The sequence below is a fragment of the Bos indicus x Bos taurus genome, chromosome 20 (genome assembly GCF_003369695.1).
Source record: "Bos indicus x Bos taurus breed Angus x Brahman F1 hybrid chromosome 20, Bos_hybrid_MaternalHap_v2.0, whole genome shotgun sequence".
Lineage (NCBI taxonomy): Eukaryota > Metazoa > Chordata > Mammalia > Artiodactyla > Bovidae > Bos > Bos indicus x Bos taurus.
In genome coordinates, this window is record NC_040095.1 from 33,092,912 (window position 1) to 33,231,891 (window position 138,980).

The 138,980-nt window shown below is 39.5% G+C and overlaps 1 protein-coding gene across 2 annotated transcripts; it reads left to right on the forward strand.

Annotated features, from left to right (window-relative positions):
* The first annotated feature begins 16,601 nt into the window (after window positions 1-16,601).
* Window positions 16,602-93,590, forward strand: C6 (complement C6). 2 transcript variants are annotated; one of them, XM_027520281.1, is made up of 18 exons: window positions 16,602-16,703; window positions 24,038-24,200; window positions 26,216-26,372; window positions 27,712-27,856; window positions 34,845-34,986; window positions 39,744-39,882; window positions 45,120-45,320; window positions 51,358-51,598; window positions 56,914-57,036; window positions 62,230-62,396; window positions 63,798-64,023; window positions 65,437-65,608; window positions 66,177-66,288; window positions 70,690-70,822; window positions 71,724-71,912; window positions 77,329-77,419; window positions 83,625-83,866; window positions 93,035-93,590. In XM_027520281.1, the coding sequence occupies exons 2-18, from the start codon at window positions 24,058-24,060 to the stop codon at window positions 93,208-93,210; spliced, it is 2,799 nt and encodes a 932-aa protein (XP_027376082.1). In that variant the 5' UTR covers window positions 16,602-16,703; window positions 24,038-24,057; the 3' UTR covers window positions 93,211-93,590. The 2 variants fall into 2 exon arrangements, with proteins under 2 accessions (XP_027376082.1, XP_027376084.1); XM_027520283.1 differs by lacking the exon at window positions 16,602-16,703 and adding an exon at window positions 17,075-17,161.
* Window positions 93,591-138,980: the final 45,390 nt, after the last annotated feature.

Here is a 138,980-nt window from a genome sequence, read left to right on the forward strand (position 1 = left end):
AGTAGAAACAGTTACACCTTCTTTAGAGATCTGAGGTGAGCATCTCTCAAATCAGATAGTCCAGTTACACTTTTTGTAGACCATATATCAAATAACAGTGGTAACAGCAGTTTGACATCATTGTTTACTTCATATCCAGTATCTTTTATGCCACCATCTCCTTACAGATCAGTGGTTTCATTTACTTTTGACAACTATCAGAAGGAGTAGTTAGAGCAATTATCATTTCCTTATTTAAGATGAGATAACTGAACCCTAAAAATGTTAATTTACATTCCCAGGTCAAAATTGGTGACTGAGCTAGCATTAGAAGAAAATTTTCATATAGATAAATGTTCATGATAGTGTCAAATGAATTTTAAAAATATAAAAATGCAGACAAAATGACATGCATGACAGAATATTAATTTAAAATATACACACACAAAGAAATAAGGCTGGTAGAAAAGCATATTTTATTTATATCAAATATCTGCTATCTTCTAGGCTATGATAGATACTATTTACAAAGAGGAGCAGAAATATGGTCCTTACCACACTGTCACTAATAATTGAATGCTAATAAAATAAATATAAAAATAAATCTATGATAACACATTGTGGAAAGTGTTAACTAAGTGCTATGAATAGTATCTAATTTAATATGAATAAGGGCTGATTAGACTCTGAAGGAGTTAATCGAGATTGCAAGCAGAAAGATGACTAGGAATTAACCAGGTGAAAATGCTGGATGATTTTTAAATTTTTCTCTTTACTTTTCTGACTTTCCAAATTTCTACAAAACATGAAGTTTACTTTACCAGTTAGGAAATAAACAGGTGTGACTTTTGATTTTTCTCTCTGGCAGAGTACTTCCCATCAGACCAAACTCTTTTAAAAAAATTCTAAAAGCTAAAATTAAAAAGAGAATAAGCAAGACAAGAAATACTTTAGCAATCAAGAAGACTGAGCAAAGGAAAATCCACTGTGGTAAAAGAAATTCTCGGTCACTTTTCCTTTTAAAGACTTGTCTGACATATGATATGGGCTAGAGTCTTAACAAAAAGTGGGAGGCTAGAGCTTTCTGGAGTCTCTTAGTCCTAGGGAGCCAAAAGCTAGTAGACTTCTAAGATAGCCAGAATTCAAGGGATAGGCAATAATATGGAAGATTTTAATCCACTGCTCAACAGTAACTTATAGGACAAGCAACCAAAATTCAGTAAAGATGCAAAAGATTTGAAGAATACTATTAATAAATTTGACTAAATTGGAATAGGTAAAAGATTACAAAATTTTTCATATACACTTTTCAAGTGTATGTGAAACATTTGTCATATGTTGGTAGATAAAAGCCTGGCGGCTAAAGTCCATGGGGTCGCAAAGTCACTCAGACAGCACTGAGTGACTGAGCAGGCACACACACACGCACAATCACTCATTGGATCAAATCACAAGCCTCAGAAATTCAAAGGGATGGAAATATATAAATATACTCTCAAATAACAGCGGTACTTATCTATGTATGTGTATTCTACAATGTTTGGAAATGAAGTGATACAGTTCTAAATTATCTATGGATGGAAGATATAATAAAAATGGAAAATTTAAAAAAATTTAACTTGAAAAGCAAATGCAACATATCAAATCTTGTAGAATAAAATGAAATCAATGTGTAAAGGTAAATTTAAAACCTTAAATGTATGTGTTTAGGATGAAAAAACTGAAAACAAAAAATACAAGTTTATTAAAACTTAAAAAAATTAAACCCAAACGAAATGAAAAGAAAATGATAAAGGGCAGAAGGTGATAAAACAGAAAACAAGAATGCTGAAGAGAAAATTAATAAGACCAAAAATTGGAGCTTTGAAAAGACTAATACAATTGAGAAAACTTAATACTGAGAGAAAATAATTATTAATAACAAAAATGCTAGCATTAGGAATAATAAAAGACATCATTAGAGAGCCTGCAGAATCTAAATTTACCATACAGGCATTTTTTGAACAACTTTATGCCAAAAAATAGAAACAAAAAGAGAAATGGACAAATTCTTGAAAAACAAAAATATCAAAACACAAGAAAAGAAATAGATAATTTGCATAGTCTATTTTGATTAAATAGATATTATGTTTTTATTAAATTCTTTACCTCTCCAAAACTTAGGTCCGTATTGGACTTACTTGCAAATAATTTTAAATAACATTAATCTTAAACTCTGTCACATTATTTACAAAAAAAGTTTGTTTAACATGGCCAATATAATCTTATTACTGACATTTGACCAATACATTAGAAGAAAGGAAAATTATAGGCCAGTCTTTCTCATGAACATAGAGACATAAATCTTAAATGTATATAAGCAAATTAAATTCAACTAATATCCTATTAATTATATTAATAACTTATTTAATAAATAAAATTTATTAATCTTAAATTAAAATTTAAGACATAAATCTTAAATATATATTAGCAAACTCAAACATTTCCAAATTGCACTTAGTCTCAAATGCAATGGTAGCTTGAGATTCAGAAATCATTTGATGCTATCTATCTTCAGGTGTGGTACTTTTAGACAAATCCAAAGTGAGAAATATTCTAAAATTAGCTGGTCTTTATTCCTCAAATTAATTAATGCCACAAATGACAATGAAAATTTAGGCATCTCTTGTTATATTAAAAGAGGCAATGAAACTAAAGGAAACAAGATTTGGGGCTGGATTCTACACTGGAGAGAAAAAAAGGCCATAAAGGATAGTATTGAAACAATTAACAGTATTGAAATGTGAAAAATGTAAACTGTTCATGTCATAAACAATATAACAAAATTAGATAGAAGTACTGTATTAGTTATTAGCTTTTCTAAATTTTATAAATGTACTTGGATCAGCAGTACACTGGATACAACTCCTAGACGCAGAGAGGAGAAGGGTGGTTGCCAGGGACTATGGGGAGTGGGTAATGGGAGCTCTTAGTCAAAGGGTGTAAACTTTCAGTTGTGCAAGATGAATAAATCCTAGAGATCTACTCTACACCATAGTGCTTGTCGTTAACAATACTGTATGCCTCTGCTGCTGCTAAGTCACTTCAGTTGTGTCCGACTCTGTGTAACCCCATAGATGGCAGCCCACTAGGCTCCCCCGTCCCTGGGATTCTCCAGGCAAGAAACTGGAGTGGGTTGTCATTTCCTTCTCCAATGCATGAAAGTGAAAAGTGAAAGTGAAGTCGCTCAGTTGTGTGTTCGACTCTTCACGACCCCATGGACTGCAGCCTACCAGGCTCCTTCGTCCATGGGATTTTCCAGGCAAGAGTACTGGAGTGGGGTGCCATTGCCTTCTCCAACAATACTGTATAGTATACTTAAAAATTTTTGTTAAGGGGGTAGATTTTATGTTAAGTATTCTTATAAAGAGGATGGAAAGAAACCTTTGGAAATGATGGATATGTTTATGGCATAGATTGTGGTAATAGTGTATATTTATCTCCAAACTCTTCAGGTCGTATACATCAAATACATACAACTTTTTGTATCAATCACACTTCAATAATTTTTTTTTTTAAAGTAAGTAGACTGGTTAAATAAACTGTGAAGTTCCTACAATGGAACTTATCTTTGTTGTCTTCTTTGTTGTCTTCTATGCATTGAAACCTAGGGGAACACTGTTTTCATTCAAATAGACTACTTCACTTTGGGCTTCCATAGTGGCTCAACGGATAAGAATCTGACTGCAATGCAGGAGACACGGGTTCAGTTCCTGAGTTGGGAAGATCCCCCAGAGGAGGACACGGCAACCCACTCCAGTATTCTTGCCTGGAAAACACCAGGGACAAGGATCCTGGCGGGGTACAGTCCATAGGGTTGCAAAGAGTTGGATATGACTGAGGCAGCTGAGCACTGCACTTCACTTTACCTGTTCGCAAAGCCTGAGTCAATGTAATCATGCAAAAGTTCAGTTAGGCATATTCCATGGTGCCAAGAAAACATATTTTGAGATCTCTTTTCCTGAAGGGTTTCATATTTTTATCATATCCTTGCATCTTGAAAGCTTCACTTGGTAACCTGGCACCTGGGATTGCTCATCCACCGAGCCTGTTGTATAGCTGTATTCCTCACGGATCCCCTTTAGTATCACTAGAGAGAAGAGCAGAAGAAGCATGTTTAATCAAGCACAGTTTCATTCAACCATCTAGTCACTCTAAAATAATAAAAGCATCACAGTTTTGTAACTAATTCTCTGCTACTGTCTTTGTTTTCCTGCCTCACCTAACATATATCTCCCCAGTACACAGTGGGGTAACAATAACTATTAATTCATAAATGTCAACTACAGATGAAACCATAAAACGCAATGCCTTTATTTATTACAATAGTACCTGAGGCAAGTTCAGCTTCAGGCTGAATGCAAATCTTTCCCTTTACATTCTCATAAATTGTATTCATTATATCTGTATTCAAAACATATTGAAAAGCTTAATTTGTGATAGAAATTCAAAAGGATTTACACATGTTAAAATTTCTTAGGATGAGGAGAAGAACAGGGAAATTATCTGGTTAAATGAATACGATTAAGAGATTAAATGTATTCTCACTTGAAAGGCTACGTGAAATTCTACTGAACTTCAATTGGCCATATGGACTTAAAACTTCATCAATTTTTCTCTATAATGGGAAAGAAGTAAAATGTTGCAAATTCAAAAGGATGGGGAGAATAGAGGAGAGCACATAAGACATAACATCTTAACATCTTTTAGAAAACAAAAAACAGATGGAAGGATAGTACCTGACTTAGAACAGAGGAAGCTATATGCTAAGAGTCACACAGAGAAGAATTCTGAAGAGAAGACAGTCCATTTTCCAGAGAACCCTGTGGAGGAAAAGGACTAGGAAGCACCAATTCACCTCACTCAAGATACCTAACTTTAGGTTTAGAAAAACAGATCTTAATACGTGAGATGGAGAACATTGGAGGTACACACAAATAGTGGTTTTTTCCCTCTTAATTTCTTTAAAATATATACATTAGCTTAAATCAGTTTTCCAACCTTTGTTTTCCTTATTGCGCCTTTGAAGTCTATTTAGACACTTTTTGCCTAGTCATTCCCTCAACTCCTGCAATAAAATTTTAATACTTGACATATATGGTACACCTGTTTATATGTTGTACATGTATCTGCTTTATGTACAAAAACAACAATCTAAAGTTTGTTATTTTCGTTTAGTATAGTGTTTAAAATGACTGAATTTTTAACTTAAAAGTTACGTTAAAAAATTTAAAAGCGACATCACGTAACCTAATTTTATAACTGCATAAACACATGCTTGCTAAGTCACTGCCCTCATGTCCAACTCTTTGCAACCATATGAACTGGAGCTCTGCAGGCTCCTCTGTCCATAGGATTCTCCAGGCAAGAATATTGGAGTGGGTTGCAATGCTCTCCTCCAGGGGATCTTCCCGACCCAGGGATTAATCCTGAGTCTCTCCAACTCGATGGACATGAGTTTGAGCAGGCTCTGGGAGTTGGTGATGGACGGGGAAGGCTGGCATGCTGCAGTCCATGGGGTCACAAAGAGTTGGACACGACTCAGTGACTGAACTGAATTGAACTTGCATCTCCTACATTGGCAGACAGGTTGTTTACACTAGCACCACCTGGGAAACCCATAACTGCATAATTACTGCTAAGTAAGTTTTAATGTCATTTATTTAGTTCTGAAAGTTGTAAAAAAAATATAACAGCAAATTAGCAAGGTACATAATACACAGTAATAAGACCTCTCAAAGCAATACATTTTTGAAAAAAGCAATATAACATTTGTGAACAAAGGTCCATTTAGTCAAGGCTATGGTTTTTCCAGTGGTCATGTATAGATGTGAGAGTTGGACTATAAAGAAAGCTGAGCACCAAAGAATGGATGCTTTTGAAGTGTGGTGTTGGAGAAGACTCTTGAGAGTCCCTTGGACTGCAAGGAGATCCAACCAGTCCATCCTAAAGGAGATCAGTCCTGGCTGTTCATTGGAAGGACTGACGATGAAGCTGAAACTCAAATACTTTGGCCATCTGATGTGAAGAGCTGACTCATTTGAAAAGACCCTGATGTTGGGAAAGATTGAGGGCAGGAGGAGAAGGGGATGACAGAGGATGAGATGGTTGGATGGTATCACCAAGTCAATGGACATGGGTTTGGGTTAACTCCGGGAGTTGGTGATGAACAGGGAGGCCAGGCGTGCTGCAGTTCATGGGGTTGCAAAGAGTTGGACACAACTAGCGACTGAACTGAACTGAACTTAAATATTAAAGTTCTTAAAAATTATTTTTAGTGAAATCAACTTTTAATTTTTACTTGACATGGGACAATAAAGAACCGTTATTTATTTGAATATTGTTGGTTTTTTTGTCTTTTTAGTTCTCAACATGTTAAATAACTTTTATTGAATTCAATAAAATAAACTGAAAATAATTTTTATTTAATTCTCAAGCCCAAGCCATACACAGAGACACTGAGGATCAATCAATGATCCAATGGCAGCCAAAAGACACGAAGACCACTTCTTGCAAATATGCCTTGAGATAAATCACATAATTGAAGAAAAGAAGCCATTTACTCACCACAATTTCTTAGCACTCATCTTATATTTTGTATATCTTCCTCGAATCCAAGGTCATTACCACTCATGTGCTACCCAAGAAACCCAGCAAGTGAAATTAAATCCTAAGGAATAAGGTTCTGTTGGGTGAATTTTTACAGACTATTGTAATAGCCAAGAATTTTTCATCATCTTCACCAACAGCCATTTTCATCCTCTTGAGAACAATGTCATCCCTATCATAAATGTATAATTTAAAGCAACAATTGTAACAGTGTGTTATGTAGGTTACATTAAGACTATAGTGTAAATGCCTGGGATTAGAATAAAGGCAGTTTTGTGGGTGCTGGTATTAAGAAATGCTTCCAGGATGGCTCAAGCGGTAAAGAATCCACCTTCAATGCAGGAGATATAGGTGAGGCAGGTTTGATCCCTGGGTCGTGAAGATCCCTTGGAGGAAGAAATGGCAACCCACTCCAGTGTTCTTGCCTGGAAAACCCCATGGACAGAGGAACCTGGCAGTTTACAGTCCACGGGGTTGCAAAAAGTTGAACACTACTGAAGGGACTTAGAACACACACACACGTTCATCTAACACAGCTTAGCTCAAATGTTCATCCTTCATCCTTTTCTGACCTCCAAATCCTTTATACTTTCTCCTAGCAACCTATTATTTTTATATCACTCTTCATATTTAAACAGTTTTAAAGTTATTATTTCAAAAGTTATACACTTTATGTGTGTGCTTATTTTTTAATATGTTTTGCCTAATATACTATAAGTAAGCTCATGAGAGCAATATCTGTTTTAGCCACAATTATATTCAGGGTTGAATTCATTCACTAATATATAGGTGGCACTCCAGGGGTATTTTCAAAATGAACTGAGAAACAGTTTTTTTAAAATATTTCCAAATTGAAGATAGGTTTGGAAGTAGTTTGAATTCATTATCAACACTCTTAAAATCAAATTTTAATAGATTGGTAAGAAACAGTGGCTTTTTATTGGGTCATAGAAAGAATAAACACAGTTAAGCAATCAGTCTCATTTTCATAAGTGTTTGAAAAAAAAAATCATGAAATCAAGAAACTTCTTTGTCTTTGCATCACATACTATACCATGTCAACAGAAGTTGAATATTTTGTCACTGTAAGACTGTCCTTTGTCATCATTTATTAAAAAATACAAATATACACCAGAGTTTAGTTATTTTTAAAAAGTGACTTCCCGTAGTGCAACCCTTGACAGTTACGGGGGAAGGAGGGTGTTCTTTTTCTTTTTTTTGTAATCCAGGTGCTTGACTTAAGCTTTGATTGCCAAGGCATTCACTGCAAACACAGCTATCTCGGATAAACACAATGCAGTCACATGACTAGATAAAGAGTCAGGCCACCTTCTCCACTGAGGCTCCTTTGTTTTGGGCCACTATTTTTCTCTTCTCAAGCTTTAAATTCCCGCTCTTAGGTTTTAAATTCACCAATAAAGAGTGAGCCTGGGGAACCTTAGACCTCCACCCTTGACCCCAATAAAAGAAGAACCCCTGGTGCTTGTTCACTCACTCTTGCACTCTCTCTCTACCCAAGACTTCACTGTGTGGTTCCAGGTATGCTGTAAAATTTCCAGTTTCTGTAAGTAATAAATTTGTATTTTTTCAAAGTTTACTGATGGTTATGGTTAAAGGGTATTTTGCAATCATAAGAACCACAAAGCTAGTCGCACCACAACACTGGTAATTGATGGACTCAGACAGCTACATAACACCTCTCTAAACACTTCAATTCGTCCCATTTCTTTCTTTTCCTTTCTACTTTTGCTGTGTTGCACTGCTCTGGTAAAGATGCTATATATATCCTGTTCATGCCCTGTTAGACTTCCAAATACTTAACTAAAATAATTCCTCCCTTAAAGATCTTGAAGAAAATGGGTATTTATTTGTGTGATGCAAATTGTGAAGAGAGGATGTGCTCTATTTCTCATTGACTTTTAGCCTGTTGTTAAAAACTGGAGATGTTAAAAAAAAAAAAAAAACTGGAGATGTTGATTTGCCCCAACAAAATCTGGCATATTGAGTATAGCACTTTCACAGCATCATCTTTTAGGATTTGAAATAGCTCAACTGGAATTCCATCACCTCCACTAGTTTTGTTCATAGTGATGCTTCCTAAGGCCCACTTGACTTCGAATTCTAGGATGTCTGGCTCTAGGTGAATGATCACACCATCGTGATTATTGGATCATGAAGCTAGGTTCCTTTCTTTGCCTTGAAGCCTCAAACCTAGCCAAGACCTCACTGATCTCTTACTTGGACTTATTCTTTGCTCCATGCTTCATCTATTGCCCTAAGCCTAGAGGATCACATCAGTGATCATTATTAACTTTTCAGTATTTTTCCACAGCCTCATTATCAAAATAAAAATGTTCCCTCAAAGCACATCATCAGAACTATCTCAAGGACCTCACATCTCTGTTGCTTTTATTGCTTCACTCATTAGCTACTCACAACCCTGAAGATAAGCAGTGTTCAATACAGCCCACTCACCTCTTTTAACAGTCACACTTGAACTTTGAATGGCCTTTTTTCTTAGCCTCTTTCCTTCTGTCTTACAGGTTAATCCTACATGGTGCTACCTGAAGAAAGCTATCCAATTTCTAGCTTTCTCTTTCCATACAACCCTAGGGGGAAAAGTAAGCCATTTTTAGCAAATATTTAGCTGATTTGTTAATTTCTACAAAGTTTAAGAAGGAAATAAATTTGGATTGGCCTCAGAAGAACAGATGCACAATACACTAATAATTCAGAATTTGGAATTGAGGGGTGAGAGTTCCAAGAAAGAAATACAATGGCAGGAGAAATTATATCTCATTTCAAGGAACAGCAAATTTTCCAATCTAGCTGGATGATGGTATATACAAATGGAAGAAGAGAAATGTGTCTAAAGAGCTAATGTAGGCTCAAATTGCTCTGGGCTTAAAACAATTAGGTGTTGGGACTCTATTCCTAATCCAACAGCCTTTTACAAAAGAGCAACACTGAGATTTTTGCATAGTTCGTGCCACTGGGAGGTGAGCTACAGAACTGAGCTGAGCTTCTGAACTACTCTAGCAAAGTAGTTCAAAAGGAATTGCAGGAAGAGTCCAAAGGCTAGAGACAAATTAAGCCACTGATAAGATCTTCAAGGTGTGAGTTCATCATGGCTGGAGGGGGAGCTGTAACTGTAGACTAGGTGAGGAGGTGGAAAAGATGCAAAGTGCATAGACAAGAGAGAGTTACAGGAGTTAGAACCTAGCTTCATGACCCAATAATCACGATGGTGTGATCATTCACCTAGAGCTAGACATCCTGGAATGCGAAGTCAAGTGGGCCTTAGGAAGCATCACTACAAACAAAGCTAGTGGAGGTGATGGAATTCCAGTTGAGCTATTTCAAACCCTAGAAGATGATGCTGTGAAAATTCTATACTCAATATTCCAGCAAATTTGGAAAACTCAGCAGTGGTCACAGGTCTGGAAAAGGTCAGTTTTCATTCCAATCCCAAAGAAAAGAAATGTCAAAGAATGCTCAAACTACTGTATGATTGCACTCATCTCACACGCTAGTAAAGTAATGCTCAAAATTCTCCAAGCCAGGCTTCAGCAATACGTGAACTGTGAACTTCCAGATGTTCAAGCTAGTTTTAGAAAAGGCAGAGGAACCAGAGATCAAATTGCCAACATCTGCTGGATCATCGAAAAAGCAACAGAGTTTCAGAAAAACATCTATTTCTGCTTTATTGACTATGCCAAAGCCTTTAACTGTGTGGATCACAATAAACTGTGAAAAATTCTGAAAGAGATGGGAATACCAGACCACCTGACCTGCCTCTTGAGAAACCTGTATGCAGGTCAGGAAGCAACAGTTCGAACTGGACATGAAACAACAGACTGGTTCCAAATAGGAAAAGGAGTACGTCAAGGCTGTATATTGTCCCTCTGCATATTTAACTTATATGCAGCGTACATCGTGAGAAATGCTGGGCTGGATGAAGCACAAGCTGGAATCAAGATTGCTGGGAGAAATATCTATAACCTCAGATATGCAAATGATACCACCCTTATGGCAGAAAGTGAAGAAGAACTAAAGAGCCTCTTGATGAAAGCAAAAGAGGAGAGTGAAAAGTTGGCTTAAAGCTCAACATTCAGAAAACGAAGATCATGGCATCCGGTCCCACCACTTCATGGGAAATAGATGGGGAAACAGTGGAAACAGTGTCAGACTTTATTTTTCTGGGCTCCAAAATCACTGCATATGGTGATTGCAGCCATGAAATTAAAAGATGCTTATCCTAGGAAGGAAAGTTATGACCAACCTAGATAGCATATTAAAACACAGAAACATTACTTTGCCAACAAAGGTCCATCTAGTCAAGGCTATGGTTTTTCCTGTGGTCATGTATGGATGTGAGAGTTGGACTGTGAAGAAGGCTGAGTGCCGAAGAACTGATGCTTTTGAACTGTGGTGTTGGAGAAGACCCTATAGGGTAACTTGGACTGCAAGGAGATCCAACCAGTCCATCCTAAAGGAGATCAGTCCTGGGTGTTCATCCGTTCATGACTACTGAAAAGACCATAGCTTTGACTTTTAATATGCTGTCTAGGTTTATCATAGCTTTCCTTCCAAGATGCAAGTGTCTTTTAATTTCATTGCTACAGTCACCATCCTTGGTGATTTTGGAGCCCAAGAAGAGAAAATCTGTCACTGCTTCCATTTTTTCCCCTTCTGTTTGCCATGAAGTGATGGGACCGGATGCCATGATCTTAGTTTTTTAAATGTTGAGTTTTAAGGCAGCTTTTCCACTCTCCTCCTTCACCCTCAGCAAGAGGCATTTTAGTTCCTCGTCACTTTCTGGCATTAGAGTAGTATCATCTATGTATCTGAGGCTGTTTTTAAAATACCTTACAAAAGAAAAGAGACTGAAGATAGAATACCAGATGGGGGTAGGAAGAGAATCATAAAAAGAGAAAAGGGGAATTTCCTGAGGAAAATATGTATTGTACCATGTGCAATAGGTACAATACATCTTGTACCTGGACATGGAATGAAATTGTTAAATGGCATCACCGACTTGATGGACATGAGTTTGAGAAAGCTCTGTGAGTTGGTGATGGACAGGGAGGCCTGGCATGCTGCAATCCATGGGACTGCAAGAGTTGGACATGACTAAGTGACTGAACTGACTGACCAGGTCCAGGAGCCAATAGAGAATTGAAAAGTGGTGATTCAGTTTGGCAATGAGGAAGTTACTGATAGTTATTGTTCTTGTAGGATGGTTGTATTTATGACAGTTTCAAACAGTGAAGTTGATAAGGAGTAGATGGTAAGAAATTAAATGTGGTGAATTTAGACTATTCTAATAATTTTAGTAGTAAAAGGAAAGAGAAAAAGATCATAGTAGCCTGAGGTCCAAAGCAAACTTATATTTTCTCCACTTGAGACTTTTTATCTATGATTCTCCATGTGAAATAATTTAATTTGCATTTCACTTTATCGACTCACACATTGACTGACAAAGTACACTCTAAAGGGCTTGTGAAATAGACAGGGTCATTAGTCTTGGTGCTAATGAGAAATTACAGTATTTTTGCTATAATGATAAGTTGGCATGTGAATATTTAACATATGAAAAAGCCTTCAGAGAGTCAGCTGCTCCCACTGTTCATTATCTTATGTGTGGGGTTATTTTCTCGGCAGAAAATACCATTTGGTTGTGAATCTATCATCATTAGGAGAGGAATAAAGATTTTTAACAATACACATTCTCCTTCTGGAAAAACGATAGTTGCTCCCTCTTAAGTTTCCATGTCCTGGCTCTAAGTTCCTCCCACACCCTTCTGTTTCTCTACAATTAAAGCCTTTTTTACTGGTCAGTCAAATTTAAGCTCACTAGCAAATTTCTACATTATGAAAATATGGAGCATTTTGTGCGAAAAGATATTTCTTGTCACTAGCCAACACTTTATAAAGTCTGCACTTGCTTAGAGAGCTCTGATGAACTTCATAGTATGCTTCGTTTTTCAGCAGCATGCATCCAAATATCATTTAGAGAGTACTCGTGTTCTCACCCAGAGGTAGACCTGAACATAACTGTACACAAGCATTCAGTTCCTAGCTCTGAAACAACACCCAATTATTGGACTGAAGTAACACTACTACTACTTCTCAAAGCCAACTGGACATAGTAGTTGTATTGATCAGACTAGAAATCTTTCCCTTTGGTGTTGTAGGATTCAGAAAACTTTTTCTGTAGAGGGCCAGATAATAAATATTTTTGGCTTTGCATGCTATATAGTCTCTGTTGGGACTTCTCAACCCTATTGTTGTAGTACAAAAGCAGCCACAGACAATGACTAATTGTGTGACTTTATTCCAATAAAACCTTATTTACAAAATAGGCATCAGGCTAGAATTGTCTCACTGGCTTTAGTTTTCCAATCCCTGCTCTAGAAAAGGACCCTGAGTGGGATATGCCATTTAACCATCTACGAGAACACAAGATGGAGAATCCAAATACATCATTGAAAAGATGCTAAATTCTCCTTTGATGCCAGGTCACTCTTGCATCTTAGACATTTGTACCTTCTCTCAAGAATTCCTCTATACATCCTTCAGTTCTTTCAACCTGTGTTTTTCCTGTACCATGACACACAATATTTTTACTTCTCTATCTTTCTTATAGCACACATTAATTAATAGCTCTATCTAGCCTGATTCTACTGAGTCTGGACTCTTATCTCTCCAGGGTCTGACTTTTAGCATTTTCCCTTAAGTCCAAACACAATACCTTAGGGAAAATGCATTCAATTTTAGGCCCTCAAAGAACCAACTAGAAAAAGAAGTACTCACACACAAAGGATATATTTTCTTACCCAGGCATAAAATATTTTCTCTCTTCTTTATTGTCTCACATCCTCATGGTTGAAATTGCTACACCAGCCCCAAGTGTCCTCAACACTGGCGTGCAGTACACCACTTTTCCTTTCTTCTTAGCTTAAATTTTCAGTCTTTAGAGTCTCAATACAATATAGGAGAAAGAAGACAGACTTGTATTCTGGGTCTGACCTGCTTCGGTCTTGGTTAGGTTACTAGATGCATGTTAAAGCATGGTATCTTGGAGTACTGGCTCTCTGCTGTGCTCCTACGAATCTTTATACTACTCAGGTAATCACTCCCACCACTTGGTGAAAATTTAATTTTTCTGAAGAATATTTGTTTTAGCTGCTTTCCATATTGAGGATATAATTAATATTTTAAAGACATTTTATACTGTTTTAAAAAAAATTTTTAGAGAAACATTTATTTTACAAATGAGGAAACAACTTCAATGAAGTAAAGTGATTTGTTAAAAATCACCTAGCTGGTGATTACCAGAATCGACAGTAAGGCAATTTCTATCTCCACATTTTTTCTCTCCCTTAGTTTTCTCTTTTCCTATTACACTATTTTGTTTCACTTCACCTTAGCAAATACTCATATTAGCAAATATCAAGCTATTAATATATTGTGAACCTTTCATAGAATCATAATTGTCATTAGATGTAAAGAACCCACTTGATCACTGTTATTTTAAATCTTTCCAGATTAAGTATTTTGCTTGGTTTTGCTTGGATATAGAAATACTTTTTTGATAATAAACTTGTATCCAGTAACCTTACTAAATTCATTTATTAATTCTAATTTATATCTGTAACTCCTTTTGGATTTTCTATGTACACTACCATTCTGTCTATAATTCAATTTACTTTACTTTCTTTTCAATGTGATACTTTTTTTTTCTTTCCTGATTGCACTTGATAAGATTTCTGGTGCAGTACAGAATAAAAATGGTGATAACAGGCATCTTGTCTCTTTTCTGGCCTTAGGAAGAAAAAGTTCAATATTTTTGCACTAGCTATGATATTAGCTACAAGGTTTTTTGTTTTTGTTTCATTTACTTTACTTTACCTTATACCATTTATAAAAACATAGTGTGACTGTAGAGAACTAAGGAGGATATCTAAAATATAAAACTATAGGATTCTGAAGAAAATTTAGGACTATGACTTCAGATTTCTTAAAATAATTTCTTAAACAAAAGAAAAACTATCCAAAGCAAAAATTATCAGAGGAAAATAGACAAATTAGATGACATTAAAATTAAAAGTCTCTCATCAATCAAAAATACCATAGATAAAACTAATAGATAAGTGACAGACTGAGAGATCTGTAAAATCCATATCGTACAAGATACTAATATCTAGAATGTATGGGACACATCTGTACAGATAGAAAGCCAGACTGTCAGGTGAGAATGAAATGCTGAAGTTCGCTGTTGATCACTGACATGCTACTTCAACAACACTTAACAAACAAAAAATGCTAGGAAGAAGTCTTCGTAGGCTGCTAGTAAGAGTTTAAACACGTATAGTTTTTCTGAAGAGCAACCTGGAAGTCTCTTGGAATTTTTCTCAAAGGTTCACAAGGAAAGAGTACATTGTGTTTATAATTGCAGGGAGATGAAGGCAACAAAAGTGCGAAGAGAGTGGGAAAATAAAAGGTAGTCCATACAGTGAATGTCTGTGTTCCAGTAGACATACACCGCATACGGCTCAGAAGCATAAAGTTGGATGAAGAAAGGAAGAAATCAAATAAAACTTTTAGCAAAATACCATTTGTGTAAATCACAAAAATACTCATAGAAAATGAGACATCGTGTTTTTAGGGTTTAAACACATATATCTAAACAACCATATGTAAGGGTAAACATGAAATATACTAATATATAACTAATCTTGGAAAAGAAATGAAACAAAATCATGGGGGAAGATAGTGCAATTAAATAAAAGATCTTGCACAGACCAATGATGATATGGTTCTGTAGATCATGGAATATGATAAATTCTGTGCCATTTAAATCTTTTTAAAAATGTATACTGTCACAAAATTATATATATATATGCTTTTTTTGCATACGTGTATGTGGAGAGACATATACATGTATCTGACTGAACATTATATGATTGAAGCACATTATATATGGGGTATGTACTCCAACTATGAATAATTTTATCTGTTTATGAAAAATGATTTTGCTTTTCCTCTTCATGCTTTTCACATTTTCTAAATCTTTCTCAATAAATATTACATAATCAGAAAAAATCTATATATTTTTTAATTAAATGGACACATTGCTAAAGGAGAAGGCAATTTTAAGCACTTTATTCTGACAGTTTTTTAAAATGGAGTCAGAGATTTCTTTTCTTTTCAGTAGCAGTACCCATTACAATAGTTCTTGAATGGGAAAATCATTGAAAAAGCAGGACCCTGTGTAATATCTCACTCTTAAGAGATACAGGGTTGTTGCAGAGTTGTTTCAGTGCTACTCTCCCAATTCATCCCACCCTGTCTTTCCCCCACTGTGTCCACAAGTTTGTTCTCCATGTCTGTCTCTCTATTCCTGCCCTGCAAATAGGTTCATCAGTACTATTTTTCTAGATTTCATATATATGTGTTAATATATGATATTTGTTTTTCTCTTTCTGACTTACTTCACTCTGTATAACAAGCTCTAGGTTAATCCACCTCTACAGAAGTAACTCAAATTCATTCCTTTTTTATGGCTGAGTGATATTCCACACATTACCATATGTAAAATAGATAGCTAGAGATAGTGGCAAATTGCTGTATAATACAGGGAGCTCAACCCAGTACTCTGTGACAACCTGGAAGGGTAGAATGAGTTAGAGGGTGAGAGGGAGGTTCAAGAGGGTGGGGACATATGTGTACTTACATAAGACAGAAGTCAACACTACATTGTAAAGCAATTTTCCTCCATATAAAAATAAATTTTAAAAAACGTAACAAGGAAAAAAAAAAGTTTCAGGATTACTGCTGATTGAAGTAATCATTTCCAAAGTCCAGATTTCCCATGGAATGTTTGTTCTGACAGCGCTCTAGGTGTTGTTAGATCTCTGGGACATGACCTTGTGTCAGCTAGCAAAGGGGAAAAAAGATTTGTTTGGATTATTCTATAAACCCTTTTCACTGTGAGTACCTATTGTTTCCTTAGCCATCTGCAGATTAGTTCTCTGGATACCACAAACTGGATACCACAATTTTTGTTTAAGGTAAGTGACATAATGATTTCATTTGTAATTTTAAGATTTCAAAATCATAGATCATGCTTCCAACAAACTTGCCCTTTCATGCATGAAAATACATAACAGATTACAGTCTTTTACCTTCCTTTTAAAGTAAGATGTAACTATTTTGCTTAAACCTCAAAAGAACCAAAAGGTTCATATTTCTTACAGAAGTGTCCTTCCAGAGAGCTGCCTTGGTGAATCAAGTTTTTCTATGAGATAAACTACATTTAAAAGTAAAGCAAACATACCTTTTAGCCAAAGACTAGTCATGTGCCTGGGCTCCCCAGATAGCACCAGCAGCAGTAAATACAACTTCTTGAGCTTCTAGGGCATGGGCAGAAGGAAAAAATAAAAAATAAGAGATTCAAGACATTTACAAGAAGATGGAAAGGAAGAACTTGAACTTAGGGTCAGACTAGAACATCTTCTGAACCTGTCAGGTAAGATGTGCTGAACTGCCTTAGGAACAAATCATTCATGTGAGTCAAGGACATGGTAAGGTGATGGATCAGAATAAAATGGATTTCACTCTATAATAGAATTCTCCACATGCTCACATAGCCATCTTCAATGGTTCAATGGAACCGCTCATTTTTAGAGTTCAAGAGGGTTGGCAGTGAGAAAACTTCCAGAACTGCTGCTCTTCTACCATGCTACTGCAGTGGAAAATTTTTCTTAACTATGTTTCTCTACTCACTGAAAATTTTTTTGTTCCATGTTTATATGAAAATTGTGTGGTAATGGGCATAATGCCTGCATGAAATTTTAGATATCTCCAAAATGTCTAAAGATGTTAAAAATCGATAAATAAGGAATGCTTTGATATTAGATGCTGGGCTATGATAATAAAAAAATAAAAGAAATAATTATCTTTATTTGAATGAGAATTATTTTAACATAAGTCAACTTTTCCTTATAACAATAAAATGTTATAAAAGCTACTGATTAGCTATTTTATTAGCATCTCCTCAAATAAGAATCTTTGGCGTTATCATCTTCATTTATAGCATTTTCCAAGTTGTCTCAGAATAGTATAGCCAAATATGAGATTAGAATATTTTATATGGATTCTGTTATTGCAGTTTTATGATAAGAGGAATAAAATCCACCTACACTTTTCAAGCTTTTGGAAGTTAAAACAGAGTGTCTGCTGAGAATTGAGAACTAGTAATCTTTTGTAATTCAATTTTGCCCAATCATTTACATGCTGATCCCACAAAATAAGAATTTATTTTCTTTACAACTGAATTATTCTGGAACATATCTATCTCTTCAAAATTTAATAAGAAAAAGATCAAATAAATAAACAACAGGAAAACCCCCTCTGTTTAGATCTCCTTCCTTGCTGAAACGGTTCCTGCTTGAGAAGGTCCCAGTTTGGGGGTGGGGGATGGGATGTGGTCTGTCTAGTGATTAATAAGAAAACTTCATATTGTTTAGAAGCCTCAGGGCCCTTGGCAGCTGGTAGAAAGCCAGTAGAAAATCATTCAATCTCAGCTTGGGTCTGATGTGTAGCATATAGAACTCATACTATGTATTTGGTTTGAACCCCGCCTAATTTCTGGACACTCTTATCCCAAAGTCTATGGTTCTGTATTGCTGAAGAAAACCAGAAAAGGTGAGTTAAATACCAGTGAACTAAAATTAGGCTACCCTAGTGGCTCAGATGGTAAAGAATCTGCCTGCAATGTGGGAGACCTAAATTCCATCCCTGGGTTGGGACGATCCCCTGGAGAAGGGCATGAAAAACCCACTCCAGTACTCTTGCCTGGAGAATCCCTGTGGACAAAACAGCCTGAAAGACTACAGTCCATGGGGTCGCAAAGAGTCAGACATGACTGAGAGAACTAAAATTGGCAGGCAAGTGCAGTGGTCTTTAAAGGAGTCTCTTGTTTTTATGATTGAAACAGCCTATGGGTGTAGCAACTTACATGTATCCTATGGCTGATTCATGTTGATGTATGGCAGAAACCAGGTCAATACTGTAAAGTAACTATCCTCCAATTAAAAATAATTTTTTTTAAAGTTTGGATAAAAATCATGAAAAGCATCTTCAGTTTCTGTCTACCTCCTCAGACAGTGATAATGAATTCTGTTTCTTTATAACTCATTCAATGAATACTCAAATAGGTGTCAATTCCATTTCAAATTAAAGGACATATTCAGCCACATGTCAGTGGATTTTGTTGCTTTTATTCTAGGATTTTTCTCTGAGCTTGTAGGACAATTTGAAAATGTTTACTGACTGACATACTAAATGATGTAAGTTAGAAAGACAAATGCCATATGATATGGGCAATATACAATATGATACAAGTGAACTTCGGAGAAGGCAACGGCACCCCACTCCAGTACTCTTGCCTGGAAAATCCCACGGACGGAGGAGCCTGGTGGGCTGCAGTCCATGGGGTCGCTAAGAGTCAGACACGACTGAGCGACTTCACTTTCACAAGTAAACTTATTTACAAGACAGACTCATAGAAAGCAAATTTATGGTTACCCAAAGGGGAAAAGGGTAGGAGAGGGATAAATTAGGAGTTTCGAGTTAGCAGATACAAACTACTATATACAAAGGAAATAAACAAGATCCTACTGCATAGCACAGGAAACCATACATCCAGTTTATTTATATATATATTTGGGCTACCCTCATAGCTAAGTCTATAACCCTTAGCTAATCTCTAACCCTTGCGGCTCAGATGGTAAAGCGTCTGTCTACAATGCGGGAGACCCGGGTTCAATCCTTGGGTCGGGAAGATTCCCTGGAGGAGGAAATGGCAACCCATTCCAGTACTCTTGCCTAGAAAATCCCATGGACGGAGGAGCCTGGTGCAAGCCACTGTCCATGGGGTCGCAAAGAGTTGGACATGACTGAGCAACTTCACTATCTTTCTTTCTTTCATAGCTAAGTCAGTTAAGAATCTGCTTGCGATGCAGGAGACCCAGGTTCTAGTCCTGGGTTGGAAAGATCCCCTGGAGTAGGAAATGGCATCCCACTCCAGTATTCTTGCCTGGAGAATCCCAAGAACAGAGGAGCCTGGCAGGCTATAGTACATGGGGTTTTAAGAGTCAGACACAACTTAGTGTCTAAACCAGCATCAGCATATATATATATATATATATATATACATGCATATATATATATATATATACACACACATATACACACATATATATACACATATACATATATAAATATATATAACTAAATCACTTTGCTGTATCCTGGAAATTGTTGTTGTTTTTCAATCCCTCAGTCATGTCTGGCTCTTCGTAACCCCATGGACTACACAGCAAGCCAGGCTTCCCTGTCTTGCAGTGTCTCTCAGTTTGCTCAAACTTATGTCCATTGAGTCAGTGATGTCATCCAATCATTTCATCCTCTGTTACCCACTTCTTCTCCCACCCTCAATCTTTCCCAGCATCAGGGTCTTTTTCAATGAGTCAGCTCTTCTCATCAAGTGGCCAAAGTATTGGAGCTTCAGCTTCAGCTGAATATTCATCAGTCCTGACAATGAACATCAGGACTGATTTCCTTTAGGACTGACTGGTTGGCTCTCTTTGCAGTCCAAGGGATTCTCAAGAGTCTTCTTCAGCACCACAGTTCAAGAGCATCAGTTCTTCAGCACTCAGCCTTCTTTATGGTACAACTCTCACATTGGTACCTGTCTACTAGAAAAACCACAGCTTTGACTAGGTAGACATTTGTCGGCAAAGTAATGTCTCTGCTTTTTAACACACTGTCTAGGTTAGTCACAGCTTTCCTTCCAAGGATAAGTGTCGTTTAATTTCATGGCTTCAGTAACCATCCACAGTAACTCTGGAGCCCAAGAAAATAAAGCCTGTCACTGTTTCCACTTTTTTTCCCCCATCTATTTGCCATGAGGTTAATGGGACCAGATGCCATGATCTTAGTTTTCTGAATGTTGAGCTTTAAGCCAGCTCTTTTACTCTCCTCTTTCACCTTCATCAAGAGGCTTTTTAGTTCCTCTTCATTTTCTGTCATTAGAGTGGTATCATCTGCCTGTCTGAGGTTATTGATATTTCTCCCAACAATCTTGATTCCAGCTTCCAAGTTGAGCTTCATCCAGCCTGGCATTTTGCATGATGTACTCTGCATAGAAGTTAAATAAACAGGGTGACAATATACAGCCTTGACTTACTCCTTTCCCTATTTGGAACCAGTTTGTTGTTCCATGTCCAGTTTTAACTGTTGCTTCTTAATCTATAGATAGGTTTCTCAGGAGGCAGGTAAGGTGGTCTGTTATTCCCATATCTTTAAGAATTTTCCACAGAGTTTGTTGTGATCCACACAGTCCATGGCTTTAGCATAGTCAGTGAAGCAGAAGTATATGTTTTTCTTGAATTCTCTTGCTTTTTCTATGATACAATGGATGTTGGCTATTTGATCTCTGGTTCCTCTGCCTTTTCTAAATCCAGCTTGTACATCTGGAAGTTCTTGGTTTATGTACAGTTGAAGAGATGGGAATACCAGATCACCTGACCTGCCTCTCGAAAAATCTGTATGCAGGTCAAGAAGCAATAGTTAGAACTGGACATGGAACAACAGACTGGTTCCAAATAGGAAAAGGAGTACGTCAAGGGTGTATATTGTCATCCTGCTTATTTAACTTATATGCAGCGTACATCACGAGAAATGCTGGGCTGGAAGAAGCACAAGCTGGAATCAAGGTTTCCAGGAGAAATATTAATAATCTCAGATATGCAGATGACACCACCCTTATGGCAGAAAATGAAGAAGAATTAAAAAGCCTCTTGATGAAAGTGAAAGTGGAGAGTGAAAAAGTTGGCTTAAAGCTCAACATTCAGAAAACTAAGATCATGGCATCCAGTCCCATTACTTCACGGCAAATAGATGGGAAAACAGTGGAAACAGTGACAGACTTTATTTTTGGGGGGCTCCAAAATCACTGCAGATGGTGACTGCAGCTGTGAAATTAAAAGATGCTTGCTCCTTGGAAGAAAAGCTATGACCAACCTAGACAGTATATTAAAATGCAGAGACATGACTTTGCTAAGAAAGTTCCATCTAGTCAAAGCTATGGTTTTTCCAGTAGTCATGTATGGATGTGGGAATTGGACTATAAAGAAAGCTGAGCACCAAAGAATGGATGCTTTTGAACTGTGGTGTTGGAGAAGACTCTTGAGAGTCCCTTAGCCTGCAAGGAGATCCAACCAGTCCATCCTAAAGGAAATCAGTCCTGAATATTCACTGGAGGGAGTGATATTGAAGCTGAAACTCCAATACTTTGGCCACCTGATGTAAAGAACTGACTCATTTGAAAAGACCCTGATGCTGGGAAAGATTGAAGGCAGGAGGAGAAAGGGACAACAGAGGATGAGATGGCTGGATGGCATCACCGACTCAATGGACAAGAGTTTGGGTAAACTCCAGGAGTTGGTGATGGACAGGGAGGCCTGGCGTGCTGCAGTCCATGGGTTTGCAAAGAGTCAGACACGACTGAGCAACTGAACTGATACTGATAACTGTTGACACCTAGCTTGGAGAATTTCGAGCATTACCTTACTAGCATGTGACATGAGTGCAATTGTGTTGTAGTTTGAACATTCTTTGACATTGCTCTTCTTTGAGATTGGAATGAGAATTGGCCTTTTCCAGTCCTGTGGCCACTGCTGAGTTTTCCAAATTTGCTGGCATATTGAGTGCATGTTTTGTTAGAGATACAAAAATCAAAATGGCAGTATTAGGGGGCAAGTATGGTTTTGCTAACTCCATCCATTAACTCACAGATCCTCAAGGCTGCACAGCACATGGGGAACTACTGATCCAAGTTTTCTCCGGCATTTAGCCACATCTGAGCAAACCCTCTTGTGGTCTGGGTGGTGAAGTTCCAAGCATGTAGATTAGTATTACTAGAAATCGAATGAAAGGATACATCTCATCTAAGAATGTGGAGTCTGGGGCTTACTTGTCATGTAGCTTCAACCTTATGTACCTGCTAAAGCCTCAGCCTCATCATCCCTAAAATTAGGAAGTTTAACCTAAAGGTTTCAAAGACCCTTTCCAGCTCTAACTTCTCTGAGTCTAAAAGTAGAGATAATGGGACAATGAACTCTTTAGCAAGCTATTAATACCAAGATGCCAGGAAACTAAACAGAGCTTCAGAAAGAAAGGTTCCAAAGTCCTTCCCCAGTCCCAGAAAGGTATGAAAAACTGAAAGGAAGTACTAGGTAATACTTGAGGGTATTGTCTGCACAAAATAAGTAATTATCTTAAAAAGTGTAAGATCATATAAAAAATTCCATTTGGAAATGGATGTGATACAAATATTTACTACACACTTTGATTGGTTCTTTTCCTTTACAGGGTTTGTTTTCATTCTTCTAAGTGATATGATCTCCTCTTTGTAGAATTTTGTCTTTATTTAAATTAGCAACATTATTTAGAATTTCTTCTACACAGTGCTGGTAATGTCCTCAGTTTAACAACATGAGAACTGAAGGATCATCCTCTCTATCACATTTCCAAAATAAATGGTGGTTTTCACACTGGATTACATACATTTTAGGGCTGGTTTAGGGAATTGGAGGCTAGTTTATGCCCACTGACTTCAGCCTGGCTGGCCAGTGGCAGCTTCATTTTTATTCTGTATTGGAGTTCTACATAGATTTCTTTTTTTTTTAAGTTTCACTGCTTAAAAAAAGGTTGACTTTCCTGACTGGGTTTGAACTACACCATACTAACTAATTGTACATTATGATATACCTTCATTCAATGAACACTTACTGATGCCTGTTCTTTACCCAGCCAATGTGATAGATGTTGAGTGGTAAGATGACTGGGATTTGGTACTGACTCTTAGTCTTGTGAGCCACTTGGGCTTCCCTAGTGGCTCAGATGGTAAAGCGTCTGTCTGCAATGCAGGAGACCCGGGTTCGATCCCTGGGTTGGGAAGATCTCCTGGAGAAGGAAATGGCAGCCCACTCCAGTATTCTTGCCTGGAAAATCCCATGGACCGTGGAGCCTGGTAGGCTACCGTCCATAGGGTCGCAAAGAGTCGGACACGACTGAGCGACTTCACTTTCACTTTGTCTTGTAGCCTATCACTCACAGTTCAGAGAAACTTAACTAGTACTGGGATTTTGAACTATGGGAATGTCCACCCTAAAAGTCTTTAGAAATAGGATTTATACTCATAAGGTTGTGAATTTATACGTGTTGACTTAAGGAAGGCAAGATGTTTTCAAAGATCATATTTGAGGCTGTAACCGAGAATGATTTGTTAAGTTTTACCCCATGAATGTTTGATATGTATTACATCATTTCTTTTCAGGATCTGGAGGCCCTCCAGGCATGGCCAGACACTCCGTCTTGTATTTTATCCTGCTGAGTGCTCTAATTGACAAGAGCCAAGCCTGTTTCTGTGATCATTACCCATGGAGTCAGTGGTCCAGCTGCTCAAAAACCTGCAATTCTGGAACCCAGACCAGACAGAGGTGGGTGTGGGCTTTGTAGCTTTTCTATGTGCCCTGGGAAACCTCAAGGACAGAATTAGCAAAATCAAAAAGTGCCACACTAAGCAATGGGAAAGAAAATATATCTGCAAGTATAATTTTTGCAGAGTACAATCTGCAAAAATTTTTTTACTTTTAAAAAAAACTCATGAATTTGGGTGGAATTTGATGTCTTTTCCACGTAAGGTTAAAGTGGAGTCTACTTTTGTTCTCTCCATAAAATTGAAGCATTTTAAAGAAATTCAATTAAGAATCTGTGCAATATTTTCAGTTGACTATTTAATTTACTTAGAATCACAACTTGGGTTTTTTTTTTTTTTTTTCAATCAGCACATAACTCTGCTTGCCTACAGTTAGTGAGTTAATTATAGAGAATTTTCTACTCATTAAACTGAGTCTAACAGGACCTCAATTGAGCAGCACTGCTAGCTATTAGCTCGATTGTTGGCATGGACAAGAAGGCAAGAAAACTGTGTTTTACTTGGTAACATTTAATAATTCAGTCTTTTCATTAATTCAGATTATTCCTCCCCCATAGTTTCTTTAAATCTGTTAGATATTTCTGTTCCATGAAGACGCTCACGTGACTTGGAAGAAAAAAGGCATATACTTAATGTGTTTTTAACTGTTATGGAACTTTTTAGAGATCTAATTTAGAAAACTATTTTTACATATGTAGTGTGAGTCTCATTAAAATCACCACCTGATGGCCTCAATAAACCATCTACTCCGGATGTAAGAACAGATTTGTTCGTAATACTTCCCTACTCAAGAGTCCCTTAGTAGCTCACTACTGCTGCTGCTGCTGCTAAGTCGCTCAGTCGTGCCCGACTCTTAGCGACCCCATGGACTGCAGCCTGCTAGGCTCCTCGGTCCATGGGATTTTCCAGGCAAGAGTACTGGAGTAGCTCACTACTGCCTGCCAAATAAAGTACCATAATAAAAGTTCATCCCTCTCGATTATGCTCTTCTCAGGTGCATCCCACAAACTCCTCCATGGACATATCATACTCCTTCCCTGCTAATCTGTGCACAAGCTGTTTCCTCTGAACACCCTTCCCTTTGTTGCCTGGAAAACTCACGTGGATTTTTCAAAACGTATCTCTCATGTCACTTTCTCCTTTCATCTTTAGCCCCACAGAGCTCTGGCTCTATCTCAATCATTGTACTTACCACATTGCATTGTCATCTTTTAAGCAATTAGCAGAAACTTTCTTCTTTCTTTTTCTTCCAATCCCTCCCAGGAATTCCATCACGGCAGGCTTCATAGACGTGTAGCCTGTGCATTCACACAGGACCCCACTCGGAGAAGGGCTGTGGTTTGGCTTCATGCTCTGCCTCCTCTCTTTGGAAATTCTTAAGAATTTATGAATATGTGTTGCTGTTCAGTCTCTCAGTCATGTCTGATTCTTTGTGACCCCATGAACAGTAGCCCGCCAGGTTTCCCTGTGCTTCACTATCTCCCAGAGTTTGCTCAAACTCATGTCCATTGAGTCGGTGATGCCATCGAAACATCTCATCCTCTGTCATCCCCTTCTCCTCCTACCTTCAATCTTTCCCAGCATCAGGGTCTTTTCCAACGAGTTGGCTCTTCACATTTAGGTGGCCAAAGTATTGGAGCTTCACTTTCAGCCTCAGTCCTTCTAATGAATATTCAGGATTGATATCCCTTAGGATTGACTGGTTTCATCTCTTTGCAGTCCAAGGGACTCTTAAGAGTTCTCTAGCACCACAGTTTGAAAGCATCAATTCTTTGGTGCTTAGCACATGTGACCCCCCCCCCCCACTTTTATTTTGCTTTGTGCCCCACAAATTATGGACCCAGTCTTGAGTTCCATTAAGTGGTAAAAACTGTACATATGGTGGACTGCTTGATTTTCCACGAAAACCTCTTTCCTTTTATTCACTATAATTGATGCTCAATGAATATTTTTCTTATGGGGCTGGAGCCACAGTAAAGACACTCATTCTAAGCAGCTTTCTCCTCCTTATTATAGACGGATTGTTACAGATAAGTACTATTTTGAAAACTTTTGTGGCCAGCTTTGTACCAAGCAGGAGTCCAGAGAATGTAACTGGCAAACTTGCCCTATCAATTGCCGCCTGGGAGATTATGGACCCTGGTCAGACTGCGACCCTTGTGTTCAAAAACGGGTAAGTGAAATGTGGGTATATTCAGGAAATCAGAATCATAAATTCTCAAATTCCCTGACAAACTCAACAATCATAGAAATGATGAATTACTTTAATTTCTGGAAATAAATTGTCCCAGCTTCCACTGAGGGAAATATTTTAGGGGGAGGCAGGATTCATTTGACATGCTTTATTGGCATGTGAATACCAAAAAAAAGTTCTGCCTGCCACCCCCCAAACCCTGAGGATTGGTATTGCACTCACCCAGCTCTGATTTCCACTGCCTCTGCCCTGTGAGAGCTCACAAAGCAAAAACAGGTGCTAAAAAATGTGCAGTTCAGTCCAAGATTTAAAATCAGACAGAAATGAGGTACATTAATTAAAATGACTCCTTGCCCTTTCTTTAACTGCCCCCTGCTAAGGGAAAGTCCCTCGATTTGTTTATTGTTCCCAGCTGCAATATTTACCTACCTCAAATTCATTCCAGGTAGGGCACTGGCCCGGGTGAATCCCAGTCAGGGTAGGTGCTAAGCATTCAGACATTAGGGAAGTAAAAGGAATTGACCCAATACAAGGAAAGCACCCACTATCTCACAGAGATAGTTAGGTTCCTTTGCACACATCATCTTATTCAAACTTCACATCACATTGTTTTTCTACCCATTTTACAGATGAGGAAGTTATAGCTCATTAGGGGTTAAGTAATTTACCCAAGCACACATCACTAATGAATAGAAAGCTACGTATTGAACTTGGATTTTTCTGACTTTAAAGTCAGTACTTTTGAATCCTATTCTATTTCTATCCTTCCCTGACTCTTTGATTTACTACTGACCATTTAAAACCTTTCAAAGTGTGGAAAATGTGCCAGCTTTGGTTTCCACAGTGACTTTCTCATACAAAAGCCCGCCCCCATCAATCCTTTCACATTTATCACTTCACACTATCTTTGAGGAATAAAAGGGCTACTGTTACGACCTGGAAGATTTATTGCACTCAGGACATGCTCAGTAAATATTTGTGCATTTGATTTTGATTCAATTTAGAATCCTATGATTTCAGAGTTAGAAATCTTCAGAAATTTGTTGTCCCACTTCCTCGTTTTACAGGTTGGAAAAACGAGACCCCAAAAGTATTGACTTCCCTAAGAAAACACAATAACGGAATTGGAAAAAAATCATTAGTAATTTAGCAAATGCCACTATAGGAAAAATCACTACTGTGACTGAGAAGCCCAGTTTTCTTAGATACTTTCTGGCTTCGACCCAGCCTCAGAGGTATTCACCTTTCTCTCCTTTCCTTTGAGTTCAAGGTTAGGTCCAGCCTCAGAGGTATTCACCTTTCTCTCCTTTCCTTTTAGTTCAAGGTTAGGTCCATCCTGCGCCCCAGTCAGTTTGGAGGACAACCATGTACGGAGCCTCTCATGACCTTTCAGCCGTGCATTCCATCCAAGCTCTGCAAAATTGAGGAGATTGACTGCAAGAATAAATTCCGCTGTGACAGTGGTAATGTACTTTTGAAAAATGTTCAGTCTTCACTAAAAATGACTAAAGTTATTCCAATTGACTCCCAGAGAAAGTCATGATAGAAAAGTCCCACCATATTTTAAGCCTAGGGAGACAGGGATGTTATGCTACCAATTACGTACTATTCATGTGTAAAATTACAGCTTTGAGGCTATAATCATCTTGACCACTTACCTGATTCCTTTGCTCATCAAGAACAAGTTCCCAGGTTCCTACACTGTTATGAAACAGGAGGAAGAGAATGAGGAGGAGGAAACAGAGGAGGAAGCAGATACTTTTAAAAATCGGCTATTAATAAGCACAACTGAAATAAGCAATTGAAAAGGAGTGATGCATTTTAAAATTTTAATATGGTTTATTAAGATAAGGATGTTAATGCTAAGATATTATGTAAAGGGGATGGTTAGAGATGATGTAACAAATTTTCTGGTACGGTCCATTGAATGATTCCAAAGATAATCACAAAAGAGGAGACTGCAAATGATTTAAACAATGGCAACATTCCCTTCAAGTTCAATTCTCATACAGATTCATACATTTTGATATTTAAGTATTGTTAGATTATAATCAAACCTTGAATATACTACTTAATCTATGTATTCTCTTGCTAATTAATAGCTTTCCAAAGCTCAGCATGTTGAACCATATAGGTCAGATTTCTGCAAACTTTTTCAGGAGAAGTCCAGGTGGTGAGTATTTTAGGCTTTGCAGGCCATACAGTCTATGTAGCAACTATTCAGCTCTGGAATCGTGGCATCAAAGCTGCCACGACTTGGCAGTATACAATAGACAGTATATTCAACAAATGAACATGACTATGTTCCAATAGCATTTTATTTACAAGAGCAAGTAGCAGGTCAGTTTTTGTCCATGGGCCATAGTTCACTGATTTCTTGTATAAATAGTCAATTTTAGTTAAAATAAAATTAGAGTTCTGATGAATAAAATCCAAATTATTTGCATACTCTAAAATACATTGAAAAGTAGAACTAGATGGAAGATTTCAAATTCCCATAGAAAACTGACCCCAGACTTGTACATAATGTTTCTCTTCTCTTACTCTTTGCTTCCTGCCTTCAGCTTTACCAATCTTTTCTGAAAGTCAGACAGGAAGGCTGGTTCCAGGGTTTTCTCTCTGTACCTCATCCCCAGAACGGGATGTGAGGGTGAGACATGGGTAGGGAGATATACATTATGCCTATGTAAATAAGGGGCTTCCCAGGTGACCTTAGTGGTAAAGAAACCACCTGCCAATGCCAGAGACACAAGAGATGTGGGTTCGATTCCTGAGTGGGGAAGATCCCCTGGAGGAGGAAACGGCAACTCACTCCAGTATTCTTGCTGGGAAAATTCTATGAACAGAGAAGACTGGCCGGCTACTGTCCATAGGGCCTCAAGGAGTCAGATGTGACTGAGCAACTGAGCAACCAACAACCAACTGGAAGCTAACAAGAGGCAAGAAGGATCTTCCCAGAGTTTTGGAGGGAGCATGGCCCTGCAGACATCTGGTTTAGACTTCTGCACTCCAGAACTAGGAGAGAAAAAGTTTCTGAATTTCCGTTTATAAATAAGGTCATGTCACATATTGACAAAACAGGGAATATGAGAAAAACCTTGATGGCAATGGCTAAGGGGATACAGACCTAAGCACTATATTCAGAATATTAAGATAAAAGTTTAAAACTGATGCACATCAATTTGAAGCTTGAAGGGTAGTTTCTAGAACAGATTACCAGGGAGAATTCTTATATTCAATAGATGATAAATTATGAAATTTATTATGAAAGAGTTTGTTTATGTCAAAAATATCCACAAGTCTGAGAAGTCTTTAGATATATCCATGTGCTATCAGTTCAAAATGAGTGATTTCAGGAAAGTTACTGGTATAGGCACAGCAATCTCTACTTCATCAGTAATACGTCCATAGCTAGTGATATAAACTGAACTATTGAAATGCATCTGTAATGGTTGATAAGCAGCTGCTACCCTGAGCTCTCTTAGTGACCTCTGCCCTACTGTCCAGATCCCTTCATCAGAAATTCCTAGATCTTCCCAGGATCCAACCATTAACTAGTTAATCTCTGGTACAAATATGGTTGGCATCCATTCTGACTGGGTAATGCCATGGGCTCTTGGTTGTTGAATATTCCACTGAAGATGATATACCACTGTACTCTCCTAAAAACATCCACTAATGCCACTCTCAAAGGAATAAAAGATTGGATGGACCATTATTTGTCTGACATATCAGGATGATGTAAGTCATCCTGACAAATATCAGGATGATATTTGGATCAGTTAACAACAGAAAAAAATCTCTATCTTTCCTTTCCACTCTCATGATTGCTCTTCAGAATCTTCCAAGGCTAATTGTATTATTTTGTTTTGTTTAGTTTTTTAAATATTTTCCATGGGTGCACTGTGTCCCTCCATTCTGAACCCTCCTCCCATCTCCCTCCCCACCCCACCCCTCTGGGTTGTCTCAGAGCACTGGCTTTGAGTGCCCTGCTTCATGCATCGAACTTGCACTGGTCATCTATTTTACATATGGTAATATACATGTTTCAATGCTATTCTCTCAAATTATCCCTTTAATGTATGCATGGATCTTTGAGAAGTACCCATGAGGCAAATCCCCATGCACTATGCCAACTCCTCTCAAAGTGCTAACTTTAACACAGAGATGAGAATTTGCAACTGGTTATAAAAATAATATACCATGTAGTAACATAAATCAATTCAAGTAAATAGGAAAATCATATATAATTCTAAATGACTACATAATTCCAGGTGTAAATATATACATGCATGTGTTGGCTAAAGCAAGCTGACTTCTACAAATTCTGTACTATTGAAATGTCCCTTCACCTCTGCCATTCCTTCTTTAGTATAGGATATATTTGTGGCTTACAAATCTTTCCCCTTCCTATTCCATTGTGTTTCCATGACCTGGAACCATTCTCAACTGTGTCCCATCAGTCCTATTTCACACTGCCACCCATTCCTAAACTTCGCTCAAGAGAAGTCCTCCTGCTTTCATCCCTACCCTTGCTAATGTTGTTGTTGCTGTTTAGCCACTAAGTCGTGTCCAACTCTGTGCAACCCATGAACTATAGCCTGCCAGGCTCTTCTGTCTGTAGGATTTTCCCAGCAAGAATGCAGGAGTGAGTTGCCATTTCCTTCTGCAGGGGATCTTGCCGACCCACGGATCAAACCTGAGTCTCCTGAATTAGCAGGTGAATTCTTTATCACTGAGCCACCAGGGAAGCCCACCCTTTTTAACAGAGACTCTATAATATCCCTAAAATTGTTAGCACAAGTTCACAGTGAAGTCAAACAAACCAAAATGTCAGAGTTTGGAACACAGAAAGGTTAACTGCAGAGCCATACAAGGAGATGAGTGGTTCAAGCCCTAAAAACCCCTGAGCTCCCTAAAACATTTCAGTAAAGCATTTTTAAAAGCCAGGTAAGGGAATGGGGTCACAGGATATGTGATCAGCTCATGCACAGTTCTCTGACTGGTTGGTGATGAGGTAACAGGGTTGTGTCACAGAGGTTAACTTTATCAGTCCTTAGGCTCCAGGAAGCCTGGGGCTATGTGTTCATGGTCATAAAGAGGTTAACATCTTCCATTTGGTAGGGGGTTTTCACACCTTTGAAACAACTCAGGACATGTGCATCAAATGTGTGTGTATATTCAGTAGGTACTTCAGAGAGGAGCTAAAGCAGAGGATACGAGAGAAGGCCAGCTGGGAAAGCCCCACAGGGTCCTGCTCCATTACAGAAGTATCAAATGAATAGACTTTCTTACATATCTGGTACCCTGATCACAAACCTAGGTTAATGAGAATTGTACCTTGCATGTGTATCCCTACCTCCATCTGATAAAATGGGAGTTTTAGAGTAAAATATAAAAAATCAGCTCTTGTTCAAGTTTATAAGTACTAGGTTCAGAACTTTTAAAAACTGTGAGATGTGTCATTTTTTTCTCCTTTAGGTAAAGCATCACTATTTCAAACTAAATTACCCATTCTGCACTGCTCTAGGAAAAGCAAACAAGAAAAACCAGAGATGTGTTATTTTTAAAAACTGGGTATCTTTCAGGTTATATCTTAGGACCGACAGGAATTCAATTCCCTCTATATTTTCAGTCTTGGGTGATTATGATGCTCGTACCTATAATAAGTGTCTTGTTATAAAATTTTGAATAATCAAAGGATGATTTAATTACTTTCATTATATTCCACCTTCTTACTGATGATTCCTCAGCTCAGTTCAGTTGCTCAGTCGTGTCCGACTCTTTGTGACCCCATGGATTGCAGCATGCCAGGCTTCCCTGTCCATCACCAACTCCCAGAGCTTGCTCAAACTCATATCCTGAGTCAGTGATGCCATCCAACCATCTCATCCTCTATCGTCCCCTTCTCCTCCCTCCTTCAATCTTTCCCAGCATCAGGGTCTTTTCCAATGCGCCAATTCTTCACATCAGGTGGCCAAAGTATTGGAGTTTCAGCTTCAGCATCAGTCCTTCCAATGAATACTCAGGGCTGATTTTCTTTAGGATGGATTGGTTTGATCTCCTTGCAGTCCAAGGGATTCCCAAGTCTTCTCCAACACCACAGTTCAAAAGCATCAATTCTCTGGTGCTCAGCTTTATTTATAGTCCAACTCTCACATCCATACATAACCACTGGAAAACCATAGCTTTGACTAGATGGGCCTTTGTTGACAAAGTAATGTCTCTGCTTTTGAATATGCTGTCTAGGTTGGTCATAGCTTTTCTTCCAAGGAGCAAATGTCTTTTAATTTCATGGCTGCAGTCACCATCTGCAGTGATTTTGGAGTCCAAGGAAATAAAGTCTGTCACTGTTTCCATTGTTTCCCCATCTATTTGCCATGAAGTGATGGGACTGGAGGCCATGATCTTAGTTTTTTGAATGCTGAGTTTTAAGCCAGCTTTTTCACTCTCCTCTTTCACTTACTTTCATCAAGAAGCTTTTTAGTTCCTCTTCACTTTCTGCCATAAGGGTAGTGTCATCTGCATATCTGAGGTTATGGTTATTCCTCCCGGCAATCTTTATCCCAGCTTGTGCTTCATCCAGTCCGGCATTGTGCATGATGTACTCTGCATATAAGTTAAATAAGCAGGGTGACAATATACAGCCTTGACGTACTCCTTTCCCTATTTGGAACCAGTCTGTTGTCCCATGTCCAGTTCTAACTGTTGCTTCCTGACCTGCATACAGATTTCTCAGGAGGCAGGTCAGGTGGTCTGGTATTCCCATCTCTTGAAGAATTTTCCACAGTTTGTTGTGATCTACACAGTCACATACTTTGGCCTAATCAATAAAGCAGAAGTAGATGTTTTTTTCTGGAATTCTCTTGCTTTTTCTATGATCCATTAAGATTATTAACCCCCCAAAAGTTGAAACTAAGTGCTTTCTGGGGAACTCTTTATTAGTAAAAAAAAAAAAAAAAAATCAACAAAATATATAATTTCCTCAAGCACTTTAGTTGATCAAAATAGTCACTCATAGCTGTATTGAAATGTTGATCACAATTTAAGATAGGTAACGAGATGTGTGTGTATGCGTGAGGGTGCTCAGTCGCTCAGTCATGTCTGACTCGTTGCAACCCCATGGACTGTATAGCCCACCAGGCTCCTCTATCCATGGAATTTTCCAGACAAGATATTCCTGAGTAAAACATTCAATCACTGTTGATGAGACTTGTACAAAATGGTACAGATGCCAGCATTCCTGATTATATGCAAGAGACTGAGGAGCAGGAGACAGGCTATCTGTCATTGTAGACAGAGTGTTTCAATTTCAGTAATATACAGGCACACACTGTTTCCTAGGATCATTATGAAATTCAGCAAGTTTTAAAAGAAAGGGAATTATCTGAGTTGGTACTATTTTCTAAACTCACTCACATAAATTGCTATCTAACACTGTGGTATCCAGGAATTTAATGTGTCCAAAAAATAGATATAGTAAATTGTATGTAGTGAAACTCTTATTATGGTAATTATAACAGTAATCATATATAGTGAATATCTACAATAAAATATTTAATAATGTATAGTAAAGTAGGGGTTTCCCTGGTGACTCAGACAGTAAAGAATCTGCATGCAATGCAGGAGACACAGGTTCTATCCCTGGGTCAGGAATAACCACTGGAGAAAGGATTGGTAACCTACTCCAGTATTCTTGCCTAGAGGGCTACAGTCCATGGAGTTGCAGAGTCAGATACAACTTAGTGACTTACACTTTCACTTTTTTTTTTCACTTTTCAAAATAATTATTTATAGTAAAATATACTGATAGTAAGTGTGCAATTTGATTTTGACAAATATATACACCCATATAAATAACCCCGGATCAAGGTACAGAAAATCTCCATAAACCCCAAAAGTTCCTTGTTTCCTGTTTCTAGTTAATCCTTCTTGTTCTTTTTTTTTCTTTTTTTTTTAATCCTTCTTGTTCTTGAACATGAGATAAAAGACTCAGATGACATGACTCGTCTGTGTCCAGCTTCTTTCTCTCAATATAAAATTTTAGACATTAAGTCACGTTATGTGTACCAGTAGACGTGTGTGTGAAACTATAGTTTTTTAAAAATAAAAGCAGTGACCTTGAGTCTATTATCCTGAATTAAAATTCTGAGCCTCTTGTTAATTTTCTCCTACAGAACATGATTTATGCAGCAAGCTCACTGTAGTGGGAATGGGATTCTAGAGTTATTTCTTTAAGACAATCAGCTCAAGAGTGACTAAATAATTCTATCCAGACTCTTGCAATTCTAAACAAGAGAAAATATCAGTTTGTTATTCCATTTCCTTATTTCCTATCAAAAATAATGAAAACTGGCCCTCTACCTTCCCTTGAAATTTAAAGTAATCACGTTTCAAATCAATACTCTCTTCAATGACCATTACTTGTCAATATTACTATTTCTTGACCAGGTCGCTGCATTGCCAGCAAGTTGGAATGCAATGGAGAAAATGATTGTGGAGACAATTCAGATGAAAGGAATTGTGGAAGAAAAAAAACAGTATGTTCACGGAGCCATAATCCCATCCCTGGTGTACAGTTGATGGGCATGGGGTATGTAACATCTTTTTATCGTTTGGGAAGTAAAACCATTTCAAAACCAGAGCTGGAAGCAGCAATGAAGCAGTGAGACCCACCATTGTCCACATTCCTCATTAACCTCTTACTCCTTCCACTAGTCCTATCTGTCCCTGATACTTGGCTGCCAGGCTTAATGATAAAAATAATTATTTTTAATTTTTAGCTATTTAATAAATTAAAATGATAATTTCAGTTTAGCATTTCCACATTTAGTGCGTAGTAGACAATGTTATGAGTACTTCATAAACATAGTTTGTTTAAAGTCTTATGGCAGGTATTCTTTCCTTCCTGAGTTCCCTCAGGGCTCACCCGTTCACCCTTGGTGGTAGCTGCAATTGCTGATGATTGTGACATCCTTTGTTTACTGATATGGCAGGAAATATTCCATTTCTCAAATGGTTTTTAAGCATCATTCAATGACGGGTATTTTAAAAATCACCATTGTGCTTTGATCTTCTAAAACTTATTCACAATATTTCCCTATTACAATCTTATTTTAAAAAAACAAACAAACAAGCAGAAAAAGAAAAGAAAACAGGAGCTAAGCCTTAGTTGAAAGCATAAGAAAAACCAGTAAAGGTAATTTCTTGTACTCTCCTGTTCTCATGATAAATAATTCTCCCTTCAGTTTTTGGCCAGAAAGCAAATAGTATTATACAGGCTTTTATTGCTTTGTAGTGAGATTTTTAAAGTCTTTACTTGTACTGCCCGACTTGCATAAAAAGAAACCTTGAGGCACTAAAGACAAACAGCAGCAGTTGCAAATACAACCTCATTTGATTAGAATGAAAACTAGCAGCTGTAGAACCAAACTCAAGTATAGCAGAAAGTGGAAAAGTCATTAATCTGGAAGTAAGAGGAGCCCTGTTCTAGACCTGAAAGTGTTAGTCGCTCAGTTGTGTCCTGACTCTTTACAACTCCATGGACTTTAGCCCGCCAGGCTCCTCTGTCCATGGGATTCTCCAGGCAAGAATACTGGAGTGGGTAGCCATTCCCTTCTCCAGGGGATCTTCCTGACCCTGGGATCGAATCTGGGTCTCCCGGATCGCAGGCAGATTCTTTACCATCTGAGCCACCACCTACTTCTGCATTAATTCACAATATTATGACCAAGTAAGTGAACATCTCTCAGCTGTAATTTCCCCATCTCTAAGTTGGATGGCTACAAACTGATTTGAGGTTGTCCTGAGAACTCCTAATTAGAGTTATTTCAACAAGAGTGTTTCACAGCATCTTCTTATCAAGGTACAGAAATGGTTTCCTTTTTTTCTTTTCTTTGGAAGAAAAGCTCAGCCAAAAACTCCCACTGATAATACCATTTTCCAATGTTCTGATTGATTCTGGGTAACATTACAAACTCACCTCTTGTTCAGTTGATCTAGACTCTCGAGTTACAGATGGGAAAGACCACATGCTATGTGTACTTTGGCAGAAGGACCATGTGGGACTCTGCCAACCAGAGCTGTTGTCCCAAGGATTCTCAGAAATGAGCAAAACCCGCTGGCTCAGGGACAGCCAGTCCTCTCCTCGCCTCCCCAGGGATTGAGAGTTCTGAGAGCTGCTTACTGGAATCTCTAATTTTCTGGCCTTAAAATCACGGCTTCTCTCCAACACATTTCTACCCCAAAAAAGAAGCTTCCTGAGTGACTGTCCTTCACTTTTAAATGGCATCTTTCCAATAAAGAATTTAACAAGACATTCCAACATTGCTACTTTGTCAGCATCAGTCACCAGGTCTGAAATCTGAAGCAAGAATCAGGCAATAATTGTGTGTTGTTTGTGTTCTCTCAGGCTCAGACAAGGTACAAATGCATACACACAGATGCACACACACACACGTAGAAATAAATACACAAACACACATGCATATTTATATACAGAAGTTCTAATGAAATTCAAAAAGTTATAAAATATAACATTAACGTCAAATTAGATAAAACACTTTAGAAACCTAACATATTAAAAGCCACCATGTGTTTGAGACACCAAAATGTTTAAAATCAACTTAAATACCACAGAGGCGAGCAGAGAAAATAGAGCCAAAAACTGCTCCATAGCTGACTTCACTTCTAAAAGTCTCCTTGGGGTGCCCTAACAGAGCCATCTCCACAGAAGTCCTATCTTCAGCCTCTGCCAGCAGTGACTACCATCAGAGAGATTCCTCATGACCTAGGAGCCATTTTTCTCAAGCCCTTTCTTGTTTGTGATGAACTTATAAGTACACTGTATAAGGCAGTATAAGATCATCAGTTGTTTTTTCCTCATTGCTGCTGCTGCGGCTAAGTTGCTTCAGTCGTGTCCGACTCTGTGCGACCCCATAGACGGCAGCCCACCAGGCTCCCCTGTCCCTGGGATTCTCCAGGCAAGAACACTGGAGTGGGTTGCCATTTCCTTCTCCAATGCATGAAAGTGAAAAGTGAAAGTGAAGTCGCTCAGTCATGTCCAACTCTTAGCAACCCCATGGACTGCAGCCTACCAGGCTCCTCCATCCATGGGATTTTCCAGGCAAGAGTACTGGAGTGGGGTGCCACTGCCTTCTCCTTTTTCCTCATTGACCCCTCTTAAACCAGAAAGTGAGTCCTAAACACCTGTGTTAGTCATGCTAACTTAAGTACTTTGGAAAGTTTTTCCCAGACCAGCTCCTCTTACATCCTCTCTCAAATGCCCACTGATACAAACTCAAATATGGATGAGAATTTGACTATGAGATATATCTTACAGGAAAAGTAAGAATCATTCTTTTTTTTATCAGTTTTACTGAGATCTGATTGACATGTGGGTTTTCCTATTATGTACATCTTTTATTCTCACACCATTGCCACACCACAACAATTTTGATGCCAGACATAGGCAGGGGGTTCCCCCCACCAAGCAATTGTCTGTGACACCAGGTGACTGCCCCATAATTTAATTGAATTTCAACCTTAGCTACCTGAAGATAGTATTAGATTCATAGGTTAAAGGCGCAGTCCTGCAAGACTGCCGCCACTCCCCCAGAATGTCAGATACTGATTCCAAGTTCAGGTTCGCATATGTGCTTCTGTCACATCGAGATTCCCATAAACTCCTCCTTGGGTTTGATTAATTTGCAAGAGCTACTCATAGAAACCAGTAAAACAATTTACTTAAATTTACTAGTTTGCTATGAAAGAATATGATAAAGGATACAGATGAACATCCTGTTGGGAGAGAGAGGTATGGCAAGGATGTGGAAGGGGCATGAGCTTCCATGCCTTGCTTGGGTACCACTCACCTGCACCTCCATGTGCTCACCGACCTGGAAGGTCTCTGAACCCCATACTTTTGGGATGTTTATGGAGTCTTCACTACATAGGCATAATCCATCAATACCTCTATTTTCAGCCCCTTTCCCCTTTCTGGAGAATGGAAGGTAGGGCTGAAAATTCTAAGCTTTGATTCATGGCATGATCTTTCTTGTGACCAGTACCCATCTAGGAGCCCACAAAGAATCACCTCATTGGAACAAAAGACACTTTTATCACTCAAGAAATTTCAAGGGGTTAGAAGCCTTGTGTCAAAAACTGGGGTCAAAGACCAAATATTAGAAAAAAAGATGCTCTTAGAGCTCTTACTACGTAAATTACACGGGTTTTGGGAGCTCTGTCCAAGAAATGGGCAGCAGACGCCATCATGGGTATTTTCTATTATCTCATCATTGGTTTCCCTGGTGGCTCAGTGGTAAAGAATCCACCTGCAAGGCAGGGGACGCAGGAGATGTGGGTTCAATCCCTGGGTTGAGGGATCCCTTGGAGGAGGGCATGGTAACCCACTCCAGTATTCTTGCCTGGAGAATTCCATGCGAAGAGGAGCCTGGTGGGCTACAGTCACACCAGGTGGTGGGTCTTTATGGTGGGTCACAAAGAGTCAGACATGACTGAAGCAACTGAGCATGCACGCATTATCTCATAATATGTGATTCAGCAATACTAAATTTTTGACAAAAAACTTTTTTTAAAAGAATTAATTTAACAGATATTAATATCTATAAGAACTTGGAAAACAAGTAGCATTCTGGAGAAGTTCTTATCTGCCACAAAACAGTTTCTTAAATACTTGATTTATACTAAGCTAATTAATCTCTCTGTGCTTCAATTTCCTCATTTGTAAATGTGTATAATAATTGTACCTATATCACATGGTTGTCATAAATATTAATTAAATATAATATTAATATCAAATACAGATCAAACAGTACTAGACACAGTAAACATTATGTAAGCATTTGTTAAACAGATTTTAAATATCATTATACTTATTAGTAAAAACAATAATAATAGATTACAATTCTATTAAAATATTACTATTTCATTATTAGCTCTTTATAAGAATTCTTTTACTATATGATAGTAAAGAGAGTGGATCCAGAATGGCATAAATTATGTAGTAATTTATTTCATAATCTGCTTCCAAAGTTTGTGTTGGTTTTGTAAGTCATGAAATAATTATAAACCTAAATTTTATTTCATAGTGAAAGCTTGGAACAATTAAATAAGTGGAATATAGAGAACCTAACAGAGCGAGAGGGGTTGAGTTTTGACTTCCAGATCTTTTTGGATACCTCACCATAAACTGGAAAACATGGGCTTTCCTTCAAGCCATTTGTCAGGAGTCAAAAAATGCCTAAGAGAAGAATTTCTTTCATATAACTAGAATAAATTTTAAAGACTGCTTTACATCTATTGAATTCTTAAAAATTACTCTGTTTCTAGGTTTCATTTCCTGGCAGGAGAGCCCAGAGGAGAAGTCCTTGATAACTCTTTCACTGGAGGAGTGTGTAGAACTGTCAAAAGCAGTAGAGCAAGTAATCCATACCGTGTTCCGGCCAATCTAGAAAATGTCAACTTCGAGGTACGCCAGCCTATCTTGAGGGCATTCCAAGTGCCAATGGTGATTATAAGCTAAATTTCAGTGAAAAAAGAGTCATGAAGGAAGGGACAGAATAAAAAGGTAATGAGCATTCTTCATCGCTATCATGTGCTGACATTTATTCCTTCCACAGCTCAGTAATGTCAGTGTTTTCATCCTTAATTCACAGATGGAAAACAAGGAAACTAATTTGCCCAAAGTTATACATCTATCAAGAAATTGGGTTCAAGATTTAAGCACAACTTTTCCAAATTCTGGAATCCATGCTTTCTCCCATGAACAAATAGCTATAATAGGTCCCCACTCAGATAAATGACTTGGTATATTCAGAATCCTCTACCATAGTTCTCTCAGATAACCACAAAATTTAGACATAAAACACATCTAAAAAATCCAGATGAATTTAAGCATAATGGGGGTAATTCTATTTACCTTCCATCCCATTTTACTAGTTGGTTTGGTTTTCTTTTCATTCTTCTGAGTGATAAGGGGCCGTGTATTATATATTCTTAGAATCTAGCCCAGTGCCTTACACATGATAAGTACTCCATACTTGCTGAACTAAAGTAAACAGTTTGTTTCTTCTCATTTATGATAAGGCAAACAGGAAAGACACGACTTTAATTGTTGTATCCATGCATACAAATTTGACACGCTAGAGAGAATTTCAGAAAATCTAATGATTTCTGAGACCACTTTTCAGATAATATGCATTCAGCAAGTCATTCGATCCTTTAAAAAAAAGATTATATTCATATAAATATAGTCATTTTCCAATTTGACAAACTAAACTTAAAAACCATCTAATACATATTAATGGATGTGGAGAAATATCCTTGGAATCCAACTGCCAAGTTCAAACTCCTTTGGGGAGACTTACCTTGAGAAGTCCCACCTCTGCCTGGAAGTAAATGTGACAAGAGTAACAGGTGACCCTGACCAGGTAAAGAAAATACTCGCTCTCTCGCCACAGATCCAGAAGATGCTAACCCCAGAGGATTCACTACCACCAAGGGAGGTAGAAAAGGCCTTGCTGGAATGCTGAAAAAGAACTCAGAAGAGACATACTTCCAAAGAAAAGATAGCATCAAAAATTCTGTCAATGATGGAAGATGTATTCTATTCTTAAGACGTAGGCTCTCTAGATGGAGCTAAAACCCAAACGTTTATATACATGATTGTTATGTTGAAGGAAGGTTTCTGGCTCCTAAACAACCAATCCATTAGCTTACTTTCAAAATAAATAACCCCCCCAAAAAAATACTGCCTATACTCTCAGCAAGCATCTCTTTTATACAGTTTTACAAGTAAAAACTCTTGGCTCAACACATGATAACAAATATGGACAGAGTTAACACTTTACTCTTAAATAATACTATGAGTTTTACTCAGGTGCCATAACAACCTTCCCAGAAAGAGAAATGAACTTTATGTTCCTCTTATTAATAATAGGAGGTTTAAGATCACTGAAGTTAGAAACTTTCTCAGAGTAATGCAGCAAGTAAATGGCACAGTGGAATTAGAATTTGTGCCAGATAAGACCTTGATAGTAAAGTATCAAGAAAGATATTAATGACTCTGCAACAAGTGCCAGGTCTGAGTACCTGTCATAAACTCTCATTTAAAAGGTATCACCTGTGAAGTTCACCAATGATGTGCTGCTGCTGCTGCTAAGTCGCTTCAGTCGTGTCCGACTCTGTGCGACCCCATAGATGGCAACCCACCAGGCTCCCCCATCCCTGGGATTCTCCAGGCAAGAATACTGGAGTGGGTTGCCATTTCCTTCTCCCAATGATGTGCTAGAGCCAGTTTTTCCAGCTTACAAAAGCCAACTGTTAAATTTTCAGGACTTTTGTAAGCTGATTATTAAACATGACCATTATTAGATATTAAATATATGATCTTATATTAAGATTAAAGATATTAAATTTAAATAAAGATATTAAAAACATATGATAATTACTCAAAATATATCATTTCTCAATTATTTTGGCACATGTGACCATGAATCTATGCTCTTGAAGTTGATTGTATCATAAAAGTACTACGTAATAATTTGCAGGACACAACACTTAACCATCAATGCCAATTGGCAGTCCTTGCTAATTGTTATAAACCATTAGTTTCCCCACCACCCCCCTAAAAATAATAATTTGCTACTGTGTATCTTTTTCCAAGTTTGAATTCAGGAGTATCACATAGGTAGTTAGCTTGAAATCAGCATAGTAGAATATATACAGCAAGAGAAAGGTCAATGCTGTAGTATTAAATCACAGGTTTGTTTTTTTTTTTTCCCCCTCTCAGACAATTGATTTTTAAACGTTTACCAGCAGAATACTGGATCTACCCGTGTAACTTAGTAACCCAAGCCTGCATGCCAAGTTTCAGCAGGAAATACAGCCTGAAATTCCTCATTCAGAAGGAAGTAGATTCTTCTCGTTATCCATGTAGTTCTGAAATTCATTCAGCCTTAAGAAGCTGCCTGAGTTAGTCTCTATCTATATGTCATTGAGTTTTAGATAATATTCAACTGTTGAGGAAGGTCATGGTGATATTTCTTCAAAGATATGGAAATAACCAGAGCCGAGGTCACTTACTTTCCTTACAGTAGCTTACTTTCCACTGACCCCTGTATTACTTTGTTCATGCCGTTAACAGGCATCTGTGCAAATCTAAGCTATTCCTCACTGAAAACAACAGAGGAAGAGAAATTCAGCAGGCATCTGACTTCCATTCTTCTACAGTATCAGAGCATATTGAGACAATAGAAATCATGAGCTGGCCGGTACACAAAGACTAGAGAAGGCTGCTGAATGGAAGGCAGTTGGACAGGAAGTCAGAATGGAAGACGGTAGGAAGAATCCTGCCCCTCAGGGATCTCCCAAGTGCTAAATGCAGAGCTCTGTCACAGTACTACCCCTGCACCAGTCCCCAGAGTTGTATCACTATCTCAGGACACCTCATCTCTTTTCTTAGGAGTTGCTGCTTGCTACTGGCTAGACACTAAGTACTTGCTGTCACCAGCGAAGTACAGAGCACAGTTATCACTAGTCTTTTTGATTCTTACCAATACACTGACCTACCTAGATAACATTTCTTGCTGCATCCTAAAGCCTGAAAGACTTCAAAGGTCTGCAGTGCCCCAAAGCCTCTCTAAATCCCTTGTGAAATTCAGAACTTTAGGCTCTGTCTCTAATCCTCACATCACAAGCAACCAAGTGTCGCCCATCCTGTCCGTTCCCCCAGCCTCTCTCAACTGTTTTCTACCCCTCCCTACAAACCCAGCTCCTTTCTTCAGACACAAAAGTGAAAATGTCGACACATTTCAAGCTCTAGGAGTCATCAGCCCACAAGATCCACAGATAGTCAGGATGGGCTAGAAATAAGATGTAAAATGGGGATTAAAACCTTTTTCCCAGAGCTTGCTTAACATCTCTTTCTGGGAAAAGCTAGGAAGATGAAGCTAATCAGAGCTCGCCAGCTGTTCTTTACACATTATGAAAAGAACTCTTCCTCCTTTTGAAATTGTCTTGGCTTTCCATATTCCTGTTCATGGAACAGCATTCCCATTCATTATTTCTCTCTCTCTCTCCCCACCCCTGCCCCCCCCCCCCGCCCCCACGCACATGAACACACACACATTCACCTCTACTTGGTCAACAACTTCTGTTGATTTACCTCCTAAATATCTTTCAAATCCACCACTCTGTCTCTATCCAACCAATGCTGCCTTGGACCTAGCCATTCTGTTTCAACTGACTTTTTTGCAACAGTTTTTTAAACTGCTCTCCTTGCCTCTACTTTAGCTATAGTTAACATGATCTTTGCAAAACAATCTGCGGCATCCCCAATTTTTCAATCCTTCAATTAATATTGTTAAAGAACTTATTAGATGCAAAATCTTGCCTTTAGAAGTCAATTCAAATGCTTTATCAGAATATACGAGGCCTGGCCCGTTTCCCAGTTCAATTTTTCAGCATTGCTCAGCGATAAACTTGCCTTCTCACCAAGCTAACATACATGGTCAGATTTTCTCTGAGCTTCTTCCCAGGATACCCAATGTCCTTACTTTACATGCAAATATATTTTTTCTTTAGGTCGACACATCTTTTCTTACATGAGGGTTAATTTATAAAACTAAATATTTGTAGCCGAGGTTTTTAAACAAATATTAAAGAAATGTCAGCAACTACATTTAATTATGGTTGTATTGCTTTGTTGTTAATGGATGCGCTTCATTGTGGACATTTTAAAAGCTAACTAGCATGCACTGCAATGTCTCAAAGGAACCCTGAACTTTTGACCGTATTTTACTGTTGAGCAAGACTCTTGCAGCTGGGTTATTTCTTCCCTTGACTAATTGTGCAAGCTATTTAACCATGACATGTGGTTTGCCTCACTGTGCATTTTAATATCAAATAATTTAAAACAAGAGTTTTTTTCATTACCAACAAAACAAGCATTTTTAACATAAAGAGGTACTCTTCAATCAATCAACTTTGCAACTTTTAAAAATTTGTCCAATGTTCTCTTCTTACTAGCATAACCATAGCAAGGGTTTACCTTGTGCTTGGAAAATTCATCAAGTACTCATAATTCAAGTTTCACTGGCTGCTGTTTCTCTTCTTCTCAGACCCAGTCAGATGAAAACCGATCACCACCTACCAGACAGAACCAATGGATTATTGGTGATTTGTTCTCTGTCTTGCAGACTTGGCCAGTGAAGTGCTAATGCCCAGTATATGAATAAGGCTGAGGGGTTCAGGATGGAGCCAGAGCAGAGTAGGACAAGATCTGCCCTCCACTTTTCTAGGTCTCAATTTTCTGAAACATACCTTCCATTAGCTTGCAAAGAGCATCAAATTCACAGGCAGACTAAACATAGGTCTGTGTTCTTGTCACCTCACTAAATCTCAGTTTGGGGTCACTTCCTTGGTGGTAACTTCCCTAGTATTGCCTTTCTGAATTTTATAGTTATTTGTGGCAATCCCCTTGGCAACATAATGCTACTCTCATTGAGTGTCTGCTTGTCTCTCTCCCTCACTAAACTATTAACTTCCTGAAGACACAGACTAATACTATTCCTTGTTCTCTAGGAAAACGGGTCCACAATAACTGTTTACTCAATGCATGAATGAATGAATGATCATTGCATTAGGTGTTCACAAATAGCTCTAATTTCCTGAATTATGTTTTATTTCTTGTGGATTTTCCTCCAGGTGCAAACTAAAGAAGATGATTTGGAAGCAGATTTCTACGACGATTTAATTCCTCTTGAAGATAATAAAGATCAAGAAGCCTTAGGTTCTGGCCTAGCAACGAGCTCTTTTCGTGTACCCATTTTCTATTCCTCAAAGAGAAGTCAAAGCAGCTCCCATTCTTCTGCCTTCAAACAAGCCATTCAAGCCTCCCAAAAAAAGGTAATAAAAGTGGTTCTTGATCTTCTTAATTTCTCCTGAAAAATAACACCAATTCCAGCAATCGTGCAAGGAGAAGGAGATCATTTTAATATCAAATAGTAGGATTTCCAACATAGATTTAAGTAGACTTACTTTTTTGTTGTTATAGCCCACTTCAAAAGTTATAGAGATAATAATGCCTTTTTTGCAAGCATTTGGCTGTGTTTGTGGTTGTGTTCTTGCTATTTTAACTTTTGTCTTATTATTTTAAATGCTTTTCTTATAAAACACATGTAACAGAATTTTGCTTTTTTTTTTTAACATAATCTGACAGTCTAGGGTCTTTGCTGGAGAAATTCAGCCAACTTCTATTTAGTATCTTTCCTGAAATATTTAATCATGCTCCTTCCCTCTTTAATATATTTCACTCATTTAACTTTGTTGCTAGTTTCTTGTTTCTTTACTTTTCTTTGTCACATTTCTTCTTACTTTTTTTGGTCATTTTGGAAGTTCTACTAAACTTTTAAATTCTGCTGGTACTTACCCTTCTCTGGTTAATGCACATAATTAAACCAATGTTTTTCTTTTATTCCATAAAGTGATATATAGCCTCCACCAAAGGATTAATCATTTTTCTACTCCCCGCATTCCATTCCCACAATCTCCAAACATACTTGCTTCTTTCTTTCCCCACCACTACCACCACAAGCCTCCAAAGCCTCCAGTTTTATTGAGATAGTTCAAAACCTTTGTATTCCAAGTTATTCCTAGGGATTGTTTCGTATTCTTTTTTATATTATATATGTTCATTAGTAATTTATTCTGGATCCCATCTTCCCTATTAACAATTCCTCACATAATACTGATAAATTCCAGTCCAGAATATGTATTTTGTACTTGTGTATTACTATGTATATGTGTATGAGTATATATTTTATATAGGTCTAGCACTTTGGCCACCTCATGCGAAGAGTTGACTTATTGGAAAAGACTCTGATGCTGGGAGGGATTGGGGGCAGGAGGAGAAGGGGACGACAGAGGATGAGATGGCTGGATGGCATCACCGACTCGATGGACGTGAGTCTGAGTGAACTCCGGGAGTTGGTGATGGACAGGGAGGCCTGGCGTGCTGCAATTCATGGGGTCGCAAAGAGTTGGACAGGACTGAGAGACTGAACTGAACTGACCTCCCATATACATGCTCATCACCACTTCTTCTTTGATCTTCCCTTTCTTGAGATCCTGTTCTCATGCAATTGCCATATTTTCAGTGTTTTCTTTAGGTAGGATACATGCAAAGTATATTCCCTAAATCCTTATATATATACAAATGTCTACCTTTTAATTGAACAATAAAGATGCAAAATATCTTGACTGGATAAAGAAATCTTGGAACACAGTCTTCTTTTCTTGATAGCTGGTGGATGTTATTCTACTATCTTCTAATTTCTATTGTTACATAGGAAAAATTACATGTAAGCTGATCTTCTTTCTTTTGTTCTCTCTCTGGAAATTTGCAATTTTTAATACTCTAAGCATTGGACTTTATCTACTAATCTTGCCAGGAATTAATGGAACTTTTCAATACATAAAACTGCATCTTCATTGGTTAATCTTTCCTCATATCTTCCTTTTTCCTTTGTTTGCTTGTAAAATCTAGATATGTATTCCAACTCTTAAGTGATTTAGGGGTTAGATTTCTATTAGGCATTTTTAGACATTTACAAGTGTCTTTTAAAATAGTATCTATTTCTCATTACAACCACCACTCTAAGTAGGATTTATTCTTTCCAAAGAGACATATGGGAAGATTGAGTCCTGAATCCTAGAACTTGATGGGAGATGTGAAAAGAATAGACCAAAGTACCACTGTCAGAACCAAAGAGACCAGCACTGGAGGGCACCACTTTATTGCTCTTTATGTTTCTACCATAGTGCCCCTCATATTTTTTATTAATTCATTCATATACTTATGTAGATATGAGTACTTATAATACTTTCGGAGAAGGCAATGGCACCGCACTCCAGTACTCTTGCTTGGAAAATCCCATGGACGGAGGAGCCTGGTGGGCTGCAGTCCATGGGGTCGCTAAGAGTCGGACACGACTGAGCGACTTCACTTTCACTTTTCACTTTCATGCATTGGAGAAGGAAATGGCAGCCCACTCCAGTGTTCTTGTCTGGAGAATCCCAGGGACGGAGGAGCCTGGTGGGCTGCTGTCTATGGGGTCTCACAGAGTCGGACACGACTGAAGTGACTTAGCATAGCATATAATACTTTACAGATAATTTTTCCAAGCATTTCATTTGTCTTCAAAAGAACCCTAAGAGGTAATGTTGTTGTTCACTCAGTCATGTCCAACTCTTGCGACCCCATGGACTGCAGCACGCCAGGCTTCCCTGTCCATCACCATCTACTGGAGCTTGCTGAAAGTCATGTTCACTGAGTTGGTGATGCCATCTGACCATCTCATCCTCTATTGTCCCCTTCTCCTCCCGCCTTCAATCTTTTCCAGCATCAGAGTCTTTTCCAATGGGTTGGCATTAGGTGGCCAAAGTACTGGAGTTTCAGCATCGATCCTTCCAGTGAATATTCGAGGTTGATTTCTTTTAGGATTGACTGGTTTGATCTCCTTGCTGTCCAAGGGACTCTCAAGAGTCTTTTCCAATACCACAGTTCAAAAATATCAATTCTTTGGCACTCAGCCTTCTTTACTATTTAACATGTAATGGTAGATATTTTTAACATCATTTTGCAGATAAGTAGATTGAAGTCCATATATTTATTTTTAATTCAACTGACATCCATCACAGACCTACCCTGCATCAGGCACTATACTCAAATACAAGAAGCTAAGTGACTCGTGATCGTAAAATGAGTAAATGCCAGAATTGGGAAATGAAATCAATTTTCTAATTTTTGCCCACTATTCACATCTACCACACTCTATTTCAAGCTTCTTGCTTATTTTCATCAAACTCTGAAAAGAGTATAGCTCTAGTGATATGAGCATGTAAAAAAAGAACAAAACAGATTTCTTTTATAACACAGATTGTTAGCCTACTTTAAAAATTTTTTATTTATTTATTTTTGACTGTGCTGGGTCTTCGTTGTGACACAGGCTTTCCTCTAATATAGAAAGTGGGGGCTACTCTCTAGTCACGGTGTGCAGGCTTCTCACTACAGGGGCTTCTCTTGTTGAGAAGCATGGACTTGGGCATACGGGCTTAGTTGCTCCACGGCATGTGGGATCTTCCCAGATCAGGAATCAAACCCATTTCTCCTGCATTGGCATGCAGATTCTTTACCACTGAGCCACCAGGGGAGCCCCGGTTAGTTCACTTCTGAATGGATTATGGGTTATATCATGGATTATATGATGCCCCTCACATCCTTCTTTTAGTTTACTGAAAGTCCTCCAGGTTGCATATCCAGGATTGGAAATGACTGCCCAAAAATATAATCAAAGATGAGGAGAGAAATGGAGGTGCTGAAATATATATGTGTGTCCGTGTGTGTTGTAGTCACTCAGTCGTGTCCAAATCTTTGTGATCCCATGGACTGTAGCCCACCAGGCTCCTCTGTTCATGGAATTTGCCAGGCAAGAATACTGAAGTGGATATCCATTCCTTTCGCCAAGGAATCTTCCCAACGCAGGGATTGAAGTCGGGTCTCCTGCATTGCAGGCTGGTTTCTTTTATTGAATGAGCCACACACACGTGTGTGTGTGTGTGTGTGTGTGTGTGTGTGTGTGTGTATCTACACAGACATATATATATACCAGCTTCCCTGGTGGCTCAGAGGGTAAAGAGTCTGCCCGCAGTGCAGGAGACCTGGATTCGATCCCTGGGTCGGGAAGACAACCTGGAGAAGGAAAAGGCAACCCACTCCAGTACTCTTGCCTGGAAAATCCCATGGATGGAGAAGCCTGGTAGCCTACAGTCCATAGGGTTGCAAAGAGTCAGACAAGGCTGAGTGACTTCACTTTCACTTTCAATATTAAGATTTGCTTCTCAGAATTGGTTTTTAAATGTCTCAAACATGCTAGAGAATACTTACAAAACTCTTATTTGTAGGTAAACAGTTTTTATTTGATCCTCTAATATCTGCCTCAAAGTGGAAACATTTCAGACTATTCACAGTATCAGGTTCAAACATATGAAATTGCTGATATTCAACCATTTTTGACTTACAAGATTGGCAACTTTGTATGGTTCAACCCAACATCTTTGATTAGATATGAACGGAATCAGGATATCTCGGGTTAAATAGAAAATGCTTCTGCAACCTCTCTTAATCTTCAAATACTGAAAACAAGGTCCCACAAGCTTGAAAATCATTTCAAGCCCTTCAGCGGTGCTCAATGCTTTGTCAAGCACAGATCTGACTAAACATTGGTTGGTCAGATAGTCTGTTTCAAAGTCAAAAAACCAGTTATCTCAGTAGGATTCAGTGCGTTTTTGAATTGCTTTACAAAACTGAACCAACAAAAGGGTGGTTAAAATAATGCAAGATCTCACAAAATGTTGAAATAGACCATACATAGTTAATAACTTGCTGTCATGTAATTTTTTAGTCCAAAATAGCCAGTTCTAGCCATCAGAAACTGACAAATGGAGCACCAGGGAGATGTTTGTGCTAAGCCGAGTTACCTTGTATGTCCCACAATTTCGTTTTTAAAGTGACCTGAAAATTTTGAACAGCCTATTTCAATGCGCATAACCAAACAGGCATTTCAGATATTCAGGGAGTAAGAGTGCTTCTTCCTAAGAGCACCATGTCCCTCTACCTTTCCAAAGCCACACCTCCATGACAAAACTCAAGTATTAAACTTACAGTTAATGGACACTTAAAATGTAAGCTCCACAACGGCATGAATTGTTTCTGCCTTGCTCCCATTTGTGTCCACTGCCTCTGAGATAGCTGAGAGAAACATGTACTGAAGGGAAGAAGGGAGCAAGGAGAAAGGGAGGGGAGGAGGGAGGAATAGCAAGAGGAAAACAGAGGGAGGGGAATAAATGTTGCCTCTTCCTCAGGCTTTGTGGGTTTTTGTTTTTTTTTTTTTTCCCTTCTGTGTTAATAGTCATTTTGTGTCATAATTATAGCACATGGGAAGATAGCTGTTTAATAATTTGCAGCCATAATAATAACAGGTTTAACAATTTAACTAATACAGATTTTTGGCTAAAATATGCCCCTCTCTTTTTATTACTTAAACATTACAATTTGCTAAAACTAAGAAATTAGTTACAATATCTAAAATTTTTTAAAACAACAGTATTGTGGATATACTCATAAAATTCAGTGTCTGTGGGAAAGGACAATTTAATGGAATGAAATTTGGGGCAGCTACCAACCACATAATCCTAAATTAACCTGACATAACAAGAGATTATTAAAGAAAAAAGAACCTCCAAACAAATAGTTCTGTTTGTGGATATAGGACAGAGGATATAAACGATTTTGCTTAATTTTACCACCTAAGTAATTTTGAGTCATAGCATCTTGGCGTTGAAAGGAGTGTGAAGTGTCACAGATGAAGGCTGTGCACAGGTGAGTTTTCCCAGATAACTGAGGCCCAGAGAATTGACATGCTTTCCCCAGCTGGTGGACAAAGCTACAACTTGAATTTCATTGTGTAACTTCCAGCTGAAAATGTATACAATATTTTTTCAATTATTTGCATTAGCAAGGCTTTCTAAATAAAAATGCAGTAGGGGTGCACCCATGATTGCCCATCAAAAAAGCAAGATTGACTTTTTGATCCTTGATTTCTTTTTGGTAGACAGCATATCCCTCCATCACACAATTTACATGATTGAGGTCAGCTTATCTGTTTAGCATTTTGGATATCTAAGGAAACTGAACTGATGAAAAAGGTACTGGAAAATAAGATGAAAATTATCATTTTGTATGTGGGAACATTCAATGGACAGTTAACAATTATAATACTATGGGTACAATGAAGCTGATAATAAACATTTAATGTTTGATACCTCAAGCTTTCATTACCTTTAATCATCTTTTTTTTTCACTTCTTTCTTCTCTTCCATTTAGGCTTCCAGTTTTATTAGGATCCATAAAGTCATAAAAGTCTTAAACTTCACAATGAAAACTAAAGATCTGCAGCTTTCTGATGTCTTCTTGAAAGCACTTAACCATCTGCCTCTAGAATACAACTCTGCTTTATACAGCCGGATCTTTGATGACTTCGGGACTCACTATTTCACCTCTGGCTCCCTGGGAGGCGTGTACGACCTCCTTTATCAGTTTAGCAAGGAGGAACTAAAGAACTCAGGTTCGATTTCTTCAACACTTCTTTTTAACTGATAAGATACTGTGTATTGCATTTTTCTCTTACTATATCCTTTCAGTTCTTTATTGACTTTATTTTGACCATGCTTTATTTCCAAAATTATATGAAGAACAACGAAAATGTACATACTCAAGAAAATAAAAATAGAAAATTCAGGCCAAAACAAGAAGGAGAAATAAATAGGCTTAACCTCCTTGGGCATCAGATTTGTCCCAGAATTTCCTGACATTTAAGAACATCATAAACTGCCTGCTGCTGCTGCTGCTGCTGCTGCTGCTAAGTCACTTCAGTCGTGTCCGACTCTGTGTGACCCCATAGACGGCAGCCCACGAGGCACCCCCGTCCCTGGGACTCTCCAGGCAAGAACACTTGAGTGGGTTGCCATTTCCTTCTCCAATGCATGAAAGTGAAAAGTGAAAGTGAAGTCACTGAGTCTTGTCCAACTCTCAGCGACCCCATGGACTGCAGCCCACCAGGCTCCTCCATCCATGGGATTTTGCCTAGCAGTGGTAAACTAAAGAGAGATAGATACATGCTATCACCTAGGAAAACAAAATTTGTCTTGGAACTAAACTCTAAAAAATAATTTACTTATAGAATTTTTATAGGAGATAATTTTATAAAAATGTAATTACAACAAATCCACTGACACTTTTTTTTTTTTTTTGCTACATGGCTTGTGGGATTTCAGTTCCCCAACAGAGACTGAACCTGGGCCCCTAGGCAATGAAAGCACTGAGTTCTAAAGACTGGACCTAGTCTTTTTCTTTTAATGATTTTAACTAAAAGCCAAGGACAAAAGATGAAAAGCAATTAATAACTTGACAAGGGACTAAGTTAATATGAGCCAGACATGCCCCTACTGGTGGTGAAACTTGAAACCAGATGGGAGGCACTTTTCTTTGAGGAAAAGTTGCAATTTTATATCTAGGGATATAATCTGTGATATTTTCTGATTACATATAAAATAATAATATAAATCTTGGTTTAAAAAAATAACTTTTGATTTCTTAACTATTATCTTGCTGCTGTTGCTGCTGCTAAGTCGCTTCAGTCGTGTCCGACTCTGTGCGACCCCAGAGACTGCAGCCCACCAGGCTCCCCCATCCCTGGGATTCTCCAGTCAAGAACACTGGAGTGGGTTGCCATTTCCTTCTCCAATGCATGAAAATGAAAAGGGAAAGTGAAGTCACTCAGTCACTAATATTCATTTCTATTAGAGCTTAAGTACCTTTTTATAAATTTGTTTTCAGGCTTCAGTGTGAAATGACACAGCATCCTTGTGATGCTTCTATCTTTAAAACATGATTAGGAACTATGTAATAACCAGAACCCAAGTGTCCAATTCTCCTAAATAAATCAGAATTCTTGATCATTTGACTCTTCTACAAAAGAAATCAGGAATTTATTTTAAAAGACACCAAGCCATCCCTGGGGTCAGTAGAATTTCAGTCCCTCTATTCTTATATCTCATAATGGCAAATAGTTATATTTAATGTGGGTTCCCTGAGTTTTTCCTAACTTTAAATGAGCAGATGTCCATCATGATCTGCTTTTTAAGAGAGGAGATAGGACATATGTCTTTGAAAAGGATTTTCAGTAAGAAAGTCTTCAAAATTTTTTGCCTGACAGAGTTAACTGAAATCCCAGAGATTTACACTGTGATGGGCTTTCCATGTTGCCTCTTACATTTCATTACAGTTATCCTTTCTACTGGAGTAATGTTTGCTCACTGAATTTGATGTCTTTGCCATTGAGAACAGCATCAACCTTAAAGCTGAGCAAAAATGATTGGGGGAAGTCTCTGGCCCTTGTCTTGGTTTCGTCTCACCCTAGGGAAGAAATTATTCTGGTCACTGCTGCTGTAGCCCAGAGAATAATTTCTCATTCAATAAGCTATACTCATCATGTATTTACAGCAAAGCTGCTAAAGGCTTAGAATTCAGGTCAGTTAAAGAACTATGTGAATCTTTAATCAACTATCCAGGATTTTAATAGTTGAAGCCCTATAACTAAAATGAAGAGTGATGAGCTGTACTTTCTTCCTGAAACACTCTCACTTTCCATCTCTTTCTCTTTAAATAAAGGTAGAGACTTTAGACACACAGATATACATAATAAGAGAAAGAAAGAGAGTCTGAGGTGTCATATAAAACTGGAAACATACAACCATACACACCTATGTACACATACAAACACTACACACATATATATAATATTTATGTATATGTATATAATACATTCTCATATTTTATATGTAATATATAATCTTATAGTCATGAAATATGTGCATATATATGTGTGTGTGTATATATATACTTATCTGAGTCACAATAATAATATTGGCACTTAATTTTAACTGTGGTTTAAGATGAAACACACTTAGAGAAAATCTCATTAAAATGGAATTCTCCAGTGGGTGTGCTTGTCTGTCTTTGCCCACTCTCATATGCTTCATCTCATGTGGATGAATCCATATTTTGGCCTCCTTCCTTTTCCCCTTTTTAGTTCTTTTCCCCTTACTTCGTTTGCCACAATGTAGAGCTAGAGTTTAGGCTTAATTTTATTTGCTTTATTCAATAAGAGTTATATCCCTTGTCATTAATTTAAAAAAAAAATGACTCGAATACCTCTGAGTACTTTCTCTAGTGCAAGAAGAATAAAACAAAATTAAATTGCTTTTTATTTGCATCTCTTGATGTATTCCTCAATTCTGCAATGTTCCATGGTCAATTTAAAACCTTGAATAAAAAGTTGACCTTGCTCTAGTGTGCAAGGTAAAAAGAACTTCAGGGACACAGAGAAAACAGTAAACAATTAAAATATCATGTTATTACAACATGGTAATTTTAAATTTCTTTTGCTGGGAAGTCATGTTCTGCTCTGACTGAAAAATAAAAGCTATTCACCCCACTGTTTATCAGTATGACATTTTTGATTGACACTGTTGATCTTTGCCCAGTCAGAGTAGCTGAGGACATTTCTGCAATACTCATTCCTGTGCCACATCAAACTCAGGTTTGAGACTGCAAGTGCTTCAGCATGAAGCAACTCCTTTGTCAGTGTGGATAGGGTCAGACGTAAGCTGTAGGGCATCTTGTGGGGAAGAAAAGGCTGGTACAGAAATTCACTGATAAAGCCTTGACATTTTCAACACCGCATGACCAATACCACGGCTCACAAGAGAGATTCATCATTCAAATCTTGAAGGATTCCCCTGTAACCATCAGAAACTGAAATTAACGAGGTTTATAGTTCATTAATTATGCTATAGTTAATGAATTGGTCACATGCAATTTAATTTTCATTTATAAGTCATAGAAGCTAGGGACTTGCCCGGCGGTCCGGTGGTTAAGATTCTGCCTGCCAATGCAGAGGATATAAGTTTGATCTCTGGTCAGGGGGCTAAGATCCTACATGCCTCAAGGCCAGAAAACCAAAGCAAAACAAAAAACCCGGAAGCAACATTCTAACAAATTCAATAAAGACTTTAAAAATGGCCCACCTCAAAAAATCATTTAAAATAAATCATAGAAATCTAATGAAAGAATAAGAAAGGGTTAGGGGACCATTAAATTCCTCACACGGCCCAAACACTTGACTAACCCATTTATAAGAACAATGCCACTGGAAGAAGAATGAGTCATATTTATTCAGCCTAATCAAAACAGCCATCTTTTTTGTTAGAAATTAAAATGCCAGGTACACACGAGGGCCTCAAACCAAGACATTTTTTTACTCCCAATCTTTGATTTCTCTCTTTGAATGTGTCAAACTATTGAAAAAACTACAAAGTAGGAAGCCTCATCCGCATCTACTCAGCTTCGTTCCTTGGTGAGCTGCACACCCAGGTTTATATTCTAGCATCACATACTCACGTGGTGCCTCTGGCTCTGATAACACTCCTCCCTGCCGCTTGTAACCTGCAACCCTAAGAATCAGTATTGATAAACTACTTTGCTTTAAGGTGCTTGATAGTTCACCTAACAGCTCTATCTCTTATATGCTTGTATTTTGCAAGGCAATTTTAAACTAAACAGCAAAAAAGAAATTGGATTCTAATTTTGGTGTTTCACGTACCAGGTCAGGTGACTTGGGAAGCTGTTTAAAAAAAAAAAAAGGAAACACTTCTCAAACTACCCCAGAGACGCGGTACCAAGTCAGCCTCCAAACAGCCAGACCTGTTTCCCTGCCTCTGTCCCACTCAATCCCTGACATCCCCCACCAATTTTTGAAGTCCTTAAGAATAATGGGGAACACGTGTACACCCGTGGCGGGTGCGTGTTGATGTATGGCAAAACCAATACAATATTGTAAAGTAAATAAGAATAATAATTAAATAAATAATAAAAATTTTTTTAAAAAAGAATAATGGACCAGCATTAGGGCAGGAAAGACTGATTCAGATACCAAAACCTTCAACAAACGAGGAAGTTTGGCAAAAGATCAGGACAACGAGGACCAAAGTTATTAGAACTGGATACTCTGAGTCTTGGAGCATGAGGGTTTTTACAAGACTTATACAACTGTGGTGTGTCATCCTGTGCAAGCAGTCCTGGGAAACTAGGAAGGTATCAAGCCCAGCTCCCGTTCCTAAAGAGCCTGGGAACCAGGCAGCATCAACCTCCCTTGAAGACAACAGGGAAAACGTATCAAGTATGGGCTTGAATTAAGATAAACAGAAAAAGTGAACAGTCCCGGAGGACACTGAAGAGTTCATGAGTCAGGAAGTCAGTTTCTGAGACAAAACCAAAGGGTTTTGGAGGTAGAGTGAATGGCCAACTCAGGGAGAGGAAGCTTAGATGAGTACGGGAATGAGTGTTCAGAGAAGGAGAGGTGACCAACGAGATTTACACTTGAGGTGGTGAACAGAGGAAGAAGTGAAACGGACTCAGTCCTCACAGAATCAGCTGTGGCCCCCAAAGAACAGTGCCCCCTGACGATGGGGCACCAAACAGAGCAGGTGTTCATCTCCTGATATGCTGTACAGGGGCAGTGGCCAACAGCGTGGGCAAGCTTAGAGGTTTACTGTGTGCAGGCAACATGGAGAGGCCAACATGATCCCCACAGGGAGGATGGCAGGGACTCATAAATACCTCTACTCTTCAGGATGTCCCATGGCCTGTGAAGAACCGCCTTTGTAGTAAAAGCCTTAATCATTCGAGCTCACGGGAAGCAGAGGAGCTGGATGCTGGTACAGAGTACCTGTACCTTCCCGAGTGCTCAGAGTCTCATGCTCGTCTCTGAATTCTCCAGGGTGCATTCTCAAGGTTTTTTTCTTGTCCTTTATTTCCCAGGTTTAACACAGGAAGAAGCCAAAAACTGTATCCGGATTGAAACAAAGAAACGCTTCCTTTTTGTTAAAAAAACAAAAGTGGAACACCGGTGCACCACTAACAAACTGTCAGAGAAATACGAAGGTAACAGTACTCTCGTAGCAGCTTACCTAGTGGGTTCTGACTGGCAATAACTTAAGTACCATACTGCACTTGACTGTGACTGCACTATTTTTCTATTGCATTAGTTTTATTTATCTGCCTCAGAGTCCTATGTGTGGTATGGAGGGAGCAAATCAAATATTGTTACTACTCAAAACGGGACATGGTTAGTATTTTCTTCATCTCCTATTTAGGTTGTCTGAATGCACATTTATTGATTCTTCCTGTGGGCCAAACCCAGTATTAGACGTAAAGTAAGGACGGACATGAACTAGGTCTTCCATTCAAGGAGTTTACAAAGTAAGGATATATATAGACAACCATTAAAAATACAGAAGATGTAGTACACACATACAATGAAATACTACTCAGCCATAAAAAAGAATGAAATAATGCCATTTGCATCAACATGAATGGACCTAGAGATTATCATACTAAGTCAGACAAAGACAAATAACATATGATATCATTTATATGTGGAATCTAAAATAAGATACAAATGGACTTATTTACAAAACAGAAACAGATTCATGGACATAGAAAACAAACTTATGATTATCAAATGGGAAGTGGAGGTAGGGATAAATTAGGAGTTTTGGATTAGAAGATATAAACTAGTCTATGTGTGCATGTGTGCCTAGCCACTCAGTTGTGTCTGACTCTTTGTGACTCAATTGACTGTAGCTCCTCTGTCCAGCAAGCTCCTCTGCCCTTGGGATTCTCCAGGCAAGATTACTAGAGTGGCTTGCCATTTTCTCCTCCAAGAGATCTTCCCAACTTAGGGATCGAACCTGGGTCTCCTGCATTTCAGGTGGACTCTTTACCATCTGAGCCACCAGGAAAGACCTAAACTACTATATATAAAATAGCTAAACAACAAGGTCCTACTGCATAGCACAAGAAACTACGTTCCATATCTTATAATAAACCATAATGGAAAAAACTATGAAAAAAAATATATATATTTACATATGTGTGCTCAGTTGTGTCTGATTCTTTGCAACCCCATGGACTGTAGCCCACCAGGCTCCTTTGTCCATGGAATTTTCTAGGCAAAAATACTGGAGCGGGTTGACATTTCCTACTCCAATATTTACATATATATATATTTAATATATATATAAAACAGAATGATTTTGTTGTACACTAGAAACTAGCACAAAATTGTATATCAACTATATTTCAATTAAAAAAAAAAAAAAGAAAAAAACAGACTGATAAGTTCTAAGAAGGGGGATTCCCAGATGGCTCAGTGGTAAAGAATCTGCCTGCCAGTGCAAGAGACACAGGTTTGATCCCTCGGTCAGGAACCTCCTATGGAGAAGGAAATGACAACCCACCCCAGAATTCTTGCCTGGGAAAGCCTATAGACAGAGGAGCCTAGCAGGCTACAGTCCATGAGGTTGCAACGAGTCAGACGCATGCACGGAAGCTCTAAAAGTAATACATTAAAAACGCTCAGACAACCAAGTGAGAAACCTGAGTGCTGCCTTTGATTTCTCCCTCCCTCTTTCTTGCCTCTACAAGCAGTAAGCAGTCATTCCTCCTTCTTAATATTTCTCCCAGTTCTCCCCAGTTCCTCATTTCCATGCACATGCCTTCCATTCATCATTTCCAACTTGGATTACCACAAAGGCCTCCCAACTGGTCCCTTTGCCTCTGGTCTTGCCTTATTCTACACATTTTCTGTGAGAGGAATATTCTCCAAGGCAAATCTTATCATGAAACACTCAGGCCTTAAACATGTCATGGCTTCACATAGCCTTGAAGATAAGTTCCTGCCTCACTTTCTGCCTAGCTAAGTTTCTGCCTCTCTTTCCTAAATAAGTCATGCTCTCGACTGTGCCTTGTCATTATAAATACCTCCTTCTCTGTGTAAAATTCTCTCATTCCCTTATTTTTTCTGACTGATGACTGCTCAGAACAAAGGGAATCACAGAAACTCCCAAAATATGAAGCTTATATTGTCACTGGGGGACAGCCAAGGTCACCCAGTATTAAAAATAGCCAAGCTACTTATAATAATAAGTAGATAGTTTTAAGTATCAGAGGCTATTGATGGTTTACATGTGGATGCCCATGTTGAGTATAAGCAAAATGAGAGCTGATTTGATAACTACACATTTGTATTACAGTCAAAAAAAGAGCAGTATGCAATCAACCTTGTAATGTAAACCAGAGAATATACAAATTCTATACCAGTTTGTCTTGCAATAGAATAACCTAATAAGAATGAGAATTCAATAAATCAAGAGCTCAGAGTTTGAAAAGATTAAATATAAGAATTAACTGAAAAGGAAGATTTCAAAACTAAGGTGCAAGGACACAAATATTGAAAAGAATCAACATTATAGTTATAAATAGACACTGCAAATTCAAGATATAATTGTCTGAAAGTAAAATTAATAAAACAAAGATCCAAAGTAATTCATAATAAATGCAGAAAAATTCAGATATTAACCATTATTAAAGAATATCTAATGGAAATAGAATGACAAATATAATTTAATATATGGGAATTAGTGTTCCTGAAATAGCGAGCCCAAGAAATGAAAGAGAAAAACTATTTTAATAAATAAGTAAATATATGAACGTGTCCCTGAAAGAAAGGATGAAATGTGTCTTGATTAATTGTATCAGAAATATGGTTCAAATATGCAATTTCAAGGCAAATTCTAGCTAATTAACTAAATTCAAAGATTTTTAAAATGAATTCAAGTACCTTAGCTGAAAAAATAATTTCCCTATAGAATAACAACAAAATCTGGCTGGCATCAGACTTATTCACAAAATGCAATGCTAAGACAATAGAGGAATGTTCACAAACTTCTAAAACAGAAAAGAAAATGTGTTCATCAGAAAGATATCTCAAAACCTGAGAGCATTCTGGAAATGTTCATTCTTGAGTACTCAATGAATAAAAACTACTCAACTGTAAAATCCCTCCAACATAGAGATGAGAAAATGTCCAAAATGAACTCATAACAGGAAGACACTGCAAAACCAGAGACTATTGCAGTGGTATCCAAACCAAATAATCAACCCAACCATCCATCCTACCCAGCTTACACATTGCTAATATTCCTGAATTGTGTCAATTCCCCAACCCAAGTTTTTAGTGCCTGGTTTATAGAACATTGTCAACTAACATTGATCAATCACAATGACAATTTGCCTAAAAACAAAGACGTATTTATGTTGTTTACTAAAAGCACACTTAAGAATATAGATATGTCTATTTCTAACCCTGAGCTAGTTTCAAAAGATAGTCTATATAAAATAGAATTTTTCATTATCTTGCTCATCATCGTTGTCATTGAGTCTCTCAGTCAAGTCTAACTCTTCTGTGACCCCATGGACTACAGCCCGCCAGGTTCCTCTGTCTATGGGGTTTTCCAGGCAAGAATACTTGAGTGGGTTGCCATTTCCTTCTCCAGGGGATCTTTCCAGCCCAGGAGTCAAACCCAACTATCCTGCCTTGCAGTGCACTCTTCACCTCTGAACCACTAGGAAACCCCTGGTTTTGATATCATACCATAGTGATAATAATTCATAAATCTGCTTGAAACTTTTGATGTGTTTTGAGGCAGCTTTGGTGTCAAACTCATGTTGTGACAATGAGAAGCTTGCATAAGAAAGAGAAATATCTATTCTTCCTTCTAGTTGTTTTGCTTATGTTTGCGCTATAGGTATCATCTTCAGTCTGAATTTTCTTTCTGGAATTTTTTTAAGCCATTTATTCACTTGTAAGCATTCTGTTCATAGTACTTAATAGAATAATAAATAGACTTAACTCTAGTTCTTTCTTTAAGATTCCAAGCTTATCATGTATAACTCTTACCATAGTGTCATTCCACTTATGACATATATGATATCAATCTAGCAAGTCAGAATCACTGTCAGTAGGTATTTGATATATTGGTAAATAATGATTTCTCTCGTATTTCACAAGAAAAATAAATGCAAAAAAAAAAAAAAAAAACACCTTCTAAAATGTTCTTCCTATATCCCTCTTAAGCAGCTCACTTTGAAAAAGACCATAGTTTTTCCATAGAGAGAGTATTTCATCCATTGTTTTAATCATCCTAGTCTCCCTCACTGCAGAATTTCTAAACAGGGGCATGGCTGAACTTTACTGAAACTCCAGAACAGACATCAAATCAATACCATTAACTGTTACCCATATCACTAACCTCTTTACCATTTCATTTTCTCATTACAATTTCTTATCACCCAGCTGGGCTTCTCAGGTGTTGTAGTGGTAAAAATCCACATGCCAATGCAAGAGCCTCAGGAGATGAGCCTCAGGTTTGATCCCTGGGTCAGGAAGATCCCCTCGAGAAGGAAATGGCAACCCACTCCAGTATTCTTGACTGGAAACTTCCATCAACAGAGGAGCCTGGCAGGCTAGAGTCCATGGGGTCGCAGAGTCAGACACGACTGAGCACGCACACAGACTCATATTAAAGACACTATTAGTTAATAGGAATTGTCCTGAAAATGTATGTAAAAGATCTTTCCTATATACAGTAAATGCTTTACCTCTAAAGCAACATTGTGCCAACTCCTATGTTTAATTTTTCCCTTTGGTTAGTTGTACTTTTACTCCTATCTTTAAGCTTAAAAGCATTCTATCACCTTTTTCTGTAATTGTAGTCAATTATGGCATAGTGGTCCACTGAATGGGTGTCAGAAACCATGTGATTTATGTTATTCTGGGGCCCAAGACATATGCTTATATAAGTCAAAAGTGGGAGGTTTGGCATCAAAGAGCAGGAGGCAGAGTCCTTAGGCCTTGGATTACGTCTGTATCCCACCTCTTCTCTCTCCTTAGTAACCACGTGTTCTAGGCCAAATTACTTCTGGCTTCAAAGTCCATGTTTATTATAACACCTACTTCTCAGGACTGTTATGAGAATTACATGAATAATGAGAGTAGAGTGCCCAACATACACGAGTTGCTTAATAAATGGTAGCTGTTAGCACTATGGTTATCATTTCTATTATTAAACTCCCTCTAGGGACAGGAGGTGTGTTCCAGAGCTTTCACTTAGCTGACTTAATGGAGCTACAAGGTTCTGCCATCTGCTCCTTTTTCCTGTGCAAATAGGCTTTACTTTCAAGTTTGAATTTGCAGTAAAATTAAACAAGTCATTTTCTTGAAATACCTTGCAGGTTCCTTTATGCAGGGATCAGAGAAATCCATATCGCTGGTTCAAGGTGGGAGGAGCGCATATGCGGCGGCTTTGGCTTGGGAGAAAGGGAGCCCGGTTCCGGAAGAGAGGGTATTTTCTGACTGGTTAGAATCAGTGAAGGAAAATCCTTCTGTGATCGACTTTGCGGTAAGGTCAAAAAGCATTATGGGTAAGAGCTAAAGCTGTTGTCTGGCTGCCCAAACTATGCATCACACAATTCCTTTTCCATTTTCTTCTCAGATGATAAAAGAAATGTGTTTCTTTGGTGTGCATGCACAATATACCTTTTTAAAAAACATTGAATTACACATCCCTTGTTTTAGCTGTTCGAACAAGCATTCTGTAGTTAGGCATTTAGAATTCATAGCACACATAAAATACCAAAAGAGGAAATTTGGTGCATAAAACTGCCTAAACTTGCCTAAAGTAGGGCTCTTTATCTTCCCATGTATATAATACATTTGATTTCTGTATTTTTCTTGCAATTCTTTAGTAGATGAGCACTCCTAAATCTTCATTTATAGCTCTGTGGGATATATGAGATTTTAGATCCATTTGAAATTCTGTTTCTATCACCATTGATTAAATTTACCAGTCTTATATTTGTTGTAATTACATTAAAGGGGGTTTTTTATTATGTCTGAAATACTTTGTCCACAAATCAGTCATATGCCACTTAAACCAGTTTTGCCTGAAACAGAAGCACATTTTTTAAAGCCACTGAAGGAGCTATTCTGCTCATTTCATTCAAATGAAAATAAAGGAATTCAACCATCATGAAAGTAGGATGATTTACATGCAGTGTGAAGATATTTGGAATTCTACAGGTTATGGTAGGAAAATGTGGTCCAGCCATCCATCTGGGCACTTGTGAGTCATACACTGCATAGAGAGTCATTCCTCTGGGGTTTTAAAATGTTGATGAGCCTTGATTTTTGTGTTAGCCCCCATATTTGCTATTGTAATTCTTCTATAGATTCTACCAGCAAGTTCATTTCTTTGTGTTCTCTTTCCACATTTTTTCACCTGATTCACCAAAAGCCAATAGTATTATCCCTGGAAAAACAAAGAACACAGACTTCACTCTTCCCAGATCTTTCTGCTTGAGTCAAACTTGCTGATGTTTCACCAAAACATTCCTGAGCTGCCTGACTCTTAGTCACTTATCTCCAGACGCTGATGCTCAATAAATAAGATTCTCATGAGTGACACCTCATCTGAGGCTTCCTCCATAGTAGAAGCGCAGGGAAAGTAAACTCTAAGTACATTACACTTGCTGTACTTTAAGGACAGTGGAAGCCAGCTAATCCTGAAGACTGCTGCTCTACCCAGGATAGAAGGGAAGAAGCTCCCTGCCCTCCCCTTCCCTCATGGAGAGGGCTTTTCTCTACTGGTTCAATAGACAGATATGCCGTATTCTACAATAATCACTTTGAAGCATACGATTGCCCAGGTCTTGCCTCTGATTCCATGAGAACTGGGTGGTGATGTCAACGTGTGCCAAAGAGGTGACTCTGACTAGAGCTTCCCCCTCCCATCTGCTCTTAGCTTGCTCCCATCACGGACCTGGTGAGAAACATCCCCTGTGCGGTGACAAGACGGAACAACCTCAGGAGAGCTTTTCGAGAGTATGCAGCCAAGTTTGACCCTTGCCAGTGTGCCCGATGCCCTAACAGTGGCCGCCCCGTGCTCTCAGGGACCGAATGTCTGTGTGTTTGCCAGAGCGGCACCTATGGCGAGAACTGTGAGAGACGGTCCCCGGATTACAAATCTAGTAAGTGTCAGTAACTTACTAGGGGGCAGGAAGCTTTCCCCTCCCCAAGGTATTCTGGGTTGGTTGATGAAAACAGCAAAACAAACAAAACTTGTCCTTGCAATTTCCACCTTATGCAAATTCACAAGGAAATTAGGCCTGGAGAAAATTAGACTCAAAAGTCAAACAGTTTGATGTCAATCTCAGCTGTAACCTATCAGCTGTGTGACCTTGGAAAAGTCACCTAACCTCTCTGTGCCTCAATCTGTTTTCCATAAAATGGGGATAAGGCCACTATGCACTCGAAAGCTATATATGTGTGTTTATGTAGTTGGGCTTCCCAAGTGGTGCTAGTGGTAAAGAACCCACCTGGCAATGCAGGAGATGTAAGAGAAGTAGGTTTGATCCTTGAGTCAGAAAAATCCCCTGAAGAAGGAAATGGCAACCCACTCCAGTATCCTTGCCTGGAGAATCCCATGGACAGAGGAGCCTGACGGGCTACAGTCCATCAGGTCACACAGAATCAGACACAACTGAAGTGACTAAACAACAACAACATATATGAAATAAACAGCACAATGCCTATAACATAAGGTAAATAAAATTAAAAAACATACTATAAAGTAAACTATAGGATACTGATGTTATGAGTCTCTTATGCATTATAATGTAGAATAAGGATGGCTTGTAATAAGGGACAAATTAAGCCACAATCAAAATTTTCATACTGGACTAAGATATATTCATAGCTACCTCTAATCCTCTTTAGAAAGAGGATGTGTCATGGGAGTAAGAATATAGTCTATTAGCTTTAGAAATGTATTTTAATATATATATTAGATAGATATATATACTTTTCAGAAGATGTTAATATGTATACATTGCTGCTAAGTCGCTTCAGTCGTGTCCGACTCTGTGCGATCCCATAGACAGCAGCCCACCAGGCTCCCCTGTCCCTGGGATTCTCCAGGCAAGAACACTGGAGTGGGTTGCCATTTCCTTCTCCAATGCATGAAAGTGAAAAGTGAAAGTGAAGTCGCTCAGTAGTGTCCGACCCTCAGCGACCCCATGGACTGCAGCCCACCAGGCTCCTCCGTCCATGGGATTTTCCAGGCAAGAGTACTGGAGTGGGTGCCACTGCCTTCTCCGTGTACACATAGGTGTATGCATATATGTACTGTGTGACACATTGCTGATAGTTGAAAATTATTCAGAGCTGTTTCCATTTTATTCTTCCTGTGGGAACAGGAAAGTAAAAACAGATGATGTATCAGCCACTTTGCACAGAGAATTTCTTCTAATCCTGACAACAACTCTATGATATGCTGCAAAGGATCCCACAGCTAAAACGCGAGGCAACCAAGTTGGCCTGGCTTCAAAGCCCAGTTCTCTGGGCTGCACTGAGATCGGTGGGTGGATGTCCCTGTCTTCCAGATGCTGTGGACGGGAACTGGGGCTGCTGGTCCTCCTGGAGCTCGTGTGATGCTACTTATAGGAGATCGAGAACCCGCGAATGCAACAACCCTGCTCCTCAGCAAGGAGGAAAACGCTGTGAGGGGGAGAGGCGGCAAGAGGAGCACTGCACGTTCTCCATAATGCAGAACGAGTAAGGATGGGAAGACGGGCACCGGAGAGAGTGGGCAGCCCCCATCCCCGCTGCTAGAGACTTGCAATATTTATTTTCTTATTGCTAAGTGAAGAAATACTTAGAATTTTACCTATTCCAACATATCAGTGAGGTGTTAGATATGCTACTACCCCCTTTCCTCTCTAATATTTTCTCTCTTTTTTATCTGTTTTATATATATATATGGGCTTCCCAGGTGGTGCTAGTGGCAAAGAACTCACCTGCCGATGCAGGAGACATAAGAGACACAGGTTCTATCTCTGGGTCAGGAAGATTCCCTGGAGGAGGTCATGGCAACCCACCCCAGTATTCTTGCCTGGGAAATCCCATGAACAGAGGAACGTGGTGGGCTATAGTCCATGGGGTTGCAAAGAGTCAGACACAATTAAAGCAACTTAGCATGCTCTAAAATATATATATACACACACATACATACATAATGTGTGTGTATATATATATATATATGCATCCATATATGTACATACATAGACATTTAAGTATGTGTACATATTTATTTTATTATACACGTCTTTTTTTTCCCTTCTAGTGGACAACCATGCATCAGTGATGATGAGGACATGAAAGAAACTGATCTCCCTGAATTAGAATCAGATTCAGGGTGTCCTCAACCAGTCCCTCCAGAAAATGGATTTATTCGGGTAAGCATCCCGACCTTCACTTTAGGTTTGGACTCCTAAAAGGAGAACTTAGGAAGCATGCATTTTCTTTTATGTGGAGTTATTTTTTTCTTAGTTTAATAACCTATTGACTTAAAAGGTAAAAAAGGTAATATTTAGAAAGGCTCCACCACTTCCCCTCTTGAATTCCCTGAAGACATCCTCATACCTAGTTGTTAGACCAAAGAACGGCAGGGTCTTTTGTGCTCCTTGGCACTAACTCATGTGCTGATGACATATTTATGTGAGTGGAGAATGGATTGGATGACTTCTCTGCTGCTGCTGCTGCTAAGTTGCTTCAGTCGTGTCCGACTCTGTGTGACCCCAAAGACGGCACCCCACCAGGCTCCCCCGTCCCTGGGATTCTCAAGGCAAGAGTACTGGAGTGGTTTGCCATTGCCTTCTCTGGATGACTTCTCTAAGAGTCTACAAATAAGATCTGACTGTTTATTTCTGAATCTGAACAAACTAACCCCCTAACTAAGGCACATTATCAGGGAAACAAACTAGTTTGACTATAACATAGGCAGTGTTGAGCCTATAATGATTTATTAGGCTAAATACCTATAGAACTCTTAAGCAATCAAAGTTTTATTACCTTTTATCTTTTTTCTTTAAACCACTGTATGTTTCTATGATTAAAAACAACTTTTTTGTTAGACAGTTCTGTGACTTTAGATACAAATTTTCAGGAGATACATAATACTTAAATTGATCACAGGAGACATGTGCCTTAATCAATTTTACATTTTTAAAAGAAATTTTACCTTTCTTAAACCCAATAAAGCCTTTAATCTGTTTCCAACTGTGTCATATTTATGATTAAAGAGCAATAAGCTTTGATTCTCCAAAGCCAGCAAATAAATAGCCACAGAACAGTGTCTGCACTATATATCTTCCCTATTCATACATCTGCTCATGTATAAGGTGTTAGGCCTAGAGGTGTGAAGGGGGAGAAATATTTTGGAGGAGAGTAATGTCCTTGGCCACCTGATGTGAAGAGCTGAATTATTAGAAAAGACCCTGATGCTCGAAAAGATTGAAGGCAGGAGGAGAAGGGGATGGCATCACCAACTCGATGGACATGAGTTTGAGCAAGCTCCAGGAGCTGGTGATGGGCAGGGAAGCCTGGCGTGCTGCAGTCCACGAGGTCACAAAGAGTCGGACATGACTGAGTGACTGAACTGAACCGAACGTTCATTAGTCCTTACTGGAGAACCAGAGATTCTCAAACTCCAAAGTCTTGAGCAAGGCCCAGAAACTTCCGTAACAAGCAAGATCTTGTGTAATACTGGTGCTGCTAGTTGGGGAGCCACACTTGGGGAACAGATCCTTTAGGACAGGGATCAGCAAACTATACCCATGGGCCAAATCTGGTCTGCCCTCTGTTTTTCTTTTTCTTTTCTTTTTTAGTGTTTATTTAGTCATGTTTGGCTGAGTCTTTGTTGCTGCTCCATTTTTTTCTCTAGTTGCAGCAAGCAGGGCTTACCCTTCCTTCTCACTGCCGTGGTGTCTCTTGTTGAGACACAAGCTCTAGAGTGAGCAGGTTTCAGTAGTTGCGGCCTCCAGGCTTTAGAGCTCAGGCTCAATAGTTGTGGTGCACAGGCTTAGTTGCTCCAGGGCATGTGGGATCTTCCGGGACCAGGGGTCGACACGTGTCCCTTGCATTGGCAGGTGGATTCTTTACCACTGAGCCACCAGAGAGGCCCTTTTCTTCTTTTTCAAGTGAAGTTTTTTGGAACACAACTACATTCGTTTGTTTACATAATGACTATGACTTTTTTGTGCAACAGTGGCACAAGGTGACAGGCGCTACCTGGCCTGTAGCTGACTCTCAAGGCCCTTTACAGAAATAGTTTGCCAATCCTTGCCCTTTTCAACATTATCCTCAAAATTACACTTTGTCACATCCAGATTTCTAAATAATTTTTAATCTGTTTGCGTCAGTTGCTTACATAAAGTGTTAAAATGATTGACGTTCTAATTTTAAAAACACACAAAAGGTTTAACAGTGATTCATTATTCCAATGACTCTTCACAAAATTAGAATATATGTTTCCATTTCTACGAATAAGTTCACTCCTTGCTTCAATTTACTCTTTATTAAAGGCCTAATTCCTACCTAACAATAGTTTTTGCTCAAAAGTAAGACAATTTTGACTTTCCTAATGAGCACCTTCTAGAATTCCAAGTAGCAAAATGCCCCTTTTACGGAGTCAAAGGCAGATATGCCTCATTCCAGGCTAGAGTAATCGTGCCACTGCACGTGAAGGTATCTGTTTAGTGACCAAAGGCACTTACCCCAGAGGCAAGTGACAGTGACTCTGGGTAAAGGCCCTTGCTAAGTTGGTCTAGCAGATGTGTTGACCAAAGCTTGATGGCTGCAGCATATACTTATAGGTTATAGCTTCATAAGAGAAATGAAGCAGAAGCTTGTGACAATAACTTATTTCAGAGTGATTGTGAGGGAAAAGGTTCAGCCTTTGAATAAAATATCCAGATCATTAATACTAGTCATCATGCCATTCCCCTTGGAAACACAGCCATATCCATAATAACCAATGATGGGATACTTTTTTTGTATTCAGAAAATTAATCATCTTCTGGGAGACAAGTTGAATCACATGGCCACATAGTAACAAAGGTTGATAATTGAACTTTCACGTCCCTCAAAATTCCCATCTTCAATTCTCAGAGAATAACTTCCTAGTCAGTCCTTTGTACTTGCCTCCCATTCAGTAAGGAGAGACCGTTACATTACTGTCTTCCTAAAAAGGAGAGTGTTTTTCATTTTATTCAGCATAGTTATCAAGCCCTGTGTAAGGCTCAGATGGTAAAGAATCTGCTTCCAATGCAGGAGACCGGGGTTCGATCCCTGGGTCAGGAAGATATCCTGGAGAAGGGAATGGCAACTTATGCCAATATTCTTGCCTGGAGAATCCCATAGACAGAGGGGCTTGGAGGGCTAGAGTCCATGGCGTTGCAAAGAGTCGGTCTCAACTGAGTGACTAACACACAAAGATTTGTGAGGCAGAGATCTGGTAGAAGAAATACCACTCAGGCATAGGTGTGGGGCTGATAAATGTGATAAACATAAAGTAGAGCTTATACAAGTTTAAGCATAGGGGTGGGGCTGATAAATGTGATCAACATAAAATAGAATTTTGTGCAAGTTTCTCTCCAAAACCGAAAGGATGATACATGTGATGAAACTGGTAAATGAAAGAGATTTCCCACACAGGAAATTCTACTTGAGTTGCGTCTTGGGACAATGGAATAGAGAAGATGTTGAGGATAGAGGAAACAGCTAATAAAGATATGGAGGCATGAAAGAGAATATTATGTGCAAAGAATGGTAGATGCCTAAATGCCTTTGTTTTCCTAGAGCATTCTATGGGAAGAAATGGCAAGAGGTGAGGATGGGGAAGTGGGTTAAGTTTCATATTCCAAGTTAAGAATATAAAACCCACTTTATCTTAAAATCTTTTTGTGAACTCCCACATGCCAATAGTTGCACTTTATTTACACATTAACTGGGAAAATATGTAATGCCCAATAGGTTATTAAGAACACTTTCAAATGATTTGTAGTCAATTTGTTACCATAGCAATTGCATATATTTGCTTCATATGTAGAATACATTACTTATTCAGTTTATAGCCACTGCGGTGTTGCTTCAGTCGTGTCCGACTCTGTGCCACCCCATAGACGGCAGCCCACCAGGCCTCCCGTCCCTGGGATTCTCCAGGCAAAAACACTGGAGTAGGTTGCCATTTCCTTCTCCAATGCATGAAAGTGAAAATTGAAAGTGAAGTCGCTCAGTCGTGTCCGACTCTAGTGACCCCATGGACTGCAGCCTATAGCATATAGTTTTCTTATTCTTGCAATAGTAAGCCAACACATATACAGTGGGGAGTAAGTTATTAAGTAAATATATATATATATATTCTAATCAATTTAAAGTAGCAATATGGAAGAAGGATTAGAAGAGGGACTAGTTAGTTGTTAGATAGGTAGATAGTTGTGGTGAGTGAAGTCGCTCAGTCATGTCTGACTCTTTGCAACCCTGTGGACTGTAGCCCACCAGGCTCCTCTGTCCATGGGATTCTCCAGGTAAGAATACTGGAGTGGGTTGCCATTTCCTTCTCCAGGGGATCTCCCTGATCCAGGGATCGAGTTGAAGAGATAATATGTACTGTGAGCAAAGGCAATGATGATGGCAAAGGAAAGGAGTGAACTTTGAGAGATATTTGGAAGTATAAATTTAGCAGACTTTGAGTAGATACAGGAATGAAGGAACAGAAAAGATCTAGGAGGGCCCTGAGGTGTTTGAAGATACCATTCATCACATTAGTAATGCGCTGATTTTGGTTTTAATTCTAGAATGAAAAGAAACAGTACTCAGTTGGAGAAGAAGTTGAAATTTTATGCTTTACTGGATTCAAAGCTGTTGGATACCAGTACTTCAGATGCTTACCAGACAGAAGCTGGAGGCAAGGAGACGTGGAATGCCAACGTGAGAACTGGGCAGACCCTCTATGTGACTCTGCTAAAGAATGAACGTGCCCAAAATAAACAAAGCAAAGTCACACCCTTAGATTAGTACATTTTACCATTTTTCAGTAACTCTGGTGAAAAGATTTAGTGAAACAGAAAATAGAATTCGTCTGCTAAAGTTAGATTTCAAACTGTCTTCATATTTTAGTTCTCACCCCTGCATGTTAGCCGGTCCATGAGGCTTGTGCTTAAAAAGAAATTGGGGACTTTTGCTAACTGCATCCAACCACCGACATCAGCCTGGCCCAGTGTACCAAGAGATGCAAGCTAATGGGTCCCAGGGAAATGATGCTTAACTCTTACGTGTCAGAGATGGCATATCATGTGAAATGAGGTTTTCTCCTTGGAGCACATTGGCATGCTTTGCTGGAAAAGAGAGCAAGGGTTTGTAGGCTCCACATATACCCATGCTTCATCGGAGTCAAAATGTGAATCAAACTAGGTTCAGATGGGGACTCCAAAGAGTTATTATTGAATACCATAACACAAAGTTGAAATCAGTATCAATTAGAACTTCTGCCTCTGTGTCACCCATGGTGCAGCCACCTGCTTTTGGGAAAGCTCACTGGGGAGAAGAGTGAAAAAGATTATTTCTTGAAAATGTCCCAGTGATGTAGTAAAAGTTACGAATATCTGAAATCGTTTCCATAGCAAGTTCTTCCGTTAATGGAACTAAAGGCAGTTTCTCAGTGGAAGCCTGGGATCCTCAACCCCCTGTTTTTCTGCTCAAAAGGCAGCATTAACACTTAACCAATGTGGTCAATCACATTAAAATCATTTCTTGGAATGCACAAAATCTGCCTGTATCCCTTGAGTGTTCTGCTCCACCAAAAGCATCTGAAATGTTTTTCTCTCTGCAGGGACAGAGTGCCTCAAGCCAATAGTGCCAGAAGGACTGACGCTGTCACCATTTCAGACATTATATAAAATTGGTGACTCCATTGAGCTGACCTGTCCCAGAGGTTTGGTTGTCAATGGGCCATCAAGGTACACATGCAGTGGGGATTCCTGGACACCACCCATTTCGGACTCACTCAGCTGTGAAAAAGGTAACAGCTCAGGATCCTGGGGTCTGCTAGGGTGGTGTCCTTTGAGATTATCTGTGTAGCATCCACAGAGATGCTGTTGCTTATGATGGGCTGAGTTGTATTTCACCTTGTATCGATGACGAGCTCAGGCAACACGTAAGTAGCTATTGGTCAAGTGGATACTTTCAAATCTTGGAGAGTGAGATCAATTTTATTTTCTAATCTAATACTTCAATATTTTGATACAGCACAAGTGCTCTCATATAACAAGATCAGAATTGAGAGTTAACTGAAATTTTAGCTCAAGTGGAGAGTGACAAAAAAATAATACACACTGCTTTTTGATTAATTAAATATTTTATTTTAACTTATTTGCTTGTTTGGTGAGTCACTTCAGTCCTGTCTGACTTTTTGCAACTCCCTGGACAGTAGCCCACCAGGCTCCTCCATCCATGGGGAGAAGCAAGAAGACTGGAGTGGGTTGCCATTTCCTCCTCCAGGGATTTTCTCGACCCAGGGATCATACCCACATCTCCTACAGTCCCTGCATTGCACGTGGATTCTTTACTGCTGAGATACTGGGAGCCTATTATTTTTAATTTAGAAGATAGAAATACACAAATATTTCCCAATTTTCTAACATAGGACCAACCTCTTATTTCATAAATGGTCTCCTGATTTGAGTTCCAAGATTTCTTTCTTGAATAAAACAAATACCTAATTCATCTTTTGCTATCCCATAGATAGAAATTTTGCTATCCCATATCAATTTCTCTAAAAAAATAAGTTTTTAAACTCCAAGTAGGGAACCTCTTTAAAAAACACCTCTGCTTAAGTCCCTTTCCCTGATTCTGATGTCATTGAGCTAAGACAGCCAGTATTTGTGTTTATATAAAATCTTTCCGAGTTAATCTGGATACAGCCAAAGTTGAGAATTACTGTTTTGAAGAGAGTTGAAGGCTTAAAGGCAACTTTTGCAGCAAATTTGACTAGAAAGTGCTTTAAAATTTTTATATGTATTGTTTACTTTAATCTTTTACAGTAGTTTCAAACCCACAATTAATTCAGAGAAACATTTTTGCAAACCATTTTAAATTACTCAATGTTTTCGACTTAGTTTTTATAAAAATAATTTTTCTCCTTCATTTTATCAGTTGATATATTTATCAACTTATATGTAAGTTTGATATATTATGTAAGTTGATATATTTAATCAACTTACACAGTTACAATAGGAATTGGCATAAATAGACTTGGAAACAAATAAAACTGACTCTTGGTAAGTCTATTACTGGACTAGTGAATGCAGAAGAGTGAAGCTGTGAAAGAGAGGAACATATAAACCCAGAAGTTCAGTTTCTGACAGGCAGCTGGCAGGAGGAGCTGAGAACTCCCATTAGTCTGGCGTGTTGGTTACTTGGAGGAAAAGGAAGGGAGCTTCATCTGTTTCATATCTTTCAAATTTCTCAACATGCTTGTTCAAGTTATGTCTCATTTTTAATCAGAGAATCCTGGAGGGTTTATCTGAGCTCAGATATGATTGGGCCTATTTTGCCTATGAAAAAACTAAAGGCAAAGAGAGGTTAAATTAGACCCAAAACCAGACAGTTTGGGTCAAACAAGCAGCTCTGCTAATTCCTCAAGCTCTCTGCTACCTTGTTTTCTTTATCCTGTTCTGTGCTTTTATAACGTCTGAAGGAAAAGGGGAAACTTAATCTCTTACATGGGTTTCCCTGGTGGCTCAGACGGTAAAGCATCTGCCTGCAATGCAAGAGACCTGGGTTCAGTCCCTGGGTTGGAAAATCCCCTGGAGAAGGAAATGGCAACCCACTCCAGTATTCTTGCCTGGAGAATCCCATGGACAGAGGAGCCTGGTGGGCAACAGTCCATGGAGTCACAAAGAGTTGAACACAACTGAGTGACTTTCACTTTTCAACTTTTATATAACCTTAAAACTATTGATGAAGAGATCATATGGAAATCTGTGAGAACTTCAGGTTGGTATTGTGGCTTAGCTTCACTTGATTCTTGATCATACACATCAGAGAGATAAATGTGTTTGGGGACCACACAGTTTACAAAATTAAGATTCTCTGGCCATCTTAGGTAGATACTTCTCTTTATACAAATAACAGCATATGTATACACATACACATACCCCTCCATGTTTTTAAAAGAAATTGCAATTATAATTCAAACTGAGAGATAACGAAATGCTCTACATCGAGATAAAAGAAAGAAATACTCTATCTCATCTACTTTCTCTCTGACAACGTTGGCAGAAAGATCAATGAAAGGAGTCACAGAAAAAGAAAGTCATCAATAAAACTGAACCTCTTTCCTCTCAATGTGGCAGGAGATGTGTGATATAGAGATGTCCAGGTCATTGGTTGACCAGAAGGACTTTTAATTCTTTTAATGTGAAAAAGAATTTTGCTTCCTGAAGAAATGAGATGCCGTATACCTCCCCTGTCATTTTTATCCCTTCCTCTAAGAAGTTAGCACCTCCAAAGATCCCCTTGCCCTCATCACTCTTTAAAGATTGCAATGTTTTCATTTCCAGGTTGCTCACAAATTGTGCAGGGCAGAAAGTATGAGCAGCTGAGGACCAGTTCTGGCTTCCACCTGACACTTAGTGAGGGAGCAAAGAGTCCTTTTATGTGTTCACTGATGACGTCAAACTGGTAGGCAGGGAGCAAAGCTCTGTGTGCTTGAAAACTGATGCTCTTTGGAAATGTATAACTTAGAGTCTCTCCTTGACCTGAGTAAGTGTGGATTTATTTACAAAAGCCAAAGAGGCATAGCCACACAAGACACCAAAGAAAAACAAGCCCGTGTCAATGGAAATCTTAGTATCTGAGAACTTAGCAGCAGTTATAGGTCTCCATGTTCATGAAAGCTCTGAGCCAAATTTCACCAGATAGAATGAGGGTCCTAAAAGAGGAGAATAGTAGGAAATGCATAGCAGCAAAGAAGAAAATGTACCAATTTTTAAAATCTTTATTTTTGCCTCTAACATAAACGTGCTTCCCTACCAAACCTCCTGCCTGATATACCTTTCTACTTCCCTCCTTTGTCAGTTGCTTGCTTCAGAGGCCACTGCTACCGTATGGATGCCTGATTAATCAGATCCAGTCTAGGGACGTGTGTTTCATCCAGGAGGCTCAGGATGTCAGCTCCATGTTTAATTCAAAACTAAAGCTTCTTTGGGTGAGCCTCAACATAAGCAAAGATAGCCAAGATTTCCCCTTCCATATAATATACCTACTGCAACGCAGGTATATAATTCACGTGAAATATGGAAGACCTGGTTTCGATCCCTGGGTTGGGAAGTTCCCCTGGAGGAGGGCATGGCAACCCACTCCAGTATCCTGAAGAATCCCCATGGACAGAGGAGACTGGTAGACTACAGTCCATGGAGTCACAAAGAGCTGGACATGACTGAGCAACTAAACACAGCATTCAGAACATAATATACCCGTGTTCTTCATTCTACTTTAATCTCCCTTCCTCCTATTCAGCATTCAATTGCTCACCTTAGCACAAGCATCATTTCCTTATAAATCTTCCTTACCATTCTCAGTTTTTGTTTTTTGCTGATATGGTCTCCTGAAATCATATTTCTTCCAAATACCTAACTCAGCTTTTAATTATAAACTCATCACTATGATTATTTGATTAATGTCTCTTTTTCCACTATTGCTTAGATTCATGGAAAAAGAGGATAACTGCTGTCTTCATTTTTCTACTTCTTTTTTCCCACCATAACATCCTAGTACCTAGAATATCGGGCAGGGATAAATAGCTACATTTGGGAGCTGTCCATTTCTCCACTGATTATTCGTATAAGAAAAGTCTGGCTTTTCATTATCCCCTAAAATCCATTTGCACAATTGTTGACACTGATATCCATATTGCTAAACTTAATGGACAATATTTCGGTCTTCATCTGCTTTGGTCTCTCAGTAACGTTCGACAGAGCTGACCTTCTTCTGCAGATGCATTCTTTCCCTGCTTCCAACACACAATGCCATCTGGTTTAGCTTCTACCTCAATGATCCCTCCGTAGGCTAATAACAAATTTAAATCTTTCCCACAGACTTCTCCACTGAGCTTTAGGCCTGAGTATCCAAATTTCTATACATCTGTTTTGTTTGGCTGTCTTAGAGAGATCACAGATTCAGCATTTGCAGAGAGGAATTCCTGAGTCACCACCCTTGCCTCCCTACCACTAACTTTTTCTAATATTTACTATTTCAGTTTAGGCACCAACATCTATTCCCTTATGCAAACCAGAAATCTAAGAATGATACTTGACAGTTCTCATAACCTACCCACAATATGCAATCTCATGCATTTTACATGCTTGAAATGTCTCAGGTTCACCCACTTCTCTCCATTTCCACCTCTGGCACTTTGATCCAAATGACCATTCTCTTTCACCCAAACTACTATAGTGAAAGTGAAAGTTGCTCAGTCATGTCAGATTCTTTTCGACCCCATGGACTGTATAGTCCATGGAATTCTCCAGGCCAGAATACTGGAGTGGGTAGCCTTTTCCCTTCTCTAGAGGGTCTTCCCAATAATAACCTCATAAATCGTCTACTGTCTTGACCACCATGCCTCTCCAAATGCATTCTCTACACAGAAGCCAGAATTAAATTCTTTTCCAAATCCAGACCTGATTTTGTCACACCACCCCCTGCTAAAACCTATCAAAGATTTACCACTGCTTATGAAATAAGACAAAAATCCTTCAAAAGCCCTTTATGACCCTACACAGTTCACCGCACAGCCATCTCTCTGGCCATTTCTTGTTGCTTGCCCTTGTTTCCCTGGCTTTCTTTCAATTCCAAGAAAGTCAAATGTTCTCTCTCTGTTGAGCACTTTCATGTCTGCTATTTCCTTTCCCTCCATCATACTCCCTGTTCTCTTCCCATTTTACTGTTCATAACCTTCCTAGCTACATCAATTTTCTTGATTATATGCTTTCTCTTTAATAGCACTAATAATAGCAGAAATTCTATGTGTAGAGTGTGTTTGTTTGATTAATGTCTGTCTGCCCACAAGACTAGAATTTCTGAGAGCATGGGATCTGGGTCAAATTTTGCTCAACTCACTATCCTCAGAATCTATCACAGTGCTGGTAAATCATAGTCGTTCAATAAATATTTGAAAAACGAACAAAAATTTCACCAATTTCATTTTCTTGAACTTAATAGCAGTTTTAGGTTGGAAACGTGACAGCTCACAAGGGCTAGAAAGGACTTTTCGGATGGACTATTTCATAACAACAAATTTGTAAAAGCTAAAATGAGTGCTTTAACTCTAGGAGATAAGTGAGAACATTTCACCATAGCCTTTTCTCCTAAATTCAAACTTACCACTTGAAATCCATGCTGTGAACTGTTCTTTTCTTCATTTTCTTTTGTTTCAGATGTCCTGACAGGCTTAAGGGGTCACTGTCAACCAGGACAAAAACAGTTGGGATCTGAATGCGTTTGCATGTCTCCAGAAGAAGACTGTGGGTAAGAGATACTCTCTGGACTGAGCTTGGGAACTGAGAAAACCAGTCTAGTGTAACCAACTTCATGAAGGAGCCGGGCTTCTTAAAGCATGAATACAAAGCATATTAATTTTTAATATAACTGATACCCCCTGTGCTCTGTTGAATTCTTCCTTCCCCACTGAGTAGCAGGCATTCTTAATTATCTCTCAGCCTTGTTCCCTAAGTTTGCATAGCTTTTGTACTAAAACAGTTTCATTCTGGTGATAAAGACATTTCTATCCTGTTTAAAGCATCAGACACAATTATCTCAAAGCCTTCTTCTCCCCACTAAGTATAGGGGCAAAGTTGTGACTCCAAGAGGTTGGAGTAGAGAAAGAGGTATGAGCATGGACTTCACACACACATGAACACACACAAACACACACACCTCTTTGTTAGTTTATCCTTTCACATGTTGGCAGAGAGCATAAAGAAAAATGATATATCCTTATATGGCTGCCATGACTCTCTGTTGTTATAATTGCCTTTTTCTACATAAACAAACCCAGGAGTGTCGAGTGCTTATTAATGTCAGGACTACATTCATGGGAGTAAAATCCAAAGTGAGACTCTCTTAAGGAAAAATTTTGTTTCTCTATCTTACAAAATAAATTCATGGGGAAGGCAGTCTAGGGATGGTCTGGTGATTCTTTTCTTTCAGATAGAACTGGAGCTCCTTCCTGCTGTCTGTTCTGCTATGCTTTTTTTTAATCTAATATTCATACTTTATTTTTTATTGAGGTATAGCTGATACTTTCTTTCTTTTTATTAAAGTTGTCTATTCTAACATTCTTGAAGTTATATCATGGTCCAAGATTTCTCTGCTGGAGTACAATAGAAGGAAGACCAGAAATGGACACATGCTCTCTTTTTAAGGAGAGTTCCTGGGGGATTCATCACGGCTTCCATTTCACTACTCTTCTCTTGTTCACATGGCCATGTGGCCCTGCAAGGGAGGCGATGAAATGCCTAGAATCAAAATCATTGGCTAGAAGCAAAAGCATTTTTTCAATAAAATTCTGTTCAATTCAGTTCAGTCGCTTAGTCATGTTCGACACTTTGTGACCCCATGGACCACGGCACAACAGGCCTCCCTGTCCATCCCCAAATCCCAGAGTTTACTCAAACTCACGTCCATCGAGTCGGTGATGCCATCCAACCATTTCATCCTCTGACGTCCCCTTCTCCTCCTGCCCTCAATCTTTCCCAGCATCAGGGTCTTTTCCAGTGAGCCAGCTGTTCGCATCAGGTGGCCAAAGTATTGGAGTTTCAGCTTCATCATCAGTCCTTCCAATGAACACCCAGGACTGATCTCCTTTAGGATGGACTGGTTGGATCTCCTTGCAGTCCAAGGGACTCTCAAGAGTCTTCTCCAACACCACAGTTCAAAAGCATCAATTCTTTGGCACTCAGCTTTCTTTATACCCCAACTCTCATATCCATACATGATTACTGGAAAAACCATAGCCTTGACTAGATGGACCTTTGTTGGCCAAGTAATGTCTCTGCTTTTTAATATGCTGAAATTTAATATAACTTTCTTTCCAAGGAGTAAGAGTCTTTTAATTTCATGGCTGCAGTCACCATCTGCAGTGATTTTGGAGCCCAAAAAATAAAGTCAGCCACTGTTTCCACTGTTTCCCCATCTATTTGCCATGAAATGATGGGACCAGATGCCATGATCTTAGTTTTCTGAATGTTGAGCTTTAAGCCAACTTTTTCACTCTCTTCTTTCACCTTCAAGAGGCTCTTTAGTTCTTCTTCACTTTCTGCATAAGGGTGGTGTCATCTGCATATCTGAGGTTATTGATATTTCTCCCAGCAAACTTGATTCCAGCTTGTGGTTCATCCAGCCCAGCATTTCTCATGATGTACTCTGCATATAAGTTAAATAAGCAGGGTGACAATATATAGCCTTGATGTACTCCTTTTCCTATTTGGAACCAGTCTGTTGTTCCATGTCCAGTTCTAACTGTTGCTTCCTGACCTGCATACAGATATTTCAAGAGGCAGGTCAAGTGGTCTGATATTCCCAACTCTTTCAGAATTTTCCACAGATATTGTGATCCACACAGTCAAAGGCTTTGGCATAGTCAATAAAGCAGAAATAGATGTTTTTCTGGAACTCTCTTGCTTTTTCCATGATCCAGGGAATGTTGGCAATTTGATCTTTGGTTCCTCTGCCTTTTCTAAAACCAGCTTGAACATCTGGAATTTCACAGTTCACGTATTGCTGAAGCCTGGCTTGGAGAATTTTCAGCATGACTTTACTAGAGTACGAGATGAGTGCAATTGTGTGGTGTTTAAGCATTCTTTGGCATTTCCTTTCTTTGGGATTGGAATGAAAACTGACCTTTTCCAGTTCTGTGGCCACTGCTGAGTTTTCCAAATTTGCTGGCATATTGAGTGCAGCACTTTCACAGCATCATCTTTTAAGATTTGAAATAGCTCGACTGGAATTCCATCACCTCCACTAGCTTTGTTCGTAGTGATGCTTCCTAAGGCCCACTTGACTTCACATTCCAGGATGTCTGACTCTAGGTGAGTAATCACACCATCGTGATTATCTGGGTCATGAAGATCTTTTTTGTACATTTCTTCTGTGTATTCTTGCCACCTCTTCTTAATATCTTCTGCTTCTGTTAGGTCCATACTATTTCTGTCCTTTATTGAGCCCATCTTTGCATGAAAGTTTCCCTTGGAATCTCTAATCATCTTGAAGAGATCTCTAGTCTTTGCCATTCTATTATTTTCTTCTATTTCTTTGCACTGATCACTGAAGAAGACTTTCTTATCTCTCCTTATTATTCTTTGGAACTCTGCCTTCAAATGGGTTTATCTTTCCTTCTCTCCTTTGCTTTTTGCTTCTCTTTTCACAGCTATTTGTAAGGCCTCCTCAGACAGCCATTTTGCTTTTTTGCATTTCTTTTTCTTGGGGATGGTCTTGATCCCTGTCTCCTGTACAATGTCACAAACCTCCATCCATAGTTCATCAGGCATTCTGTCTATCAAATCTAGTCCCTTAAATCTATTTCTCACTTCCACTGTATAATCATGAGGTATTTGATTTTAGTCATACCTGAATGGTCTATGATTTTCCCTACTTCTTCAATTTAAGTCTGAATTTGGTAATAAGGAGCTCATGATCTGAGCCACAGTCAGCTCCTGGTCTTGTTTTAGCTTCTGTATACATCTCTTTGCATCTTTGGCTGCAAAGAATATAATCAATCTGATTTCAGTGTTGGCCATCTGGTGATATCCATGTGTAGAGGCTTCTCTTGTGTTGTTGGAAGAGGGTGTTTGCTATGACCAGTGCGTTCTCTTGGAAAAACTTTATTAGCCTTTGCCCTGCTTCATTCTGTACTCCAAGGCCTAATTTGCCTGTTACTCCAGGTGTTTCCTGACTTCCTGCTTTTGCATTCCAGTCCCCTATAATGAAAAGGACATATTTTGGGGGTGTTAGTTCTAAAAGGTCTTGTAGGTCTTCATAGAACCGTTCAACTTCAGCTTCTTCAGCGTTACTGGTCCAGGCATAGACTTGGATTACCATAAATTGAATGGTTTGCCATAGAAATGAACAGAGATCATTCTGTCATTTTTGAGATTGCATCCAAGTACTGCATTTTGGACTCTTTTGTTGATCATGATGGCTACTCCATTTCTTCTAAGGGATTCCTGCTGACACTAGTAGATATAATGGTCATCTGAGTTAAATTCACCCGTTCCACTCCATTTTAGTTTGCTGATTCCTTTAGAATGTCAACGTTCACTCTTGCCATCTCCTGTTTGACCACTTCCAATTTGCCTTGATTCATGGACCTAACATTCCAGGATCCTATGCAGTATTGCTCTTTACAGCATCAGATCTTGCTTCTGTCACCAGTCACATCCACACCTGGGTGTTGTTTTTGTTTTGGCTCCTTCCCTTCATTCTTTCTGGAGTTATTTCTCCACTGATCTCCAGCAGCATATTGCACATCCATCTTTCAGTGTCCTATCTTTTTGCCTTTTCATACTGTTCATGGGGTTCTCAAGGCTAGAGTACTGAAGTGCTTGCCATTCCTTTCTCCAGTGGACCACATTCTGTCAGAACTCTCCACCATGACCTGTCTGTCTTGGGTGGTCCTACATGGTGAATAAAATTAGAGTTAAGTTACTGAGGAAGAGGATGAATAAATGGTGAAATAATAAGTCAACAGACTGTGTCCAGTTGTGATATTTCACTTTTTATATATTTTAAACAATGCAGGCTGTTCTAGGGCAATTTTCATCTTTATTTTTTATTTTTTTAATATAAATTTATTTATTTTAATTGGAGGCTAATTACTTTACAATATTGTATTGGTTTTGCCATACATCAACATGAATCTGCCACGGGTGTACACATGTTCCCCATCCTGAACCCCTTTCCCACCTCCCTCCCCATACCATCACTCTGGGTCATCCCAGTGCACCAGCCCCAAGCATCCTGTATCATAAATCGAACCTGGACTGGCAATTCATTTCACATATGATATTATATGTGTTTCAATGCCATTCTCCCAAATTATCCCACCCTCGCCCTCTCCCACAGAGTCCAAAAGACTGTCCTATACATCTGTGTCTCTTTTGCTGTCCATGTACATAATTGTTGGGGCTTCCCAGGTGGCTCAGTGATAAAGAATTCACCTGCCAATGCAGGAGGCACAGGTTCGATCCCTGGGTCAAGAAGATCCCCTGAAGAGGGGAACGGCAACCCACTGCAGTATTCTTGCCTGGAAAATCCCATGGACAAGGAGCCTGCTGGGCTACAGTTCATGGAGTCACAAAGGGTCAGACACAACTTGGCGACTAAACAGCAGCAGCAGCAGTTCATAATTGCTACCTTTGAATTTTTCTTCTATTTCTTTTCACCCAGGTTTTTTTTTCAGCTTTAACACTGATCGCCTCTCACATTCTTCTGAGTTCCAAGTAAACAAACGCTTGTAGAGACACTTTGTTTATTTATTTATTTGTGAGAACACTACAGGGACTTTTTCTGTAACATTCCACTGTTGTAATTCAGCCCAAAGTTGGCTCTGTCTACCTTCCTAAGAATCGACCACAAGTGGTCCGCCTTGTATGAGCTACTGCTGCCGGTGGGTCTCCTCACCCAGAAGATGGCCTTCTAGGGAGAACTCACAACATTCACATTGTCCATGTAACCAGAGGGAACTTCTTTCTTTGTCTTTGCAATACCAGACTATGAGAGTACAGACTGTCCTCTAGAACTGTCTGAATTTCAGCTCAGCCCTCCCTCTCCAGCCTCTTCCTATACTCCTCAGTTCTCTTTGATATGCCATCAAAGGTGTTTGTGAAAGTGACTGGCCCCACAGCTTAAGTTCCCTGAACTTAGAAAGTGGCTTTTTGTTCTCTCTCTGGGCTTCAGTTCCTGGAAACAAATTTACACACTGGTGCACTGATTTTTAACTCTGAAGTTGACATCGGAGAAGAAACTCAGGTTTGGAGTAATCAAGTTCTTGTCCTCTCAGCAAGAGAAAGACTATGGCTATCTTCTTGTTAGCAGGACCCATCTCTTTACTTAGATTTAGTGACTTATTCAGAGATCGACCTAAAAACTCATGCTCTTAGTCACAATACAAACACACTTGCAATGCTATATAATTATGTATAAGACTTTGGTGTTGCAATTGAGTTCAGGGGAAGTGCAGACTAAAATAGTCTAGGTTGATCAGGATTAATGTAGCCAAGAATTGATCTGAACATAGACAGCCAGAGAGGGGAGACAGTGCAACATGGATTGAGCAAGGCATGGGATGGTAGCAAAGGAAGAATAATCTTGTCAGTCTAGAAAATGCTCAATACATTGTCAGGTAATAAAAAGGGATTAAGGAGGATGGGAAACTGATTCTAGAAAGGAAAGTTGATTGGATGAATTCAAAATACGGAAGATTTTGATTATCAGAATTAACGAATTCAGACTTTAATTTGAAGGCAATTGTGAGTAGTAACAAGCTTAAAATGAAATTTTTTTTAAGGAAAATGAATCCCAGAGCATGCAAGATTAAATGAGAGACTGAAAGAAGAGAAACTGGGGGGAAGAGAGTAAGGGGTACAGAACTAGGTGGTAAGATAACATATGAGTTGGCTACACACCATCTTTTCTAGTCTTCATGTATAAATGCTTGCTTTTCTCTCCCGTACAGCCATTATTCAGAAGAAATCTGTGTGCTTGATACAACATCCAGCGATTACTTTACTTCATCTGCTTGTAAGCTTTTGGCTGAGAAATGTTTAAATAATCAGCAACTCCATTTTGTACATATTGGTTCATGCGAAGAGGGTCCACAGTTAAAATGGGGTCTGGAAAGGATAAAACTTTCATCCAGTAGCACAAAGAATGAATCCTGTGGCTATGACACCTGCTACAACTGGGAAAAATGTTCAGGTAAGCTCCAGTGGTAATTCATACTAGAAAAGCTATCACTTAACCTTCATCTCAGCTGCTGCTACTAAGTCGCTTCAGTCGTGTCCGACTCTGTGCGACCCCATAGACGGCAGCCCAACAGGCTCTGCCGTCCCTGGGATTTTCCAGGCAAGAATACTGGAGTGGGTTGCCATTTCCTTCTCCAATGCATGAAAGTGAAAAGTGAAAGTGAAGTCACTCAGTCGTGTCCGACTCTTAGCGACCCCATGGACTGCAGCCCACCAGGCTCCTCTGCCCATGAGATTTTCCAGGCAAGAGTACTGGAGTGGGTCGCCATTGCCTTCTCCATCACCTCAGCTAGTACATCTTATTTGTATTTATACACTGTTTCTTATAAATAACCTTTCCTTAATCAAAACTAATTCTTTTTTCATTATAAAAAAGTGTTAGGAAATGAGTTAAATAGAAGGGAAAATTAGAACCCAACCTATCCACAATTAGAAATAACTACTTTAACAACTTTGGTGTAAATCTTTCCAGTCTTTTTCTGTACATACATAATCAGGCCCACCCGTCGTCCCCAAGTAAGAACACCCATCCTGATCTCATGCTTCAGTATCCCTCTTCCCCACCTTTGGAGGGCCTTTATCAAATTGTCTAAGTTTTCTCTGGCAGATGGAACCAGCTTGGGCCAGCATAGGTAGAGTGCCTTGAGCCTGGACTGGGTTCCTCACCAGTACCAATTACCAGAAGCATCTGCCTCAAGTGTTTTGAAGTCCCTTTGTAGTGGCTGGGATCAGCCCATGCTGGTAGGGTTCACAGGCAGGATGCCTTGAACCCACATGAGATCCCTTGTGAGCCCAAGCCCTGTTCCCCTCTTGTGGGACATTCTTCTACCCTCTACTGCTTCTCTCCTCATTAGGTGTGATGTCCCAAGAAGCTCTAGGACTCTATCTACAGAGTCCTTCCCGGCTCAGAGCTAGACCCTCATTCCCAGAGAGCAGCCTGGTGAGCCACTGGCCAGCAGGGTAGTCTTTCTCAAAACTGCTTGAGATCGGAATGCTAGTAAGGAGTTGACACTAATTTAGAATGACTTCAGTCATTTATATAAAAGAAACACCCCATTTAAAAATTCCCTGGAGCCTCACACACCTCAGGGATGGCATTGTTTACGTTACATGTTTGAAAAAAATAGGATCATATACTGCATCTTATTTTATATATTGCTGTTTTTTTCACTTTGATGTATCATGAAACTATTTCCATATCATTATATATTATTCTGCCACATAATTTTCAATGTCTGCAAAAGCTCATATGGGCATTTTGTGATTTTACTTAATCAATCTTTAATTTGATATTTAGATTTTCCCCCAGATTTTGCTGTTAGAAACAGGGCTGTGATAGACAAATCTATCACAGGTAAATTTATACTCCAAGATTCTATCCTTAGATTACACTTAAATGGAATGTTTCTAGATAAATACTATTTTAAAATAGAAAGTCATTGTTGATGCTATGTATCAACTTGCTTTCTAGAAACGTCTTTATCATATTATATTCATATTTACAGGGTGTGATAAAGACTGCCTTCCACACCCTCACCAAACCTTGGAGCTATTACCCGTTTATATCTCTGCCTATTTGATACTTAAAAAGTAGTATTACATTTCTATTTTCTGTAAGTGTATTGCCTATTGGCATTTCATTTGTGAATTGCTTACAAGCAGAAACTTCACAGCAGTGCATTTGCACTAAGGTGAACTTGGAACCTGAAATAGTTCGACTGAATTTCATATAATACATAAATATGGGTTGAAGATTAGGACCTAACAGAACTCAAATAGGCAGCTAGATTTCCCTCTGGCTCATCTTCAAAAAATCATCTGAAATCGAGGCATAAAGTAAGCAACGGGAACTTACTGAATTGTTAACATCTACCTTTTGCTGAAGCCACTTTAGTTTTGCAAAAACAAAGATAAAAACCTTATTATTACCCTTGACTTCTCTTTCACTTTTCAACCCAGTTCTTTGAGTCAGTCCTGGAAAAAGGGAGAGGCGTTATAAACCAAATCCAGGCTTTTCTCAATCCACTTAAAGCTGATTATCAAGGTCCAGCTCCCTTGACAGGTGGCAGGATGGAATCCATGACAGAAGGTCACCATGATTGGCACAGCCAACAGGCCATCTGATGGTGGCTACTCAGCAGGTCACTCTCTGGGGCTTCTCACCTTGTGCCCCGAATAAAGCAATTTCACATCAGTTCAGTTCCGTCGATTAGTCATGTCCGAATCTTTACAACCCTATGGACCACAGCATGCCAGGCCTCCCTGTCCATCATTAACTCCCGGAGTTTACCCAAACTCGTGTCCATTGAGTCGGTGATGCCATCCAACCACCTCATCCTCCATCCCCTTTTCCTCCTGCCTTCAATCTTTCCCCAAATCAGGGTCTGTTCAAATAAGTCAGCTCTTCGTATTAGGTGGCCAAAATATTGGAGCTTCAGCCCCAACATCAGTCCCTCCAATGAACACCCAGGACCGATTTCCTTTAGGATGGACTGGTAGGATCTCCCTGCAGTCCAAGGGACTCTCAAGAGTCTTCTCCAACACCACAGTTCAAAAGCATCAATTCTTTGGCGCTCAGCTTTCTTCACAGTCCAACTCTCACATCCGTACATGACTACTGGAAAAACCATAGCCTTGACTAGACGGACCTTTGTTGGCTAAGTAATGTCTCTGCTTTTTAATATGCTATCTAGGTTGGTCATAACTTTCCTTCCAAGGAGTAAGAGTCTTTTAATTTCATGGCTGCAATCACCATCTGCAGTGAGTTTGGAGCCCCCCACAATAAAGTCAGCCACTGTTTCCACTGTTTCCCCATCTATTTGTCATGAAATGATGGGACCAGATGCCATGATCTTCGTTTTATGAATGTTGAGCTTTACGCCAACTTTTTCACTCTCCTCTTTCACCTTCATTAAGAGGCTCTTTAGTTCTTCACTTTCTGCCGTAAGGGTGGTGTTATCTGCATATCTGAGGTTATTGATATTTCTCCCGGCAATCTTGATTCCAACTTGTGGTTCATCCAGCCCAGCGTTTCTCATGATGTACTCTGCATATAAGTTAAATAAGAGGGTGACAATATATAGCCTTGATGTACTCCTTTTCCTATTTGGAACCAGTCTGTTGTTCCATGTCCAGTTCGAACTGTTGCTTCCTGACCTGCATACAGGTTTCTCAAGAGGCAGGTCAGGTGGTCTGGTATTCCCCTCTCTTTCAGAATTTTCCACAGTTGATTGTGATCCACACAGTCAAAGGCTTTGGCATAGTCAATAAAGCAGAAATAGATGTTTTTCTGGAAGTCTCTTGCTTTTTTGATGATCCAGCGGATGTTGGCAATTTGATCTCTGGTTCCTCTGCCTTTTCTAAAACCAGCTTGAACATCTGGAAGTTCACATATTGCTGAAGCCTGGCTTGGAGAATTTTGAGCATTACTTTACTAGCGTGTGAGATGAGTGCAATTAGTTTGAGCATTCCAATTTCACGTAGGAGATGGAAAACCAGGCGTAAATACTTACATTGTTTGACTCTAATCATTGTTCAATCATCATGTAGGTAAGCATTACTATTCATTTTTTTGTTGCCTGACCAACACCATTACCTAACTGACATCTCTCTCAGAGACAATAATTTGTGGTAGACAAGAGCTGAAAGTACTATACAACTATGTATTTATTTAAAATTTGGATTTAAAACATAAACTTTTTCTCTAAAAATTATAATGTAAGAACATTATTGCAAAAATACATACAAAAATAAAAGGGACTTGGACAGCAGGAAGGACAAATGGTGCCTGTCTGTACCACAGTAGGTAGCACAGGTATTCGGGGATGTGTTTAGTGTTAACATCTATTTTCCTTGTTTATCATGGAGAAAGGTCTTCATGCAACTCCTCTGTTTCAAAGAGTTTCTTTTTTTCCCCCCCTTTTTCTTTTCCTACAAATTACTCTTTCCAAATTTGGCTGAGTAACAATCATGACTTATGATTTAGTCAAAATATATCTTTATTATTAGCTCTTTGCTTAGTGTATGCATGCTTAGCCCCTAGGTTAGGTCCAACTCTTTGTGACCCTTACGTATATCTAAATCCCACAGCCACCAGGATCCTAAGCTTGTCTTTAAAAAAGAGCAGTCAACTAAAACTGTAGTCACAATCTGAAAGTAGAGAGTTATTTTGTTTGGTGGGAACATCTAGGACCTTGAGCCTGAGCCCAGGAGACAGGATCTCAGTAGCTCTGAGAAAACTGCTCCAAGGATGTGGGAGGGGGAGTCAGGCTCTATACAAGTTTGCAACAAAGGGAGCAGGCCCTCTGAACATCAAAGATCAGATACCAAGTTAAGGAATTTAGCATTCTTTGTATGGGAAGATGCAAGCCTCTCTGCTCTCTGAACTCATTCCTTTCATATGCACCTCAGCTATCTAGAGCCGATCCTGTTTCCTTCCTTGTTCACCTTAAGGAGTGGCAGATGGCTGCTTCTTGCATTTCCCCAGCTCCTCAGCAATCACTGCAGGTGGTGGCAGCATCTGCTAGGTCTCAGTTTTGGGAGGCCTCCTTCACATTTGGAAGCCAGAAATCGCTGATGGCTATGACTGTGATTAAGTCATTCAGTCATGTCTGACTCTTTGCGACCCCATGGACTGTAACCTACCAGGCTCCTCTGTTCATGGGGATTCTCCAGACAAGAATACTGAAGTGGGTTGCCATGTTCCCCTTCAGGGGAACTTCCCAACCCAGGGATCAAACTCAGGTCTCCTGCATTGCAAGCAGATTCTTTACCTGCTGAGCCACCAGGAAAGCCCAATGGCTGTGACATTTCTTGTTTATTGATATGGCAGGAATTATTTTCATTTCACAGAAATATAAAGTTTGAATACTTAACAAATATTGGTCAAGTTAGCAGAATGTCTTGGGGTAGTAAAAATAAAGCATAAACCTTACTTAATAAGAGAGTTAAGTCATTTAAAATATCCTTTGATCCTACACACAGTCCAAAAACTGAAGCATTTTCCCCCCTAAAGATATGATCTGCCTGTGCCAGCCTTCTTTAGCTGGTGAGCAAAAGTCAGTGTCACAGAGATATCTGTTCATGTGGCACTCCAGAACAAAAGTATGACCACAGCATTTATGAAAAGAGGAAACAAAAAACGTATTTCATACTCAATCTACCCATGACAGGCTAGGGTATTATTAATTTTGAGTTGAATTCAATGTCATCTTGATTAAATTGTGTTCTTGATTACACTGTATAGTCTGCTACCCTTTTCCTTCTCTATCTAAAATGAAATGAGAAAAAGTTTAAAGTGGAACTTCAAAGTAACATGAAATTCACTTTTCAAAAGTTGGAACACAAGAGCCTTCCCAAGGAGTCTAATTTTGTGGCATTAAATGTTTTGTCTAAATTTCAAAAATATCTACCAAGAGGGGAAAATGTATTCAATAAACATCCTTTTAGTATCCCCTATGCTAAAGTCATTGTTCAAAGTAAGGTGAGGGGTATAGTGATAAAGGATGTTTATATCCTCAAATTGTTCACAGTTGGAATAACATTCCACAGTGTTGTTGTTTAGTCATCAAGTCGTGTCCAACTTTTTGTGACCCCATGGACTGTAGCCCACCAGGCTCCTCTGTCCGTGGGATTTCCCAGGCAAGAGTACTGGAGTGGGTTGCCATTTCCTTCTCCAGGGGATCTTCCCAACCCAGGGATCAAACTCACTTAGCATGTAGATTCTTTACCACTAAGCCACCAGGGAAGCCCCAAAATTTCACAATAATTACATGAATACATTTAATGCAAGACAGTATGTGATAAGAGCTATAAGAGAGATAAATATCTTATCACCTGGAAGGGTTTCGTTAGGATGGAAGCATGAAAACCGACTGTTGGAGGTGGCAGGAAGGGCCTCTTCATGCTGGTAACCTGAAAATCATCTTGCTAAGAGCACTTAGGTTATAACCGTACTGCAGGAGTGGTGACCATGGCCTTTCCACAAGCCTGGGGACCTGACATCCTCTCTAGAGGTAGAGCTGTCTCCTGTTCTTTGTCAAATCCTAGAGTTTCCAATAACAAACAAGACTGTCCCCAACTAAAATCTTCTCTAGCTGGTTGACAAAGAAGGTAAAAGGGAAATTCATGTCTTTTCAAGAAATGCTTCCTACCATGGACGGGAAGTTTATGTGCTTACAAAATCTCCCCATTTCCTTTTGCTGTTTTCTCCCATCAGTTGAGATACATGAGAAAGAGTTGATATTTGCCCAAAAGAAGCTACAGACTGTTTCTCAGTCTGACTCAGATATTTTGGCAACATAAATTATCCCAAATCCATCGAATACTTTTCTTTTTGAATACTTATATCTGCACCCCAAATTCAGAATTGAAACCAATTGATGAAGCAGAATTAATTGAGCACCTTGTTAAGAGCTGGTTGGGACAAACATAAGGATGAGTCGTGGTTACTGCTTTCTCACACAGTCTTGGGAGAAAGACATATGAAAAGCTAGCTTTCTCCAGGGGAATCTATCCAATCTAGGGATTGAACCCCAATCTCCCGCATGGCAGGCAGATTCTTTACCATCCAAGCCACCAGGGAAGCTAATTAACAAAAAATTATAAAAATGTCAAATGTAGTACTGAGAAATTTACACCATTAAAATTTAGTTATAGAAAACCTTGGTGGGGGATATGTGGCTATACAATGCTTCATGGAGGAGGCAAGGCTTATAGGCATTGGACATGTGCGGGAATATTGGAAAGAGCATACCAGTCTGGCAAAAGAAGGGAATAGGATGGGCAATGGACAAAAACTGGACCACCCTTGGGGTCCTTATTGGGAAACAGAGCGCGAGTCACCCTATCTGGGATGAAGAAAGCAGAGAATATCTGCTGCAAAGGGATATTGAGGCCAAATGGTGGAAGACCTTGAACTTTGATTAAATGAGCCTATATCCCTTTACTCTAAAATGATTTAATATACTTGGCTTTGGTAACTTTACCCCAAATGGTCATTTTAAAACTCTTTCATGAATACAAGATTTATATGAATTATGAAGTGATGGGGTGGTTTTGAAACCAAGCCTGAGAAAAGTATCACCCAATTTCACTGCTTATTAAAATCCAGATTCCCAGTCATAACCTAGGAATATTCTAGGAAGAAATAAAAAAATGCAGTGCAGAATTATAAGAAGGCAGCCCTATAAGTCATTTATGATTTAAAACCTGCCTCTACCACTTACTAAATCGTGGGACATTGGGCAAATCACTCAGCCTCTCTGAGCTGACTTCGTCTGTAGGGTTAGTACGATACCTTGTAGTTCATATGTTCATTGTGAGGCTTAAATGAAATAATGCATGCAAAGCACTTGGTATATTCTGTGGTTTCATCATGCATGCTCAATAAGTGATATAAGTATTCCGAGGTGGCGCCAATGAGAAAAGAACACGAAGGACAGTTTGAAGACTTTGTGGAAATGGATTGACAGGAGGTAGAAAATATGCCAGCAAATTTGGAAAACTCAGCAGTGGCCACAAGACTGGAAAAGGTCAGTTTTCATTCCAATCCCAAAGAATGCCAAAGAATGCTCAAACTACCGCACAATTGCACTCATCTCACACGCTAGTAAAGTAATGCTCAAAATTCTCCAAGCCAGGCTTCAGCAATATGTGAACTATGAACTTCCTGATGTTCAAGCTGGTTAGAAAAGACAGAGGAACCAGAGATCAAATTACCAACATCCACTGGATCATGGAAAAAGCAAGAGAGTTCCAGAAAAACATCTCTTTCTGCTTTATTGACTATGCCAAAGCCTTTGACTGTGTGGATCACAATCAACTGTGGAAAATTCTGAAAGAGAGGGGAATACCAGACCACCTGACCTGCCTCTTGAGAAACCTGTATGCAGGTCAGGAAGCAACAGTTAGAACTGGACATGGAACAACAGACTGGTTCCAAATCGGGAAAGGAGTACGTCAAGGCTGTATATTGTCACCCTGCTTATTTAACTTATATGCAGAGTACATCATGAGAAACGCTGGGCTGGATGAACCACAAGCTGGAATCAAGATTGCCAGGAGAAATATAAATAACCTCAGATATGCAGATGACACCACCCTAAGGGCAGAAAGTGAAGAACTAAAGAGCTTCTTGACGAAAGTGAAAGAGGAGAGTGAAAAAGTTGGCGTAAAGCTCAACATTCATAAAACGAAGATCATGGCATCTGGTCCCATCACTTCATGGCAAATAGATGGGGAAACAGTGAAAATAGTGTCAGACTTTATTTTGGGGGCTCCAAACTCACTGCAGATGGTGATTGCAGCCATGAAATTAAAAGACGCTTACTCCTTAGAAGAAAAATTATGACCAACCTAGACAGCATATTTTAAAAAGCAGAGACATTACTTAGCCAACAAAGGTCCGTCTAGTCAAGGCTATGGTTTTTCCAGTGGCCATGTATGGATGTGAGAGTTGGATGGTGAAGAAATCTGAGCGCTGAAGAATTGAGTCTTTTGAACTGTGGTGTTGGAGAAGACTCTTGAGAGTCCCTTGGACTGCAAGGAAATCCAACCAGTCCATCCTAAAGGAGATCAGTCCTGGGTGTTCATTGGAAAGACTGATGTTGAAGCTGAAACTCCAATACTTTGGCCACCTCATGCGAAGAGTTGACTCACTGGAAAAGACCCTGATGCTGGGAAAGATTGAGGGCAGGAGGAGAAGGGGACGACAGAGGATGAGATGGCTGGATGGCATCACTGACTCGATGGACGTGAGTCTGAGTGAACTCCGGGAGTTGGTGATGGACAGGGAGGCCTGGCGTGCTGTGATTCATGGGGTTGCAAAGAGTCGGACACGACTGAACGACTGAACTGAACTGAGCAGCTGATTGGATGTGGCTAGTGAGGGAGAGGGAGGTGTCAGAGGTAGCCCAGCTCCTACATCTTACTGACTTACCAGCAGCCTCACCTCGCTTACATCCAGATGACTCCATTCAACCACAGTTGGGTCTTTTGAGTCAGTGCCTTTGTGCCCGCATTCTCACTCACTGCCACCAAAGTGCTTGCTGCACGGGGGAGGAGTCAGGTAAAATCAAATCCTAAAGCTCTATAGAGAGTCACACTGTCTCTCTCCTTGCAGCCACCACCTCCAAGTGTGTCTGCCTGTTACCCTCCCAGTGCACCAAGGGCGGAGACCAACTCTTCTGCGTCCAAATAGGATCATCAGCGAACGGGAAAACAATGAACATATGTGAAGTAGGAGCTGTAAAATGTGCCAAAAGGGAAATGGAAATACTGCATTCTGGGAGGTGTTAACACTAACACGATTACCCATAAAACAGAGTTACTGCCCCCCCCCCCACAAATAACCCCTACAAAAGGACACTGTTGAATAAACATCAGACTGGCACATTCAGGAGTTACCGACAAAAATCCTCAGGTGTTAGTTTCACACAATAATTCTTCCTGCCTCTCTCGTGTCTTCTCCCTCGTCCAGTTCCCATCCATGCAGCTCTATAGCATATCTCTAGGTAATAACTTCCACATCAATCTAGTAAATTCTTCAGTTCATGTCACACTAAAATGATTGGACTTCTGACGACCTTATGATGCCTGCTGTATTAAGCATACTGTAGAAATCAGAATAAAAATCATAATTTTCTTCAATGAATCAATAAACATAGAAATCTAAACAACTTGTCCAACACATTCTTGAAACCCAACTTTCATGCACTCATTCAATAAATAATTGGGAATGTCTGTAACAAACCTAGCACTATTTAGGGCTCTGGGGAACCAGCGCTGAATAAAACAGACAAAAGCCCTGGTCTTCATGACGCTCACGTTCTTGTGGAGGAAGACATACAGAACATAATAGAAGCATACAAAATATATAGTATGTTTGATGGTGATGATTCTTATGGAGAAGACAATACAGGGAAAAGTGAGTCCCATTCTTAAACCTCATCTTATGTGAGGAAATATTCCATAGTTAATAAGCATCATAGGAAGGACAACTGAATCCAAGTGGAAATTGCCTTGCTTAAAGTACTTAAATTCCTAAAGTTTCCTCCTTCTTAGGAGACTCTTTTTGCTTCAGCTAAAGTGCAACAGAAAGCTTTTAAGCTAAAAGTGTGTGATTGATGGAAAAATCATCAGAAAATTTCAAAAGAATAATTCTTAAGGTAAGTCATATCTATCATACTAGGCCCTACCAAGTAAACACCTGTTTCATAGAGAAGCTAGGGTGTCATTTTGAATTGGAGAAGAGAAACGTCTTTGGAGCAGTGGTTCTCCGGCATGAGGGTGCGTTGGAGTCACTTGGAGCACTTTTTAATACAGATGCCTACAACCCACCCCCAGTTCCTGGTTCAATAGGTCTGGGGTGGGGCCTGAGAATCTGTATTCCTACCAACAGCAGGTGGGACTGCTGATGATGATCACATTTTGAGAACTTTCAGTCTAGAAGTGGAGCCATCAAGCAGCTAATCCAATTACTAAAGTAATTGATCCCAACTTGAGCCAGTCAGTCTCCAAGCAGGTGAGTGGAAGCAGATTCCCTTCCTCTAAATCTCACTGGGATGCTCACCTAATGGAAGGGGCTATGAGTCACAGCCATCCAGCAGCACTCTTATTAGGCTTACACATTAAACGTCACTCCTCCTCCATCTCATTAAGATCTCAGCCAAAATCTAAAACATCTTACAGAGTTCCCTGGTGGTCCAGTGACTAGACTCTGCATCCCCACTGCAGGGGGCACAGGTTCAATCCCTGGTCAGGTAACTAAGATCTCACATGCTGAGCAGCACAGCAAAAAAAAAAAAAAAATACCTCTAAAACATCTTGCAATATCAAAGGATAAGTATGAGGAAGGGAAAAGCCTAGAAACAGAAAACCCATTTTCCTGGAATTGATCTTTGTCCAGGAGTCAGTGACCCATCTTTTCCCATCATGCAGCCTCACGCCCTTCTCACTACCAAAGTGGCACAGGCTACTCTTGTAAGTTTTGTGCCCTCAGCAAAACCAAGGTGCCAGAATGAAGGCAAAGTTTAGGCATTAAATAGTCCCACATTCAAAGGAGAGACACCAACAACTGAGTCCGGAAACTTTGCTCAGGACTGACTTGGCTCTGCTCTACCAGCTCTCACACCAGCACCATACCTTTCCAGGCTGTTCAGCAGGACTGGGGGTGACGGGGGGCGGGGGGGCTATGGGGCTCTGCAGGCGCAGGGAGGCAGTGCTCATAGTGAAGATCCTATTACCTCTCCAAAGTCCTTTTCTTCCCCTTGGTGAGGGGGAGGGAGATGCTCTAAGTATCCCCTGAGGCCAGGCAACCAAAGCCTTGAGAGAATCACTTGTCATGGTACCCATATCCAGGATATGTGATGCCACCCTCACTGGCTGGAGGCTGTGGAATCTTAGAACTACTGCTGGTGAGCAGGTTGCTGGAGGAGTTTCTGGAAGGTATGGATCCACACCAGAGCAATTCTCTCTTACATGAGCCCAAGACCTCTTACTGCCCAGGGCATGTGGGAGGCAGGGTGTTGACAAAATGGTCTGAATTGTTTCCATAGTGACAAGGGAGTGGTGTGGCATGACTGGGAAAAAAGATAGGTGCAGCCCTTTCTCCACCTCAATCCCAAGGCATAGACAAGGAATGGAGGACTTAGGTGAGTTACATGGATCCATAGGAAGGAGCACAGAGAAGAAGAAAGGCAGGAACTCTGAGGCCACCCTGTGTCTTGGACATGAACCTATTGGGAACACCAAAAGGAAGCATAGCTGCCTCTCTCACAGAAAGTTCTGGGAGACAGCATGGGTAAGAGTAAAGCAAAATACCACCCCAAGGAAACACAGGGGCCACCAATATCATAGAGTCAGATTTAGTAAGAACAAGTCCAGAGGGCATGCCCCATCACTGACTGTTGTATCAAGAAGCTTCTGCCATCTTTCCGAGTCCACTTCCTTCCAACAGCAGAGAACCAGATCCAACAGATGCAGGGGACAAGGGTGTCCTAGAATGAGACATGCCTCTGCCCATCACTTCTAAGAGGGGTGGGAAATTTGCAAGAACCGTTCTCATCCCTTCCCTACTCCGAGTCCTCTGACCAACAGGCCTGGCTGATACTGGAGGCAGGGAAGGAGATGAGATATAAATTGGATCTGAGATTAGAAACGTAAACTGGACTGACTTTTAAAAATAGTAACTGACCAGAAATCTATGTGACCTGTCTCAGACTTAATTGAGGCAAGAGAAGAATGGGGTTTGGCAGAGCATAGAGGAAAACTATGACTATTGCTAGTTTGTTGGAGCTACCATAGCAAAGCACTGCAAACTGGGCATCTTAGAACAATGAAAATACATTGTCTCACAGACCGAGGGGGCTAGAAATCCAAAATCAGTCTGTCCACCGGACCATGTTCTTTCTGAAGCTTATGGTAGAGAACTTTTCCCTGCTTCCTCTGGCTTTTGGCATTTGCCAGAAATGCTGCCCATTCCTTGGTTTGTAGATGCATCACTCTAGTCTTTGCTTCCATCATCTCATGGCCCTCTTCACTGCCTTCCTTCTGTGCGTATCTGTCTGCCTAAATGTGCATTACCTTAGGAGGACAGCAATCTTGTTGGATTAGGCCCCTCTAATGATCTCACCTGGAGAAGGCAATGGCACCCCACTCCAGTACTCTTGCCTGGAAAATGTCATGGATGGAGGAGCCTGGTAGGCTGCAGTCCATGGGGTCGCTAAGAGTCGGACATGACTGAGCGACTTCACTTTCACTTTTCACTTTCCTGCATTGGAGAAGGAAATGGCAACCCACTCCAGCGTTCTTGCCTGGAGAATCCCAGGGACGGGGAGCCTGGTGGGCTGCCATCTATGGGGTCGCACAAAGTCGGACACGACTGAAGTGACTTAGCAATGGCCTCACCTTAACTGTATTACATCTGTGAAGACCCTATTTCTAAATAAGGTTCTGTTTGCAAGTGCTAGGTGTTTGGACTTCAACTTGTCTTTTACTGCAGACACAATTCAATCCAGAGCACCCTGACCGGGGAAAAAAAAAAATATTTCCTATTTATACCCCATAATATAATCAAAGGTTTATACCAGCTATTACATTCATATTGTTTGATTAAAATCAGTCAAGCTTGCTTGCTTGAAATTATTTTGTTCTTATACTTGTAGTAATATTCCCTTTTAATGGTGATTAGTTGGTCTTTTTATCACTTTAGTTACCTTTGTTTCAAAGGATTTTTTGAGTGCATGAATCCATTAAAGTTTGCATTAGGCTAATTTGCATACCACTTACCAGTTGAATTTTTCACACCCTGACATTAATATTAATATAACAATTTAGTACAATAAGTGTTAAAAGCTAGTGATAAAATTGTCACCTGAAGCAAAGAGCAAAACTGAGACATATTAAATACCTGGAGTTTGGACCTAGAATCTCCAGTGCTGTCCTAGAAGATTAAATAAATTCTAGATCAAAGGTAAAAGCTTTATCCTCTTAGGCTAGAGATGAATGCTAAGCACTCATACTGGTAACTTAAGCAATTGGAAACCAACTCAAGTCCATTTTTTATATGGATTTTAATTTTTTGTTGATTCTACAAAATAAATGGGACCTCAGTTTAAAGAACTTTATAAATAGACATGCTATAAATCTCAAATGTCCTAGAAGCAGAGTTCTAAGACTAGATTTTTTCTAGTCCTCTGGTGTGGTAACATTCAAGCTTAACCAAATATTTCCTCTTTTTGGTAATCTTCAGTAAAGCTCAGTAAATTTTAGACTACATTGTTACTCTTTCTACAAAGGCCTACAACTCCCACAACCAACATTCCTTAGAGTTAAAATTTAAGCTATTCTGTTCTCCTGAAGAGCACCCACAACTAAACAGAACCCATATCCCTTCCTACATTCTAATTCTGAGTAACAAGGATCTAATAGATCATGCTGGGTCTGGTCGGTGCTGGGCACCAAATATCCTGAGGCTGGATTAATTGGATTCTGGATGGCTGGCTGTCTCCAAGGTCACCTTCATTCTTTAGGGATACTTTGTGTATGGCATCAATGAAGCATCTAGCTGTTAGCCAAATAAATGGTCTGCAGAATTATGGTTGTAACCATTTTATTTTATGAGCGTGAGACAGGCCACTGATACGCTATTTGTCTTCTTGACAAGTTCTAGCTACACAGCTTCAGCCCCACATGTCTAATATCAGTTAGTAAAGGTGTGCGTCACCAATCAAGGGACTCCAAGTGAAGGACGGTGCGCTGAAAATCATGCTCACAGAGATTTATATAGAAAGATGTTCATCACAACATTATTTATAATCGCAAAAAATTGACAGAGCCTAAATGTGCAATAATAAATCATGCACCTTCCATATGATAGAACAGTATGAGACCACTGACAAGCATCTTTTAAAAAGATTTTAAAGGACACAATAAAGTGAAAAATCAGGCTGCAATACTATGTATGCTTACAGTTGTGTAAGTTTTGTGTGTCCACATGCCCTTAGAAAGAATGATTTAGAGAACAAATCTCTGGAATTTGGAATTATTTTTATTTTCTTATTTATATCTTTCTGCATTTCCTAGATTTTCTAGAATCAGCATGTATTTTTTAATCTTTTTTCTTTTTATTCCAATCATAAAAGTAGCACAAGCTTATTGCAAATGTTTAGAAAATATAGTACAAATAATTTACATTTAACAAATCATTTTCATATTGATCTGTTATGCTCACACGTTTGCTGCTATTATTCATTAAATATATTACTCAGCATGAATTTTTATATAATCAATCATGAAAATTGTTCTTAAAATATTCTTTTCAACCTACGTAGAAAAAACAGATAACTGATTCTGCTTTTATAGAAAACTGATAGCAAATTGGCCTTGGAGGTCAGACAGCTCATCTGGTCTAGATTTGCACACATGGTAGTCTTCAGCTAGGGTAGACATGTGAGCCTCACACGGATGCATTCATTCATTCATAAACATTGTCTGAATACCTGCCAAGTCACAAGGGTTAGACCTATAATTGTGCAAAGATTTTGGAGGTACTTACAGTACCCTGTGGAGATTTTAAAGGTGTATTTAAATCAGCATTATATAATATAGAAAACTATTTTAAAATTAGAAGTAAGGATAACATCAATAAAATAAAATAAAATCTAAATTCCAAAGTTTTATTACTGCTGGAGACACTGAACAGCTGTTTGAACTTGAACAAACATCTAAGACTCTTTCCTCATATAAAAACAGGAAAATACCAGCCAACTCTCTATTTGTTCTGAGAATAGGCTAGAACATATAATACACACAACTACTAAAAAGCCTGGAATTCTATGTGCATTCACCTACTCAAATACTATTATTATTATCATTTAACACCAGTGGATGAGAGTAGCTGGACTTCTCCCTTTATTTCCTGCCGTATGAGACCCTTCATCTATTGCCATTCTTTCCATCGAATTGTGATTTATTAAAGAGCCCGTGGGCTTACTTAGATTGTTCAGGGGAGAGAAATGGGTAGAATATTCTAACTAAGCATTCAGACTAAGCTGATGAAATGTGCTTGTTCACTGTGCTCATGCAGGCATAACCACAATGAGCAACACCAGCAGTAAAGGTTTTTTAAGTTCTCTTTAGAATGAATCATGCTTCATACCATATAAATGGAGATGGCTCAATGTTTGAAGTCAAAAACCTAACAATCTATGATATCAAAAGCAATGTGGATGGAAGACCCATGATTAGAAAGTGAAGAGGAAGTTAGACTGGGCAGCTGGAAATACCCTCCAAGATTATTTGCTTGATACCATCCTACCAGTATTGGGGGCAGGAGGAGATGGGACGACAGAGGATGAGATGGCTGGATGGCATCACCGACTCGATGGACGTGAGTTTGAGTGAACTCCAGGAGTTGGTGATGGACAGGGAGGCCTGGCGTGCTGCAATTCATGGGGTCGCAAAGAGTCAGACACGACTGAACTGAACTGAATCCTACCAGTATGCAGTGACAGAGTAGATTTTGAAAAAGGCTACATTTTACCTAAAATATGACCCTTAATGTGAGGGAAAAGCCATACCACAGTTGCAGTTCATGAGGTGAGATTCTGTTGTCCTTTATGAATCTGTATTTGTAGTAATACTAGGGTATAGAGCACACCCTAACTGAAGCATTTCCATTTTGGTTATAACTAATGAAGACTAATGTTCTTTTAGGGCATGTCTCCCCTTCTACTGAAAGGCAATGATTCACACTGGTACATCTTTGCCATTGTCAAAAATACTGCTCACCATTGTTGCTGGCTCTCCATCTCCCAGGGACCTGGTAGGAACATACTTCTTAGCCCCCACAGGTTGGGGTGCCATGTAATTGATTCTGACAAATAAAATGTGACCAGAAGTATGTGTGTAGCTTCTGGACAAAACAAGGAATTGCTGGCATGAAGACCTCCCAACACTCCTTTGTGGCACATTTGAAATGGTAGCTCCTCTATCAACCTGATTCACTAGCACAAGCAGAGTCCTCTATACGTCGTCAAACTTCTGTAGGTATATGACATGAGCGAAATATAAACCTTTCTGAGATGCGGGGGTGGTATACTTGTTACATTGTTACTACCTGTTTGATCCTAACTGTAACAGATGACATGATGACATGGGAAGCTGATCTCTTTCACTTGCCCAGATTGCATCTAGAACACTCAGTTCCTATGGGCATTACTGAGTAAATAGGAATTGCTTTTGGTCTGAACAGAGCCTATAATCACTAAAATGATTGGGAAAAAAAATACAGGACAAATTAAAATTAGTGAAGAGGAGTGATTATGCTTAGTTCTTAAATACATTCATAATTGCATTCCTCATTTTATAGAGAAATGGATTAGTGGAAAATTAAAGTTAAAAGAAAATAAATCCTCCCATAGAGAGTTTACTGGCTAGGACTATAAAGAAACATAAATGCAAATGCAAAAATGGTGAACACACTTTTAACAATCTCTTTATTATATTTGAGAAATTTTTTAGAATCTTAGAAACATTTATTACTTTAAAAAGCATTTCAAAGTTAATTAAATCTACTTCATTTTTCTTGATTACCAAATCATTCTTATTATGTTTCATGCCAATTGCTTATCAAAATGCTTTCTAAAGAACGTCAGGCATTTGCTAATGATGCAAATGTACCAAATGGATTTTTTTATTCTAGTTTCTAATGCTTGGTTATAACACAATCTAACTAGTATACTGTAGCAGGTAGTATTTACTGCTCCTCCCCCACCAATTTATTCAGCTCCCGGCCAATGGCCAGTATTTCAGAAGAGGTTGGTACCAGCCCCAACACTAGACCCAAGAAGTAAACTACAACTGGTTTAAGTCAATCTTCAGGGCTGCATTTCCCTCCCAAAGTGGTTTGGACGTGTACAGGGGATGCAAATCTGATGAATGGGAGATGAGGAGCATCTTCTGGAGGGCTTCTTAGAAGGAGTTTCTCATTCCGAAAGGGTTCACAGGAAGGATGGTCTCTTCTGAATGTTGCCATGTCTGAATGTGATGCTTGAAACTGCTGCAGCCATCTTGCCACCATGAGGAGGTTTACATTTGTGGTCCAGGCCAGCATATGGAAGAGACTGCACTAGAGACATAGAGAGAACCCTTGTGAAATCATTGATCTATTCATTTACCCAGTTCTGGAGTATCCATGTTTCTGGTCTTCCTGTTGTAACAATTTCTCTGTAGCATAACCTATTTTTGAGTTGTTGCTCTGCTACATTAGCCAAAGGTATCCTAATTCAAAATTAGTCAAGGTCTTGAGGTTTGTACCTTCATGATGTTAATACATTGTATTACCATGTTAGATTGGTAATGCATTTTTCTTTTAAATGACATAAATTGTTTTTTAAAAATAGAGAATTCTGTCTCTTGATTGATGATACTAAACTTGCATGTGATAAAGAAAGATGAACCTTCAGAAATGGAAACTCAAAAGGCAACAATTTAAGCATATAACGAATTTCATCATTTTGGGGAAAACTGAAGTTGCCTCTAAAGCTTTCCAACCAGCCAATAACTAATTGTAGGCCTCCTGAGCACTCAGGGTATGTTTAATTCTATGAAGGTCAAAGGGAAACCTAAAGCTTTCTAAGCCACTACTGGGCGCCAAAATCATGATAGTTTATTAGGCTTCACAGCCACCTAAGACATAGGTATTATTGGCCTCATTTAGAGATGAGGAGACTAAAGATCAGAGGCCAGAATTACTTGCCAAAGGTCTATACCTTGTAGAAAGCAGAGACAAGAGACAGACTTCAAACCTGCCAGTCTAACTCAAGGACTCAAGGACCAGTGGTACTGTAACAGTGTTAAATTTGTTGATCTTTATAATTACACTGTGGTTATTGTGAAGATAATAATAGAGATGGCTGCAAATTTTTTACTCTCTCCCATTAAGATGTGGCTTCTACAACTGTCCATCAATGGATGAATGAATGAACAAGGCATATACATACATACAAGAGAATATTATTCATCTTTTAAAAAGAAGGAAATTCTGACATATGCTGGGTTAACTTTGAAGACATTATGCTAAGTGAAGTAAATATTGTATGATTCTGCTTATATGAATTACCTCAAATGGTCACATTTATTGAGACCAGGATGAGAGCATATCAGAAAAACAAACAATAACAAGAATAAAGCTGGATTCTATTAAATTATTAACAAGCATCATTTAGGACTCTTTGACTGCACTTAAGGGCTGATGGCCACTGATCATTCCACACAGACTGTTAATGATCACAGTCCTGATTCTTTCTTGTGACCCTAGGAGCAAATCCTTTTCCTTGTCATTTCTAGCCCCTAGAGATTGTCTGCTTTCCTTGGCACATGGTTCTCTTCCACCATATTTGAACCTAGAAATTTCACCACTCCTACCTCTGCTTCTGTCATCACGTCTTCCTCCTTCTCTCTTTTCTCTTCCCACTTTCTCGTATCAGAGCCTTTGTGATTGCACTAATCCCACCCAGATAGTCCAGGGTCATCTCTCTATTTCATCATCCTTAGTTTAATAACATCAGCAAATTCCCTTTGTGCATGTAAGGTCACACAGTCACAGGTTCTGGAGATCAGAACATAGACATCTTTGGGGAGACATGATTCTGTCTGCCACATCTGGTGTATTCCAAACGTCATTAGCCATAAGAGATTCAGAGTTCTCCATAAACTTGGAAGCTTTTTTTTTTTTTAATTAAAGAGAAATCATTTCACAAAGTAGAAGACCAATATCATTCCTGCAAATAGTAAGGATATCCTGTCCTCTTTGTTTCTGACCCCATAACATGGGACCAGAGATGTTAGAACTTTCCAAAATACTCACATTTGAATATAATCAAGACTGTCTCCTTATCTCATATTTGAGTTTCTTTATGCATTCTGCCTTATTCTCTATCTCCACAGATGAGCTGTATCACATAGTAGAAAACATGACAGCCAGATTTTAAGGAAATGAGTGGATAAATCTTGGCTCTCTGCATCTCAAGTTAAAACCCCCAGGAAGACTCTCATTAATCTTGCTTCAGTAAGATGGTTACATATAGACCAATCAACTGTGATCAGAAGGCAAGGTCATGCAGAGTAAAGCAGCTTGGACACTAGCCCTCTGGAAGAAAGAGAGATGGAGGGAGGGGTGCAATTCCCTTGAGATTGGTTACCATACCTAATACAATAGTACAATGTCTCAGCAAAGCTTCAAAATTTCCATTGAGTTACAAGAATGTGAGGGCATGAATCAGAGTAATGATAACTCCCTCAGAAAGTGGAGACACTGTTACAGCAATAAGAAATCTACTAACAGGGGTTCCCAAACCTAGCAATCATGGAAACCATTTAGAGAGCTTTTTAAAAAGATTGATTCCCAAGTCCCACCCAGAGTTACTACACTAGAATGTCCAGAACAGATAAAAGCACACACTCAATTAGAAACCCAGTCAGCAAAACTGTTTCATATCTAGGCTGAGGCGGACAATTTATTATATAACAGGAATCATACTCCCTACCTGCTCTGAGTCCCTGGACACTGGTGTTAATCCAAACCCTATCCCTCACCCACTCTCTCACACCCTCTTCAAGGCTTCCACAGCTGTCCTAGGCTTGTGCCAGTAAGATCATGTGGCAATAAGATCACATGGCCAGCATTTTCTGAAAGCTGGTTCCTTCAAGCACTGCACTCAAGTCCTCCGCTTTGGCTGGCCTTGCTGGCTGACTCTAGCTTTAATCTTAGGAATATGGAAAATCGATACCCAGTGGTCAAGGGAAATATTTCATTTCTACCTATTACCTCTAGAATGTGTATGGCTCTAAAATAGCAAGGAATGGAGGAAAAATAAGGAGAGAAAAATGGTAGAGAGTAAAATGACAGGCTGGGATGAAAGAAGAATGTGCCATGTCAAAGGGTAGGCAATTTATCCTCCAACTCAAAAGCTGGTGCCAAGATCACCTGTACCAAAACTGACTCAAGTAGTGCTACTCAAAATGCTTATCTGTGAATTATCTGTTATGGTCTCCAGAAAGATAATGGGCTAGCACCAAAATGCAAAGCAACAAACTGCTTCCTTTATCCATAAAGTCTTGCTACCAAAAAAAAAAAAAGGGTAAAGTAAGCAGTGTAATTAGCACTAAAGTTTACATGCATTCTGTCACAAGCTCCTTGTCCCATGAAAACCAGCAAGACTTAGTTCTCAGGTGACACTTCAAGCATACTTAACCTAGGGTACTTGTTTAAATAACAACAACAACAATAATAATATACTGAATATTTACTATATGCTTCAGTGTCATGTATAAAGAGATATTATAAATTTTATTAGTAGTCTACTAAAATTGATAGTGATATACATGAGGAAAGGAGCTAAGCTAAAAGTCTTCTTAGTAAACTTCAAAATACATAGTAGAGAGCTATTGATACAGCAAGTGATACACTTACTTGAATAGAAGTAAAAACATAAGAGAAATAAAGAAAATGGATTAGAAGGGGATTAGAAATATAAAAGTATAAGTCATCTACCAGCAACACAAAAAACCATGTAAGTAAATAATTTCCCTAAGAGAATTAAGCCCAATTTTCTTTTTTGAATTATTCATCCACTAATTCATTTTAGTATTTATTCATTCAATTGAGAGTTTACTAAAAGCATTATTAGGGACAAGCATGTTTCTTATTCTCATGGAACATAAATTATTATGGAAGAAACAAACAATAAATTATTAATTACTAGTAAGTAAGTTACAGTATTACAAACTGCAATGAGAACCAAAGAGGTGGAAGAAGCCATAGAGCATATGAAGTCTGAGGGAGAGTAGAGAAGATGTGGAGAACAGCCCAAGCAAAGACCCTGAGCTGAGCAAGGGTCGGGGACCTTTCCAAGAAGTGAGGCTAATTTGACTTCTGCTTTTAAGCAGGTTGGAGGCCAATATGCTGTTAAAACAAAAAGAAAAGCCAGACATATTTTTAAGTGTATCTATTAAGGCGTAAAAGGCTATAGAAGCAACAAGGACTAAAGGGGATAACATTTCAGAAAAGGGACTTTCAAGAGGTGAGCTGGTGATTTGCCTCTGCCCCTGGGGACACATGGAGTTCCCTGGTGGCTCAGATGGTAAAGCGTCTGCCTACAATGCAAGAGACCGGGGTTCGACCCCTGGGTTGGGAATATCCCCTGGAGAAGGAAATGGCAACCCATTCCAGTACTCTTGCCTGGAGAAATCCATGGATGGAGGAGCCTGGTGGGCTACAGTCCATGGGGCCGCAAAGAGTCGGACACAACTGAGCGACTTCACATTCACATGCTGGGGACACATGCTGATCCTCAGCATCTACTACAGACCAAGAATCAGGGCAAAGACAGGCAGCGCACCAATGCTGGGGCACAGAGGAGTGTGGGATCATTTGGTTGTGCAGAATGGAGTGATAAATGGAGAAGTAAATGGCTTGAGGCATTTGGCCACTTTCTCTCTCAAAATACTGACATTCCAGAGATGTGAAACAGGAGGTTAAAACATTAAGCTGAGTCTTAGAAAAGCAGAGGGATTTCTTGCAGTCTCCCAGTGCTTAGGAGCACAAGATCTGGGAAGAAAAGACCAAGTAGGAGTCAGGAACCCTTGAGGAAGTGATGAGATGACCCTGGCAACTTCTTAACACATTTTATATGGGAGCATGTACCTATATGGAGTTTCCCTGGTAGCTCAGCTGGTAAAGAATCTGCCTACAATGGAGGAGATCTGAGTTTGATCCCTGGGTTGGGAAGATCCCCAGGAGAAGGGATAGGCCACCCACTCCAGTGTTCTTGGGCTTCCTTGGTGGCACAGACAGTAAAGAATCCACCTGCAGTGTGGGAGACCTGGGTTCAATCCCTGGGTTGGGAAGATTCCCTGGAGGAGGGCATGGCAACCCACTCCAATATCCATGCTTGGAGAATCCCCATGGACAGAGAAGCCTGGAGGGCTGCAGTCCATGGAGTCACAAATAGTGAGACAAAACTGAGAGATTAAGCATAGCACAGCACATGTACCTATATAGGAACATCAGCACTTCTAAAGGCTGAAAATCCAGGCTGGTTCCTGGAAAAGAGTCACAGATGAGGTAAAGAAAAGCCAGCAGGACTTTTGGCAGTCCTGTAGACTAGGAGTGACAAAAATGGAGATTTATGGACTTCAGTACTGAGTAAGTCTCTCCCTCAAGGCATCTGCCAACTGAAACTTCATAGGGTGGCAGGCTAAAGAGCTAAGTCAAAAACCTCTCAGTGTGTGTGCTCTTTTGCAACCCCGTGGACTATAGCCCACCAGGCTTCTCTTCTCATGGGATTTTCCAGGCAAGAATACTGGAGTGGTTTACCATTTCCTCCTCCAGGGGATCTTCCTGACCCAGGGATCAAACTTGCATCTCCTGCCTTGCCAGGTGGATTCTTTGCCACTGAGCCACCTGGGAAGACCATGCAAGCCACTGCTGCTGCTGCTGCTAAGTCGCTTCAGTCGTGTCCGACTCTGTGCGACCCCAGAGACGGCAGCCCACCAGGCTCCCCCGTCCCTGGGGTTCTCCAGGCAAGAACACTGGAGTGGGTTGCCATTTCCTTCTCCAATGCATGAAAGTGAAAAGTGAAAGTGAAGTCACTCAGTCGTGCCCGACTCTTAGCGACCCCACGGACTGCAGCCCACCAGGCTCCTCCATCCATGGGATTTTCCAGGCAAGAGTACTGGAGTGCGGTGCCATCGCCTTCTCCATGCAAGCCACTAAAAAGGCCTAAAATTAGATTGAGGTGATGGCTGCACAACTCTGTGCACTAAAACACTAAAAACTGAAAACACTAAATTCCATTGTACATTTAACATGGGTGAATTTTATAGCTTAAAAAAGCTGTTAAATAAAAACCTGTCAAAATCAGAGTTGAAGTGTCACACCATCAGTTCAGTTCAGTTCAGTCACTCAGTGGTGTCCGACTCTTTGCAACTGCATGAATCACAGCACGCCAGGCCTCCCTGTCCATCACCAACTCCCGGAGTTCACCCAAACTCATGTGCATCAAGTCGGTGATACCATCCAGCCATCTCATCATCTGTCATCCCCTTCTCCTCCTGCCCCCAATCCCTCCCAGCATCAGAGTCTTTTCCAATGAGTCAACTCTTCGCATGAGGTAGCCAAAGTACTGGAGTTTCAGCTTTAGCATCAGTCCTTCCAAAGAACACCCAGGACTGATCTCCTTTAGAATGGACTGGTTGGATCTCCTTGAAGTCCAAGGGACTCACAAGAGTCTTCTCCAGCACCACAGTTCATACCGTATCTCTCCACTAAGGAGATGCAAGTCCACAAGCCTCACTGGAAAAGTCCCAAAGGACCAAGTCCTAAGGACAAGCGTGACCTGGGGGTAAACCACAGTGCAACCTCAATCGAGCTCAGCAATGAGTGGATTAAAGCCATCAGTTCTGCCCTCTATCTCCTTAACAAAGAAAAGAGAGAAAGTTCCCTGATGAGTCGTAATATCAACTGGAACCTCTAAGTTTTTAAAATATATATACTGTCTGATACTTAACTAAAAATTACTAGACAGGATCATATAAGGGTTATACAAGGAATAACCAAGAGGAAAAATAGACAGTAAATATAGACTCTCATGTGACCCAGATATTGAAGTAAGGACATGGGCACTTAAATAAGTATGATTATTATATTCAAGAAAATATTTTTAAAATAGACAAATAAGGCCAATGTAGCTGGACCATACAAGAGAATGAAATATAAGATTTAAGATATAAGCAGGGACTGCTCATGCAGGCCCTTTTAGGCTATGGTGGAAAGTCTTAATTCTATTCTGAGTTATAGTTTTAAGTAAGAGAGTGAAATAACTCAATTTGCATTTAAAAAAGAAGAATCAAGGAAATCATCTAAGAAGCCATAACTCTAACCCAGCTGAGAGATGATGGAGCTTGGACTGGTATTGTTGTATAAGATATGAAGAGAAGGAAATAGATTCAAGTTATATTTTGGAGGTAGACACTACAGGACTTGCTGGTGGTTTGAATATAATTGGCCAGAGAAATAAAGATAGTAAAGATCTCTCAGGTTTCTGACTTGAGCAAGATGGGGTAGAATGATAATAGAATAGGTTAGGAAGCTGAGGGAAGTTGGGAAGCTTTCCTGAGACTACTAACTCGGTAGCAAAAGGACTAGAATCCAAGTATCCTGATTTTACTCCAGTACTTTCTACCACACTAAGCTAACTTTTCTCCAGGAATTATTTTCAGTAGTATGATGTCTGTCTGTTTTACATGGACGGAGAAAAAACATTTTGTGTTAAGAAGTCCAGTTTCCAGGTAGTCAAATATCAGTTTTGAGGCTTTAAACATGGGTGACAAATGCCAGTGCTTTCAGAGGCAGGGCATAAGATGGGTAAAGATCAGGGTTTTTGCTAATAGAGAATGGGGTGTGGGATCTTTTGATGAACCTGCAGCATATACACCATCTACTGTCATTCAAATACAATTTTTAAAATATTTTAATTACTCTCCTGCCAATTAAAACATATTTATAAGCAGTTTACTAACTCCTGCTAATTAGATGCAAATGTGTTTGGAAACACCTTTGCTTTTGAACATGAGCAAAAAGATAGAAGAGCTCAGTGCAAGGACTCTACTCTCATATAGCCACTTATTGGAAATGGCAACATGCTCCTAGATGCCTGAATGTTTTTATGTAAAATAGAAGTCTAAAGTTTATTCCATAAACAAATAACTAAAAGAATAAACCAATCATGATAATGTATTGAGATCCAGCAATCATGATGCTTCTAATCTTTTACAACAAAAATTCAAATAAATTAACTGGATTATCTTGCCTGATGCACTTATTGTCTCCTTGAGATATGATGCCAGGAAACTTCAACCTCATCACTTAGGAACAGAAAACAGAAAGAGGGAGAAAAGCATGTTTATTACATAGAAGCTGCCAGTGATGTACTAACATAAGGGAATTCAATAAAAAAGCAGTGGGGAAAAATTGTGACATAGAAAGCCCTAGTTTATGTCTATTTCAAGAAATTTCTTAAAGTTTTAAGAAAATGTTTAATTTTTATGTTTCAATTTAGAAGGCATTCAGCTGAAATGTTTCTTGCCAGTTTTGTAATTTCTAAAGTCATTAATATAGAACCACATTTGGCAGAATATCAGGGGAGTGTGTTTTTTGACAAAATGCCTGAATGTCTTTTACATGCTTATTTTCTGAAAATGTATTCAATGAAAGGACAAAAATTCAATTCATTATATAATACACAAAGCAAAATAATTCAATACCAATGAACTATCTTGAAGATGTAAGACCCGCAGGATTGTCACTATCAAGTGAATATTTTAGAATTTTTATTTCACTTTGCATCTGTTTTTTCATAACATGTTATCTTTTAGGGGAAAGACAATCTCTCAAGATATCTGTTGTGACTTGATTAATTTATTTCCTTCCACTCCTTAATAAAATTGGGCTATTTGATCTATTTCTTCTGCTATTTTTCTATAAACAAAATAGTTTATATTTTAAATAGCTTTAATATAACTATATAAACATAGCTATTTCCCTTCATTGGCTTCCAAAAATGTATGAATGCACATCAAAAGTAGTGTTGTGCATGTAGAAAATCAAATGCTGTCTTTAGAACAGTTTGTATTTTTTAAAAAAGTAGGCTTTTAGGTGATGACAATCTTAATGTGAGCCTACACTGCAATAATTGCTAGCATTATTTCTATTACTGCCATTGATAATAACAACAATACTTATTCTAGCAACTTTAGTGTAAACATATAACAGTGATAAAATATCTGCATATGTTTTAAAACATACATATGTATTTGTGCTTAAAACAGTATTAACCAGATATTCATGAACCAGAAAGAGAATTATATTGAATTAAGACCCCAGACCTATTGAATTTCAGGGTGATACCAGACCAAACATCTACATCAATTTCTAGGTAGCTTGTTAGAAAACTGTATAGTCACATTGGTTTTTGTTTGTTTATTTAGTTGCTAAGTCATGTATGACTTTTTTGTGACCCCATGCACTGTGGCAGACCAGGCTCCTCTGTCCACGGGATTTTCCAGGCAAGAATATGGCAGTGGGTTGCCATTTCCTTCTCTAAGGGATCTTCGCAATCCAGAGATCAAACCCGTATCTCCTGCATTGCCAGGCGAATTCTTTTCCACTGAGCCAACAAGGAAGCTCACCTAATGTCACATACGTTTTAGACAACCAGGGTCAGTTTTGTGACATAAATTCAGAGATGGGGCTTCTTGTCTTAACAAAGTCTTTTTTTTTTTTTAAGCCCATTCTATACGGAGAAAATAGTAGCATTTGAGACCACAAACTTGGGTCAAGCCATTCTGTTGGCTTACAAAATGTGTTTCTGATATTCTCCCAGCATAATAGACCCTTGATAAAATACCAAAATCAAGTCTGGTTCCACAATGAGAAACCAACATATCGGTTAACTTAACAATACTAACACAGAGGTAAGTATGTGGCAAGGGAAAAAGAAAACACATACAAGGGCACACACACATACATCCTACCCAAAATCAACTTGCAAATAAAAAGTTTGAAAGCACCTAAGAATAATAAACATCATTAAGCTCAAAAAACAGAAAAAAAAATATTCTAAAATAATGGCATATATTAAAACAGTCTTCCAAGGACTTTAAAATCTCCATAAAGAGGAGTGGAGTGATGAGGAGAATAATATTAATACTAAAATCAACAACAAAATAATAGCAGTTAAAATGAATTGAGTACTTCTGCCACTATTCTCAAGTGGACTGATTCATTTACTATAACAAATCAATGAGTAAAATAAAGGAGAAAACTGCAAATTTTTACCTGACTCCTATTCAACAAAATCAGTGCTTAACTTCTCAATCTCTTAACTTTGGAGTCAGCAAACACCTCAAGAGAAAACAAATGGTGCCGAATGCTGAACATTTATCATTGAGCTTCTACTTTCTCCCCTGAATCTTGCTCTCATCTCTATAATGCAAAATCAATCATTATGAAACAAAACCAGGAAGATAGGAATCAAGAGTAACTAGAGCAAGAGGAAAACAAATCACAAAAATGAAAAATACAATCACTGTAATAGGAAAAGACAAAATAAGGATCTAACTGATGAGATAACTGGTGAATTGGAGGATTATTCATTTGTGCTCAGTCATGTCTGACTCCTTGAGACCCCATGGACTACAGCCCTCCAGGCTCCTCTGTCTATGGAATTTTCCAGGCAAGAATACTGCCTACTCCAAGGGATCTTCCTGACCCAGGAATCAAACCCACATCTCTTGCACCTCCTGAATTGGCAGGTGGATTTTTCACCACCTGGAAAGTTCACCACCTGGAAAGTCCAAATTGGAGAATAGTGGTTAAGAATTTACCTGGAACCAGGGCAGTAATGGAGACACAGACATAATAGAGAACAGACTTATGGACCTGGGGTGGGGAGGGCGGGGTGGTGAGGAAAGGAGAGGGTGGGATGTATGGAGAGACTGAGATGGAAACTTACATTACCATACATAAAATAGATAGTCAATGGGAATTTGCTGTATGACTCAGGGAACTCAAACTGGGGCTCTGTAACAGACTGGAGTGGTGGGATGGGCAGGGAGACGGGAGTGAGGTTCAAGAAGGAGGGGACATATGCATACTTATGGCTGATTCATATTGATGTTTGGTAGAAAGAAACACAATTCTGTAAAACAATTATCCTTCAATTTAAAAATAAATAAATTTAAAATTAAAAAAGAATTTACCTGGAAGAAAATGTAGAGCATAAGCAAAAATAAAAATGTAGAAGATAAGAGAGAATAGATAAGAAGTTCCAACATATATCTGACCATTGTTCCACAATTTAAGACCAGAGATTTTTAAATTAAAAGATTAATGATTTTCCCAAATTAAAGGAAGTCAGAAATTATCAGAAAGAAAACTCTTGGTGCACAACAGAACAAATCATATCAAGCCTACACTGATGAGTTTGATTACATTAAGAGTGACATTTCCATAGCGCTTCACTGAGTGTCTCACACAGGGGTTCTGCTTCTAACAATGGCAATGAGGACAGCTGGGAAATCTAGATAACTTGTTAGCAAAATTTATGTGAAAGCATCTGAGAGCTACCACGAAGATGAGGATCTTTGGTAGCAAGATCTAGGCAGAGGGGAGAGGCACAGAAACTAGCTCTTTCATTGAGATAATTGCCAACTCTGAAAATGGCAGCTGAGGATTGAGAAACTGAGCAGAACTATACAGCAATCTGTGGTGTTACTGCAGTTGAGTTCAAGGATCACACAAAAAGACAGGAGCTACTAAATATGCCAGGCTTTTGATTGAGCCTATGAAGAGCTGCACTCTAAGAATAATGCTGTATTAGACCACATGTAGGTTAAACTGCTGAAAACTAAAGACAGAAAAAAATCTTTAATGTCATTATAAAATGAAAAAAAAAACTTCAAAAGAATAGAAACTAACCTTTCAGCTTACTTCTAAAAAGAAATAATGGAAGCCAAAGATAATAGAATTGTAAGGGGATGGAAAGAAAACATCTATTAATATACAATAAAAATACCTTTTGAAAATGAAAATGATGTAAATATATTTTCTAAGAAACACAGAGAATTTATCACTAGCAGACCTACACCAAGACAAATGACAAAAGCTGTTCTTTAGATAGAAGAAAAATGAGGGGAAAAGGATAATATGTGGGTAAGTGAATAGAGAGTGTACATAATCAGGATGTGTGAGGATTGAACAAAATGAAGAGAAAAATAAATGGAAACAACATTACATAATTGGAGAAAAGAATAAATAAGGTTTAAATGTTCTAAGATCCTTGCATTGTCTAGAAAGTGATGTGTGCGTGCTTAGTCACTCGGTCGTGTCCAACTCTTTGGGACCCCAAGGGCTGTAGTCTACCAGGCTTCTCTCTCCATGGGGATTCTCCAGGCAAGAATACTGGAGTGGGTTTCCATGCCCTCCTCCAGGGAATCTTCCCAACCCAGGGATCGAACCTAGGTCTCCCGCATTGCAGGAGGATTCTTTAACCAGCTGAGCCACCAGGGAAGCCCAAGAATACTGGAGTGGGTAGCATATTCCTTCTCCAGGGGATCTTCCCAAGCCAGGAATCTAACCAGAGTCTCCTGCATTGCAGATGGATTCTTGATCAGCTGAACTACAGGGAAGCCCAAGTAATTGGAGTAAGGATAAATAAGGTTTAAATGTTCTAAAGTCCTTGCATTGTCTAGAAAGTGGTAAATGTATTAATTTATATTATACTTTAATAACTTAAGGATACAGATTGTAATCTCTAAACCCACTTTAATAATTTAAGGATACAGATTGTAATCTAGAGATGTAATCTAGAGATTACAATCTGTATCCTTAAGTTATTAAAGTACAATATAAATTAATACATTTACCACTTTCTAGACAATGCAAGGACTTTAGAACATTTAAACAAGATAATAGGAGAAGGCAATGGCAACCCACTCCTGTACTCTTGCCTGGAAAATTCCATGGACGGAGGAGCCTGGTAGGCTGCAGTCCATGGGGTCGCTAAGAGTCAGACACGACTGAGCGACTTCACTTTCACTTTTCACTTTCATGCATTGGAGAAGGAAATGGCAACCCACTCCAGTATTCTTGCCTGGAGAATCCCAGGGACGGGGGAGCCTGGTGGGCTGCCGTCTATGGGGTCGCACAGAATCGGACATGACTGAAGCGACTTAGGAGCAGCAACAAGGTAATAAGTGATGATTAAAAGTATAATTATGATTATATAAGTATAATATGACTAAAATGTTATGATTTAAAATATAATTTGAAAGAAGTCAAAAGGAGCAAAATAAAATTTTATTTTGTAAATATTACTGTGATGAGCATCTTAGGAGATACTAGGTCACATAAGAATGAACACTGTTAAAGCCCTTGGTATAAGCTGCCTAACCTTGGTGATGCTATTTAAATACAATATGACTTGAAAAGAAACCTGTAAAACATAGGAATCTGAAAAACAAAAAATCTTGAAAATGCAAGACTCCCTAATGAAGGTTTTCATGACATAGGTACAGCACAAATACAGCACTTTAACATTTAAAAAGAATTTTATTATATATTGTTTTATTTGATACTGAAACCAATTCTATAGAAGTGCTATGACTGATATCTCCATTGGTAATGTGTCCCAAACCCATCAGTTAATAATCTATATGAAAGTGAAAGTCGCTCAGTCGTGTCTAGTGCTTTGCGACCCCATGGACTGTACAGTCCATGAACTCTCCAGGCCAGAATACTGGAGTGGATAGCCATTCCCTTCTCCAGGGGATCTTCCCAACCCAGGGATCGATCTCAGGTCTCCCACATTGCAGGCAGACTTTACCAACTGAGCCACCAGGGACACCTTAGAATACTGGAGTGGGTAGCCTATCCCTTCTCCAGCAAATCTTCCTGATCCAGGAATCAAACCAGGGTCTCCTGCATTGCAGGCGGATTCTACACCAGCTGAGCTGCCAGGGAAGTATAATAATCTATATAGCTGAGACCAAAATAGGTCTTGTAAATGCATATGCACTCTCCTTATTCCACAGTATTCAACTTGATATAATACTGTATATATATATATACATATATATATGTATATATATATATAGATCAATACTAACCTTTTCAAATGAGTATTGCTGAAGTTTTACTCTCATCCTTGTGCTTAAGTTTTATATTACAAAAAAACACAAAAGAACCAGTTCTGGTTTTAACCAGGTAATGGTCATACTATCCTTAAAGTCAGATGGTTTCTCTTCCATATGCATAAATACGTTCCAAGTGCTGATGAGTTTAGACAAAATGTCATGGGTAATTTTCATCTCTAATATAATAAAAGTGATTGTATTACTCCTACTCAGCACTGGAATAAAAATTGCAGTGCTCCAGGAAAGGAAAATATGATAACATATTTAATGATTCTGGTGGAGAGAATATATGTCCCCAGAGATTCTTTTTATTACTTTGAGCAGAACTTTTACAAGGGCTCATCCTTCCTTTCTGCCTCAACTATACAGACTGGCATCCTTTCACAGCCAAAGCCTATATTCTTTGCACTGAAAACCTTCTTTCCACATATATTTTTGTTTGTTTGTTTCTTTGAAGGGAATTTGATACAGCTCATGACAATTCTGCCATGACAAAAAATTTGTTTCCATCCAGTTCTGTAAAGTCAATTTGGTTTCAAACACACTACCTCATGTATTCCCAGCATGCAAAATCTCTGTGTTATTTTAAACTCCAATCTGCTGCAGACTCAGAGAATGCTGTGCTGTGCCTGCAACTCATGTTTATTTTTAGAGTTATATGACTTTCTTTAGAAATCACAAATCTGTCTTAAACCCAGTTTAGACTTATGTTCTGACAAAAGAATGTTCTTGCCAGGAGAGTTTCAATGAGTATGCTTTGAAAAATAATCAAAGGAATTATTCCTGGGGAGATATAATGATGGTGGAATATGTTCATTGGTATCCCTCTTTTAGGGTTAAAAGCATCCTTCTAGGTAATTGACTCATACTACCAAAGAATGTCAGGTGAGGGTTTCATTAAAGATGGAGATTATGAGCCTTAAAAAAACAAAAACAAAAAAAACATGTCTCCATAAAGGAAGATGAAGAGATATTTGAAAGAAAGCATGTTTGAAGAGGAACTAGCATTTATAAGTGCTTACCAGGTCCCAAGCACTTTCTGCACCATAACAAATAAGCATTGTTAGCAGCTCCATTTTAGAGTTAACAAAACTGAGCAAATAAAGAGCAGAGCCAAGATGTGAATCCAAATCTGTCCAAATTCCAAAAGCATTGCTTTCTCCAGCTTTTTGTACTGTTGTGCACATGTTGAATGAGAGTGTGATCTTGCTCATAGTGGTAGTCTGCCTTAATGCTCCCAAATTTTCACCACTTCCTGTAAAACCACCCTTTGCCATGTGGCTCTCAGCTTTTTACTACTTCCTGCATTTTGTCTGCTCTGGGTCTTCGTTGCTTTGCCTGGGCTTTCTCTACTTGTGGCAAGCAGGGGCTACTCTCTAGTCGAGGTGCACGGGCTCCTCATTGCAATGGCTTCTCTTGTTGTGGAGCACAGGCTCTAGGCACACAAGCTTCAGAAGTGACAGTGCATGGGCTTAGTTGTTCCATTGCACATGGGATATTCCAGGACCAGGGATCTAACTCTCATCCCCTGAATTGGCAGGCAGATTTTTTTTTTTAACCACTGGACCATCAGGGAGGTCCCTGACAGAAAACTTTATAGGGCCTGGTAGCTCAAATCGTAAAAAATCTGCCTTGAGTGTAGGAAACCTGGGTTCAATCCCTGGGTCAGGAATATCCCCTGGAGAAGGGCATGGAAACCCACTCCAGTATTCTTGCCTGGGAAACTCACAGACAGAGGAATCTAGCGGGTTATAGTCCGTGGGGTTGCAAAGAGTCGGACATGACAGAGTAACTAACAGACTCACTATAGGTGGAGTCCATGCTTAGTTGCTCAGTCATGTCTGACTCTTTGCAACCCTTTGGACTGTAGCCCTCCAGGCTCCTCTGTCTATGGGGATTCTCCAGGCAAGAACACTGGAGTGGGTTGCCATTTCCTCTTCCAGGGGACCTACCCGAACCCAAGGATCAAACCTGAGTCTTCTGTGTCTCATGCATTGCAGGCAGATTCTTTACCTACTGAACCATAGGTGGAGAGTAAACTTCAGTCAGGGCTCAGCCATGTGACTTGCTTTGTTCCATGGGATATTAATAGACATAATGCAAGCAGGCACTTTAAAGTATTTGCATGGTTGGGTTTGCCCTCTTTTACCTCTGCCAACACCATGAGAAAGACTGGTTCAGAAGTAAGATGAGAAAAACATGAACCAAATATACCCAGCCTGGACCAGCTGAACCCAGCAAACTGCAGACACGTGAGTATGTAGCCAAGATCAGCAGAACCATCCAGTCACACCCCTGCCTAACTCAACCACCCACAGCCAGCCTATAGACCTGTAAAAATAAATTCTATTGCTTTAATGCATTGAATTTTGGCGTGATTTGTTACATAGCAGTTTTATGGCTAATAGATGAATAATCTACCCCCCAAACCCTGTCCCCACATGACACACAAATTGGATTGTATTTTTCTTTTTAATCCTTCAGGTTGCAAAACCTATAAAAGATTGAATATTGCTTGTATTCATAGTGAAGGAAAACCTTTCCATCAAACAATTAATCCTAGAAATGTTCCTTAAGAGTTCTTTAAATATTAAAATGCTAGCCACATTACACAGTTAGGCAACTATGAAACAATAAGGCTCAAGATCAGCAGCTTTTGACTTCCCAGAATGTAATTAACATTCTAGGGGGGAAAGGCATGTTTCTAAGAGACACCAGCCAGCTATGATTCTGAAAACAGGAAGTATGTAAAAATTGCAACCTATAAAATTCACACTTTAAAATAACTGATAGGGAAAGTTAATTAGTTTTTATTGTTTATTCCTACAGTTTCATGGGGTCTCTCTTGCCCCAAAGAAGTTACTGAATTCTCCTTTATGGTAGAGAAAAATAACTATGTGAAGATAAACAGATCAGTTATATCTCTGCTTTTTGCTTAGTATTACCCTTCTACTAACACCCAGAGCATGCTTCTATTTCACACATTCTATAGTGTCTGCAGACCACTTATTAGAACAAGACTTTTTTGTTATATAGTGAAATTTACCCATGCTTTGGGACTCTGATCCAATTTTTGCTCTTTAATAAAGAGTTCCATAGACTGTTCTCTCTTTCTAACCTAATGACTTGCCATCAGCCAAAAATAATCTCTGTCCCAGAGTTCTCCCCTGGCGATTTATTTTAAAGTAGTTTTATGATACTTTCCAGTTGGATTTTGAGGCATTTTTTCTGTGTGTGCATTTTGCCCCATCTGCAGTACGACGGGCCATAATTTGAATTGCCTCCAAACACCAGAAGGGTAATGATGAGTAAAGCGAACTGACGAATGGCAATCGTGGGTGGTGGAGTTCCTAGCTAACTGAAAGAGCACATCCTTTCTGAAGGGAAAAAGCTCTACACAGATCCACCACGTTTTTGCCAATAAAAGAATATAGGCTCAGATGTGACAAAGCTACTAATCTTTAAGATTTGAGAATACAGATTTTTATGTAAGATTGACCAACTTTATGTGCAAGTTTAAATGATTTTAAATGTTGCTGTGATAGAGATTTCCTTGTTGTTCTGAATTACACACCCACTGCCTTGACGTGTGTGAAATTCCTGGCCCCTCTGAGGAAGGGCTTGGCCATGTGACTTGCTCCAATGAGTGATCCTCGTACTGCACATCTAACCAGAGCTGTAAACTCAGTGCCACTGTAGCCACTGATCCTAAGATGGAAGAGATCCCTCACATGCAGTCTAAGGCAGAACCACCCCAGCCGACCTGTGGACTCAGGAGTGATGGATATGGATGTTTGTTGTTGTATGCCCTGACATTTCCGGGTTGTTATTTCACCCAACATTATTGCACTTGAAATAAGTCTAAAACATTTGGCCATAAATTTTTTTAAAAAAATTAAAGCACAAAACAATTGGTAGCTAAGTTTGGCTCACAGGCCCACAGGTTTCAACCTTCATTACTGGCGGTTTTTTGAAGGGCATTTATAGTGAGAGTATTTCCATTTTGACTCCTTCTTCTCCATCACCGCAAATCTAATATTGTTCATATAGAGTTATACCCGTGGTAGATTCATGTTGATGTATGGCAAAACCAATACAATATTGTAAAGTAATTAACCTCCAATTAAAATAAATAAATTTATATTTTTTTAAAAAGCAGGAAAAAAGTTTTTTATTTAATAGTAATCTCCCACTTTAAGTCAACTCTCTACTCTTTAAAAATAGAAACTTTTTGTCGAGTCAGATTATGGAGAGGTCAATCTATAAAGGATGCTGAGTCATAACCAGAATAAACAAACACGTTTCCATGCACCGTTCCACACATAAACCCTACTAAAATAGCACCTGTGGAGGGAAATTTGAAAACACCCCTCCCACCACCTCTTTTGAGGCCATTGGCCCAGATGGGGAGTAGAAAGAACCCTGAGCTCACCTCCTCTAATGAGCACACCAAAATCACAGCGATCTGCAGAACAACCATCTAATTAAAATAAAAGACCAGAACCTTCAAGAAAATCTCTACAACTAAAGACATAAAGAAGGAACCACAGCAAGACAGGTTGGAGGGGTGGACTCACAATATAATTAAGTCCCTGCACCCCCAGGTGGGAGATCCACAAACTGGAGAATAATGATACTGCAGAGGATCTCCCACAGAGGGAGAGGTCTGAACCCCACATCCAGATCCCCAGCCTGGGCGTCTGGTATCAAGAGGAGGCACCCTCAGAGCATTTGGCTTTGAAGGCCAGTGGGGCTTAATTTCAGGTGTCTGAGGGCTGAAGGAAATAAAGGCTTCACTCTTAAAGGGTGCACACAAAATCTTACAGGCTCTGGGACCCAGGGTGAAAGCAGCAACTTGATAGGAACACGGGCAGGCCTTCTTGCTAGTCTGGAGAGTCCTTGGAGAGGTGGGGGTTGGGGCGGGGGGGGGGGGGGGGAAGGCGGCTGCAGCTCTCCCTGGGGACACAAGACACTGGTAGCAGATGTATCTGGGAGACACTAGTGTGCCAGGGAGCCACCATGTGAACCTCTGCTCAGGTCATTAGTGGCAAGACCTGGCCCCACCTAACAGCCAGTAGGGCCAGTGCTAGGACATTTCAGGCCAAGAAACTTATTGGTTGTGTTGGCTGTGTCCCTACCCAACAGCAGAGAAACTGCTCGCAGACTTCCTGAGCCCACAGCTGCTTCTAGACACACCTCTACCCATGGCCCTGCTCACTACCCAATTCTATCAGCCAGTGGGCAGGCACCAGCCCCTCCCTCCAGGAAGCCTGCGCTAATCTTTAAACAAGCCTCACTCATGAAAGGGCAGATACCAGGTGCACGAAAATCACAGTCCCACTGCCTGTGCATCCAGCCCACCCACCACAGGCCAGATTTGTCCAGACCAGCCCTGCCCACATTTTGACAAGTTTTTTTTTTTTTTTTAATTGGAAGATAATTGCCTTACAACACTGTGTTGGTTTCTTCCCTACAACAAAATTAATCAGCCATAAGTGAAAGTGAAGTTGCTCAGTCATGTCCGACTCTTTGTGACCCGTAGACTGTAGCCCACCAAGCTCTTCTGTCCATGGGATTCTCCATGCAAGAATACTGGAGTGGGTTGCCATTTCCTTCTACACATATATTCCCTCCCTCTTGAGCTTCCCTTCTACACCCCACCCCCACCCCACACCTCTAGGTCATCTCAGAGCACCAGGCTGAGTTTGACAAGTTTTTAAACACTGATTCTGCTCTGTCCGTGCATGTGAATTTATAAGTAAATCTGTCTCTTTAACAACAAGCAATCTAACTTCTTTAACAAAGACTGCTTTTTCCTCTTACTTCCATGAGTAAACATTGAAGACAGACAAAATTAAAGCAAGACCGTAATTTTAGGCTGCCTGAAATGGCCAGAGGATTTAATCTAGTCTTTGGCTTGTTTACCATAGGACTGATATTTGTAAACTTCATTTTGAAATGAGAGTTGGTGAGTTTCACTAATTATATGCAGGCAGATGAGCTGTATTTATTCATTAAGTGGCTATTTATTGAAGGGTTCTTCTTCACTTTCTGCCATTAGAGTGGCAGAAACTAAACTAAAGAGCCTCTTGATGAGGGTGAAAGAGGAGAGTGAAAAAAGTGGCTTGAAATTCAACATTGAAAAAACAAATCATGGCATCTGATGCCATCACTCCTTGGCAAGCAGAAGAGGGGAAAGTGGAAACACTGACAGGCTTTCTCTTCTTGGGCTCCAAAATCACTGTGGAAGGTTACTGCAGCCATGAAATTAAAAGAGGCCTGCTCCTCAGAAGGAAAGCTATGACAAAACTAGACAGCATACCAAAAAGCAGAGATATCATTTTGCTGACAAAGGTCCGTATAATTGAAGCTATGGTTTTCCAGTCGTCATGTACAAATGTGAGTTGGACCGTAAAGAAGGCTGAGTTCTGAAGAATTGATGCTTTTGAAATGTGGTGCTGGAAAAGACTCTTGAGAGTCCCTTGGATGGCAAGGAGATCAAGTCAGTCAATCCTAAAGGAAATCAACCCTGAATACTCATTGGAAGAACTGATGCTGAAGCTGAAGCTCAAATACTTTAGCCACCTGATGCGAAGAGCTGACTCATTGGGAAAGACCCTGATGCTGGGAAAGACTGAAGATAAAAGGAGAAGGGGGAGGTAGAGGATGACATGGTTAGATAGCATCACTGACTCAATGGACATGAATTTGAGCAAACTCCAGGAGATAGTGGAGGACAGAGAGCCTGGTGTGCTGCAGTCCATTCGGTCACAAAGAGTTGGGCATGACTCAGCAACTGAACAGCAACAACAACATTTGTTGAAGGACAACCTTGGCAAGATACTTTGCTCAGCACAGAGGATACAAATGGATCCCAAAGCACACATGATCCTTGTCTTCATGGAGATGAGACAGACACGAATCACATAATCACACAAGCATGATAACATTGGGAGATTGGGATTGATGCATATATACTACTGATGACATGTATAAATTAATTGTGTAGCACAGGGAACCCAACTTAGTGCACTGTGGTGACCTGAATGGGAAGGAAGTCCAAAAGAGAGGGGATATATGTATATGTATGAAGGGTTCATTTTGCTGTATACTAATAATAGAAGCTGAAAAAAGCAACTGTAAAGCAACTATACTCCAATAAAAACTAATTTAAAATAAAACAATTCTAAAAAAAGAAAAGAAATATGATGACAAGTGGATGTAAGTGCAACTAAAGTTGATACAGAACTCAGGGCAGTGTGTAGGCAAAGGGAATATGAAGATAAGCCCTCAGTTCAGTTCAGTCACTCAGTTGTATCTGACTCTTTGTGACCCAATGGACTGCAGCATGCCAGGGTTCCCTGTCCATCACCAACTCCTGGAGCTCACTCAAACTCATGTCCATCGAGTTGGTGATGCCATCCAACCATCTCATCCTCTGTTATCCCCTTCTCCTCCTGCCTTCAATCTTTCCCAGCATCAGGGTCTTTTCCAAAGAGTCAGTTCTTCACATCAGGTGGCCAAAGTATTGGAGTTTCAGCTTCAGCAGCAGTTCTTCCAATGAACATTTGGGAATGATTTCCTTTAGGATTGACTGGTTGGATCTCCTTTCCATCCATGGGACTCTCAGGAGTCTTTTCCAACACCAGAGTTCAAAAGCATTAATTCTTTGGCGCTCAGTTTTCCTCATAGTTCAACTCTCACATCCATACTTGACCACTGGAAAAACCATAGCCTTGACTAGAAGGGCATTGTACAGGAGGCAGTGATGTTGGAGGGCACAAACAAAACCTTGTGTGCACCAGGACCCAGGAGAAAGGAGCAGTGACCCCACAAGAGACTGACCCAGACTTGCTAGTGAGTGTCCAGGAGTCTCTGGCAGAAGCATGGGTCAGCAGTGGCTGCTGCAGGGTCAGGGGTACTGACTGCAGCACTGTATGCACAGGATCTTTAGAAAAGTGAAGTGAAGTCACTCAATTGTGCCCAGCTCTTTGCGACCCCATAGACTGTAGCCCACCAGGCTCCTCTGTCCGTGGGATTTTCCAGGCAAGAGTACTGGAGTGGATTGCCATTTCCTTCTCCAGGGGATCTTCCCAACCCAGGGCTCAAACCCAGGTCTCCCGCATTGTAGACAGACGCTTTACCATCTGAGCCACCAGGGTCACCATTATCTTCATTACCTCCACCATAGTTTGGTCTCAGGTCAAACAACAGGGAGGGAACACAGTCCCTCCCATCAATAGAAAATTGGATTAAAGATTTACTGAGCATGGCCCTGCCCATCAGAAAAAGACCCAGTTTCCCCTTCAGTCTTCCCTGGTGGCTGAGATGGTAAAGCGTCTGCCTACAGTGCAGGAGACCTGGGTTCGATCCCTGGATCAGGAAGATCCTCTGGAGAAGGAAATGGCAACTACTCCAGTACTCTTGCATGGAAAATCCCATGGATGGAGGAGCATAGTAGGCTACAGTCCATGGGGTCGCAAAGAGTCGGACACAACTGAGTGACTTCACTTCACTTCCTCTTCAGTCAGTTTCTCCCATCAGGAAGCTTCCATAAACCTCTTATCCTTATCCATCAGAGGACAGACAGAATGAAAATCACAAAAAACTAATCAAACTGATCATATGGACCACAGCCTTGTCTAACTCAATGAAACTATGAGCCATGCCATGTAGGGCCACCCAAGACAGGCGGGTCATGGTGGAGAGTTCTGATAAAACATGGTCTACTGGAGAAGGGAATGGCATGCCACTTCAGTATTCTTGCCTTGAGAACCCCATGAACAGTATGAAAACACAAAAAGATAGGACACTGAAAGATGAACTCCCCAGGTCAGTAGGTGCCAAATATGCTACTGTAGAAAAGTGGAGAAATAAACTCCAGGAAGAATGAAGAGATGGAACCAAAGCAAAAACAACATCCAGTTGTGGATGTGGCTGGTGATGGAAGTAAAGTCTGATGCTGTAAAGAACAGTATTGCATAAGAACATGGAATATTAAGTCCATGAATCAAGGCAAATTGGAAGCGATCAAACAGGAGATGGCAAGAGTGAACACTGACATTTTAGAAATTGGTGAACTAAAATGGACTGGAATAGGTGAATTTAACTCAGATGGCTATTATATCTACTACTGCGGACAAGAATCCCTTAGAAGAAATGGAGTAGCCATCATAGTCAACAAAAGAGTCCAAAATGCAGTACTTGGATGCAATCTCAAAAACGACAGAATGATCTCTGTTCGATTCTAAGGCAAACCATTCAACTCATGGTAATCCAAGTCTATGCCCTGACCAAGTAACACTGAAGAAGCTGAAATTGAACAGTTCTGTGAAGACTTACAAGACCTTTTAGAACTAACACCCAAAAAAGATGTCCTTTTCATTATAGGGGACTGGAATGCAAAAGTAGGAAGTCAGGAAACACCTGGAGTAACAGGCAAATTTGGCTTGGAGTATAGAATGAAGCCAAGAGAACGCACTGGTCACAGCAAACACCCTCTTCCAACAACACAAGAGAAGATTCTACACAAGGACATCACCAGATGGTCAACACCGAAATCAGATTGCTTATATTCTTTGCAGCCAAAGGTGGAGAAGCTCTATACAGTCAGCAAAAACAAGACCAGGAGCTGACTATGGCTCAGATCATGAACTCTTTATTGCAAAATTATGACTTAAATTGAAGAAAGTAGGGAAAACCACTACACCATTCAGGTACAACCTAAATCAAGCCCCTTACGATTATACAGGGCAAGTGACAAATAGATTCAAGGGATTAGATCTGATAGACAGAGTGCCTGAAAAGCTTTGGATGGAGGTTTGTGACATTGTATGGAAGACAAGTCCTGCTGGCTGCTGGCTGCTGCTGCTAAGTCGCATCAGTTGTGTCTGACTCTGTGCGACCCCATAGACAGCAGCCCACCAGGCTCCCCTCTCCCTGGGATTCTCCAGGCAAGAATACTGGAATGGGTTGCCATTTCCTGATTCAATGCATGAAAGTGAAAAGTGAAAGTGAAGTCACTCAGTCGTGTCCGACTCTTCACAACCCCATGGACTGTAGCCTATCAGGGTCCTCCGTCCATGGGATTTTCCAGGCAAGAGTACTGGAGTGGGGTGCCATTGCCTTCTCCAAGATAAGTCCTAAGAGAACACAAAAAGCTTTTTCTTAACACTCAAACACCAACACTAGCTCTTCTTGTTTATCTTTTGTTTTGAGGGAAAATCTAAGGGATTTGTGAAGAATATGCCACCCAGAAATGTAATATATTGGCTTCTTGGTATCACAGTTATGCCTTTTATGCATGCTATATTGATAGAGCAATTAATTTTTACTCCAGTCTAGTTTTCTACGAAGAAAACTGAGTAGTCAGTATGAATAATAGGAAACAGCTTTGAGATATGTTTGTCCCAAACCATATTCTCTGCTTCTCTCATGAAAATCTTGTTGAGCTGCCAAAATGATAATAGACCTCATTAAAAGCATCCCACCAGTCAACACTCAGCAGAAATTGAGAAGGAGGATGCTGGGAAATTACCATTGCTGTGCCAAGATGCTGGGTGTAAATTAAAAGGAGTAGGTTTTTCCTGTCAGGAGCATCGGGTCCAAAATAAAGTAACATTTCTGGATTACACATTATCCAAGATATTCTACAGAACTGTGGCTTCTACTTTAGGTTTCCATTCTGCACACGTTTGTGTCCTATTTTATTATTTATCTCTAATGACATTCCTACAAAATCCCACTCAGTCCCCTGCCTCCTTGGCTAGTTGCCCTTTTTTCTATGCTGCTGCCTCCTCCACAACACCCAGATGCTCCCAAGAGGACGCTCACTCAATTCTCAGCTCTGCTTGTAAGCCCCTAGAAGTGCCCTGATCCTGTTCTACTGCTCAGTGTTCAGCAAAATAACAAAATTTTTAAACACCCAGAAAGTTGATTTTCCAGCTCACGCTGAGCACCTGCTGACTTTAGTACAGAACCTATTTGCAGGGCAGGAATAGAAGTGCAGACGTAGAGAGTAGACAGGTAGACACAGTGGGCAGGGTGGAATGAATTGAGGGATTACGCTTGATGGATATACACCACCATGTGCAAAATAGATGGCTTGTGTGAAGCTGCTCTATCGCACAGGGAACTCAGCTGGGTGCTCTGTGATGGCCTAGATGGGTGAGATCGTGGGGGGCATGGGAGGGAAGTCCAAGAGGGAGGGGATATATGTACACATATAGCTGATTCACTTCATAGTACAGTAGAAACTAACAGCATTGTAAAGCAATGATACTTCAATTAAAGAAAAAGAAATTAGGAAAGAGAATTATTCATGAAATCAGGAGATGTGAACAAGTTGCCATGTCAGTGGAAGCCTTGGTATTCTCAACAGTAAAATGTAGTTTAAAATAGCAGTGATTCTGTACCCTGTGGAGTTTCAATGAGATGAAGTTTGTGAAAGCATTTTAAAGATGACAACATACACTATATACGCCAGAGCCATGAGAATCAAGGTATTCCCTAAACACACTGGGTGTGGGATGTTTTAAAGACAAAATCATGCTGTGTTCATGACTTCACTCCTCCTTCAAATCTCAGAAAAATCCAGTTTATAATGATACCTGGAATTCAAACAGTTGCCATTTTCAGGGGTCTCCAGAAATCCCCTAAAAATACCCAAATGTACCCAGTACTGATAACAGTTGAAACTTGAGAACAGATTCAGAAAGGGGTTTATCAAATTATTTCATTCTGATCTTGCTAGGTGGATGAAATATCTTAGAGAATGGGATACAACTTGAGTAAATTTGGGCTGAATTCAGGTTTGAACTACTTATGTGTTTGAGTAAGACACAAGGAGAATAGACATTAGAATCAGTCCCAAAAGGGAAATGTGAAGGGAAGTACTATAGAGAAACTTCCTCTACTTAACCACTTGACTCAATTCTAGATCAGAAGGACAAGATTTGACTTTGAAACTTAATTATCTTTCTTTCAAAGTCCCTTTCATTACAACCTCTGTCAACTTTGGTCTCCTCATTTGTGAAATAAGAATAGCCATACCTGGTACTTTTTTGGGAAGATTAGATATTAAAATAATTAAATGCACCAAGACATCATATTTAGAATCTAGTATGTGCTCAGTAACTTTCTTGAACGATGTTTGGATGTTTTTATGTTTAAGGGTGCAGAAGGGAGAATGGGCATAAAGGGGAAAAGAAAAGTGATATGAGAACTAGGCTCAGAGAGAATCACTTTGATAGATGTGGAAAGTCATAAATAAATGTACAATCTCTATAAAACAGTAGCAAAAACATTATGAGTGCCTAAAAGAGCATAGTTTTATTTCAATTGGACAATTAGCAAACATTCTCACAACCATACTGTCAAGAGAGAGAACTCTAAAATGGAGACATACAGGAAGAAAAATTGGAAGAATTATTGAGCACAAATCCTCAAATAGCTAGTTCATCGTTGTCAATATACCCAGAATAATCTCCAGCCTCAAATTTCAATTCCTGCTAGATTTTCCTTGTTCCATCTGCCCCATTTCTAGAAAGGGACTCTCCAAATTCTCCCTTTAGGCAGCCTAGAACCTGTCCCCTCTCCCAAGCCAATCTTCACAGCAGAATATACCCCAGCTTCTTGTTATGACCTCACATGACAGAAAAAGTGCTAGGGAGCTCTCTTGGGGTCTCTTTTATAAGGGCACTAATGCCATTCACAAGGGCTCCACCTTTATGACCTCATTACCTTCCAGAGGTTCCACTACTTATTATTATCACATTGAGGGTTAGAATTTCAACATGCAATTTTAAACATTTATTTTATTAAAGTATAGTTGATTTACAATGTTGTGTTAATTTCTGCTATACAGCCAAATTGATTCATACACACACACACACACACACACACACACACACACACACACACACATATTATTCTTTTTCATACTCTTTTCCATTATGGTTCATAACAGAATATTGAATACAGTTCTTTGTACTATATAGTAAGATCCTTTGTTTATCCATCCTATTTATACCAGTTAATAGTTTGCACCTTAATCTCAAACTCCCAATCCATCCTTTTCCCTTGGCAACCACAAGTCTGTTCTCTGTGAGTCTGTTTGTTTCATAAATTACTTCATTGTGTCATGTTTTATATTCCACATATAAGTGATATCATATGGTATTTGTCTTTCTCTGACTTACTTCACTTACTATGATAATCTCTAGGTCCATCTTCAAAATACGAATTTTGAGGGACCACAAATAATCAGTCCACAACACAGACTCTCCTATCCCTCAAGGTCTTCTTTAAAGCCAATTATACCCAAATCTCAAGAACTAGGAGTAAATCTTGGGCACCTGGGTAGTGTCCTCAAATTTCAGTGCTAGCCCGACTTTCTTCCCCATGAAGCCAAACCTATATGATCCTAAGCGTTTCCATTAGTTGTTGTTCTGCTTGGCTTCTCTAGTAGCTGCGTTTTGCCTGTTGGGTTGGGGTTGTGGAGGCCTCCAGGTTCCTACTGTGCTCCTCCCTAGGACAGTCCTTGGCCCTCACAAACTCACTTCTCCTACCTACTAATGAGGATCTCTCTCCTCATCTCCTCTGTAGCTATGATTTATTCTCTATTTGTCTGCCACCTGAAATCCCAGGATCCAGAAGTCTGCTCATCTTCCTGAATAAGTATAAGCTATTTTCTTACTTTTCTAAGAATACTTATCCTTCATCTCAATAAACATGTCTCTGGTGCCTTAATATTCTCTTCCTACTGGCCGGCCAGTGTTATCAGTTTCTAATTATTTCTATGGGTGAGATCATCCAATTTATAGGCTCTAAAATATTTTTGAAATGTTTATTCTTAATGTATTCATTCAACAAATACTTTCTGAGAACTTTCCTAGCACTATTCTAGGAACTAGAAACAGATAAATGAATAAACAACTAAATTTCCCTGCCCTCACTTAAGGTAAGATATATTTAATTTTAAAATTTTCTAAAAACTAGGAGGTATATTCAGTAAGTTAGGAGACAAAATGGTCAAAGTAAATTTTATGATAAATCAAAATAAATAAAACTATATTTAGAAAAGTAATACATTTGGTGACAGGCTTTTAAAACTCCTTTGTTTAAATATAATTTGGGAAGATCTGGTATGCTGGCAGTGCAAGTGAAAAAGTTCTGCGAGTTAATCACAGCATAGAAGCCCAACAACTGCCAACAAACCAAAGCAAAAAAACACTGAAGTAAGAGAAGTTCAATGTCTACATCTGAATGAAATATTGGGATCCATTATAAACGATGAAGAGGGGCTTTTAAACACTAGAAAGTAATCAGAAGGAAATGAGAAAGATGGTTACGAGACATGGAAACCATGTTATCGGGGGTGGGGAGTAGGGAGAACAATTAAAGAGATCCTTTAGAGACGTTTTCCTGGAAAACAGGAAATCTGCAAGGGATAGCAAGGTTCTGGAAACCTTTCCAAATATTTGAAGTGCTATCATATGGAAGTGAGAACAGAATTTTCCAACTGCAAAGGACAGATCTGAAGCAAACATAAGCTTTCAAAACCAAAGAAACTCATCAGCTGGGTTTCCAATAACTCTAAGTTGTGTCAAAGCAATGTAGTCTAGCTGTGTGGAAGCAGTAAAGTCTCTGTCCCTGGAAGGTTTCCAGCAGAGGTCAAGATGCCACCTGCTAGGAACTGAGGGGGACAGAAGGAGTTCTGCAGTCAGACATATGTGAACCTGTATGACCATTTAACATCCTCTCCAATTATAAAGTCCTCTCATCAATACTTGCTACTCTACCATATACCAAAGGAAGGAGAGATATTCCCAGGCACTAGAAAATACTCAAAGACATCTGATAATCATCCTGCAATGGAGAAAGCTATATCTAACAACAGAGCAGTCAGCACAAATTGAGGCAAAATGGCCCTTGTGAGGATTTCTAGTTCAGTCACTTAAATAAAAACTGTCTAAATTTAGATGTGCATATGGTATTCATTTAATAAATTTTAAAAGTGACATTTCTTGACAAGCAAAGGAAATATTTAAGTGCCAACTTCAGAACTACAAATCTGTCTGAATACTAATTTATGAATGAGATTCTTTGCCAATTTTTAATGCAAATCAAAAAAATTTTTTTAAATTTTTAATGCAAAGGTATATACATACATATACAGGCACAAACATGTAGACACACACATACGTGCTTTTAGAAGTATTCCTTCTTATGTTGTATGCTTTATGTTTATAAAGCAAATGCTTATAGCTTTAACTGGACTGTGTTACTGTTTTTAAGATTATTTTCTCTTCTTTTCCTTTTTTTTTTTCAGCTACACCAGTGTTTTGTAAATTGGGAAAAAGAATTATTTTGTCATAGCCCACATGTTGTTAAGTAACAGTGAGCAGTAGTAGATTTTGCTTCATGTTGCCCTTAAAACCATAAGCAATATTGTTTATGTATTAAAAAGATATATTTTTATCATTCAGTTGAAGAAAACATATTTATCATATATATTTGGTTTCTAGCCATTTTTCTGGCTCATGGCTTCCAAAACCTTTGGAATTTCTTAAGTACTGAGAGTAATAAAGAAGTTTTTGTTATGTCAGTGAGGTGGCTTTTGGAAAGCATCAAGGATGGGGCAAGTTGCCAATGGAGCCAACTTAAAAGGATTGAAACTTTCAGTCCATGACCTCTGCAGAAGGGAGAGGAGTTGGAGATTGATTTCAGTCACCATTGGTCAACAATTTACTCAATTAAGCCCATGCAATGAAGCCTCCATAAAAACCCAACAAGAGAGGGTTCAGAGAATTTCTGGTTTCGTGCACACTGGAAGATCAGGGCAGAAGTTCCGTGCGCTTCCCCTATACCTCTTCCAATGCATCTCTTCCATCTGGCTGTTCCTGAGTTGTAACTTTTTCTAATGAATTGGTGATCCAGTAAGTAAAACGTTTCACTGAGTTCTGTGAGCCACTGTAGTAAATCAGTGGAACCTGAAGAAGGGTTCACGGGAATCTCCGATCTATAGCTGGTGGGTCAGATTGTGCATGCTCAGTCGTTTCTAACACTTTGTGACCTCATGGACTGTAGCCAGCCAGGCTCCTCTGTCCATGGAATTTTCCAGGCAAGAATACTACAGTGGGTTGCCATTTCCTCCTCCAAAGGTTCTTCCTGACCCAGGAATCAAACCCATGTCTCCTGCACTGGTAGGTAGATTCTTTACCACTAGCACCTCCTGGAGTGTGTCAGCATGGGTGGTAATCTGGGCTGGTGACTGGTATGTAGAAGTCTTGGGACTAAGCCCTATGCCTATGAAATCTGATACCATCTTTGAGTGGGTAGTGTTACAGATGGGTTGAACTCTTGAAAAGAAACCAGCCAAAGTGGAAAACTTCATAACTCATGGGATCCAGATAGGACTCAGTAGGCATCACTTCATTAGTGAGACCAAATTAGGTCTTTATTAAGGTTGCCTGGTCTTCACACCTTATAAAACTTAAAAGTAAGCTTGAAAAGGATCAAATTGTTTATAGGTGACTTGACTCTGTCACAGAACAAAGCTCAAAAATATTCAGTACGCAACAAGAAAAAAAATAATGTCTGCCATCTAATGGGAAAAAAACATTCAAATAAGCAGGAAAATATGACCAATAAGAGAAATAACCATAATCAATAAAGAGAAACAGAAATCACATTCTTCAGGATGTAAACAGCAAGGAAAGTGATTTGTATATTTGCTTTTATAGAATTAATATACCATCAGGAAGCAATGAGGATTTAAGGAATATTATTTAACAAAATATAAATGAGAAATGCTTAAGAAGTAACCACAATTGGGTAAGGATTACATTCATAAGTATGATTATTTCATTAAATGTCCTGGAAAAGCATGTGTTTTTTTGAAATCAGAAACCATACTCTTAAAACCTCAATAAGCATAATGCTGCTGGATTGATGTGGTCTGACTAGTCTGTTCTTTGGTAACATTACAAATTTGACAAGAACCAGAACAACACAAAATAACAGGAAATGATAACTTAAATAAAATTTAATCTTCTCACCTAACCATTTTACAGAAGATGTAAGTGAGCCTTGGGTAGATCAAGCAACTTTATTGCTAAACATCTCTATTATTTATTAATGAATATGTCTATTTTCTACTTTAGCCAGCACAAAATGCCGTCATGAGCTCCAGGTTCCTCTTCTGGAATGTGTGTGCTCATCTCTGTGCCCTATAGAAGCAGAAGAAGACTGACACATTAGCACAAGGACCAGCCATGAAAGTTACGTTTTGTTTCTAAATCCTGGGTCTAGAATAGAGTCTTGTGATCTGCCTTCTTTCTGGCAAAAATCCCCATTCTGTAACCAGAAATTTCATTATTTGAAATTTTACCTAATAGCTGTTGATTAAAATGTTTTGACAGAGAAGGCAATGGCACCCCACTCCAGTACTCTTGCCTGGAAAATCCCATGGACAGAGGAGCCCAGTAGGCTGCAGTCCATGGGGTCGCTCAGAGTCAGACAGGACTGAGCGACTTCACTTTCACTTTTCACTTTCATGCACTGGAGAAGGAAACAGCAACCCACTCCAGTGTTCTTGCCTGGAGAATCCCAGGGACGGGGGAGCCTGGTGGGCTGCCGTCTATGGGGTCGCACAGAGTTGGACACGACTGAAGTGACTTAGCAGCAGCAGCAAAATGTTTTGAATAGTTTTATTTATTGTTGTTTTTACAAAATTCATTGAACATTTGTAGAATTACAAAAGTTTCTAAAATGAAGCTATCCACATTTTCCCCCCTAAGAGGTTTATTTATTTAATTAATTTATTTATTTTAACTGAAAGATAATTACTTTACTATATTATGATGGTTTTTGCCATACATCAACATGAATTGGCCACAGGTATACATGTGTCCCCCTCATCCTGAACCCCCTCCCACCTTCCTCCCCACCCTATCCCTCTGGGTTGGCCCAGACCACAGGTGTTGGGTGCCCTCCATTCACTGAACTTGCACTGGTCATCTATTCTGCATATGGTAATGTACATGTTTCAATGCTATTCTCTCAAATCATCCCATCATCGCCTTCTCCCATTGAGTCTAAAAGTCTGTTCTTTACATCCGAATCTCCTTTGCTGCCCTGCACGTAGGATCATCATTACCTTCTTTATAAATTGCATATATATGCGTTTATGCTGCTGCTGCTAAGTCTCTTCAGTCGTGTCTGACTCTGTGCAACCCCATAGATGGCAGCCCACCAGGCAGGCTCCTCTGTCCCTGGGATTCTCCAGGCAAGAATACTGGAGTGGGTTGCCATTTCCTTCTCCAATGCATGCATGCATGCTAAGTCACTTCAGTCGTGTCTGACTCTGTGTGACCCTATGGACAGCAGCCCACCAGACTCCTCTGTCCATGGGATTCTCTAGGCAAGAATACTGGAGTGGGTTGCCATTTCTTTCTCCAATATATATGCGTTAATATACAGTAATTGTCTCTCTCTTTCTGACTTACTTCACTCTGTATAATGGGCTCCAGGTTCATCCACCTCACTAGAACTGACTCAAATGCCTTCCTTTTTGTAGCTGAGTGATATTCCGATGTGTATGTGTACAACTTTCTTACCCATTCATCTGCTGATGAACATCTAGGTTGCTTCTATGTCCTAGTTACTGTAAATAGTGCTGCAATGAACACCGGGGTACATGTGTCTCTTTCAATTCTGGTTTCCTCAGGGTATGCCAAGCAGAGGGATTGCTGGGTCATACTGCAGTTTTTTAAGGAGTCTTCACACCGTTCTCCTTAGTGGCTATACCAGTTTGCATTCCTACCAACAGTGTAAGAAGGTTCCCTTTCCTCCACACCTTCTCCAGCATTTGTTGTTTGTAGACTTGTTGACGATGGCCATTCTGGCCAGAGTGAGATGATATCTCATTGTGGTTTTGATTTGCGTTTCTCTAATAAGGAAGAAAAGTTATGACCAACCTAGATAGCATATTGAAAAGCAGAGACATTACTTTGCCAACAAAGGTCCATCTAGTCAAGGCTATGGTTTTTCCAGTGGTCATGTATGGATGTGAGAGTTGGACTGTGAAGAAAACTGAGCCCCGAAGAATTGATGCTTTTGAACTGTGGTATTGGAGAAGACTCTTGAGAGTCCCTTGGACTGCAAGGAGATCCAACCAGTCCATTCTGAAGGAGATCAGCCCTGGGATTTCTTTGGAAGGAATGATGCTAAAGCTGAAACTCCAGTACTGTGGCCACCTCATGCAAAGAGTTGACTCACTGGAAAAGACTCTGATGCTGGGAGGGATTGGGGGCAGGAGGAGAAGGGGACGACAGAGGATGAGATAGCTGGATGGCATCACTGACTCAATGGACGTGAGTTTGAGTGAACTCTGGGAATTGGTGATGGACAGGGAGGCCTGGCGTGCTTTGATTCATGGGGTCACAAAGAGTCGGACACGACTGAGTGACTGAACTGAACTGAACTGAATAAGGAGTGGAGTTAAGTATCTTTTCGTGGGTTTATTAACCATCTGTATGTCTTTGGAGAAATGTCTGTTTAGGTCTTTTGACCACTTTTTGATTGGGTTGTTCATTTTTCTGCTATGATATCCACATTTTTATGGCATATCTACAAAGCATTGGAACTATCAAAATTATGAATTAGAAACATGTTTTTAATCTTACAAAAAGTAGGATTCAGTTCAGTTCAGTTGACTAGATGGACCTTTGTTGGCAAAGTAGTGTCTCTGGTTTTGAATATGCCATCTAGGTTGGTCATAGCTTTTCTTCCAAGGAGAAAGCGTCTTTTAATTTCATGGCCGCAGTCACCATCTGCAGGGATTTTGGAGCCCAGGAAAATGAAGTCCCTCACTGTTTCCATTGTTTCCCCATCTATTTGCCATGAAGTGATGGGACCAGATGCCATGATCTTAGTTTTCTGAATGTTGAGTTTTAAGCCAGCTTTTTCACTCTCCTCTTTCACTTCCATCAAGAGGCTCTTTAGTTCCTCTTCACTTTCTGCCATAAGTAAGATTACTTATTACAAAAAATAACAGAATCCCATTTGTTTCTTCATAATCAAAGTAAAGGATTTTCTAAATACAAGATAATCACCCATAGGCAATGGAATTGTCTCTTTTTGATGATACTTTTAATTTATTTTTCTCTAAAGTAAAAACAGTCAATTACAAAAATTAATACAGCAGAACTTAATTTGAGGACAAAGGTCCATCTAGTCGAAGCTATGGTTTTTCCAGTGGTCATGTATGGATGTGAAACTTGGACTATAAAGAAGGCTGAGTGCCAAAGAATTGATGCTTTCCAACTCTGGTGTTGGAGAAGACTCTTGAGAGGCCCTTGGACAGCAAGGAGATCAAACCAGTAAATCCTAAAAAAAATCAGTCCTGCATATTCATTGAAGGGACTGGTGCTAAAGCTGAAACTCCAATACCCTGGCCACCTGATGCAAAGAACTGACTCATTGGAAAAGACCCTGATGCTGGGCAAGATTGAAGGCAGGAGGAGAAGGGGACGACAGAGAATGATATGGCTGGACTCAATGGACATGAGTTTGAGCAAGCTCCAGGAGTTGGTGGCAGGCAGGGAAGCCTGGTGTGCAACAGTCTATGGGGTCTCAAAGAGTCAGACATGACTGAGTGACTGAACTGAACTTAATTAGAAATATTTGTTGGCAATATAAGAGCACAATGAATGAAACAATTGAAAAGAATATCACAGTATATTTTTAGAACTATTTTTCTATCCCTTAAAAATATACTGATGATTGTTTCTTCTAAGATTTATATACTTGGGCAGTTACAGAACCCAAGTAATCCATTCTGAAACACTGAGGTAATGCAAGAATCTTACTTTGAATTATCTAGCAACTGTTAAAGGTGAATTCCTCAACCAGAAAGATAATGTTGTATTTCTCACTAATGCAACCTGCAGAAGACTCTTGAGAGTCCCTTGGACTGCAAAGAGATCAAATCCATCAATCCTAAAGGAAATCAACCCTGAATCTTCACTGGAAGGTCTGAGACTGAGGCTGAAGCTCCAATACTTTGGCCACCTGACACGAAGAGCCAACTCATTAGAAAAGACCCCAAAGCTGGGAAAGATTGAAGGCAAAAGGAGAAGGGGGCAGCCAAGGATGAGGTGGTTAGGTAGCATCACTAACTCAATGGACATGAATCTGAGGAAACTCTGAGAGACAGTGGAGAACTGAGGAGCCTGGTGTACTGCAGTCCATGGGGTTGCAAAGATGTGTACACGACTTAGAGAATAAACAAACAACAAAACAGCAAAAAAATGCAACCAGAGGGTCCAAGAAGCCACTGACAGTTAAAATTTAGTCCTTCTAAAATCTCTTGAGGGCAAACAGGCTCCAGAAAGCAGAAAGCAAACTCTTGTGATGCCAGACCACAAGAGAGGCAGGGTGTTTAGAGGTACAAAGGGCTCCTGTCGTGTCTGTCACTACTCCAAATTACAAAACAGACTGTATTCTTCTCCTGACATCTATTAGTAACAAAACTATAACAGAAATGCCTACTATGAGAAAGTAAAATTTTCTCTCCCGTGTCTGACTCTTTGCAACCCCACGGACTATACAGTCCATCGAATTCTCCCAGGCCAGAACACTGGAGTGGGTAGCCCTTCCCTTCTCCAGGGGATCTTCCCAACCCAGGGATCAAACCCAGACCTCCAGCATTGCAGGCCGATTCTTTACCAGCTGAGTACCAGGGAAGCCCAAGGGGAAAGAATTTGCTAGAAAATTACTTACTCATCTGCAGGAGTTTAAATCACCTGTCACTTGAGAGTGAAGCCATTTTATAAATCAATCTGCAAGTTCCCTTGACAAGACTAAACTCTTAAGCTTCTACTGAATTTCTGAGAGATAACCTTAAAACCATAGTCTCAGTTTTTAAATGCTGCATGCTTAATAACATACAGAAGAGTAACTGCTGTTTATACATGTTTCACATTAGCAATTCATAACTAATGTCTCCTGAGGGTTATTAATCAAGAATCACTAATTGAAGTCAGTCATTTGTGAGAACATGTTCATGTGCCTTCCCTTGCTGTCCATAGCAATGGCTGCCCTGTATTCAATCCCTAGATGCTCCTCCGACTTCCTCTCTCTACATCAGTGGTCCCCAACTTCCGGGATCTAATGCCTAATGATCTGAGGTGGAGCTGATATAATAATAATAAAAATAAAGTGCACAATAAATGTAATGTGTTTGAATCATCCTGAAAGCATCTCCCTGACCCAGTCCATGGAAAAATTGTCTTTCAAGAAATCGGTCCCTGGTGCCAAAAAGATTGGGGACCCTGCCCAACATCGCTGTTGCCATCAGGGCAAGGAAGAAGGAAGATTCCATGCTGGATTTATGTGCGGGAGAGGGTGAGAATTCCCTGTCCACAAAAGGGCAGTCTAAACAATTCATTTATACATTTGTTGTTCAGTGGCTCAGTCGTGTCCGACTTATTGTGACCCCATGGACTGCAGCACTCCAGGCTTCCCTGTACTTCACCATCTCCTGGAGTTTGCTCAAACTCAGGTCCATTGAGTCGGTGATGCCATCCAACCATCTTATCCTCTATTGTTTCCTTATACATTTAGTGTTTGGAAATGCAAAACAACACTGTGCGTGGTTTTGGTTTCACTGAGAAAGTAAAAACGAAGTTGCTTCATGCAGGGAAAGATTTTCAGATTAACTAACCAGATCCTTTCATCTTTGCTACTAAAAAACTCAAATTCAGTCCAGAGAGATTGATTTTTCCCTGAGTAAAACAACTAATTTGTAGCAGGATTTGGACATACTCCAAACTCCTAAACTCCAAGTCTCATACTATTTCTTCATTTCACTTTTGTTTCCTGTGTGAATTCCGCTCTGAAGAAAGAAAGAATTTTGAATGTATATTTTATCATAGTATCATGTCTGAATACTTTACATCTGCATTGAAAAGAGTAGCAGTCTAAATCTTGCTAAATAAATAAAAAATCAAGAAATGCTATTACTTATGTTTACTATTCATGTTGATGACAAAATAGAGTAATTAGAAGGCCTGTGGGCTTCTACTTAAAAAAAAGAGGAATTGTGTTCCTCTGTATGTTATTCAGAGGACTCGTCTCCACTGTCATATAGACTATCTCAAGCACTACCCCGGTGCTCTATGGACAGAGTTCACAATCCATTTGGGCTCTTTGTTTATGCCTTTAGTGTAACTGTCACTACACTGGATCATTTGTCAGTCAGCTGTGTCAATGGGATGGCTTCGCCCCTCTGATTGCAAGTTCCTTGAGGTTACAGCATAGCCTCTCATCACGATACGTTCAAGCACCTCCATCATGGAGCTTCTTGCCCAACAAGTAGACAGTAAGTGTGTGTTGAATTGAACCACAGTGAACTATACTGGACATCATTCTTTAGTTGTTATTGCTTCCTACAAGAAGAAAAAGCAAAGAAAGGGGAAGAGAAACAAGAGACAGAAGAGAGACCAGAGAGGAGAAAAGGAGCAAAAAGAGGACAAGAGGGAGAGGAGAGAGGAGGAGAGAGGAGGAAAGAAGGAAGGGAAAATAAAAAAGGGGAAATAAAAAGAGGAAAATGGAAACTAAGGCATATTTAATTTGTCTGTGAAATTACCAACTCGTATTTCTTGCCCCTCTGGGTGCTAGAGTACAAGGGATTAGGCTTATATCATGAAACTAACAAAAATTCAGAGCCTAAATTTCATTTTTGATATCTTTTATAAGATTCAATATTTCATTTAAAGAACAAAAGGATTTGTGTTAAGGTTTAA

Excerpts from the sequence above, each read along its gene's own strand:
- C6 (XM_027520281.1), top strand. The coding sequence starts at position 24,058 with ATGGCCAGACACTCCGTCTTGTATTTTATCCTGCTGAGTGCTCTAATT. Across the intron at positions 26,373-27,711 it reads ACCCTTGTGTTCAAAAACGG|TTCAAGGTTAGGTCCATCCT; the intron begins GTAAGTGAAATG and ends CTTTCCTTTTAG. Across the intron at positions 27,857-34,844 it reads TAAATTCCGCTGTGACAGTG|GTCGCTGCATTGCCAGCAAG; the intron begins GTAATGTACTTT and ends TTTCTTGACCAG.